We start from the raw sequence: 144179 nt of genomic DNA on the forward strand, positions 1-144179 counted from the left end.
CAATGAAAGTATGTTGTATTTCAGAAGCTTGAAGTGTGTTCTTGTTAATGAAAACGGAAACCACACTTAAGTATTTATACAACCATTCCAACGGTCATAATCCAACAAATTATCCAACGTTCTTGGCTTAACAACCTCACGTTTAATTTGCTTGAATAATGAATGTTTGAACAATGTATATTTACTGAGTAAAAGCATAAAGACGTTTGAAACAACTCAGTAAATGTTTGTTTATAAAACAAAACAGTTTGAATAGAAGTAGGAGTCTAAAAGGATAAACATGATTTGAAATATAACTCCTATAAGTTAGGAAATCGTTTTTGTTTGAAATTCGGATTTAAAAACTGAGCTCTAATATTTATATAAGTCATATATAAATATTAAAATCCTTACAAATCGATTCCTAATAAATCTCCACGCTTTTCGACTTTGATCCTTATCCATTTGTTATTCTGTTCATGCTGTGAGCTTGCTGATAAACCCTGTAAGCTTGCTGACAGTTGAACATAATACTAAAACATATCAAGCTGTTAGCACATGTATATATAACTTTGATAGCTCGCTAACAAGCACTAGTTTTATGCTATTAGCTTGCTGGCAGTGTGATCATCAAAACCTTGAGAGTATCAATCTCCCCCTTTTTGATGATTACACCATATTTAGGAAAAGTAATTAAACTCCCCCTGAATACAGCAATCTAATATCATTAAACTTTAACACATATATCAATTCAGCACATAAATCAGATATAACAAATATTTCATGCAAAGCAGTAGATATATCAAACCAAGTTATGCAAACACAATTACTAAACCAAGTACTTGCATAGATAATTAAACTAATAATCTGACTAGGATAAACCACCTGGATACAGATAAACATTCAAAACAAATCCAAATTAATCAGGATAAACCACCTGATACCAACCAAATTCAAAACAACTTAAACAACTTAGTCTGAAACAACGCAGATAAACATAGAGCCAATAATGTACTTAAGCAAATAAACACTTAAGCAAAGTATTATTTTCCTAAATTTTCTCCCCCTTAATCATTAAAAAGAAGAAAAAATTTAAGACTCGTCATTGTCCACAGCTTTCTCCTTGTCAGAACCCAGCTTCTTTGCAATCTCCACAGCAGCAAGAGCTTCTGCCACCATCACATTTCCAGCTGCATCCTTTGAAACAGTACCAGCAGCTTCCTGGAGAGCATCCATTGCTGTGCGTGGCCTAGGACTGTCAGTTGCATCATCCTCAGAAGTGAAGGTGAATTTGACATCAGAAGAGCCTCCAGAACCAAACATCCGCCTACGAAGCTCATAAGCAAAGCTCCCAGAGCTACACTTCTCAGGAGAATCCCCAGTCTTGCCAGCAAATACAATGTCTTTCCAGAACTGGAACTGACTAGCAATGTCATCCATGTGTTCTGACAACTGCTTTTGTCCATCCACTAACCGCTTGTGATTGTCACGAAGTTCATCCATAAAATCAAGAATATCCTTGGCAGGAATACCAAGATCAACAGAAGCAGAGGGAAGTGGAGAAACTTGTGGAGGGACAACCGGAACTTCCACAACCAACAGAGAACCATCTTTCTCAACTTTCAAGTTAGACTGAGCTAAACACTTAACATCCAAAAATTCTTTTGCAGTAACAGACTCAACACCATCAAAACTCACTCCATACCACTCAAAAATCCGAGTGAGGAGAAACCCATAAGGTAAACCAGCATTGGTTTTTCCTTCCACAACAGCAACCATATTGTTTAAAACCAAATCACCCAAATCAAATTGTTTCCCAGCCAACAACATTGAAACAACAATAACATCTTGTGCAGACAAATTTGATCGAGTTCCCAACCTAGGACTCAAATTCTCAATAGATACCCTAAAGACAGCATGAGCTAGAGGTAAAATCTAGGTAGTAGAGGGAAAGGTGTCTACTGGACCATCAACCCCAAACAACACATTAAACTGTTCTTTAACATCAAAATCATCAAACTGCTTAAACCCACGCTTAGTGTAAATCGACACAGGGGATGGAGGGGTTTTCAGTATCGCATTCAAAAACAGAGAAGACAGTGTGATTTTAGTGTTGTTCACGTAAGAAACATACTGACCCGATGTATTCGACTGAAGATTGACATAAAACTCACGAACGAGAGTGGGATAGCAAATCTTAGGAATGTCAATTAAAAAGGACTCAAAACCTAAATCAGTGAAAAGCTTAACTACGCCACAGTTAAAGAAAGCTTTACCCGATAGAGGTTTCCCCAAAATGATCTTGCGATCGTCGAGACCCAGAGCATCCTGCTTCTCTTCAGCTGACAAACGAGCCTTCTTGCCCGATTTCTCCACCTTAGGAGCCCCAGACTTCTCATCGCTGCTTTCGATATCGACCAAATCAGGATCAATGTCGATATCATCCTCATCAATTAACCTCCGTTTGGTGACCGAACCAGAGGTTGAAGTCTTCATTGAAGCCCTAGTTTTCTTCTTCATAGCTACCCGAGCTCCGATTGTCGCAATGGTGATTTGAACGAGATAATTTTTGAAGAGAGATAAAACCCTAGTGGGTTGTTGAGGACTTTTAAAGAGGAAACCGTATAGACTCGGAGAGATGATAGATTTTAAAAATCTTTTGATAATGATCTCGGGAGAGGATTTAGGGATAATATTTGTAAAACTAATTTTGGTTATAAACGACATGATATATCAACCAAATTATTCTAACAAAATCTAAGTAACTAGTCTCAGCAGATTTCCACTTAAATAGCAACTCTTAAAATTTGAATTCTAAAATACCACCATAAATCACATAGATTAGCACAAAATCACGTAACAATATTCAACACATAAATTCATGGTAATCTTCACACAACGGATAGTTAATTTATGAAGTGAAACTAACAAGAAACTCTCGAAATGACCCTCATGCAAAAATAAGTAACAATATGTAAAGTACAGAGAGTAAGCTGATAGTACCCGGACCAAGCTTATTAGCTTGCTGACTGCACATCACACATGCCCAATTCCCTTCTTAGCACGACATATCGTTCTTCAGGAAGAGGTTTTGTGAAGATGTCAGCTAGCTGATCTGCTGTAGCCACAAAAATCAACTTGACAGCACCCTTTGCAACATTATCTCTCAGAAAATGATGTCGAACATCAATGTGCTTTGTCCTCGAATGATTGACTGGATTTTCTGAAATGTTGATTGTACTTGTGTTGTCACAGAAGATAGGAGTTTGCTTGCATTTGATGCCAAAATCCTTCAATTGTTGTCTCATCCATAGCATTTGAGAGCAACAGCTACCAGCTGCTAAATACTCCCCCTCAGCCGTAGATAGAGCAACTGAAGTTTGCTTCTTGATTAACCAAGAAACTAAGCTTTGACCCAAAAATGCACAAACACCACTTGTACTTTTTCTGTCAGTTTGACTACCTGCATAATCTGCATCACTATACCCAACAAGATCAAAAGCATTTGTGATAGGATAAAATGAACCCAAAGTAATGGTTCCACTTAAATATTTAAATATTCTTTTAACAGCTTGTAAGTGAGAATCCTTTGGTTTTGCTTGAAATCTAGCACAAACACAAACACTATACATAATATCAGGTCTAGAGGCTGTAAGATAAAGTAAACTACCAATCATACCTCTATACATTCGAATATCAACATCTTTACCATTTTCATCTGCTGTCTGCAGCTTGCTGACAACGCTCATTGGTGTTGATTTCGCCTTGATATTCTCATATCCAAATCTTTTGAGTAGATTCTTGATATACTTGGATTGATGCACATAAATTCCTTCTGGAGTTTGCTTAATTTGGAGACCCAAGAAATAATTGAGCTCTCCCATCATGCTCATGTCAAACTCACTATGCATGCACTTTGAAAACCACTTACACAAAGAGTCATTAGTAGATACAAATATAATATCATCTACATATATTTGAACAACTAATATATCTTGACCTTTGAAGATAGTGAACAAAGTAGGATCAATTTTACCTCTAATAAAGCCATTTTTGATCAAAAATTCACTTAACCTTTCATACCATGACCGAGGTGCTTGCCTTAATCCATATAGTGCCTTCTTGAGCTTGTAGACACGGTTGGGATATTTTTCATCCTCGAATCCTGGTGGTTGCTTGACATAGACTTCTTCCTTTAGATAGCCATTTAAGAATGCACTTTTGACGTCCATTTGATGTAGCTTAAACTTCTTGTAGCATGCAAATGACAATAGCATCCTAATAGATTCCAATCTTGCAACCGGAGCATATGTTTGATCAAAATCAATCCCTTCTTGCTGATTGTATCCTTGTGCAACAAGTCTAGCTTTGTTCCGAGTGATAGTACCAAATTCATGAACTTTATTCTTGAACACCCATTTGGTTCCAACAATTGAAGCATCCTTTGGTGGATCTACAAGTTCCCAAACATCACATCTTACGAATTGATTGAGTTCTTCTTGCATTGCCATGATCCAATTTTCATCTTGTAAAGCTTCTTGAACATTCTTTGGTTCCTCTTGAGCAATGAAGGCAGCATAAGCACAAATGTTGGCTTGAGCTTTCCTTGTCTTGATTCCAGCTGATTTATCTCCAATGATCAACTGAGGAGGATGATTCCTCACTGTTCTAGTTGACTTTGGTAGATTATGTTGAGCTATGACCTCTTCATTCCTTGTAGTCTGCCTAGGAGGAGTCTCATCAACAACATTTTGGCTTGCTGATGAAGTTTGACCTCTGGATTCATCCAATGTGAGCTTTGACATCTTGTCCAAAGTTTCTTCAAGAGACGGAGTGGTTTCAGTAGCTTTATTGCCTTCTGAAGTTTTGGCAGGTGACTTGTCAGCTTGCTGATTTCCAGTTTCCTACACTGTCAGCTTGCTGCTAGTACCTGTACCTGCACATTCTTCCTCGTCTCTTGCAAGATCATCAGTAGACTCTTGAAATGAAACATCAATAGACTCTTCAACAGCATGTTTAGCAAGATTATACACTCTATAAGCATGACTTGTTAAAGAATAACCCAAAAATATAGCTTCATAAGATTTAGAGTCAAATTTACCATCCCTATCAATGGTTTTGAGTACGAAGCACTTAGATCCAAAGACCTTGAAGTAGCTGATGTTAGGCTTCTTTTTCCTTAGCAATTCATAAGGAGTCTTGTTGAGAATTGGCCTGAAAAGCACACTGTTAAGAACATAGCTTGTTGTGTTGACAGCTTCTGCCCAAAAGCTTCTTGGTAGCTTGCTCTCCCGCAGCAATGTCCTAGCTGTTTCTTGTAAGGACCTGTTCTTACGCTCTACAACTCCATTTTGCTGAGGTGTACGAGGTGCTGAGAACTCATGTGAGATTCCTCTTTCTTCACAATAAGTAATGAAGTCTTTTTGGAATTCCCCACCATGATCACTTCGAATACCTACAAGTCTTGTATCTAGTTTGTTCTCAAGCAACTTGATTAGTTTCTCAAATTCACTAAAAGCACAATCTTTAGTACGCAAGAATAATACCCAAGTGAATCTAGAATAATCATCAACAATAACAAAGGCATATTGTTTACCTCCAATACTCTTAAAAGCTTCGGGACCAAAGAGATCCAAGTGAAGAAGCTCTAAAGGTTTAGAAGTAGATACCACTTTCTTTGCCTTATGTGGAGTCCTTGTTTGCTTTCCCAATTGACAAGCAGAACACGTCTCCATCTTGACATACTTAAGCTTTGGTAATTCTCGAACAAGCTCCTTTGCTGACAGCTTGCTGAGATGATCCATATGAGCATGTCCAAGCCTTCTATGCCAAATTTCTGGATTATTATCCACAGCTGCTAAACAAACACCTGCCTCCTGTTCTTCAAAATTCAAAACATATATATTTCCTTCTCGTTTTGCAACTAGAGGAGTTTTATTAGCACCAACAAGTATAGTACATTTATCCTTACCAAAGTTAACAATATGACCATCATCAAATAACTGACTTATACTAAGCAAGTTATAAGTAAGACCTTTAACATATTGTACCTTGTTAATAGAAATGATACTATTACCTATAGTTCCTTTGCCAAGAATAGGAAGAGTCTTGCTATCACCAATTGTGACACATCCACCCTTCTTCATCTTTAAGCTTAGAAACTGAGATTTGTCTCCACTCATGTGCCTAGTGCATCCACTATCCACTATCCATTGATTTGGCTTTACTTTAGACACGAGACAAACCTACAAAACAAACACAAAACACTCAACATTTTGATACCCATATTTTATTGGGTCCAGCAGTGTTAGTTGATAAAACATATAGAACATTAAGATCAGATTTCTTTATCCACATTTAGACCACTTTAGAACTCTTCTTCCATGTTCTGCTGGTCTTATCAGCATACTGTCCTAGAGCTGTCTTCTGTCTGTTTCTGTTGTCAGCATACTGCCTGTGAGCTGACTTCCTTCTCCAGCTTGCTGATTGAGTATTCTTCATTGGACAATTATTAGCAAGATGGCCCTTCTTTCCACACTTATGACAAGTCACCCAAGGCATGGCATAATTGTATGGAATGCCATTTTTCCCTTCATATTTCATTGAAGATGTGGATGTAGAAGCTGCACCAATGCCTCCTTTATCATGAGAACCTTTAGCTTGTTTCATCATAGATTTGAGACTTTCTTCTCCTTGAACAAACTTTCCCATGGCTTTTTAAAGGTCTTTAACTTCTTGCTCCAATGACTTGATCTTTTCTGCTTGAATAGATATTTCAGCTAAGCTTTGGGTTTTGCTTAACTCGAATGCCTCCAAGCTTGCATCCTTAGCTTTAAGATCTGCTCTCAGCGAGCTGAGTTCCTTCATGAGTGTATCATTCCTTCTTTGGATTTGCATGTTGTTCCCTTCAAATTGTGAGATTTGCTCCTTGAGAGTAGCAATGATTCCACTATTAGCCTTGGCACTCTTTTCATTCAAGAAATCACCTATGACTTTCTTCAAATAAACATTTTCTTTCTCGAGCTCATAGTTCTCATTCTTTAGATCAATGAGCTCCATAATTGATAGACAACTCTTATCCTGCATGGTTAGTTCACAAGATGTTGTATCAATAGAATGTAATTCAGAATTAATAGAATGTACCTCACTATTAGTCTCTGAATCTGAATCAGTTGTCTCCATTGAGCCATCAAGACCAACAAGAGCCAAGTTCACCAACTCATCACTTGAATCCTCAGAAGCTGATTCATCTTCATCATCACTCCAAGTTAGAAGTGCCTTGAATTTCTTTTTGTTCCTGAAATCAGCTTGCTGTCTAGGCGGCTTTGGCTTGTTCTTGAGCTTGTAGCAATCCTTTTTGAAATGTCCTTTCTTGCCACATTCGAAACATGCATCATCCTTTGGATCTTTCTTTGCACCAAAAGCTTTGCCCTTTTCTCTTTTTATTTTATTTTTCTTTTCAATCATTCTCTTGATTTTCCTGGACATAAGAGCTAGATCCTCATCTGATTCTGTTTCCTCATCCGTTTCCAGCTTGCTGACAGAGGAGTGCAGTGCAAGATTCTTCATTTTCTCTGTTGGCAGCTTGCTGCTTTCTGAGCTGTTAGCTTCAATCTTAGCTTCAAATTGTTCCAACTCACCAAATATAGCTAGGTGATCCATAGTATCAATGTTGAGAGCTGATTCCAATGCTGTGACCTTGGCACCATGTTCGAATGGAGCTGCATTTAGAATATTCATGTTGATTTCCGATTGAGGAATCTTTTTGCCAAGTCTTTCAAGGCTGTTAAGAGTAACTTGGAATCTAGCTTGGCTTTCCCGAATGGATTCTCCCTTCTTGATAGCGAAGCTTCCAAATTCTTTCATGAGCTTTCCGAGCTTGACCTTCTTTAAGCCTTGTGAGCCTTCATGATATGTCTCCAATGCATCCCAAATTTCCTTAGCTGTTTTGAGAGAAGAGACTTTGTCATATTCAGCTTGATTCAGCCCATTGATAAGTGTACTCCTTGCTTTTCCGTTGGCAGCAACCTTTGATAGCTCGTCAACCGTGAGAACATCAACATCCTTGACTTTGCCATCTTTGTCGAGATATTCATAAGGACCTCTCTGCACAACTCTTTGCATAAGGGGATCTCTGGATAGATGAGCCTCCATTTGGCCTTTCCACCAATTGTAGTTGTCAGAACCAGTGAGGAGAGGAGCTCTAAAATCAGACTTTCCCTGAAAGTTATCAGCCATATCGATCGATACTATTCCTGTTACAGAAGTATTAGTACAAACCCAGCTCTGATACCAATTGAAATTACACACCTAGAGGGGGGTGAATAGGTGTTATGGCTAATATGACCGATTTTTAAATGTTACCGAATAGTTAAACTGTCACAGACAGCTTGCTGTTAATTATCAGAGTAAACAGTCAGCTAGCTAACAATGCAGATGCAATGCAAAACAGATATAATCAGTAAGCTAGCAACACAGAAAATTTTAGCCAGGTTCGACCCCTAACCCTAATGGTCTACGTCCTGGTCCCCTACCAACTGGTAAGAGATTATATTATTAATCAACAATGTTAACAATTACAATGATTCAATAATATAACTCGCTTTAACCCTTGTTCCTGTTATCAGCTTGCTGAAACCCCTGAACCACGAACCAAAAGCTCTCCAAGACCTATACTTCCCAAGTATACTCTTCTAGCTAACTAGTCCCCTTGTTTCACAAGCTGGATACACAGCAACAAAACATTACACCTTGAACAATACAATGTATGAGTGTAATACAACCAAAACTATGAACTCAATATAGATATATATTCAAATATAAGTACTAGAGCTCAAGTAAAGATTTTGCAATGAAAGTATGTTGTATTTCAGAAGCTTGAAGTATGTTCTTGTTAATGAAAATGGAAACCACACTTAAGTATTTATACAACCATTCCAACGGTCATAATTCAACAAATTATCCAACGTTCTTGGCTTAACAACCTCATGTTTAATTTGCTTGAATAATGAACGTTTGAACAATGTATATTTACTGAGTAAAAGCATAAAGACGTTTGAAACAACTCAGTAAACGTTTGTTTATAAAACAAAACAGTTTGAATAGAAGTAGGAGTCTAAAAGGATAAACATGATTTGAAATATAACTCCTATAAGTTAGGAAATCGTTTTTGTTTGAAATTCGGATTTAAAAACTGAGCTCTAATATTTATATAAGTCATATATAAATATTAAAGTCCTTACAAATCGATTCCTAATAAATCTCCACGCTTTTCGACTTTGATCCTTATCCATTTGTTATCCTGTTCATGCTGTGAGCTTGCTGATAAACCCTGTAAGCTTGCTGACAGTTGAACATAATACTAAAACATATCAAGCTGTTAGCACATGTATATATAACTTTGGTAGCTCGGTAACAAGCACTAGTTTTATGCTATTAGCTTGCTGGCAGTGTGATCATCAAAACCTTGAGAGTATCAGGCAGCTGGGGATGATTCTGATGAAGAGGAGGAGTTTGTCAATCTAGCTCTAATGGCCAACTCCACAGATCAAGAAGAAAACACTGGAAGCAGTAGTCAGGTATTCACTACAAACTTAGTTGAGTTAACTAAAGATGAATGCAATGCTACCATAAATGAAATGTCTACAGAATTGTATCGTTTGCATGTTTCTTTAAAATCTCTCACTAAGGAAAATAGTAGGATTAAGGAGGCTAACACCTTTCTTAGTGACAGAAACAGTGCTTTAGAAGCTCAATTTATTGAGTTTGAGAAACTGAAAATTGAGTGTCAGACAACCAAAGATGATCTCTTGGTTGTTCAGAAAAGAGAAGAGATCATAAGAAAACAGCTTGATAAGGAACAAGAGATTATTGCTAAATGGAAATCTGGTAGAGATGTTTCCACTAATATCATTAACATGCAAGGTAGAGAAACCTTTGTGGAGAATGAATGGAAAAGGAATAAGAAAGTTCTTGAGATATCTGAGAACAGTTCAGGTGATGAGAATACTAATGATGATCATCAGTTGAAAAGCAAAGCTTCAACTGATGAGAGTTGATAGGGTATAACCCGGACCCCTTTAATCCGGACCCCGGACCCTGAAGACAACCCCGGATCCTGAAGATGGTCCTGGACCCTTGAAGATGACCCCAGACCCTAAAGGGGATCCCGGACCCAGATGCAACCTATCCATCCTCCGGACCAGGACACAAGAGTCCAAGCCAACACCCGAGCAAGCTGCAGTCTGACATAACAAGGACGGTACCTAACGGTCAACTAATGATCAGAAGAGACAATTGTGGAAACATTCCAAAACACTATTCCACAGCTGACACCTGGACAGGTGTCAAGCATCCAGCCCCTACAAATGGACGATCGGGATCCAAGGTACATACCCTCAAAACCCTAATCCTTGTCCTATAAATAGGCCAAGGATCAAGGGTTTAAGGGTTACATTCTTCCACACATTCATACTACACACACATGCACTCAGCTATAAACAAACACTAAAGCCACCAAGCCACCATACAACCACCATATATTCTTCCCCCACACACATAGATAACCTAATTTACTGATCATTAATCCCGAAGCCGTTACTGATTCTCACGCCGGAGGCGCCGCGGGGCCAAAACCGCCCTCTGGTGTTGTCTTGCAGGTGCCCATCCAGCAGCAACACCGCAGAACAACCGCACACGGCGGAGGGAGCACCCGAACGGACTTTAGCGTTATCATTTGGCGCTAGAATGAGGGGGTTTTGATCTCTATCCTGTGGGAACCAAGTCACTGGACCCATCCTCACCAAGAAAATTCCCGAAAAGCAACCCCGATCACTCCCCTGAGCTCCTGAACCACCCCAAATCTCTCAAAACCACCTCAGATATGATTTTCCCGACCAGGTTTATGTTAGCAAACCCCAACCAAGAAAAACCCTAAAATTTTGTCTGTAGCTCATTAAAAAAGTTTGTCCCGTAGCCCCTTACACCTTGTCTTTTAACTATTTCTAGCATAACCCAAAGTAGTAAGTTGACTACTTGTGCACACCATCTCCGTTATCCTGTCTCTGTTTATACTACCCACGTGCACTATCACCAAAACAGCAACCATACACCCTGAGTGAGGGCTTGAATCTATGGCAAAAAGGACACGCTCCCACCTGGGTCTTCCCCAGAACCCGGATAACCCTCAGACGGACCAGGACAACCCGAACCAGGATCACGCCTCCGGACCCCTTTTCACCCATGTGAATCCGGAGGAGAACCAAACAATCAACCCTAATGATGCCCGGGTCACGATCGAAATGAGCCAATACAAGTACACCGACGTCCCGGTCACCACCCTCCACATGTCCCAGCTCACCAATGTAGAGTTGGCTGAAGCCATCCGGCAGTACCATGATCGCCGGGAAAGCAACCGCAGGCTCGAGGACATCGGCGAGTCTGAGGACTCCGGAAACAGTCGTCAATCCCGGGGCTCCGTCTTCGACCGGATCGGAGACAAAGCGAAGAAAAAGAAACAAAAAGAAAGCGAGGAAACCCGGCTGAAAATCTTGGCTGAAAGAAAAGAACAGATCCGAAAAGAAGAAGAAGAAAAACTGGAGCAAAAAATTGCCCTCCGGGTCCAACTGGAGGAAGAAAAACTAACAAAGGGATCCCGGTCCAAGCGATATCGAAAAGAAGCAACACCCGAACTCCTCTCCGATGATGAGAACGAAGGACCCGGACAGACCAACCTAAGAGACATGATAGATGAACTCAACCGAAAAATCGGGAATGACTCCGGACTCGAAATAGGGGGAACCCTGACCCCCTTCAGTCACTCCCTGGAGTCCATTCCCCAACAGAAAGGCCTGAAACACTACAACTTCGAGTCCTTCAACGGACTAGGGGATTCGGAGGAACACCTACATTACTTTGAGCAGATAGCTCAGATCTACTATTACAATGACCTGACCAAGTGCCGATTCTTCGCATCCACCTTCAAAGGAGGGGCTCAAAGATGGTTCAGCCGAATCCCGTCCCGAAGCATCCGATCCTGGAAAGATTTCAGGGAAGCCTTCCTCCGGAGATTCCGAGCCAACAAGACCCACGAACTTCACATGTGCCACCTGGAAACAATCCGCCAATACGACAATGAAACACTTGCGGACTACATGAGACGTTTCCAGGAAGCAATCAACAAAATATCCAGCCTAGACGAAAGAGAAGCTTTGAGTATCTTCCGGAGGAACCTGGATCCAGAAAACAACGAGAGATATGTCGTAGAATTGATCAATAAGGAACCCCAAAGCCTAGCGGCAGCATACGCTATGGCAGCAAAGTTTATTAAGAAAACTGATGTCCTTCAAGCCATGAGGATGACCCGGAATGGCAGCTCGAAAGGAAAACAAACTGAAGAGAGACCAAGAAAAGAATACCATCAAGACAAAAAATTCAAACCCGACAGACAAACCAACTTCATCCAGGGCTCCGGGTCACAAGGAGCGTCCCAACCCAGACGGGGTTCCAGGAGCGATCCGGGTCCTAACAGGCCGACACGAGAATCAAAACCGGAGCCGGAGTGGACTCCCCTCAACCGACCCCGGACTGAAATTTTGAAAGAGATCCGGGACAAACCCTTTTACTACGCCCCTAAGCCCATGCAAACTCCTCCCGAGAGCAGACCCACCAACCGCCACTGCGATTACCATGAAACGCACGGCCACAAAACAGAAAATTGCATGTCCCTAAAGTATTTCATAGAAGAACAGATCGGCAAAGGGAACATGGGGCAATATATAGCCCGGAACACAATAAACAAAGGGGAAGGATCCGGGAAACAAAAGAACGTAGTCAATGTAGTCCTAGGGGGGTCCTGCTCTCCCCCTACCAGCCCGGACCCCTGTCATGAAACACTATCCATACAAGCCTTCCCCGAACAGGTCATTTCCTTCAGCAGCAAAGATTTTGAAGGAGTCACCCGGGGTCATAATGAAGCTCTGGTAGTAACCCTGGATATAGCCGAAAACGAAGTCCGGAGAATCCTGATAGACAATGGCTCTTCAGCAAACATCCTATTCAAACACACCATGGATCGAATGCAGTTAGGGAGCATCCGGATGAATGACTACAGGGAAGATCCTCTATATGGGTTCGGGAATAGCATCGTCCCGGTCCTGGGCACACTTTATCTCCCGGTCCGGTTCGAAACAGCCCCGAACCAAGTCAGCCACATGATCAAATTCTACGTCACAGACACACCTTCCTCCTACAAGAAGTGAAAGGAGACTCCGCAACAGCCAGAGTATGCTATAGTCAAGCACTAGTATTGGCAGAAACACACCTGGACAACAAGAGAAAAGCAGCCATTTTTCAGAAGCAAAAAAGTAGCAAAAAGCATCGACCTTACCTGAAGAAAGATTCCAAAGGAGAAGTCCAGGTCATTGGCCTCAACCCGGGTACCTCCAACCCGGGAGCAACCAAACCCGAATCGGGACAAAGTAACCAAAAGGCAACCTCAGACCCGGAGCAGGATTTCTTCGACAAAAATACGGATGCCCGGGTCCAACAAATGATCTCGGCAAAGGAATTGACCAAGGTCGAAGCCGCAGTCGAAACCGAGACCATTACCCTTGAGGAAAACATCTCTTCCAGAAAAATCAAAATCGGGAAGGGCCTGGAAACAATTTTCAAAGAAGAACTCATCCAATTGCTACGGGATTACGCGGATGTCTTCGCATGGAGTCTGGACGACATGCCCGGACTAGACGAATCCTTAGCAATGCATAGCCTGGATGTAGATCCGAAAAAGAAACCGGTGAAGCAAAAACGGAGGAATTTCGCTCCGGAAAGACAAAGAGCTATTGATGAAGAAGTGGGAAAACTGATGAAGGCGGATATCATCTGCGAAATTAAGTACCCGGAATGGCTGGCAAATGTGGTCATGGTCAAGAAAGCAAATGGCAAATGGAGAATGTGTGTTGACTACACAGATCTGAACTCGGCATGCCCTAAGGACCCGTATCCACTACCAAGTATAGACCAATTAATCGACGCCACATCCGGACACCTGATGCTAAGCTTTATGGATGCTTTCTCCGGGTATAACCAAGTTAAGATGAACCCGGCGGACATAGCCAAAACAGCCTTCATTACTCATAGAGCAGTTTATGCCTACAAACTAATGCCTTTCGGTCTAAGGAACGCCGGATCCACATACCAGAAAGCAATGAATGAAATCTTCAAAGATCAACTGGGAAGGAACCTGGAATGCTATGTCGACGATATTATTTCCAAGTCCACTTCAATACCCGGGCACATCTCGGATCTCAAAGAATGTTTCGAGAACATGAGAAGGACTAAGCTGAAGCTCAACCCGGAAAAATGTACCTTCGGGGTCGAGGCAGGAAGATTCCTGGGGTTCATGGTGAGCAACCGAGGCATTGAAGCCAACCCGGAAAAAATCAAGGCAATCCAATAAATGCAGCCACCCCGGACCCAGAAAGAGGTTCAAAAGCTAGCAGGATCCCTAGCGGCATTACGAAGGTTCGTCTCAAAACTTGCAGAAAGATGCCTTCCATTTTTCGGACTACTGAAGGGGGCAAAAAACAAGAAGTCGGTGGAATGGGGTCCGGAGTGCCAGAAGGCCCTCGAAGAAATTAAAGCATATTTGTCCAAACCCCCAATCCTAACCAAGGCCCTACCTGGAGAACCATTATACCTATACCTCTCCGCCGGACCTCTGGCGGTCGGGGCAGCCCTGATCAGAGAAGAATCTGGACAACAGAAACCAGTCTACTATGTTAGCCAAGTTCTAAAAGACGCAGAAATCAGATATCCTAACTTAGAAAAGTTTGCATTCGCCCTAATCACCGCTTCCCGGAAGCTTAGACACTATTTCCAAGGAAGAGAAATCAGGGTCATTACGGATCAACCCCTAAGGAAAATCATCCATAAGCCAGACGTCTCCGGGAGGTTGGTAAATTGGGCTATCGAACTTAGCCAATATAGCCTCACCTTCCTCCCCCGGACAACAGTCAAGGCTCAAGTCCTGGCCGACTTCGTTGTAGAATGCAACTTCCCAGAAAATAAAACATCTCCCATGGATACAGAACCGGAGAACAGAACCGATCCGGACCCGGACTCCTGGATCCTCCATGTAGATGGATCATCAACTACCGAGAGGTCAGGAGCGGGACTCATCCTGAAGAGCCCGGACGGGTTCACAATCAAGACAGCAATTTCCTTCGGATTTGCCGCTACAAACAATCAGGCGGAATATGAAGCCCTCCTTGCCGGATTAAGACTGACCAGGACCTTGGGAATCCGGAGCCTAATCATCTATAGCGACTCCCAGATTGTTGTCAGACAAACAAACGGGGAATATCTTGCCAAAGATCCAATCCTGACAAGGTATCAAGCTTTGGTGCAAAGCTACCTAGCCCGGGTCCCCGGACACAAAATTCTTCAAGTTAACAGGGAACACAATACCGAAGCAGATAATCTCTCCAGGTTGGTTCAAAATTCGGCAGACCTGGACAGCTCGGTCTATTTTGAAGAATTGCACAAACCAACCATAGAGAATGAGGAAGTTTCAGAAATTAACGATGGTCCTAACTGGATGACTCCCCTTATCAACTACATTGAGAAAGGAGAGCTTCCCGAAGACAAGGGGAAAGCACAACGGCTGAAGGCTAAGGCGGCCAAATTTTTCGTCGAAGAAGGAACACTCATCCGCCGGACCTACTCATCCCCAATCCTGAAATGCATAGGTCCGGAGGAGGCCGAATATTGTCTAAGAGAAGTTCACGAAGGAATCTGTGGAGACCACATGTCGGCAAAAGGCCTAGCATATAAAATCATCCGGCAAGGCTACTACTGGCCAACGATTCATCAGGACTCCGTCGAGTTCGTGAAAAAATGCAAGAATTGCCAGTTGTTCAGCAATGTGCCCCGGGTGAGCCCGGTCCTCCCATCCTCAGTCCTATCCCCAATCCCATTTGCCGTTTGGGGAATCGATATAATGGGACCTTTCCCTCGGGCCAATGGAGACCTCAGATACTTACTGGTCTCAATTGATTACATGACTAAATGGGTAGAAGCTAAGGCAATGAGAACCATCAACCAACAGGACTGCATAAGATTCATGGACAACATCCTAATGCGGTTCGGGCTCCCGAGGGTCCTGATTTCGGACAACGAACCTCAGTTCATAGGCTCGGACTTCGAAAACTATCTAAAAGAGAGAGGGATCAAACACAAGAAGTCATCCGTCACATACCCTCAAGGAAATGGTCAAGTAGAAGTCACGAATCGAATCCTTCTCCGGGGCATCGAGAAAAGACTAGAAGAAAGCAAAAGTAAATGGCCGGAGGAGCTACCACACGTCCTTTGGGCATACAGAACAAGCCCCCGGACAAGTACCGGAGAGACCCCCTTCAAGTTAGCTTACGGAACAGAAGCAATGCTCCCGATCGAGGTCGGATCCCCCTCCCACAGAGTAATTAACTTCGACGAAGTGGCAAATGAGGAAGGAATCCGGGTCAATCTAGACTTAGTGGATGAGGTCCGGGACCAAGCCATTGAAAAGATGGAAAAATACAAGAAGAAGACCCGGGATCACTTCAGCAAAAAGTCTAGGGTTAAAAACTTTCAAGTTGGAGATCTCGTCCTCCGGGATACTGAAGCCTCGGACCCAACTAACACCGGAAAGCTCATGCCGAAGTGGGAAGGCCCATACAGGGTCAAAGAAGTGCTAAGGCCAGGAACATACAAACTGGAGCACATGGATGGCTCCGAAATATCTAACACCTGGCATGGCCTCAGGCTCAGGAAGTTTTATCAGTAAGCTAGAAAAATCATGGCAGCTACTTACCTAAAAAGCAATCATGTATTTTGACATTTTCTAAAGCTGTGTGAACATTTCGTCTCAATGAAATATCAATCCTTTTGCATTCTATGAATTTATGCATTTCGATAGCAACCAATCCGGATCCCAATTATATATATTTACAAGCAATCAATCCGGGTTCAACCATATACATTTACTTAGGAAAAATTTTCTAAGGCAAAGTTACTTAAGCAACCAATCCGGATCCCAATTATATATATTTACAAGCAATCAATCCGGGTTCAACCATATACATTTACTTAGTAAAAAATTTCTAAGGCAAAGTTACTTAAGCAACCAATCCGGATCCCAATTATATATATTTACAAGCAATCAATCCGGGTTCAACCATATACATTTACTTAGGAAAAATTTTCTAAGGCAAAGTTACTTAAGCAACCAATCCGGATCCCAATTACATATATTTACAAGCAATCAATCCGGGTTCAACATATACATTTACTTAGGAAAAATTTTCTAAGGTAAAGTTATTTAAGCAACCAATCCGGATTCCGTTATATACTTACAAGCAATCAATCCGGATCCAGTCATATACATTTACTAAGAGCAAAGCTACTACAGCAATCAATCCGGATTTATATATATATGGTTACAAAGAACCAATCCGGCTTCCACCATATACAATATCTACTAAAAACATTCATCCAACCCAGGTCAAGAGGTTGGTCCGGGAGGCTACACAACTTGTACTTAGAATTAATTTTCTAAGAGCAAAATCAAAGACAAATATCAAAAACGACGAACAAAAGCAGATGATAATATTTAACAAAAGCAACGATACGTTCAGCATTCAATCCGGACAAAGATATGTCCGGACACGATCCCAAAAGACATCAACAATTCAGAAACAAGTTTTCAGAAAAACATCAAAAGATTACAAGGGCATAAACCCCGAAATATCAATCTAAATCCTCATCTCCGGAGGGCTCGTCAATTTCATCCTCAAGCTGCTCGTCCTTAGGTTGCTCATCCTCGGGCTGCTCTTCATCCTGCTTCTCCGGAGAAGCCTCAGTTCGCACAGCGACACGATTCGCACCAGAATCCGGATTGGCCACAGGAGGGATAAAACTCGGAGTTGGGCCCTCATAAAAGTCCGGCTCTGGGAGCCCCTTCTCAATATCCTTCTTAGCCTTAAGGAACAACTGCCAGAAACTCTCAAAGCTAGCCTCCGGATCCGTCTTTATATGCTTTTCGGCAATCTTCCAACTCCGGATCACCTCCGGGATCCCAGCTCCGGCCAAGGCTTTGTCATACTCCGCAGATCTCTTGTACTTCTCAATCACAGCCTCCTCGGGCTCCCTCTCAGCAAGTTCTTTCTTCAACTTCTCTACCTCCGCCCGGAGATCAGCAGCATCCTTTTCGGCCTTCTCCTTCTCCGTCTGCAAAGTCGCACTCCGAGATTCCGCAGCCACAAGATCATCCCCCTTTTTCTTCAGAGAAGTCTGCATCCCGGACATCAACACCTTCACATTTCCAACCTCGGTCTGCAGAGCCGAGATCCGGGCCTGCTGCTCCTCCAACTGAGTTTGATCGCTACCTTCAACTTCCACAGCCATATTAGCCAAGCAAGCAACGGTAGCCCCCAACTGCGGAAACAAAAAGGAAGGAATTAAGGACGCAGAAAAAACGCAAAAGGTTCAAGAACAAGTAGAAACACATACCTTCCCCCAATGAGCGACGGCCTCGTTAAAAGTCCTCAACAACCCGGACTTAGTCATTCTCTCCCACTCCTCAGCAGGAGCCATTGTGGTCATAATATTGGCAGCACCCCAAGTTGAATGGTCACCTACTTGATCGCCAGACAATTTAGACTCCATGGCAGCAATAGCTTTCCCCTTCGACGAACCCGGAGTAAGCTTGACCCGGGCAGCCTTTTTCTCAGCCTTCTCTGCTTTTCTCTCCTCTTTCTTCCTCTTCTTCTTATTTTTAGAAGACTTCTCGGAACCCGGACTTGGATTCACAGACCCGGAGGCAGCCAACGTCTCCACAACCGCCCCTTTCTCCGGGACCGGATGGCTGGATGACCCGGACGCGACCGCCGGGTCCACCTTCGGTTTGGGAACATTCGTGACATAGGCCTTCCCCAAACCCAAAAACATCGAAGCATATGCATCAGAAGACATCCTCGCCCAACGCTCAGGATCAAAATGGGGAAGACCTGAAACAAACCAAAAAATCAGATTAGCAAAAACAACCCGGAGAATGAAATCAGTCAACTCAGACAATCCGGATAAAGAAAACCAAACCAAAGACTCGGAGCAAGAAACGACTACAACAATTAGAACAAGAAATAAAAGACTAAGGCAAAAGGAAAAAAGAGAAAGCTTACAGCCCCATTCATGCAACTGATCATATTGCATGAACGAGTCCCGGGTAAGTTGATGCTTCATAACCCGGCAAAACTCGAAAACTTGCTTCTGAGCTTCACCCTCCAAAACCGGGGGAGAAAAGTCAGTCACCACCCCGGACGTGGCAATATACGGCATATACCCCAAGTCAAGGCCCTTCAACAAGAGGATCTCCTGATTCCAATATTTCAAAGAGTCCTTGTGAACCACCGGTTTAGGAATTGCGTCCGGATAGCCGCACTCCGCCGCCCGGAAACGCAGCTCATAAAGGGGCTGCTGCCCGGACTTCACCAAAAGGAAGAGCTGGTGAAAAAGCTTAAAGGTCGGTTGGAGGTTCTGTTGGTTACAGCAAATCAAGAACCAAGACATCCACTTAATCCCATTTGGGGTGATTTGCATCGGGGAGCATCGGTACACATACTTACATAAATGCCTGAAAAAATTATGCCAGCGGGGACCCCACCCGGACCTAAGGTGTTCGAGCCACACCGGAACAAACCCATCCGAAGGCCGGTGGTAAATCCTCTCTCCGGGTTCTGGCCATCTCCATTCCACCTCCGGAGGCAACTGGAAAGCGACTCGTAGGGACCGATCCATAACCTCTCTCAGAGCCTCCGCAAGGTCGGGTTTCAGCGCAAAAGGAGCCCGGTTCACCGGCAACTTTTCAAATCTCCTATCAAAATCCTCCTTATTATAAGGGTCAAGAGCGCCATGCGGATGCCTATCCCGGTAACAACCCCTCAAACTCCTATAGTAATACTCATCCGGAACCCTCGATGGTTTCTTGATAAAGTACGATTTTGTTTCGAACCACAATCCATCCGGAGTGGATATCAGCTGATTTGGCTCTACCTCAACAACCTCAAGTCTACCCAAAATAACCCGGGATGAGGTCGATGCAGATTTCTCCATCCGAACCCGGATATGATCAGCTAATGTTTGGTTTGCGTCAAGATCACTGTCACTAGAACCCTCGGTTTCTCCGGGAACGCCTGTCAACACTAATCTTTCTGACCAAGGGACCCGGACCATTTACCTATATCAAACAATAAACCCGGATTAGTTTTAATCACCCCACATATTAAAAGCAAATTTTACATTGGTCCGGATCCAAGCCTACACCTAGTGATCATTAAGGTAATGACTCAATCCGGACTCGGTCAACAGCCCGGACCCGTACCACTTTCAGAGAAAGATCATCGTTTCCTTTCAAAGAAGATGAGACACATCCGAACTTATCATCCAATCCGGATCATCAAACAACCTGTACCACAACCCAAATCCCGACCTACCCAGCGAGAAAAGCAGACTCCTACCCGGACCCAATGCCAAACCCAGGGAATCTTAAGAGTCACAAACAAGTTCCACGCCAAAACAAACCACAAAACAGGATCAAACACAAAGCCCTAACATATACACACCTATACATACACATATTTATCAAGAACAGCCAAGAACCACCATTTCCAGTTCAAACCCCCAAAACCCAGGCGTATACAAAAACAAAGCAAAACATATGGCATATGCGTAACAGACCAAAGCATAGCAAGAATCCACATTCCAAAACCAAAAGAACAAAGCAAGATACGGGATTTATAAACAGCGGTGGGAAAGGGGAGAAGAACTCACGTGAAAAAAGCGCGACGACGGCCGACGAAGAGAACAGAAAACGGCAACAAAAGGCTACGGCGAAGAAACCAGAGCAAGAATCACCAAGAAATCTAGAGAAAAACAGTAAAAAATGATGAAGAAGACTCAGACCTCTATTTATAGGGGAGGTGTCAAAAGACACGTGGCAGCGCGGTATTGGGGCAAGAGAGGGTTACTACAGTTGTCATCATTACGTTCCTAAAAAACTGTGCACATTCAAGATTTAAAACAAATAATGACGTTGCAAACAACCCTTCGAATCCCAGTATACTTCACAAAACCGTTCACATTCCGCTTGATCCGGACGAATTCTTCAAAACCGAACAAACCCCAACTTCCCAGGGAACTATCATACCAACCCGGACTACACCAACAGCAAGACCAACCCGGATCCGGGTCCATCAAGCCTCGAGGCAAGAGAAAAGAACACACCCCGGACAGGGGGGCACAAAGACAGAACGTCTCAACATTGTCCGGATCAACCCGGATAGAGGAGCAAAAGCAAACTTTTCTCTCCTAAATTCGGACCAATCCGGACATGGGGGCAAAAGAAAGACCTCTTCTCCTCCACCATCTATCCGGACTAGAACATACACTCTACTCCCTCACACAGAGAATCTGTATAAGGGAGTGGGGGGCAAATGATAGGGTATAACCCGGACCCCTTTAATCCGTACCCCGGACCCTGAAGACAACCCCGGATCCTGAAGATGGTCCTGGACCCTTGAAGATGACCCCGGACCCTGAACGGGATCCCGGACCCAGATGCAACCTATCCATCCTCCGGACCAGGACACAAGAGTCCAAGCCAACACCCGAGCAAGCTGCAGTCTGACATAACAAGGACAGTACCTAACGGTCAACTACTGATCAGAAGAGACAATTGTGGAAACATTCCAAAACACTATTCCACAGCTGACACCTGGACAGGTGTCAAGCATCCAGCCCCTACAAATGGACGATCGGGATCCAAGGTACATACCCTCAAAACCCTAATCCTTGTCCTATAAATAGGCCAAGGATCAAGGGTTTAAGGGTTACATTCTTCCACACATTCATACTACACACACATGCACTCAGCTATAAACAAACACTAAAGCCACCAAGCCACCATACAACCACCATATATTCTTCCCCCACACACATAGATAACCTAATTTACTGTTCATTAATCCCGAAGCCGTTACTGATTCTCACGCGGGAGGCGCCGCGGGGCCAAAACCCCCCTCCGGTGTTGTCTTGCAGGTGCCCATCCAGCAGCAACACCGCAGAACAACCGCTCACGGCGGAGGGAGCACCCGAACGGACTTTAGCGTTATCAAGAGTCATCAGTTGAACAAAAACTCACCAGTTGACAAGAAAGTTCTCAAGAAGCTCAACAAGAAATATGGTCCTATTAAAAAGAACTTTGTTAAAGGTGAGAATAGTTCTTCTGAGACAAGTGATAGTGTTAACAACACTCTTAACTCCAGTAATAAGAACAAGAAGAAGTTGGATGCTAGTGAGCATAAATCAGAAGAGACTAAGAAGAAGAAGGGAAATAGAAATAGTGAAATAGGAGTTAACAAGCACACTAATTACACACCCAATGCTAGTGCCCCTAGGAAAACCTGCAGTAAATGTGGTAGTGTAAATCATTTATCTGCTAACTGTAAAACTGTGATTGCTCCTAATCTATCATTGCCTATTCCTATGACATCTGTTCCTCACATGAATTTATCTGCTATGAATATGATGCCTGGTTTATTGCCTCATAATTCATATTCTCAGCCCAGCATGCCGTACATGTTCAATCCATATTTCAATGCTTTTAACATGCCTCAATTCCATTCAATGTTCAATCCATATTTCAATGCTTTTAACATGCCTCAATTCCATTCAAATTTGCATGGCATGAACAATGTATGCATACCTCAAATGCCTATGTTTAAGAACAATGTTGATGTTCCAATCTCTCAACCAAAACCAAAGATTGAACTAGTTCAATCCAAGGGAAAAGTTGAGAATGAGGGAAAAGCTGTTAAGACTAACAAATCTGGACCCAAAGCAATTTGGGTACCAAAATCAACTTGATCTATTTTTGAAATGTGTGCAGGGAAACCATAAGAAAAATTTGTGGTACTTGGATAGTGGATGCTCCAGGCACATGACTGGTGATTCTTTCCTGCTCACAAAGTTTGTAGAGAAAGCTGGCCCTAGCATTACCTTTGGAGATGACAGCAAAGGATATACTATGGGATATGGCTTGATTGCAAAAGAGAATGTCATCATTGATGAAGTTGCATTGGTGTCTGGTCTTAAGCACAACTTGCTTAGCATCAGTCAGCTCTGTGACAAAGGTTACAAAGTTAATTTCACTCCTGCAGCCTGTGTTGTCACCAAAGGAGATGACAACAATGTAGTTCTAATTGGACAAAGGAAAGGAAATGTGTATGTAGCTGACTTCAATTCTGTAAAGTCTGCTCAGCAAAGCAAGCTCTGATGACAGTTGGCTATGGCACAAGAGGTTGTCTCATCTAAATTTCAAAACCTTGAATGAATTAGTTAAAAAGGATTTGGTAAGAGGAATACCAAAGCTGGAATTCTCCAAAGATAGTTTGTGTGGAGCTTGTCAGCAAGGAAAGCAAAAGAGAAGCTCTTTCAAAAGCAAATCTCTTTCATCAATTGTGAAGCCCCTTCAGCTTTTGCATATGGATTTATTTGGACCAGTCAACATAATTTCCATCTCAAAGAAGAAATATTGCTTAGTGATTGTTGATGATTTTTCAAAATTTACTTGGACTTTCTTCCTGCATTCTAAGGATGAAGCTGGGAAAATCATCATCAATCATATCAGGGCATTAAACAACAATCCAGATGTCAAAGTTGGAAGGATAAGAAGTGACAATGGAACAGAATTCAAGAATTCTGTGATGAAAGAATTTTGTGAAGAAAAGGGAATCATTCATGAGTTCTCTGCACCAAGAACTCCACAACAAAATGGTGTAGTTGAAAGAAAGAATAGAACTCTTATTGAGGCTGCAAGAACCATGATTAATGAAGCTCAACTTCCAACCTATATTTGGGCTGAAGCTGTGAACACTGCTTGTTTTACTCAAAATATTTCTCTAATTACCAAACCTCACAATATAACTCCTTTTCAACTCTTCAAAGGAAAGAAGCCATCAATTAACTTTCTTCATGTATTTGGGTGCAAGTGTTATGTTCTAAGAAATCAAGGTGAAAATCTTGGAAAATTTGAAGCCAAAGCAGATGAAGCTATTTTTGTTGGATATTCTGATGGAAAATTTTTTAGAGTATACAATCTGAGAACCAACATTGTTATGGAATCTATTCATGTATTTTTTGATGATAAAAAGATCCAAGGATTGACAGATGAAGGATTTCATGATAATCTCAAATTTGAGAATGAGGGTGAAAGTGATCTGTATGACAGTGATGATGATTATGATGACACTGTTCAGAATGCTGGAATTAATCCTGGAATTAATATTCCAACTGATGATTCACTGGTACAAGAAACAACTGCTATTGAAAATTCAACTGAAGCATCAGTTGAAACTACATTGGAAGGATTAGTTGAAACACCTCAAGGATCATCAGTTGAAAGAATGTCTCAAAATTTCAATCAATCTAGAAATAATGAGATGTCAAATTTAGGGGGAGCTTTCCAACATGGAAACCTGAACTTCAACAATGAAGCTACATCAATCACTTCCACCACAAAGAAAATGGACAAGGGATCATCCTTTTGAGCTAATTATTGGAGATGCAAATGCATCTGTACAAACAAGAAGAGCAACTCAAGATGAGTGTTTGTATAGTGCATTCCTTTCACAGGATGAACCTAAAGTCATAGAAGATGCTCTCAAAGATGCTGCTTGGGTTCTTGCTATGCAAGAAGAATTAAATCAGTTTGCGAGAAACAATGTATGGAAGCTGGTACCCAAGCCTAAAAACAGAACAATTGTAGGCACAAGGTGGGTATTCAGAAACAAGGTGGATGAGAATGGAGTTGTCACCAGAAACAAAGCAAGGCTTGTTGCTAAAGGATACTCTCAATCTGAAGGAATTGATATTGATGAGACTTTTGCACCAGTTGCAAGATTGGAAGCAATAAGAATCTTCTTGGCCTATGCTGCTCATGCAAACTTTAAAGTTTATCAAATGGATGTCAAAAGTGCTTTTCTAAATGGTGAACTGGAAGAGGAGGTCTATGTCAGTCAGCCTCCTGGTTTTGAAGATCCAGAATTTCCAGAGTATGTTTACTTTTTATTAAAAGCACTTTATGGACTAAAGCAAGCACCAAGGGCATGGTATGACACTCTATCTCAATTCTTGTTAGATAATCATTTTTCCAGAGGAACTGTGGATAAAACACTATTTTACAGAAATGTAAATGGTGCCTTTATTCTGGTTCAAGTTTATGTAAATGATATAATTTTTGGTTCTACAGATGAGAGACTTTGCAAAAAGTTTGCTAATCTAATGAAAAGTCAGTATGAAATGAGCATGATGGGAGAGCTCACCTACTTTCTTGGTTTACAGGTTAAACAAGTAAAGGAAGGTACATTCATAAATCAAACTAAGTACATCTATGATCTACTTAAAAAGTTTGATTTAATGGATTGCAAAGAAGCTAAGACTCCCATGCCAACAACCACCAAATTAGAGTTAAGTCCTAATGAGAAATCTGTGGACATCTCTAATTATAGAGGCATGGTTGGTTCTGTTTTATATCTGACAGCTAGTAGACCAGATATTATGTTTTCTACATGCCTTTGTGCTAGATTTCAATCTGATCCTATAGAATCACATCTTATTTATATAAAAAGAATATTCAGATATCTTAAGGGAACACCAAATCTTGGTATTTGGTACCCTAAAGACTCTGGATTTGATCTAATTATTCAGATGCTGATTTTGCAGGATGCAAAATTGATAGAAAAAGTACAACAGGCACATGTCAATTTCTTGGTGATAGGCTGATTTCTTGGTTTAGCAAAAAGCAACACTCTGTATCAACCTCTACAGCTGAGGCTGAATACATTGCAGCTGGAAGCTGTTGTGCACAAATATTGTGGATGAGAAATCAATTACTTGATTATGGTTTAAATCTCTCAAAAATCCCAATATTTTGTGACAACACCAGTGCTATTGCTATAACTGAAAATCCAGTACAACACTCAAGAACGAAGCATATTGACATCAAATACCACTTCATAAGAGAACATGTGATGGCTGGTACTGTTGAAATGCATTTTGTTCCTAGTGAAGAACAAATTGCAGATATTTTCACAAAGCCTCTTGATGAATCCACATTCACAAGGTTGGTAAGTAAATTAGGTATGTTAAATTTCTCCTAATTTATAGTGAATTTTTCTGTAATTTGGCAGCCAGAATTTAATTGATTTTGATTTATCAAAATTAAGTCAGTTATAATTCTGGATAAAGTCTGTAATATTTCAACTGATGAACTAGTGAAATGATTTCAACTGATGTTTGAAACAATATCCTCTTGTTTTGTTTTTCATTCAACTGATGACACTAGTTGAAAACACTTTCAACTGATCATCATCAGTTGAATAGGAAGTTTAAAAGGGGCACTTATTTCATCCGTTGAAAATATTATTGGATCTGAGCCGTTGAAATTTCTTTTATCTCTCTCCTGCTTTATACACACGATCGTGTGTGTAATTTTTGTAGAGTTTAATAAGAGTAATTTCTTCTCAACGGTAATTTCTCAGCCAATCACAACAATTTTCTGAGAAAGTATTTAAGTGGTTTAACTTATTTTCATTTCATCTTACTCTTTCGAATTCACAAACCCTCTACTCTCTCTGCGCAAACACAAGTTTATACTTTCTTCAAGCTTTTTCTCTAAACTACAATGGCGCCAATGAAGAAATACACTTCACCAAGTGGGTTCATCTATGAGAAGAATAACTTCGCTTCTTTTGTGGACACAAAAGCTGTGAAAGAGAAGGAGTTTCAAAGAATGATGGAGTTCATCAAAGTCAGCCAACTCTCTCACGCCATGCTTGCAACTCCTACTATCTATCATGAAGTAGTGGAGGAAATGTGGACTTCTGCAGAGTTCAATAGTGAGGATGAAACTCTAACCTTCTCTATTAAAAATAATATTCATACTGTTAATTCTGATATCATGAAAGCATGTTTTAGCATTCTTGAGGATACTGTTTCTTCTTTGCCTAGTGATGTTCAGTTGGTTAACTTACTTTATGCCACGAATTATGTTTTGCCAACTGATGCCTTAAGAAAAATAGAAAGGAGAGGTCTTAGGAGAGAATGGAGTTATCTTTGTGATGCTTTTATTAAGTCTTTCTTTGGAAAAATCAGTAATTTTAATGCTATTACTTCTCAGATTTTACAAATGCTTTACATGTTCTTGACTAATGAATATTTTAATTTTGGTGGTTTGATGATCCAAGAGATTGGGGAGAAACTAGGTGATAAAACTGATAGACCTAGGAATATATATTATGTTAGATTTCTCATGATGCTAGCTAATCATCTTGATGAGAAGCTAGTTATCACTAACAAGGAAGCCAAGCTTCCCAGTTTTGTGCAAGAGAAGACAGTCTTTAAAGACCTCTTAAGGATGAATCTCTACCCCTCCTTGGAGGTGGTCTATCTGCCAATCATGGAGCCTGGAAAAGAAAATGAGGTACATGGCTATCCTACGACTCTCTCTCAACCATCATCTTCTTTACTTTCTGCCATCAGGGCTGTTGAAAAGGCCCATCAACAGTCCACACAAGTGGCACAACCCTCTAAATCCAAGTCTACTACACCAACCTCAGGTGCCTCCCAAAAGGCATCTGTTGTAAAATCCAAGAAACATAAACCAGAGGGGAGTGTGATTGGAGAAGGTGAGGGGGAGGGAAAGGGTGAAAATCAAAGAAGCCCTAAGGATAAGGATGGTGAGAAGAGTGATGCCCTGCCAAGCCACTCTGCAGTCTCCCTAAAGATTGCAGAGATTAAAATGGATTCAAGCTCATCCCTAGCAGCATCCTCCCAAAAGGATGTTGTTATTGAAAATAGTCCCCATCCAGGGACACAACTAAAAAGGGGGAGGGACACCACTTCTTCACCAATTAAGGCCTATGGGAGAAAGAAGCAGAGAAGTGACAAGGTAAAGCACATTGCACACACTTCTTCTCAAAGTCAGATTGATGTGACTCCAATAAATGTGAAGTCACAGCCCCTTCTTCCTCTCAACCAATTACATATATACATGATATTACTATATCTACCATTCAAACACAATCCCCAACCTCTTCTGTGGATGTGGAATTATTCCACACCACACTTGTAAATTCTCTATCTTTAGACTTCTTGAAGAAGCCCCATTCTGAGACTGATCATCATCATTTTTATGATTTGTTGGATCAATCTCATCAAATTTATTCTTCTGTGACAATGTGTTCTGTGGACTTACATGCAAAATCAATCACCACAGACTCGACTGTCACAGCTTCTAAACCTATTTCTTCATTTTCTTCAACTGATCTCCTTCATCAGTTGAATAGTGTTTGTCCTTCAACTGATCTGCTTAACAGCTCTCATCAGTTGAATGTCTCCACTACTCATGTTTCAACTGATGTCCCTCATCAGTTGACAACTGCTGCAATTTCAACCACTCTACCATTCTCTACAGCAGTTGATCACATGGTAGCACAAACACTTTTAGGACTGAGTGAAGTGAGTTCTAGAGTGGAGAGGCAGCCTAGGGAGCTGGCAAAAGGAGAGGGAGTGGAGAGTCTGGCTATTTCTTCAAGCAAGGAAAAAGGAGAAGAAAAGAGTGGCCCTTTAGAAAGGGTAAGTGAGGGAGAGGTAAGGTGTGTGGTGAGCCAAGGGGAGCCCTTGATGCAAGAACAGAATGAAAATGAGAGAAATGCAGGTGTCAATGAAGGGTTTAGTGAACAAGAATATCAAGCAGAATACAGATCCATATTGGATAGTGTTTCACTAGACCCTGAGACTTTTACTCATGGGATGTCTTCTATCCAAGCTTTTGCAAGGATGGATAATCAAGCAGCTGAGAGGAGTCTAAATCTGATTCACACTTCATCATCTATGCTTAGAGCAAAGGAGGCACTTACAACTCTGCCTGCCAATGCTGGAGATGATTTTCATTAAGGTGACAGTGATGAAGACCTCAATGATGCACTTGAGGAATCTCATGGTAAACAGCCTTCAACTTCTCTTCCCTCTTGGCTCTGCATTCAGTCTGCCAATGCAGCTGCAGTCAGCATGGAGCTACAAAGACAAGTCTCCTCCATTCTCCAACCTCAAGCTGGGAGCTCATCCTCTTCTCCATCCATCCCAGCCACTATTGTCAGTCAGGCTCTGGACAATCTCAAACTCCACAAGTATCAATCTCTCCACTTTCAGAAGGAGGTAGAGCATCTCAACTCTCTCATCACTTCTGTCAAAACTGATCTCACTAAACAGATTGATGAAAAGACTCCTGCTCAAGTCAAGTCTGCAATATCTGCAACTGAGAAAAAGCAAGTTCAGTTGGAAAATCAAGTGGAGGCTCTGGAAGAAAATGTCCACATTTTAAATTCTAGGATGGAAGAGATGCTCCAGCATCAAAGAGTGCAAACTGGACTTCTCCAACATCTTCTTCTGGCCTCTGGCATTTCTCTTCCCAGTCCTTCGACTACACCTGCTGCTAACAAAAAGGGGGAGAAAGAACCCTTGCCTACTCCTGCAGAGTTGGTAAGCAGAATTCCTCCTCCTTTCCATACTGAGAAAGAAAAGAAAAGACTTGAAAGACTTGCAGTTCTGGATTCTATTGAGAGGAGAGTAGCTCTATTGGGAAAGAACACTTCTGCAACCTCTCAATCTTCATCTGCAGCCACCACAGTTCCAACCACTTTTCCCACAACAACTACAATTCTCAGGGTAATCACACCTGAGATTATTATTCCTTCCAAGAAAGAAAAGGGTGAGCCATCATTTATGAATGAGTTCAAGGCCATCCTATTCCCAAACAGTTGTGGTTACTCCAGGCCTGGAAAAGACTCAAGCTCAATCTACTTTCCTCTAGCCAGGCCTGACAAGAATGAATACAAGCTTTTGGGCCAAGAAATTAAGAGCTACAAAGATTCTACAGATGTGGCCCTGAAATCTCACTTTGCCATCATCTACAGAGAAGGCCAAAAGTTGTTTATTGGAACTGGCCATCCTCACTACTCATTTGCAAAAGCTGAAGAGGTGGCCAGAGAATGTGAAAGAAAGGAGTATGAATCTCAACTCTCCTTGAATCAAGAAATAGAGGTTGATGAAAGGTATGCTATTGAGCTAGAAGAGGAGTTGGCAGCTGAGCTTCAAACTGAGAAAAGATTGACTCTTGAATCTTCTCCAAAGAAAAAGAGAGTAAAATCTAGATCTAAGATGCCTGAGGCAGCCAAGAGAAGAGAAGAAGTGCCTAAAAAGCTTATCTCAAAGCCTTCTTCTCCAATCAAGGACACTACAGTGGTACATCCAGATGTCAACTTCCATGATGAGCCAATAATGCCAAAGGAGGAGCCAATTGTCTTGGAAGATATCCCAATTCCAGCTTTTCTTGTTCAAGAAACTTCCAAGCCAAAGAAGAAAGTCAAGTCTATGGCTAAGAGGATGGCTAACCCACCTAAACCTCCAAAAGAACCTGAAAATCCAGATGACTATCTTGTCATTGCCAATATTGAAGAAATCTCTGAGTTGGAGCTGGAGCTGGATGATCTTCAAGAAGTAAGAGGAATAGAAGCAACTTCCAAATTACTTGAAAGATTGGCATTCTCTTACAAAAACAAGGGTGATGTCACCTGCAGAGTTCTGAATTCTGAGGGATTCAGCTCTTTAACCAAGGTATATGCTTCCATGAAGAGGACAAGAGGATTTACACCACCTGCAAAGCAAATGGTACTAAAGAGAATCCTTGAAATCAGGAAGGAATGGTCCTCAGATGCTAGTCTGCAGAGAAGGCTGAAAATCCCCTACACTGGAAAGAAAATTCACCATGAACCTACTCCAATCATGGAATTTAGGGACAGTCAAGGTGTTAGGAGATTTTTCAGACCTAAATATCAACTCAAGGTTGCTAGCTTGAATACTCTGAAGACTCTCCAACCCAAGCTCAACAGGCAAGACAGTGATGAAGAATGGTTCTACAGGATCTTTCAGAAACAGATTGATATTCTTGAAGAAAAACTTAAGTCCAGAAGAAGAAGATCTTCTAGGAACAAGTAACTGCTCAGTCTAGAGCAGCATGATCATCTGTAAACTTTTCTAACTCTTGTATTTAATTTCTGTATTTCATTTTATTGATGTTTTGTTATCATCAAGTGTAGAATTTATGTCTGCATCTTCTCCAGTCATAAATTGGGGGAGATTGTTAGGAATCAATAATTTTTGATGATAACATAAACATTTTGTAACATGTCTTACTTAGTATCTTTATCAAATTTCAGTTGTAATTGTTATATTTCTTATCTTTGGGAATTGTCAACGGATGGGTAGAATAGGATGGCTAATTGTAAATATCAAATGCCATGTAATTTTATCCAAGTGAAGGACATTCAACTGATAGATGTAACTATTCAACTGATGAAGACTGAACCATGTTTCAACTGATGAAAATCAAGCATTCAACTGAAGACAAAGTATTCAACTGATGATGCAAAGGAATTCAACTGATGAAATTGGAACTACATTCAACTGATGAAGCTCGTAATTCATTCAACTGATGAGACTAGCGCAACATTCAAGAGCGGTTGAAAGTAACCAGAATTTTCAACTGATGAAACAAAGAGCAGTTGAAAGCGACTAGAGCTCAAGCCTGACAAATCACATGGATCGAAAATCACATGGATCGATTTACACTAAAATAGACATGGAAGCCTAATTAGGAAAATAAAGAAGAAGCAGAAACATACTTATCTCATGCAATGCAATTTGAATCAAATCAAGATGATGGTCAAAGATGAAGACATCTCAGAAAGCATGCATAAGACAAAGATGTGAAGCCCAAAATTACCTGCAAGTTTGAGTCAAAGTGTGAGATTCAAATCAAAATAAAATCAAAGCTTGGAAACGAGTATTACCAGTCAAAGCCCTAGAGTTTTTAGTCCCACAATTTCCAATCGAAGCCTGGAGCTACTAACTGTCGCCCATAGTTACTAATCAAAACCGGAGTTATCAAATCTAAAGAGAAAATTTGAGTTTTGGAGAGAAGCCGGAGTTTGAGTTTGTGATTTTTTTAGAGAAAGTATACTGAGTGAGTTTTCATTGGGAGGGAAATTTGCCGCCCGATTTTTTGACCTCGGGACCTGTAAGCTCTTTCCGAAATTCATAATCTTTTAATTAATTTATATACTTTTTATTATTTATAGTTAATATAGAAAATCAATATAACATATATTAATTTTTCCACTTTTCACAAATTTTGTATGATTAATGTAATATATCTATCTAAATATTTGTTAATATATGTTATTTTACACTAACTATAAGAAAGATTGTAGAAGGGGGGTTGAATACAATCTTTTACAAATTTAAAAGATTCAAGAACAATACACTAAGAATACAGCAAACAGAAAAACACCAAGTATTAAAAATACGGGTGGATTGAATGATCCACCCATGAGATTTTATATAGAAGAATCTGTGGATTGTTTACAATTCGCACAGCTGCTGGTTCATCACTCAAAACAAGTTCTAAGTCTCAGATTTTCTCTCAAGTAATTTGAACAAGTTCAACTTTGTCTTATGAATGCTTTCTGATATGTCTTCATCTTTGACCATCATCTTGATTTGATCCAGATTGCATTCCATGAGATAAGAATGTTTCTGCTTCTTCTTTATTTTCCTAATCAGGCTTCCATGTCTATTTTAGTGTAATTCGATCCATGTGATTTTCGATCCATGTGATTTGTCAGACTTAAGCTCTAGTCACTTTCAACTGCTCTTTGCTTCATCAGTTGAAAGTTCTGGTTACTTTCAACTGCTCTTGACTTCATCAGTTGAATGTTGTGCTAGACTCATCAGTTGAACGAATAACAGACTTGATCAGTTGAATGTTGTTCTAGTCTCATCAGTTGAAATCCTTAGCATCATCAGTTGAATACTTTGTCTTCAGTTGAATGCTTGGTTTTCATCAGTTGAAACATGATCTAGTCTTCATCAGTTGAATAGTTGCATCTCATCAGTTGAATATCCTTCACTTTGATAAAATTACATGGCATTGGATATTTACAATTAGTCATCCTATTCTACCCATCCGTTGATAGTTCCCAATGATAAGAAATACAACAATTACAACTGAAATTTGATAAAGATTCTAAATAAGACATGTTACAAAATGTTTATGTTATCATCAAAAATTATTGATTCCTAACAATCTCCCCCAATTTATGACTGGAGAAGATGCAGACATAAATTCTACACTTGATGATAACAAAACATAAATAAAATAAAATGCAGAATTTAAATACAAGAGTTAGAAAAATTTACAGATGATTATGCTCCTCTAGCCTGAGCAGTTTACGTATTCCTAGAAGATCTTCTTCTTCTGGACTTAAGCTTTTCTTCAAGAATGTCAATCTGTTTCTGAAAAATCCTGTAGAACCATTCCTCATCACTGTCCTGTCTGTTAAGCTTGGATTGGAGAGTCTTCAGAGTGTTCATGCTAGCAACCTTGAGTTGATCTTTAGGTCTGAAAAACCTCCTAACACCTTGACTGTCCCTAAACTCCATGATTGGAGTTGGTTCATGGTGAATTTTCTTTCCATTGTAGGGGATTTTCAGCCTTCTTTGTAGACTAGCTTCTGAGGACCATTCTTTCCTGATTTCAAGGATTCTCTTGAATACCATTTGCTTTGCAGGTGGTGTAAATCCTCCTGTCCTCTTCATGGAAGCATATATCTTTGCTAAAGAACTGAATCCTTCAGAACTTAGAACTCTGTGAAGAGGCCAGGTGACAACACCTTTGCTTTTGTAAGAGAATACCAATCTTTCAGGAAGCTTAGAAGTTGCTTCTATTCCTCTGACTTCTTGAAGATCATCCAACTCCAGCTCTAACTCAGAGATTTCTTCAATGTTGGCAATGACAAGATAGTCATCTGGATTTTCAGGTTCTTTTGGAGGTTTTGGAGGGTTAGCCATTCTCTTAGCCACATACTTCACTTTCTTCTTGGGCTTTGGAGTTTCTTGAACAAGAAAGGCTGGGATTGGAATATCTTCAAGATCAATTGGCTCCTCCTTTGGCATTATTGGCTCATCATGGAAATTGACATCTTGATGTACCACTGTGGTGTCCTTGATTGGAGAAGAAGGTTTTGAGATAGGTACAGATTCTTCAGGCACTTCTTCTCTTCTCTTGGCAGCCTCAGGCATCTTTGATCTAGACTTGACCCTCTTTTTCTTTGGAGAATTTTCAAAAGCCAATCTATTATCACTTTGTAGCTCAGCTGCCAACTCCTCTTCAAGCTCAATAGCATATCTTTCATCAACCTCTATTTCTTGGTTTTTAGAGAGTTGAGATTCATACTCTTGTCTTTCACATTCTCTGGCCACCTTTTCAGCTTTTGCAAATGAGTAGTGAGGATGGCCAGTTCCAATAAACAACTTTTGGCCTTCTTTGTAGATGATGGCAAAATGTGATTTTAGAGCCATATCTGTAGAATCTTTGTAGCTCTTAATTTCTTGGCCCAAAAGCTTATACTCATTCTTGTCAGGCCTGGCTAGTGGAAAGTAGATTGAACTTGAGTCTTTTCCAGGCCTGGAGTAACCACAACTGTTTGGAAATAGGATGGCCTTGAACTCATTCACAAATGATGGCTCACCCTTTTCTTTCTTGGAAGGTATGACAATTTCAGGTGTGATCACCCTGAGAATTGTAGTTGTTGTGGGAAAAGAGGTTGGAACTGCAGACGTAGATTGAGAATTTGAAGTTGCAGAAGCAGCCTTCTTATCCAACAGAGCCAATCTCTTTTCTATGGAGTCCAAAGCTGTAAGTCTTTCAAGCCTCTTCTGTTCTTTAGCAGTATGGAAAGGAGGAGGAATTCTGCTCACCAACTCTGCAGGAGAAGGCAAGGGTTCTTTCTCCCCCTTTTTGTGAACATCAAGTGCAGCAGAGGAACTAGGAAGAGAGATGCCAGATGCCAAAAGAAGATGTTGATGGAGTCTAGTTCGCACCCTTTGGTGTTGGAGCATCTCTTCCATCCTTGAGTTTAAAACCTGAACATTTTCTTCCAGAGCTTCCACTTTCTTCTCCAGTTGAGCTTGCTTCTTGTCAGATGTAGATAGTGCAGTTTGGAGTTCAGTAGAGAACTTCTCATCAATCTTTGTAGATAAGTCTGTTTTAACAGATATGATGAGAGAGTTCAGATGTTCAGCTTCCTTCTGGAAATGGAGAGACTGATACTTGTGCAGTCTTAGATTTTCAAGTGCTTGACTGGCAAAAGTAGCAGTGATGGATGGAGAAGAGGAAGAGCTCCCAGCTTGAGGATGAAGAAGGGTTGTGGCTTGCCTTTGTAACTCAAGACTGACTGCAGTTGCATTGGCAGATCGAATGGAGAGCCAAGAAGGAAGAGAGACTGTAGGCTCTTCACCAAGAGAATCCTCAAGAGCATCATTCAGGTCTACATCACTATCATCATATTGAAAATCATCTCCAGCATTGGCAGGCAGAGTTGCAAGTGCCTCATTTGCTCTAAGCATGGATGATGTAGTGTGAATGAGATTTAAGCTCCTCTTAGCTGCTTGATTGTCCATTCTTGCAAAAGCTTGAACAGCAGACATCCCATGAGTAAAAGTCTCAGGGTCTAGTGGCACACTATCCAATATGGATCTATATTCAGCTTGATAAGCTTGCTCACTAAACCCCTCATTGACACCTGCATTTCTCCCAATTTCTCTCTGTTCTTGCATCAAGGGCTCCCCTTGGCACACCACACAGCTCACCTCTCCCTCACTTACCCTTGCTAAAGGGTCACTCATTGCCTCTCCTTTTTCCTGGCTAGAAGAAATTGCCAGACTCTCCACACCCTCTCCTTTTGCCAGCACCCAAGGCTGCCTCTCCACTCCTGAGCTCACATCACCCAAACCTAGTAGTGTTTGTGCTACCATGTGATCAACTGCTGTAGAGAAAGGTAAATTAGTTGAAGTAACAGCAGTTGTCAACTGATGAGAGACATCAGTTGAAACATGAGTAGAAAGGGCTTTCAACTGATGAAGGCTGTCAAGCACATCAGTTGAAGGACAAACACTATTCAACTGATGAAGGAGATCAGTTGAAGATAAAGAAGAAAAAGGCATAGAAGCTGTGACAGTTGAGTCTGTGGTGATTGATTTTAAATGTAAAGCCATAGAACACATTGTCACAGTAGAAGGAATTGGATGAGAAAGATCCAACAAATCATCAAAATGATGATGATCAATCTCAGAAGGGGGCTTCTCCATGAAATCCAAAGATGGAGAATTTACAAGTGTGGTGTGGATTAATTCCACATCCACAGAAGAGGGGGGGGGGATTGTGTTTGAGTAGTAGATATAGTAAGATCATGTATATGCAAAATAGGTTGAGAAGAGGAAGGGGGCTGTGACTCCACATTTATTGGAGTCACATCAAGCTGCCTTTGTGAAGTTACAGGCATGAAATCCAGAATGGATGCCTGTGTGTGTGCAGAGTGCTTTACCTTCTCACCTTTGAGCTTCTTTCTCCCATAGGCTTTTATAGGTGAAGAAGTAGTGTCCCTCCCCCTCTTTTGCTGTGTCCTTGGATGGGGACTATTTTAAATAGCAACATCCTTTTGGGAGGATGCTGCTAGGGATGAGGTTGAATCCTTTTTAAGCTCCACAGTCTTTTGGGAGACTGCAGAGTGGCTTGGCTGGTCATCAGTCTTCTCTCCAGCCTTATCCTTAGGGTTTCTTTGATGTTCACCCTTTCCCTCCCCCTCACTTCCTCCAATCACACTCCCCTCAAGTTTGTGCTTCTTTGATTTTACAACAGATGCCTTTTGGGAGGCACCTGAGGTTTGTTTGGAAGACTTGGTTTTAGAAGGTTGTGCCACTTGTGTGGACTGTTGATGGGTCTCTTCAACAGCCCTGATGGCAGAAAGCAAAGAAGGTGAGGGTTGAGAAAGAGTAGTTGGAAAGCCATGTACCTCCTTTTCTTTTCCAGGCTCCATGATTGGCAGGTAAATCACCTCCAAAGAGGGGTAGAGATTCATCCTTAAGAGGTCCATGAAGACCCTCTTCTCCTGCACAAAACTTGGAAGCTTGGCTTCCTGGTTAGAGATGACTAGCTTATCATCAACATGATTAGCCAGCATCATAAGGAATCTAACATAGTAGATATTTCTAGGTCTATCTACCTTATCACCTAAGTTCTCCCCAATTTCATGGATCATCAAAGTACCAAAATTATAATGCTCATTAGTCAAAAACATGTAGAGCATTTGCAAAATCTGAGATGTAATAGCATTAAAGTTAATAATTTTACCAGAGAAAGATTTCACAAAAGCATCACATAAAAAGCTCCACTCTCTCCTCAAACCTCTCCTCTCAATCTTACCTAAAGCATCAGTTGGTAACACATAATTCATGGCATAAAGCATATGAACTAACTGAATATCAGAAGGCAAAGTTTCAACAGTATTTTCAGGAATTTTAAAACATGCATTCATAACATCACAGTTAATTACATGAACAGTATTTTTAAGAGTAAAAGAGATAGTGTCATCCTTACTATTAAATTCAGCCGAGGTCCACATCTCTTCCACAACTTCATGGTAGATAGTTGGAGTTGAGAGCATGGCATGAGACAGTTGGCTGGATTTGATGAACTCCATCATCTTATGATAATCCTTTTCCTCCACAGCCTTAGTGTCAACAAAAGAGGCGAAGTTGTTCTTCTCAAAGATGAACCCAGTTGGTGAGGAGTATTTCTTCATTGGCGCCATTGTAGTTAAAGTTAAAAAGCTTGAAGAATATGAAGGTTTTCTTTGCACAGAGAGAGAAGGTGAGTTTGTGAATTCGAAAGAGTGAAGTGAAAAGAAATGAAAATAAATTAAAACACTTAAATACTTTCTCAGAAAATTGCTGTGATTGGCTGAGAAATTACCGTTGAGAAGAAATAACTCTTATTGAACTCTACAAAAATTACACACACGATCGTGTGTATAAAGCGGGAGAGAGATAAAAGAAATTTCAACGGCTCAGATCTGATAATATTTTCAACGGATGAAATAAGCGCCTCTTTAAACTTCTTATTCAACTGATGATGATCAGTTGAAAGTGTTTTCAACTAATGTCATCAGTTGAATGAAAAACAAAACAAGAGCGTATTGTTTCAAACATCAGTTGAAACAATTTCACTAGTTCATTAGTTGAAATATTACACATTTTATCCAGAATTATAACTAACTCACACTACACCAAATATGGCCTATTGCAATGCTAAGAAAACGCAATATTAGGCCCCAAAAATGTTATAATATACTCTAATGCAACATATTTGCCAAAAATCAGCGTTGCGTATACTGCCGTTGCAATAGACCCCTATAGTAACATTTTGGTTACTTTTTGCAACATATAAAATGTATTGCAATAGCAAATTTATTGTAACACTTGATGATGTTATAGTAACACAATTATTGTGTTACAATAGTGTATTGTAACACATTGTTGTAACACTATTTAAGGTAGATATGTTACAAAGTTGCAACATTTTTTGAACCTATTGTAACATTGTTTCTACGTTTAGTTGGTCTCCATTCTTGCAACGTTTCGTTGCAACGTTTTATCCATATTGTAACATTTTATTTTGGTTTTTTAGCAACATATATGTGCAACATTTGTTCCTTTTTGCAATGTATTTTAGTTTTTTGTAACATTTTTCTGTAACACATTTGACCCTATTATAATACTTTGACATAACATTTGCAACACATAGATGCAACACTTTAAACTAACACAGATTGGATATATCAGGCCTGCATTTTCTTCAAGCCATGCCACACAAATGTAGCAACCCAACAACATACCAAATTAACTTGCTTCATTGCAAATCCAGTAGAACATATAGTACAAAATAAGTCACCTACTACATCACCTACTTCCAGAACTTCAGTTTAAAGTCGATACACATAATTGACAAAACAACCATGCAACTTACCAAAAGTTATATAAGTTATACTAATAATTAATAACGAAGCTATTAATTGTTGTCATCCTCGTGACCGTCACCTTCCTCGCCAATGTCATCTTCTTCACTTTTGTTCTCCTCCACACCATTGTCCTCTTCATCATCTTCACTTGCGTCATCAGCCCACAACTCTTCAACATCAAGGTTTTTGAAATCAGGATTGATATCTCCCAATTTTTCCATTATCCTTTTCATTTTTTCACACATCTTTCTGTCCATTTCAGCCATGACTTCCTTCGTAATGGTCTTTCTCAGCTCATCCACATTAGCAGTACTAGTCGTGAGAAGTTTTTCCTCCTGAGCTTTCTTTGTTGTCCTACATTTACCTGATCTGCCCAAAAGCCAATTCGGTCCATGGCTTGGTTTTTTGACTGGCTCCCCGTTATCATCTTCCTCATCACACTACACCATAGATTGGCTACTGCAACCATATTTTCAAAATTTTATCAAAAAACATTGCTATTGAGAGATGAGTTCACATAAATAGCAAGGGTTTTTAATGACATTGCAATAGAGTTTGAAAAAGTTGCAATAGCGGTGAAGAATATTGGCGGGAGTTTAAAATACACTCTATTGCAATGCAGTATGTACGCGTTGCAATATATTACAGATTTTAGGCCCAAATTTAGGCGGGCTGCTGAAAAAAGAAAGAAAACAAGCGGGCTTTCTATTATTGCTTTGCCGCCTATCAAATAAAAAAATAAAGAAAATAAACAAAAACTAAATCAGACAAAACTCTAAGTCGGGCTTCAGACAAGAGTATACACTGGAGTGAAGAACAGAGCTGAGACAAGAACAAGGCGCGGAGGTGTGTGGAGCTAAATCAGCTGTGTGGAGAGAAGATTAAAGCTTTTAGGAGTTAAAGCTTTTAGGAGATCGTTAACTAAGCTGTGCGAACAGGTATGTGTTTCCCCCCAAATCTTGTTCCCCCAATCTGTTGGATTTTTTCTTGCTCAAATGTGTTCGATTCTTTCTTGTTTATCTTGTAATCTTGCTTAATTTGTCTTCTCTCTTGCTTGTTTTCACTCATCCCAGTTTTATGGAGTTTGTTTTGTTAGGGTTTATTCGGGTTTTTGATTTTACATATATGTGTTAATTAGGGCTTCTAGGTATGTTATGATTTTACATATTTGCGTTAATTAGGGCTTCTTGATATGTTTATTTGGGTTTTTGTTTTTGTAATTAGTCCTGGTAAAGAATGAGAATGAAGAGTTTATTAATTTAAGTGCCTTGTTTTTACATTTCAGTGCATATATGCCCCTGTTTTTCACTTCCTAGATTTTGTGTTTGTGTTTTATATTCTCTTGTTTGTCTATGTGTATTTTTGTAGAGCATATATTTGCAAAGATGAAATGGATATTACGTCCTAAACAAAGTGAAGAGTATTGTAATGGGGTGAAGAAATTTGTTTTGAATGCATTGTCTAGTTTCGCTGTTGGTAATGAAATACAATGCCCTTGCAAGGACTGTAGTAATCGTTTTTGTTACTCTATGGATGATGTGTATGATCACCTAGTATGCAAGGGCCCCTGTTCATCCTTGGTTGATTGGGTATATGAAATTTCGACCCCTAAGTACCGAAAGAAAACTGATCAGATGGAGACGGACTGTGATGGGGGGTTTGGGTTAGGAAATGACTTTGATGAGATGATGCATAATACGTATAAATATACTTCTGATTCTGTAGGTAGAAAGGGGATTAATGAGTATGCAAGTAAATTTTATCGGCATGTCGAAGACGGGAAACAGCCTTTGTATCCTGGCTCGAAAAAATTTACTCGTTTAGGCTTTATAGTAAAGCTTTACCAGCTGAAGTGCATTCATGGATTTTCCGAGTCCTCCTTTAGTGCTATACTAGAGTTAATTAAGGAAGCCTTTCCTGATGTTAATCTCCCTCCATCCTTTAACGCTGCGAAGAATATAATCAAAGAGTTAGGTCTTGATTACCAAAAAATCCACGCATGTCCGAACGATTGTATGTTGTATTGGGGTGAAAATATAAATGAAACTAAATGTAAAGTATGTGGTGTGTCAAGATGGAAAAATGTGGATAATGAGATCAGGGATATTGATAGTGGCCTTCCGGAAAAGAAGTATAATGTCCCTGAAAAAGTTATGCGGTACTTCCCATTGAAACCAAGGCTGCAACGCGTATTCATGTGTAAGGAATATGCTGAACTCATGACATGGCATGAAGTAGGACGAATCAAAGACGGGAAGTTAAGGCATCCAGCTGATGCCGAGGCTTGGAAGTCACTGGATGTTAGATATCCAAATTTTGCCGCTGAAAATCGAAATGTTAGGTTAGGATTAGCGGCAGATGGCTTCAATCCTTACCGAACAATGGGTTTAAATCACAGCACTTGGCCAGTGGTTCTGGTTAATTATAATCTTCCCCCTTGGTTGATTATGAAACCAGAAAATATAATTCTTTCAACTATAATCCCCGGACCTGTGCAGCCTGGTAATGAAATAGATATTTATATGCAACCACTTATTGCCGAATTAAAAGAATTGTGGGATGTAGGCATAGAGACGTATGATTCCTTCTCTGACAGAACATTCACATTACATGCGAGCCTACTATGGACCATAAGTGATTTTCCGGGGTATGCGGTTTTATCAGGTTATAGCACAAAGGGTAAGTTAGCTTGTCCAAATTGTCATTACTACACCTCGTCAACCTACTTGAAACATAGTCGAAAAGTCTGTTATATGAATCACAGAAAATTTCTTCCACCTGACCACAAGCTTAGATTTGATAAGAGAAGATTTAATGGTCTGGTGGAGACAGACCTTTGTCCACCACCATTATCTGGAGTAGAAATTTCAGAACTCTTGCGTGGATATAAGAATAATTTCGGGAGGCAAATGAAAAAAAAAGAAGCCTTCAGATTGCCCTTGGAAAAAAAGGTCCATTTTCTTTGAATTACCTTATTGGACTGGTCATTTAATTAGGCACAATTTAGATGTCATGCACATTGAGAAGAATGTGTGTGATAAAATATTAGGGACTTTGCTGAATATTAGTGGCAAGAGTAAAGATCATCTGAACGCTCGTTTTGATTTGCAAGATATGGGCATCCGTAAGGTTCTTCATCCTGTACTATCTGCTGATAAAAAGCACTATGAAATCAGCGCGGCTACTTTTGACATGACAAAAAAAGAAAAAGAAAATTTTTGCTCAGTGTTGTTAAATGCTAGACTGCCTTATGGATGCGCATCTAATATCAGCCGCTGCGTGCAAATGAGTGAGAGGAAAGTGTATGGATACAAAAGCCACGATGCACATTTCATTCTTCAATACTTGCTACAATTTTCTGTGATTAAAACCTTGGATCCAGAGGTTGCAATACCTTTGATCAGGTTGGGGTCATTTTTTAGGGGCATATGTGGCAAAGTCATCGATTTGGAGGATATTCCGAAGTTGCAAGAAGAAATCATAGAAATACTCTGCCAATGTGAAATAATCTTTCCACCGGCTTTCTTTGACATTATGATGCACCTACCTATTCACTTATGTAAAGAGGTGGAATTAGGAGGACCGGTGCATCTTAGATGGATGTTTGGTATTGAACGATATTTAAGTAAGTTGAAGTCCTACGTCCGCAACAGGAGCAAACCAGAAGGGTGTATAGCTGAAGGGTACATGGTCGAAGAGTGCTTAATCTTTTGTTCTCGATTTTTAAATGATGAAAAGGAAGTAAAAAAAGCTGAAGGCAGTGACAATTTTGGATACCCCATTGGATCCAGGAGAAACAAAGATGGAAAGGCTGTTCATTTGGGAGAAAAAGTATGGATTGATGCTCATCGATACATACTCTTTAACTGTGGTAACATGGAGGTCGAGAAGCTGATAGAGTATGTACTAAGTCCTAGTTTTCATAAAATTATATAAAGTAGCTAATGTTAAATATATGTAGTAATGATATGTCTTCTTTTTAAAAAATACAGGGAACACCGTACCCTGTATGATAACGGTGGAAAGTCAAAAAAATACAAACGAGAGAGGACACATACAAAAGAATTCCATAATTGGTTAAAAGATGAGGTTGACAAAAAAGACGGGTGTTCACAGCAATTGTTAAGTCTGGCGAAGGGACCTCAACGAGCAGCTAAAAAATACACTGGTTATATAATCAATGGGTTCAGATTCCATACGAAACAAAGGGATGCAAAATGTACTACGCAGAACAGTGGTGTTCTTTTAACAGCCCTGACCACTAGTTTTGCAAGCGCTAAGGATCAAAATCCAATAGTCGGGGATGTTAGTTACTATGGTTCAATCGAAGAAATCATTGAAGTTGATTATTGGGGCGCATTAAATGTAGTTTTGTTCAAATGTTGTTGGTATCGCAAGGACAAAGACTGTTGTGGGCTCACAAGAGTCAATTTCAATAGATTATATCAAAAAGATGATCCATTTGTTTTAGCTACGCAAGTACAACAAATTTTCTATATTCAAGATTGTACGGAACAACATTTGTATTATGTTGTTAAAAAAATGCCAAGGGACTGCAATGACAGACTACAAGGAAATGATGTGTTGGAAGAAGTCAGTGGGCCTACTATGCACGATGTGACAATACACTTTGATGTGGAAAATCGCAGTGCTGATGATGCTAGCTGGAATAGAGATGACGTGCCAAGACTACAAATTCCTATAGATGATCAGCAAGAAAATGAAGAATTTGGCGAATGAGTGGACTTTTATATTTTTGCATTATACATTTTATACAACTTGTACTGTGACTTGTTTTCATAGTTGTATTAATGTAATGTGACTTGTTTTATTCTCAGCACTGTTTTTTTTCATATTTGTATTAATGTAATATGACTTGTTTTATCCTCAGCACTGTTTTTTTTCATATTTGTATTAATCTAATGTGACTTGTTTTATCCTCAGCATTGTTTGTTTTTATTAGTTGGTATTAAAATCTCAGCACTGCATGGCCTATTTATATTTAATCATGTGCAGAGTATTTCACTAACTATTTTATTTCACATTTTATTTTCAGGATGGCAGAGTATTTCTTTCTCAGGTTTCACCACAAGGGCCAGTTTACAAAAACTAAACTCCTAGGTGCCACATGCACCAATATTCCTACAGCCATGGAAGTTGATACATTCTCTTTCTCGGTTATTATGGAGCATGTCTTGGAAGATTGCAAGTACACTGAAATAGGAGGCCTTTATGTCAAGAAATCAGGAGGTGGTTGGAGACTAATTAGTAACGATGCTGAGGCTAATGAACTTTTAAAAGGGTTGACTGATGGCGCATATTTGGATCTGTATATTGATACTACTATTGACCAAGCAATAGAGCCGAGCAAGCAAATGCAGCCTCATGTCATCACAAGGCCGAGGACAAGTTTTTTTGAATGTAAAATGCAGCCTCATGTCCTATTGTCTCTTACAAATGTATTTGAGTTTCGACATGTTTTTTGTTTTTATCTTTTTATTTTTGTAGGTTTAGAACTTCAAGAGAAGCGCAAATTCGTCACAATACAAGATCTTCAACAACAACAAAAGGAGAAGAGGAAATTGTCTAGTAGTGAGATTGAGTTGGTTGTTGAGGGGTCAGGACAAAGACCAGAGCCTGCACCTGCAGCTCAAGTTGAAAAAGATGAAGAACAACCGGCAACAAAAAAGATAAAGCAAAAGGTTGAAAAAGAAAAGGATAAGTCTAAAGGTGCAAGTCCAAAAAAGGTTGAAAAAGACAATACCAAGTCTAAAAATGCAAGTCCTTCAAAGGTAACTTAATAAATTTAATTCAGTTCTTTTTTATTTGCAAGTAATTTAATTGTTCTTTTTTATTTGCAAGCCTGAAAATTGTTCCTTTTTATTTGCAAGTCTAAAAATGCAAGTCCTTTTTTATTTGCAAGTATAAAAATTGTCCTTTTTTAATTGAGTTCTTTTTTGTGGGGTTTAGACTTTAGACTTTGAAGAAAACAGAAAAAGGAGAGCTGCTGAAAATCAAAGGTACATGGAGGGACTTGGGCTGAAACAATTGGCTGATAATTTGATTCCTGAGAAATCCAAAAAAAAGAGGAAATCACTTGAAGAAGACTTTGCCGATGGTGATAAAGAATATACTCCAGGCAATGATAGCCTTGCTACCAGTGATGAGGAAGAGGCTCCGAAGGTATAGATTTCACAAATATTTGGCCATGTTATGTTGTATGTAGTTGTTTTCATCTTATAATGATATGTTCCATGACTTTGTTTTTAGAAGTTAAATGCTGTTGCAAAAAAAGTTCAGAAGGTGAAGGCTGCGAAGGCTGTGATGAGACCATCCACTCGTTCACAAACGTTAAATGCTGTTGCAAGTACGCATGAGGTATGATAAGTTTATCTGACTTTTTTTTACCATTGGCTGCGAGTAATTTGCATTTTTACTTAATAAGCGAAATGTGCATTTTTGCAAGGTTAATATTGAAGAGACTGTGCTACCACCCCCCCCCCACCACCACTACCTGCTGATCTGGGACAGTTTAAAAAACTAACAAGGGTAGTAGATAATGATGGAGTTGGTACGATGGCTGCATATATGGCCCTGAAAAAAGCTCAACGGGAGCAAGAAGCCGCACAGGAAGCTGCACAGGAAGCTGCACGTGTATTGGGGGATGCAGAAGAAGATGTTAATACTCATGATGGCACCATTAAAACTACTCCAGGTATAATTTAACACTTACCTTAAGTGATTATGTATTATTCTATAAATTTGTAATCATAAAATCTTGTTATCTTATTTGATAGATAAACCCAAGAGGCGTAGGGGACCTTCAAGAATGAACCATGTGTTCACAAGAAAATTGGAGGATAGACCCGTGATTACCTTGAATAGCAAGCTTCAGCCAGTGGCTGAAACTCGTGAAATAAGAGCCGAGTTGAGTAGTTTTGTGGGGACACTAGCAAGGCAATGTGTGCCACTTGATTATGTAAATTGGAGCGCAGTTCCCGAGAGCCACAAAAATGGTTGGTGGGAATATGTCAAGGTGAATGAATCTATTATTAAGTTTGAGTTTTTGTTCTTAAGTTTTAGATTTATATGACGAGTGTTGAGATCCAATTTTGTGACTAATTGAATTTATTGTAATTATTTTAAATAGACAAAGTACATCATTCCTGATGATGGTAAGGACTGGTTACTAAGGACCATGGCTGAGTTGTGGAGGATTCACAAGAGCCGTGTGAAGACAGAATATTATACAAAATACGAAACTGATGCGGAAAGGTTGCAAAACAGGCCAAATTGGATTCCACTAGAAAAATTCAAAGTTCTGATGGAATATTGGGGTGATAAAAAAGTGACAAAAACGGCGAGGACAAATGCAGAAAATCGAAAAAAAGTCACTGACGTGCACAATGCGGGTCGTACAAGTTTCGCACAGATTGGTAAAGATATGGTATGCTAATTGACAACCTAAAGAATTAAATATTTTTAATTAGATTTTGCAAAAAGTAATTACTTGCGTAATTTTTTTCTGCCACACTATCTTTTTATGCTAGAAAAATAAAAAGAAGATGCCTGAGACCCCTAGAAAAGGACATATCTACCCCAAAACTCGCAAGAATCCTACTGATCAGGTATCATATTAATTTATATTAAATTGTATGTCGCAAATATGTCAATACCATGAATTATCAAATTTTGCTTTACATTCTGCCTATTTGGATCATTGGTAGGTTGATGGTGATGCTGAAAAAAATGTTGAGAGTGAACCGGAAGAAGTTGAACTGGACTTTCAAGGTCATGGACCAAACTGGTTGCTTGGGAGGACTGGACTAACGAGAAAAACCAGGAAAGCTGCCATGGAAAAGGCGAAGACAAAATCTGCAGAAGTACTATCAAAGTTAGCTGCTCAAATGGAGGACAAAATGAACAAGAAGCTGGAGAAGATATTGGGAAAATTGGCTGAGCAGAATCCATCGCTGAATATCAATGTGAAGGAGTTGTTGGCTGTTGCTTGTGTTGAGGGCGAAGGCGAGACTGCCACAGATGGAGAGGAAGGAGTAGAGCAAGGAGTAGAGCAAGGAGTAGAGGAAGAAGCTGATGCGTGACTTTGGATGTGAAGATGATTAAACTAACTAAGAATATTTTGGTCTATGCGTGTAATTAACTTAAGAACGCACATGTGCAAAATTTAGCCTTTTGCTTGAACGTACTTTTGTGTTTCTCTGTTAGACTTGGTAATGTGCTCATGTTGGAACAGCAGTAATAGATAGGACTATTGTACTGCTTGTTGGCCTTTTGGATTGGCAATGTTGGATTGTGTTTTGATATACCAATTAAATTTGGTGGTTGTTAATGAAATGTAAAGGTCATGCCAAATTTTTTTGGTAAATTTGTGTTACAGTAGAAGGGTAAATAGTTGCTATAAAATTCAAATTGGTTGCTATATAATTCAAATTGGTCAAAAAAGGGTAGTTACTGCAACCAATATAACAAAAACTCATTTTAAAACAGAGTTGCCATAGATATCCTAAGTACTGCAATGCTATTTATATGCGTTGCTGTATTATTAAAAATGTTGCCATTAGCAGGTTTTGCAACTACAAAACTGTGTTGCAATATGGCCCCAAATTAGTTGCCATAAGGCCCTATGGCAACCAGACCAAACATAACGCCTAATTTTTGCATATTCGTTGCCATATACCCTATTGCAATGGATTTGTGCCATATAGCAATGAGTTTTTATAGTTGCAGTAACCAATCTATGGTGTAGTGTCAATTTTTGTCTACCACATAAACATAAATATAAACACATTAGTACTCAAAGTCTGTAACACCCTTTTAATAGAAAATTGCACATTCTTAAAAAGATTAAAATGATCATTACCTTGTATTTGCGTTTAGGGTCCCGTTTACGTGTTTTCTCATAAATCTCACCCTTTGGAGCTAGTTGTTCAGGTAGGATATTCTTCTCTATTTTCTGCAAAGATAATACAAGTAATACATTACAAAGGAATAAACATAAATATAAACACATTAGTACTCAAAGTCTGTAACACCCTTTTAATAGAAAATTGCACATTCTTAAAAAGATTAAAATGATCATTACCTTGTATTTGCGTTTAGGGTCCCGTTTACGTGTTTTCTCATAAATCTCACCCTTTGGAGCTAGTTGTTCAGGTAGGATATTCTTCTCTATTTTCTGCAAAGATAATACAAGTAATACATTACAAAGGAAAACAATAGTTGGCATTTCATAAACTCACAGAAATTAAAGAAACTTTTGAAACCAATACATACTATTTGCTCTCCAATTTGCGCAAAGCTTTTGCGACTAGCAGTATGAGTTTCCACAATTTTTTGACGATTTTCAGCATTTTCTCTAGATCGTCTCTGACCATTTAAGAATTGAGTGCAAATTATATTAATCAAATTCAGTATTTAAAGAGCAAATCATATATATTAAATGGTTTATAATATTCAGTATAGTTTAAATTCATTATTTATAGTGCAAATTATATATATTATATTTAGTATTTAAAGTCCAACTTATCGAAAATATACCTGCACTTCCTCATCTCCCCAGTAATTAAGCAGCACCTTGAATTCTTCGACTGGAATGACATCAGGCCTATTTTTTAGTCTATCACCATCATTATCATATTTGTGATAATGATCCTTCTTAATTCTGGCCTTGTGGAGCCTCCACAAAGCACCAATATTGCGTAAAGTATATGTTCTTCCTTCTTCAGGAATGTCATATTTTGTCTACAATAATTTGTGTTTTAACATTAGTGATGTCTACATAGTATAAAATACGATGAAAGGAGAATATACAAAAAGAAGTCTATAAAGCAGTTTTCATATATACCTTAACAAAACTCCATAGCTCATCCTTCCGTTTTTCGGGAAATCTACGCCAATTAATGCAATCAAGGGGGACACTCTGTCTACTCAATGTCCCCAAAAAGTTTCTAAACTCAGACAAGACCTTGTCATCATCAGCAATGGCCTGAAGCTCACAATTTAACTTAATAATCTTTTTCTCATCTGGCCTCCTTGTGTACACATTATTCATCAATGTCGGTCCTCTACGCTTTTTTCTTTCAAGTGTCTCATCTTGAGATTCTGTTTGAACTGGCTGATCAGCACCATCATTGACCATTTTATTTTTTTCTTCTTCTTGGATCTTTTCATGTTTTCTCAACAATACATAATCCTCCATTGTACCAACACCTCGCTTGGAACTCTTTTTCACAGGCTGCTTTTTCGATGGGGGGGAGGTTGAAGTTCTTCACGCAAGGGAGGGGGAGGTGGAAAATTTTCAGGCAGGGGAGGGGGAGGTGGAAGATTTCAAGCAGGGGAGGGGGAGGGGGAAGATTTTCAGGCAGGAGAGGGGGAGGTTGAAAGTTCTCAGCTGCTGGTGAAGATTGGGCAGTACTTTCCATCTAATCATCCAAACAAATATTAATTAGAAGAAATTAATTAATTCACATTAATTAAAATAATGTGAATTGCAGTTTTTGTACCTGCGTAGAAGCAATGATGGTTGACCGTGTTCTTGGCCTGCGAATGTGATTAGTCACCACCTTTTGTTTTTTTGTCTTCATTTGTTTTTTTTGGCAGCTTCCTTTTCCTTGATCTCTTCATTATCTTGTTCATCGTCGGACACACTTTTGTTTTCAGGAACATACTCCACATCATATTCATGTTCACCATCATCTTTAACCTTTTCTTTTATGACCTTGAGATTAAAACCATCTGCTAGTTTTTTTAATCCAAGCACCTCCACCTTCTTTTTATTTTCTAAAACTTTACCCATCCTCTTTTTTTCATATTCACATAACTGAAATAGTAGTACATATATAAAAATTAGATAACAATCCATAACATACTTGATATGACTAATAACACTATAGATAATTCAAAAACAATTAAGATGTATTCCACCTCTTCAGCAGTATATGTTGGTTGAAAAGTTGACTTTTCAGACCGTGGTTTTTTAGTACCTGCCCTCTGTTTTTTTAGCCCTTCAATTGTCACAAAATTGCGCTTAGCAAGTAAACCTGTTGATCAACAAGGGTATTAAATTTATGTTTCAAATCAGTGTCAAGTTACAACAAATAATGAGTGCTGAGTGAGTGAAGTGTATACCTTCAAAAAAGCTAGTCCTTGGTCTCACAATCACATGTGGCTGCATTTGTGCCATAGGTGTGATGGAATTGTCAACCACAACATCAATATATAAATTTATCTCCTCTCCTTCGACAGCAGTTGCAAAATCAATCAAATCCCCATCATTAGCAATTAGTCTCCAACCACTTGGTGCTTTGTGCACATAAATTCCACCAATTTCGTTATATTTTAGATCATCCTTCACGTACTCCATCACAACACTGTATGAAAATTTGTCAGAATCAATATACTCTGGAATCTCGAGAACCATCCCACCTATGTATGTAGTTTTTGTGAACTGTCCCTTATGGTGTAGCCTGAGAATGTAATCTTTTTCCGCCATTTTGAAAATAAAAAAAAAGACAAAACTAGTTAACAACAAACGGTTGATATTGGAAAAATAATATGAACATCAATCCTGTAAACTTGAAGCGAGAATAACTAATTGCATACAAAATTACAACAAAGTGATTACATACTAAATGAAATTAATCAGGTCTTCAAGCAATGAAGATTTCAACAAAATCAAGTGCAAAAATAATAATTAATCAGGTCTTCAAGCAATGAAGATCTGAACAAAATCAAGTGCAACAATAATAATTAATCAGGTGTCAAGCATTGAAGATTTCAACAAAAACAAGTGCAACAATTATCTAGGAACCAAGTTCTCTATTTTTTAGAAAATTTCAGCATTATTCTCCTCTGGATCATCAGGTGTAACATGTAATTGCTTTGTCGGAATGTCATCTCTGTACCAACTAATGACATGATCAACGTCATGTACTTGTCCTCGCAACTCATAACTTATGTCAGCAACATGTTCAACTGAACCCATCCCATCTTCCACTTCAGAATACTGATCCTTTGGAGATTTTTTGATAACAAAATGTAAGTTTTTGTCAGTAGGATCTTCTATATAGAAGACCTGTTGGACTTGTGTAGCGAGAACGAAAGGATCTTCTTTATGACATAACTAGTTAAAGTTCACTCTTGTTAGGCCATAGCATTCCTTACCTTTTTTGTACCAACAACACTTAAAAAGAACTACAGTTAATTCTCCCCAGTAGTCGACTTCAATGATGTCCTCAATTGCACCATAGTAACCTACATCTCCTACTATGGGGTTTTGGTCTTTTGCACTAGCAAAACTAGTGGTTAGGGCAGTAAGGAAGACACCAGAATTTTGTGTCGTACACCTACGATCTCTACGCTTGGTGTGAAACCTATATCCACTGACCACATAACCAGAAAATCTCTTTGTTGCATTAAGAGGCCCTTTCGCCAAACATGACAATTCTACTGAAATATTTTCTTTATCTCGAACTACCTCTTTTAACCACTTGTGAAATTCAATTGTATGCGTCCTTTCCCCTTTAAAGTTCTGTGACTTTGCATCTTTTTGAACCAATTGAAGGTGTTCGCTGGATTAAATAATTAACAGGTAGCTTACTTGTAAGACTTCTAAGAACAAATTTATATTAGGTTCTTGTATATATATAAGAACTTACTCTTTTAGCATCTCGATATCCACATTATCACAATTGAATAATATGTATCGATGAGCCTTGATCCAGATCTTTCCTTCCAAATGTATAGATTTCCCATCTTTATTTTTACCAGATCCAATAGGATACCCTGCAGCGTTGTTGCCATCGTGAGAATCATTTATATTTTCACCTCCATCATTAAAAAATCTGGCACAATATGTCAAACATTCATCTGCTATAGAGCCTTCTGCTATAGAGCCTTCTGGTTTGCTCCTGTTTCGAACATAAGATTTTAGTTTGCATAAGTATCGTTCGACTCCAAACATACACCTCAAATGCACAGGTCCACCGAATTCGAGTTCCTTTCATAAATGAATAGGTAAGTGAACCATTATGTCAAAAAATGCAGGTGGAAATATCATTTCAAGCTCACAAAGTATTTCAATTATTTCCTTCTACAACTTTTCAACATCTTCTAATTCGATGACCTTCCCACATATACCCCTTAAGAATGCACTTAACCTCATCAAAGGTATTGCTACCTCAGGTTTCAGTGTTTTAACCACAGCGAATTGCAATAAATATTGAAGCATAACATGTGCATCATGACTCTTGTAACCTACTATCTTCCGCTCCTTCATGTGAACACAACGACTAATATTAGAAACCGATCCATGTGGAAACTTCGCATTCATGAAGACTGAACAAAAAATCTCTTTCTCTTTTTTTGTCATATCAAAAGTTGCTGCTCTTATTTCAAATTTTTTGTTATCACCGCATTTAATCGGATGGAGAACCTTTCTAATCCCCATTTCTTCCATATCCATACGAGCATTAAGGTGATCTTTTGTTTTACCCCCAATATTTAATAAAGTCCCCAAAATTTTGTCACAAAGGTTCTTCTCAATATGCATAACATCAAGGTTATGCCTGACCATATTACTACTCCAATATGGTAGCTCAAAAAAAATGGATCTCTTCTTCCAAGGGCTGTTTGACGAAGAACCCTTTTGCTTTTTCTGTTTCTTCCCAAAATCATTCTCATAACCACACAACAACTCCTCTACCTCCATTCCTGTTAACATTTCAGGAGCAGATAGAACCTCCACTTTTCCATTAAATTTGCGCTTATCAGACCTCCACTTGTGGTCAGGAGGAAGAAATTTCTTGTGGTTCAAATAGACAACCTTTCCACTGTGTTTTAGATAATTTGATGAGGTCTCATAGTGGCATGAAGGACACGCCAGCTTACCTTTCGTACTCCATCCTGATAAAATTGCATATCCGGGAAAATTACTTATTGTCCAAAGGAGACTTGCATGTAGCTTAAATGTGCTATCAGACCTTGCATCATAAGTCTCAACACCAACACCCCATAACTCTTTCAACTCGGCAAGTAAGGGCTGCATATATACATCAATTTCATTACCTACTCCAACAGGGCCAGGAATTAAGGTTGAAAGAATAATATTTTCCGGTTTCATGATTAACCAGGGTGGAAGGTTATAATTTACTAAGACAACTGGCCAGGTGCTATGAGAAATGTTCATTGATCGATAAGGGTTAAATCCATCCGATGCTAAGCCCAACCTTACATTTCGAAATTCTGCAGCAAACTCAGGATATTTGGCATCCATTGACTTCCAACCTTCACCATCAGCTGGATGCCTTAACTTTCCATCCTTCTTCCTTGCTAAAGCATGCCATGTCATTGAGTTAGAGAAATCAGAGCTCATGAACATTCTTTGCAGCCTTTGCTTTAAAGGAAAATATCTCATCACTTTTGCTGGGATCTTAGATTCTTTTAACATATCCATGTTCTCAATTGAATTAAGTTTCTGTTCATATAATTTCCATCTTGATGTTCCACACTTTGTGCACTTATCCAGCTTCTCATTTTCAGCCCAAAAGAGCATGCAGTCATTTGGACATGCATGTATCTTTTGGTAACCAGGACTTAAGTCTTTAATCATACCTTTTGCCACACTAAAAGATGATGGTAGATTTACATCGGGAAAAACCTCCTTTATCAACTCAAGTAACGCAGTAAAGACCGCCTCACTAAATCCATGAATGCACTTTACTTGGTAAAGCCTAACTATAAGACTCAATTGAGTAAATTTCTTACAGTTAGGATATAAAGGTTGTGCACCCTCCTTTACAAGTCGATAAAATTTCTTTGCATCATCATTTAATCCCCTTCTAATTCCATCTTCACCAATACTAGTCTTATTACCATATGTATTATGTATCATTACATCAAAATCATCTCCTAATCCCATACGTATATGATCAGTCTCCATTTCGTCAACAACACGGTCTGTCCTAAGCATCGAGACTTCATAAATCCAATCAACACACTGTGGAGAAGGTCCATTGCATATGAGATGGTCACATATAGCAGTGGCACCACTCCAGAATCGATTAATACATTTCCTACAAGGGCACTTCAACTCATTTCCTATGGCATGATTTTCAAATGCATTGCTAACAAAATCTAACAACCCCTGCCTATATATTTCACTATACCTCGGAAACGACAACCATTTCTTTCCTTCAACATCCATTCTTCTACATCAATATTGTTCAAAAAATTAACAACAGTACCAATTGACAATAACAGAGCATTACATATATATGGATACAATTCAAAATACAAAATTAAAGAGTCACAAAACCCCCTGCCTATATATAATTAGTCACAAAATCAGAACAAGACACAAATCGAAATCAGACCTAAATCATTTGCCACATTAATTTACCCACAAGATTAATACAAAAGGAACAAATTTTCAATTACTACCAATTTACCCATAAATTAACAATTAGGTTCAACCTAATTAAGTCACAATACCCACAAATCACTACTAATCCTACACAGACATATATATAAACATACAAAAAAAGCCCTAATTTGCTCTAAATTTTAAACATGCAAACAGAATCTAGCTTCTAACATACATATACATATAAAAAGATTAGGGGTTTTACCTCAAATCGAAGCTCTAATTAGCTCCTCCAGACGTTTTCTAAGCAGAGACGAGCGAGAGAGATGAGCCAAAGAGGTGAGCGAGAGAGAGATGAGCGACAAAGTTGAGCCGGAGAGACAAGCGAGATAGGTGAGTGAGAGAGATGAACGAGAGAGTGAGATGCGCGTGAGAGAGATGAGAGAGTGCTGGAGAGACAGTGTGAGAGAGACAGTGTGAGATAGAGGAGGGAGTGGAATAAAATTTAAGTGTAATAAAACTTTTGTGTAAATAATTTTTGGTACCAAATTTTGGTATCCCGCTCAATAAAAATTGAAGCCCCCGCCTATTTTTCAGCCAAATTCTAAACTATGTATTGTAACGCTTTCAAAAGTATTACATTTGGTCAAAATTTTGTTTTTGACAATTTTGTTTGTAACACTTTTCTATTTTATACAACACTTTGAAAAATATTGCAATAGAGTTGCAATTTTTTTTTTCTATTGCAACATTTTATGCAACACAAATGCATGTTAGGCTTGCAATAGGCCATATTTGGTGTAGTGTCAATTTTGATAAATCAAAATAATCAAATTCTGGCTGCCAAATTACAGAAAAATTCACTATAAATTAGGAGAAATTTAACATACCTAATTTACTTACCAACCTTGTGAATGTAGATTCATCAAGAGGCTTTGTGAAAATATCTGCAATTTGTTTTTCACTTGGAACAAAATGCATTTCAACTGTACCAGCCACCACATGTTCTCTTATGAAGTGATATTTGATGTCAATATGCTTGGTTCTTGAGTGTTGTACTGGATTTTCAGTTATAGCAATAGCACTGGTGTTGTCACAAAATATTGGGATTTTTGAGAGATTTGAACCATAATCAAGTAATTGATTTCTCATCCACAATATTTGTGCACAACAACTTCCAGCTGCAATGTATTCAGCCTCAGCTATAGAGGTTGATACAGAGTGTTGCTTTTTGCTAAACCAAGAAATCAGCCTATCTCCAAGAAATTGACATGTGCCTGTTGTACTTTTTCTATCAATTTTGCATCCTGCAAAATCAGTATCTGAATATCCAATTAGATCAAATCCAGAGTCTTTAGGGTACCAAATACCAAGATTTGGTGTTCCCTTAAGATATCTGAATATTCTTTTTATGGCAATAAGATGTGATTCTTTAGGATCAGATTAAAATCTAGCACAGAGGCATGTAGAGAACATGATATCTGGTCTACTGGCTGTCAGATATAAAAGAGAACCAACCATGCCTCTATAATTAGAGATATCCACAGATTTCTCATTAGGATTTAACTCTAATTTGGTGGCAGTTGGCATGGGAGTCTTAGCTTCTTTGCAATCCATTAAATCAAACTTTTTAAGTAAATCATAGATGAACTTAGTTTGATTTATGAATATACCTTCCTTTACTTGTTTAACTTGTAAACCAAGAAAGTAGGTGAGCTCTCCCATCATGCTCATTTCATACTGACTTTTCATTAGATTAGCAAACTTTTTTCAAAGTCTCTCATCTGTAGAACCAAAAATTATATCATCTACATAAATTTGAACCAAAATAAAAGCACCATTTACATTTCTGTAAAACAGTGTTTTATCCACAGTTCCTCTGGAAAAATGGTTATCTAACAGGAATTGAGATAGATTGTCATACCATGCCCTTGGTGCTTGCTTTAGTCCATAAAGTGCTTTTAATAAAAAGTAAACATACTCTGGAAATTTTTGATCTTCAAAACCAGGAGGCTGACTCACATACACCTCCTCTTCCAGTTCACCATTCAGAATAGCACTTTTGACATCCATTTGATAAACCTTGAAATTTGCATGAGCAGCATAGGCCAAGAAAATTCTTATGGCTTCCAATCTTGCAACTGGTGCAAATGTTTCATCAAAATCAATTCCCTCAGATTGAGAGTATCCTTTAGCCACAAGCCTTGCCTTGTTTCTGGTGACAACTCCATTTTCATCCATCTTGTTTCTGAATACCCATCTTGTGCCTACAATTGTTCTATTCTTAGGCTTGGGCACCAGCTTCCAAACTTTGTTTCTCTTAAATTGATTTAATTCTTCTTGCATAGCAAGAACCCAATCAGCATCTTTGAGAGCATCTTCTATTACTTTTGGTTCATCCTGTGAAAGGAATGCACTATACAAACATTCATCTTGAGTAGCTCTCCTTGTTTGTACAGATGCATTTGAATCTCCAATAATTAACTCAAAAGGATGATCCCTTGTCCATTTTCTTTGAGGTGGAAGTGATTGTCTTGATGATGTAGCTTCACTATTGTAGTTCTGATTTCCATATTGGAAAGCTCCCCCTAAATTTGTCATCTCATTATTTCTAGATTGATTGAAATTTTGAGACATTCTTTTAACTATTGATCCTTGAGGGGTTTCAACAGAAGCCTCCAATGTAGTTTCAACTGATGCTTCAGTTGAGTTTCCAGTATCAGCTGTTTCTTGCACCAAGGTCTCATCAGTTGGAATATTAATTCCAGGATTAATTCCAGCATTCTGAACAGAGTCATCACAATCATCATCACTATCATATAGATCACCTTCACCCTCATTCTAAAATCTGAGATTATCATAAAATCCTTCATCTGTCAATCCTTGAATCTTTTTATCATCAAAAACTACAAGAATTGATTCCATAACAATGTTGGTTCTCATATTGTATACTCTAAATGATTTTCCATTAGAATATCCAACAAAAATAGCTTCATCTGCTTTGGCCTCAAATTTTCTAAGATTTTCACCTTGTTTCCTTAGAACATAACACTTGCATCCAAATACATGAAGAAAGCTGATTGTTGGCTTCTTTCCTTTGAAGAGTTGAAAAGGAGTTAGATAGTGAGGTTTGGTAATTAGAGAAATGTTCTGAGTAAAACAAGCAGTGTTCACAGCTTCAGCCCAAAAATAGGTTGGAAGTTGAGCTTCATTAATCATGGTTCTTGCAGCCTTAATGAGAGTTCTATTCTTCCTTTCTACCACTCCATTTTGTTGTGGAGTCCTTGGTGCAGAAAACTCATGAATAATTCCCTTATCTTCACAAAATTCTTTCATCACAGAATTCTTGAATTCTGTCCCATTATCACTTCTTATTCTTTCAACTTTGACATCTGGATTGTTGTCTAATGCCTTGATATGATTGATAATGATTTTCCCAGCTTCATCCTTTGAATACAAGAAGAAAGTCCAAGTAAATTTTGAAAAATCATAAACAATCACTAGACAATATTTCTTCTTAGAAATGGACATTATATTGACTGTGATATGGCTCTGAAATTGACCCTAAAAATTGTTGGGTTATTTTGAGCCCAGGTCTGATGAAAGGCCTGAGTATAAGGCCCGTGTTCTGGGTTTATCACCCAAAATTTGTAGCTAGCAGATTGAGGTTATAAAAAGCCCGTTGGGCATCCATGTTCGAGAAACGTGGGCTGCCCAAACTCAAGGCACGAGCCCCCAGCCCGGTCAGGGCCCAGAACTCGAATCCTAGTCCTACTAGGAGTCTGACTGACGAGTCCAAGACTCCGAGAGTCCTACAAGAATTCTGAATTTCGTGGATAACTATCTAGAGTCCTAGATAACCTCCAGTAGCTCAAGATAAGGATCAGAGATCAGTCCTATCCTATCTCTGACTCAAATACCTATTTCTACTAGGACTCTAACACCAGGGATCCTGCTTCAAATCAGTCTCTAACCCTGAGACATCTATATAAAGGGCTCTACCCCTCCAAAATAGAACTACGTTTTTTGACTTAATTCTTCACCCCACTGAAGATACGTAGGCACCTCGTGAGGACCCGTCTGAGTTCCGACTCGCGAGATCAGTCAAAAAGCACGAAGCTCACCCCTCGATTTTTGATCCATAACAGACTGGTCCAAACAAATCCATATGCAAGAGCTGAAGAGGTTTCACAATTGATGAAAGAGATTTGCTTTTGAAAGAGCTTCTCTTTTGCTTTCCTTGCTGACAAGCTCCACACAAACCATCTTTGGAGAATTCCAGCTTTGGTATTCCTCTTACCAAATCCTTCCTGACTAACTCATTCAATCTCTTGAAATTTAAATGAGACAACCTTTTGTGCCATAGCCAACTGTCATCTGAGCTTGCTTTACTGAGAAAACAAGTGATTGATTCAGACTTTACAGAATTGAAGTCAGCTACATACACATTTCCTTTTCTTTGTCCAATTAGTACCACATTGCTGTCATCTCCCTTGGTGACAACACAGGCCGCAGGAGTGAAATTTACTTTGTATCCTTTGTCACAAATTTGACTGATGCTAAGCAAGTTGTGCTTAATACCAGACACCAAAGCAACTTCATCAATGAGGACATTCTCTTTTGCAATCAAGCCATATCCCATAGTATACCCTTTCCTATCATCTCCAAAGGTAATGCTAGGGCCAGCTTTCTCTACAAACTTTCTGAGCAGGGAAGAATCACCAGTCATGTTCCTGGAGCATCCACTATCCACGTACCACAAATTCTTCTTATGGTTTCCCTGCACACATTTCAAAAATAGATCAAGTTGATTTTGGTACCCAAATTGCTTTGGGTCCAGATTTGTTAGTCTTAACAGCTTTTACTTCATTCTCAACTTTTCCCTTGGATTGAAGTGGTTCAATCTTTGGTTTTGGTTGAGAAATTAGAACATCAACATTGTTCTTAAACACAGGCATTTGAGGCATGCATACATTGTTCATACCATGCAGATTTGAATGGAATTGAGGCATGTTAAAAGCATTGAAATATGGATTGAACATATATGGCATGCTAGGCTGAGAATATGAATTATGAGGCAATAAGCCAGACATCATGTTCATAGCAGATAAGTTCATGTGAGCAACAGATTGCATAAGAATAGGCAATGATAAATTAAGAGCAATTACAGTTTTACAATTAGCAGATAAATGATTTACACTACCACATTTACTGCAAGTTTTCCTAGGAGCACTGGCATTGGGTGTGTAATTAGTGTGCTTGTTGACTCCAATTTTACCATTTCTATTTCCTTTCTTCTTTTTAGTCTCTTCTGATTTAGGCTCACTAGCATCCAACTTCTTCTTGGTCTTATTACTGGAATTATGAGTGTTGTTAACACTTTCACTAGTCTCAGAAGACTCATTCTCACCTTTAACAAAGTTCTTTTTAACAGGACCATACTTCTTATTGAGTTTCTTGAGAACTTTCTTGTCAACTGATGAGTTTTTGTTCAACTGATGACTTTCATCAGTTGAAGCTTTACTTTTCAACTGATGATCATCATCAGTATTCTCATCACTTGAGCTGATCTCATAAATCTCAAGAGCTTTCTTATTCCTTTTCCATTCATTCTCCACAAAGGTTTCCCTACCTTGCATGTTGATGATATTAGTGGAAACATCTCTCCCAGATTTCCATTTAGCAATAATCACTTGTTCCTTATCAAGCTATTTTCTTATGATCTCTTCTCTTTTCAGAACAACCAAGAGATCATCTTTGGCTGTCTGACACTCCATTTTCAGTTCTCAAACTTAATAAATTGAGCTTCTAAAGCACTGTTTCTATCACTAAGAAAGGTGTTAGCTTCCTTAATTCTACTATTTTCCTTAGTGAAAGATTTTAAAGAAACATGCAAATGATACAACTCTGTAGACATTTCATTTATGGTAGCATTGCATTCATCTTTAGTTAACTCAACTAAGTTTGTAGTGAATACCTGAATACTGCTCCCAGTGTTTTCTTCTTGATCTGTGGAGTTGGCCATTAGAGCAAGATTGACAAACTCCTCCTCTTCATCAGAATCATCCCCAGCTGCCCAATCATCCTTTGTGATGAATGCTCTTTCTTTTTGTTTGAGAAGTTCATAATATTTCTTTTTATAGTCAATGTTTTCACTTGACCTCTTCTCAACTTTAGGCTTTCTGCATTCATTTGCAAAGTGACCTGCATTCCCACAGTTGAAGCACTTGAATTTTGATCTATCTATCATGCTTCTATCAGACTTAGGATTGCCTTTAAATGATTTTGCAGAATTAAAATTCTTTTTGAATTTCAGTTTGGAGAATCTTCTTGACAGGATGGCTAGGATCTCATCAATTCCATCACTTTCTTCACCAGAATCAGCTACATCTTTCTCTTTTCCTTTTCCCTTGCTTGACTCTGAGCTCTCTTCTTTGACCAACTTCTCAGTTTCTTCAACTTGAGACTTTCCCTTGTCCTTGACAGTATCATCAAGAGATGCAACTAGAGCCATAGATGAATGCCTTTTTTTTTGGCTTTTCTCAATCTCTTCATCTTGTTCCATTTCAAGCTCATAAGTCTTTAAAGTTCCATACAGTCTCTCAAGAGTATAGTCTTTGAATTCTTGAGTGTTTCTGAGAGAGACTGTCATAGGTTTCCATTCTTTAGGAAGAACTCTTAAGAATTTCATATTTGAATCCTTAACTTGATATACTCTTCCAAAGCGTTTTAGACCATTTAACAGGTTTTGAAATCTGTTAAATGTGTCACTCAAACCTTCACCAGACTTGAAATGGAATGACTCATATTGTTGAATCAGAAGCTACATTTTGTTTTCTCTTACTTGCTCATTCCCTTCACAGATGGTCCTGATGGTGTCCCAAACTTCTTTGGCACTTGTGCAGCTGATAACACTATCAATCATTTCTTGATCCAAACCATTGAACATAAGGTTCATGGTTTTCTTGTCCTTGTGCACTTCTTCAGTATCTTCTTGAGAATACTCATGGATAGGTTTTGGAATCATTTTACCTACCATATCTTCCCCATCAGCTTCCATACTGGTGCAGACCTTCATGGGGACATGAGGTCCTTTCTCAATGCAGTTCACATAGCTTTCATCAATGGACAACAAATGCAAATGCATTCTCACTTTCCAGTGAAAGTAGTTGTCTTTGTCAAGAACAGGAATCTTCACTCTAGCATCCTTCTTTCCCATCTTTCTTTAGCAGTGTTGATCTTTTTCCCTGTTCATTGGGAACCTCGCTTTGATAGCAATTGTTATTTTACACTAACTATAAGAAAGATTGTAGAAGGGGGGGGGTTGAATACAATCTTTTATAAAAATAAAAGATTCAAGAACAAACACTTCAAAACAATAAACAGAAAACACCAAGTATTAAAAATACGGGTGGATTGAATGATCCACCCGTGAGATTTTATATAGAAGAATCTGTGGATTGATTACAATTCGTACAACTGCTGGTTCATCACTTGAACAAATTCTAACTCTTAGATTTTCTCTCAAGTTATTCGAACAAGTTCAACTGATGCTTCTAACTTGGTTATATACTCCAAGTTTTACAAAGCTTTTAACTAGAATACAAATTGCACTCTAAACTATGCTGCACATCTTTGTCTTATGCATGCTTTCTGAAATGTCTTCATCTTTGACAATCATCTTGATTTGATCCAGATTGCATTCCATGATATAGGAATGTTTATGCTTCTTCTTTATTTTCCTAATCAGGCTTCCATGTCTATTTTAGTGTAATTCGATCCATGTGATTTTCGATCCATGTGATTTGTCAGACTTAAGCTCTAGTCACTTTCAACTGCTCTTTGCTTCATCAGTTGAAAGTTCTAGTTACTTTCAACTGCTCTTGACTTCATCAGTTGAATGTTGTGCTAGACTCATCAGTTGAAAGAATTACAGACTTCATCAGTTGAATGTTGTTCCAGTCTCATCAGTTGAATTCCTTAGCATCATCAGTTGAATACTTTGTCTTCAGTTGAATGCTTGGTTTTCATCAGTTGAAACATGATCCAGTCTTCATCAGTTGAATAGTTGCATCTCATCAGTTGAATATCCTTCACTTAGATAAAATTACATGGCATTGGATATTTACAATTAGCCATCCTATTCTACCCATCCGTTGATAGTTCCCAATGATAAGAAATACGACAATTACAACTGAAATTTGATAAAGATTCTAAATAAGACATGTTACAAAATTTGTCCACTGCTTTAGGTGAAGTACTGTTAAACAATGTGTTAGATATTATGAATATATATATATATATATATATCTAAGAATTTCATTTTAAAAGATTTTAGATGTCTGATAAGATATATGGTTACACTTGTATACAATTGAGAGATATATATTCTTTATGTTCAGAACTGCAAATTTTCTTGTTGTATTTTGGATTGCTATCTTTTAAACCATTAAAGCTCTTGGTTATTATATTTTGATTGGTAAATACCTAGACATGATGATGTGCAGTTATGTATGAATCATATCATCGGGAGTTAATGACATTACTTTCTGTTAGTGCATAAATATGGTATACACATTTTAAATGCTGGATATATGAATTTTTCTATCCTTGTAAATATCACTTCAGCAATGGGAATATCAATCTTGAAAATCTGATGCAAAGGGAGTTCTATGTGCACCTTGTCAGTTGGGGGTTGGGGGAGGGGGGTGATTGTTAACAAAAACTTGGATTGCTTGTTTTTGGTTATTATTGTGTTAAAGTACATATTGGATGGGTGCATGTTTAAATTGTACCCTATTAGGTGTTTTATCTAGTGTTTGAAAATAAAATACTGATTCAGTGAGTGTTTAAATACTGATAATATATATATGCTTACACTTGTGCTCTGTTAAAGTTGTCTTACAATGCTTTATTTATTTTATAACAGAAGGAAGATGAGCAATTGAAACAAGGTCTTTGAGCTAGTAATTTGCTGTGAGAATATTTGTTTGAATCAGGTAAGCTTTTTGAGCTTCATGGTTTTATATTAATGTTGTGAATGTTATTCAATTCATATAGAACAGAATGTATAATTATTTAACATATCTGTTTGGATTTTTCTGAATGTTGTGACTTGATTTTGTACTTGTTCTAGTTTTATCATGGTTATGTACTTGATTTCTGAAGATGTTGACTTGATTTTCATTCCATGTATGACTATAGTACTTGTTCTGTACTTGTGTATTTATAATCTGTGAGAAGAATCATAACTCCAGCATGATATAAACATCTCTCAGACCCTGTCCTAATCCTAGGTTTATCCAAGTTTATATTTACTTGCGTTTATCAACACATCTACTCTATTTTTGCTATGTAAACATAGGTTCAGACTAATTATATATTGTCGTAATGGAAGAGGAGAGTAACATTTGGATAGGACTACCGAGATATAGTGCAGAATATGGCAAGGGGGTAGAAGATTTTTTGAAAAATGCCTTCCATGTTGGTGCTGTGGGCAACAAAATGAAGTGCCCCTGCAAACACTGTATTAATCGTAAATGGCATACAAGAAATGTCATCAATGACCATCTTGTTTGCAGCGGGCCTTCCCCGGCACATGTAAAATGGATTTACGATACTTCACAAATGAAAACACAGTCTAGTTCTAACTTTATGGATTATGAAACGGGGATGGATTTTGGAAATAATTTAGACGAGATGTTCAATTGTATGGGTAAGAAGTTCGATAATTGTGAAGGCAGACCAAATATAGAGGCGCAAAAGTTTTATAGGCGGGTTGATGAGGGAAATCAACCATTATATCCGGGATGTACTAACTTTTCTCGATTAGGTTTCATGATAAGACTTTATCATTTAAAGTGTGTTCATGGAATTAGTGAGTCTGCATTCGGGGAGTTGCTTAACCTAATGAAAGAAGCCTTTCCTCAAGCCCATCTGCCTTTGTCCTTTAATGCAGCAAAAAATATGATTAAGGATTTAGGTCTCCATTATGAGAAAATACATGCATGCCCAAAAAGCTGCATGTTGTATTGGGCAGAAAATGAAGATAAAGATAAATGTAAAACTTGTGGAGTTTCGAGGTGGGTTGTACAAGAGAAAAAAGGCAGTGCTGCTAATAACGAGCCCGAGAAGCTGATTCACAAAGTGCCGGCAAATGTAATGAGGTATTTTCCACTAAAACCAAGGTTGCAACGGATGTTCATGTGCAAAGAATTTTCCCAACTGATGATATGGCACGCAGTAGGACGGAAAAAGGATGGGAAACTCACACACCCGGCTGATGGCAAGACTGCTGACCTGGCAAACGTGGGGTCCGCTGCTGACGTGGCAGTGTTGGGACCACTATGACCTGGCAACCTGACGTGTCACTTGCCATGTGGACTGTATGGTGATGTGGTTTAATGCCTTATGCAACACTGAGTGTCGTTGCGTTTATATCTGTTTACCGTTACGTAATATGCATATTGCAATGTGTTCACAAAAATCTACACGCAAGCGCACGTGATCACAAGTAATATATTTGTTCGTTCCCACAGAGACTGGTGAATTAAGAATACGCACCTATGCAACAATGTATGAGTAATTTTCACTGCTAAGACAATTAACAAGAATGTGTTCTTTTATACTAATAACTAAATTTACTAATCAAAATCAGGATAGGAAAACACATGGGATTCTAACTTCATTATCGAATTCATCTAGAATTGAAATTACTGATGTAACATCCCAGATTTTCAAAATTAGTTTATTAATATAGAAATAAATTTTTGAATATTACTATTGGCTTTAATTGATTTCTTCTGATAAGATGAACGGTCTGTGTAATATGAGTATAATTGTGATGTGAATTATAAGGTTAAAGACGGAAGATGCATTCTTCTGTTGTGATTTCGTTTATTTTAGCGACCCGGATTTTTCAAAAAAATTGTTTATCTTTATTAAAGAAATTTTCTTAGAAAGAGAGGAATAGAGTTTAATATGTTATTCTAGTTTAATGTGTTTTCAAAATTTTATATTTAAATTCCGGGTTATTGTGTTATCAATACAGGGCTGTCTTTTCAAAATTATATAATTGATTTTAAGGATTTAAAAGATTGCTATGGTTACATGGCTAAGTGTTGCATGTGGAATTGTGAGTTTAGTTAGTTATGATAATTTAATGTGAGTATTGTATGAATTTTGGTGTAAATTGATTTTCTGTAATTGGTATTTATACGTGCTAGAACTGTGGGTTTAATTATTGATATTATCGGAATGAGTCATGTGTTATTTAGATATTTTCAAATGATTTATATATGGATATATGAATATCCTTTCAAAACTTATTTCAAATATTATTTCTGAAAATACAGAGGTTTGTCAGGTAAAAGTTAGATGGTTGATATGTGAATATATGTATTACATGATTAAGTGTTACGTGTGTAATGGTGGTGTAACCAGTTATGGTTATTTACGAATATTATTTGAATATTTGGTAAATTATTTGATAACTAGTTTTCTATTTTGATTGCTTATATATGTTGCAATCACGAGTTTTCAATTTTCATATTCTCAGAATAAAATATGGAACAATTGGGTATTTTTCCTGATAATTTATGAATAGCATGTGGTATTTATATGAATATTTGTGAGGTTTGTGTTATCTGGTTTATTAAATTGACTCCTCATATGTGTTCGGATTTGAGATATTTCAATTTCTATATGATCAGGATAAAATATAGTTTATTTAGATATGTTCATATCGATTTTTGGATTGCTACGTGATTTTATAATCGATTTGTGAATTTATTTTCGTTTAATTATTATCTATATTAAAATAGTTATTTAACATTTTGAACCCCGTGGGCGTTCGGGAAAATTTCGCCATTAGGCTATTTGGGACATTCTGAGCATTATTCGTGTTTTAACTTTCTCAATCCGGAGTACGGTTTGCCCCGTAAATGATCCGGTACGGTTTTATTAATATTTTTAAAGTTAATAATTATCTGGTTGTCTCGTAATGCGTGAAGCATATTCCAGGAATATTCCAAAGCATATTCAAGGAATATTCTCTTATCTTCCTCTATAAATATCCTTTACCAGTTTATCTCGCACGTACAATCATTTCGTCAGTTTCTCTGCACGAATACCGAGAGAAGACGAACGGGTGTTCTTCGTGTTCTTCATAATCAAACGAGGATTTGAAGGCGTTATTGGAATCCGATGGAGGCGTATGAATAGTCAAAACGAAGCTCTCGACGCGTAGAATCTATTGTAGTCATCCTTATCAGTGCTGAATCGACAGGTTTTTGCTAAATAAGCTTTTTAATTTCGAATTTAAATGATTTGAAATATGAATTTTTGCAAACGATCTTGTTTGATTGATTTTATGATTCCATGTTATAGAGCATCTCCTGCCATTCGTTTTCATATATTATATGTCGATTTTTGACTTCCGTAACATATATAAACAAGGGTTTGATTCTTAAGATATGTTCTTGAGTGTTCTTGAATATTTTTAATTGAAATTTGGGGGATTCTTTTCTGTTGATTCTGGGTAGAAATTGAAGCTACTGGAACGTTCAGGAGGATGAGGGGATGTTGTACGTGTGATCAGATGTGGTGTGGAGTGCCGGGAAGTCGGCCGCCGGAGTTTCGAAAGAAACTCGCCTCCGGCGAGTTTAATGTTGAAATTTCGGCGAACTCCCACGGTTTTTAGCGGTTCCGAGTGCATGTACAAGTTCCTGGCAGTGGTTAGGATGATTCTGGAGCATCTGGTGCGTTTCTGGGCGGGTTTAAGTCGCCGCCGGCGTTTTCCGGGGGGTGCCGCTGCAAAAGTGCAGTTTGGTACCCCAACTTTTAAAGATGATGAAGTCATCGTACCCAAGTTTTGAATCTTACAAAACACCCCCTGAAACTTCTGAAAGTTACACTTTATACCCTGGCCGAAAACTTTCAAAAGTTTACAAAATAAACCTTTTGATTTAATTTTCTAAAATTGTTTTATTTAATTATTTTAAATTCCAAAAATAGTTTTTAATTATTTCTTTATTCAAAAATAAATCTAAATTAGTTCTTAATTAATTTTAATTAGTAATTAATTATTTTAATTGGTCAATTAATTTAAATATTAATTGATTAATTAATTTAGTTAATTATTAATTGATTTTAATTGATTAGATTTAATTGTTCCTTTTGATTTAAAAATTCTGAAAAATGGTTTCGAGCTTTGAATTATTTTTCTAAAATATGTTCGAGGCTCGTTAATTGATTTCAAATGATTTTGGATCGGATCTTGAGCAATCAGACTTGATTATTTATTCAAAAAAGGATTTCTTTATTTGTTTTAATTCCGAAAAATGTCTAGAAATTCCAGAAAATTCTCGAAAAATCATTTTTAACCTGAGACTTGATTGGATATCGATGGGGATGGGAAACCTTATGTGCAATGTGTTGTCTGCTGTCTGTGTGATATGTTATGTGCCGATAGGAGAGTTAGAAAACGGTTTTGATCATATCTTTTGATTCGTAATTCAGAATCAGGTGAAACGAAAGGGAGATGAAAGCTTATGGAGTCTATTTTAATATGGCAAAATAATATGATCGAGTCTAGAATGTGATTATATGTCATGTAATATGCAATATGTGTCAATATGTGACTTGTCTGCTATAAATTGATGATTTCGTGATATACGTGGCTATTCCTAATATTATACATATGTGATAAATGACTTATATGACATAGTGTCGTGAATTGATTGATATTGGATAAGAATATATGGATAGTGATTGAATTGTGTTGGTTGATGGTTGATTGGGATAGGATAACAGGTGGATAGTCTTATACATAGACGAGACGATGTCGGATTTTCAATAAGGATTTATACGATAATTGATTTGTGATATGTTATGTGGAATATGATTGACTATATGTTAGAGTCAAAGCATGATTATGTGATAAGTGATATCTAATAGGTTTAAAGGGTTATATAAGGGAGTATCGATATACGTGATGTGTATGTACAATAGATTGTTTAGTGATTATAGTATTGTCTTATTCTCGTTAAGGATTTGAACGAGACGTATACGATCGAAGACATTCAGAAGATCAAACGATGATGCAAAATGAATGAGAAATGAATCGAAGAGACGAAGTCGTACTACGAATAGAGTATATACAAAGATGGTCTAGAGACTATGATATGCATAGAGTGTGAAAGTGGAAAAATGAGATTGAGATATGAGACTGGAATCGGATTTAAGGCAAGTATTCCTAAATCCTTCCTCATATATATATTGCATGTTCTGATTATTCTGTCAGGATTATGATATTGTTTATGCTGAGACCCTTCTCAAACAAACTCTTACTTCTGAGAATGAATCCCATGATTGTTTTCTTCTTCCAAGTTCTGAAAAGCCAAACACCTAATTACTCTCAACTTTCTATTTTGGTCCATTCTCTCCAATCCTCAAGATTTTAAAAATACCAGTTCTACAAATTAATTCGAAGTTCAGACCGTCATTGAAGCATGTGTTGCTCAGTGATAGTTAGAGCCTAGAATGAAAGGGGATCTTCTTGATTATTCAACCCGCCATTGTCATGCTGGTTTAGCAGGCTAAATTCAGTTGCTTAGCCGATAATGGAGGATACTGAATAGTTAGGAATTTCCTGAACTATGATTTATCAAAAGACAGACTGTGGTTTATGAAATGTTGATTCCCAAAAGTTGATTTGAAATATTTCTGTTGCTGATAATGATTATAATTCTGTTCTGTTGATTCAGTTGTCTGTTGATTTAAATTGTTAGAATTGGATTAGTTTTTATAAAATATGTGGACCAGATTCGTGGTCAGACCAGATTCGTGGTCAATTATAGGCCAATGTGTGCCTTGGATCCAGTATAGAGAACAGGGCTGTGTGCCATGTTCGGGGTTAGTGCATGACTGATCAGCAGCCTAACCTTTGGTTTTTAAGTAAAAATGTGATGGATCCAATTCGACAATTCTTCTGTAAGTTTGAATTCTGATTTCAATGGCTGATAAGAATTGTGAAGTTTTCAATTGCATATCCTGAACTTGTGAACCCTGATTAAATATTTCAGGAATATTGTTGCTTATATACACTTGCTGAGCATTGTTGCTCACTCTTGCTATTCCTTTTTAACCATTTCAGAAAAGCTTAGAGTTGAATTGAGATTGCGAGTATGGCTAAGGCTAAGCGAGGAGTCAGAGTTATAGAATATCCAGAGGACAAGTGGAATGTTCAGGGAGATTGACAAGGTTGGTTCTAGATAGAGTTGTATTATTGAGATTCAGTTGTAAGTCATAATTGAGGTAGATTGACAGTGATTCTTCTTATCGAAGATGACCTGAGATTGTAAGACATTGTTTATTGATAGTGTTTGATTCTAATTTCAATACTGTAACCTGGATGCGATCCTGTTTTTAGGGGGTTTAAGTGTTTTCCTTAAATCTTTTACTTAAATTTTCAGGTTTTAAATCCTTTGATTTTATTATTTTTTTTAAAGATACAGGTTTTCAAAAGTGTTTTAAAAATGGTTTTGTGTGGTGACGTCAGAATCTAGACCCCCGGATTCTCGGGCTGTCACAACTGATTAACATGCGACTGTTGATCCTAATCAGACAACACGAAAGTAATACATGCCAACTCTCGTTGCACACATATCATACCAATCAAAATCCACGGTTAAGATAGAAATCTCATGGACACCAACAAAGCTCAGACCCTATATCTCTATAGCGGTAGTGTAAGCAGAGAGGTTTAATAGCAAGTCGTCTATCGTGATTACACAGGGTGATAAAAATAGTTCAAGTCTACCACAAATTATGTTTCATTCACATAATCCTATGTTTACATGGCATAGTTCTAAATTCAATCATCCACTCTCGCTTCAGAAAGAATTAACAAACAACTTAGAAGTTAGCTACGCTCCTAAGAAGAATAAGCACGGCGCATGCAAAGAAATCAACGTACGTCACCAAATCAAGCAATTAATATTCTTTACTAGACTACATCGATAAGTCCATTAGAATCCCATGAAGGCGGTTAGTTCTTAATCGAACTAATCGACATCATGGGTTCTAATGAAAACATGATAAATAAAAGACGAGAATTAAACATAAGACAATTGCTTGAATTAATAAATAAGAACACAACGTTACAGAATTGATGTTCACGATCTCGCTCGAGACTGTCACTTCCTCGCGAAGAACGATCCAATACAATTCACTAATGTGTTTTGTTACAAGAGAAAAACTGCTAAAACTATATTCCGATATTCTACGATACAAGTGAGGCTAGGGTTTTTACACATGAGAAATTAGATACATTGACCAAGTCAACCGGGCCTTGACCGCTGCTAAAATCCATCAGAAAAGCTCCAAAAATCGGCCCGGAACAACTCTGCTGGGCGCAGCCGCGCTAAACTAGCGCAGGCGCGCTAGTGGGACAGTAGCTAGCGCGGGCGCGCTAAGATCTAGCGCGGGCGCGCTACTGTCTGCCACCGGCAGCCCGTTTCTTCGTTTTTTAGCTCGTTCTCGCGTGCATGCCCTTCCTCGCTCTAGTACCACTTCCGTAGGTGATCACGGTTGCATTTAGCACATGCAACAAGCCCTTTAAACCCCTAGACAGCTCTAGTGGACGAGTGTGTTCTCGTGAGGGTTTGTAGAAGATGTACCCACAAAATCCCAAGTCGTGATGAATCCACAATTCTCTATTCTTGCAATTAATGCACCAAAAACAACCTAAAATGAGAGAAAATCACTTCATCACCTCAACTCGTGACCTGCACAGAAAAACACTAAAAACACATCAAAAGACACTAAACACTTAAGTACAACCAACCAATTTAAGTGGAAATGAAGGCCTATAAGTGTGTATAAATACCACTTATCACACCCCCAAACTTAAATTGATGCTTGTCCTCAAGCGTCAACGACACTATACAATAATACAATGCAATGCATGAATGCAACTACGTGATGAATGAGTGAACTATGAAGTAATTGCCTTGCCAATTATAATACCTCAGATTGTGCTAATGTTCTCGAATTTCACTTCTCTCGCTACTAAGTCAATTACTCTTCTATTTACAAGTGTGGAGTGCCAGTGTGTGCAAGCATGCTCTTTTATTGAGACAAGACAAAAACTACTACTCCCACAGAATCCCAATCAAGAATCGTAAAAGTTTAGAACTAACACCCCGTCACTCAAGTCCAACTAAAAGCCAAGGTCCCAAAGAATGTCCACACCCTTCTATTTTATTCACTATATTTTTTTTTTCTTTTTATTATTGGTGATTCATTGCTCGGTCTAAGGTCAGAGCGCTTCGCAGTGTAAATGCGTTACGAACACCACAAGACTTCACACACCAATTATTCACTTTATTCTAGTGGTTTATTTAACCGTGCAATGGTTGAGATCCCTAAAGATTTATGCACTAGTACCCATGTAGCGAGCGTTGGGTCAACAATCCCAAACCACGAAGGGCTTTAGGTTGTTAGGCACAAAGTCCCCTCAGACTTAGTTACTCGAGTACTAATGAGCTCAACCTAGTTAATTCTACCACTTATTTTTTTAGTGAATTTATTTACTACTCTTTTTTTTTTCTAGAAAGGCATATTGACTCCTCAGTTCCCCCAAACTTAAGATTTACAGACTTAAGCTGAAGGGTGCTCAATTCAATCCTAGAATTCATGGAATTTCGTCTAAATCCTATCTCAAGAACATATGTGAATTACAATTTCCAACACAAGCAATTTCCAAGTACTAACCTAGCATTGCAATTGAAATTACTAATCAAGAACTACGCACATAACTCATCATAGGCAATTAACTTGGCTTAACTTCATAATTCATGCAATTGCTCGTGATACTAACTACGACAATTAGCTCTAAACATGAAAAAATAAAAAAAACGTGAGAAATAATCAAAGCAAAATAAAATAACCGTGAACTACATGAACTAACTAACACATGCAATAATAAACATAATTACAATACTATGCTCTTCCTTAGATTACCACCCCCAAACTTAAAATTTTCAATGTCCCCATTGAAAGCGGTAAAAAGGCTAGAGCACCCACATACCTACTCGGAGTCCGAGTCCTCCCCCTCCTCTGCTGGAGGTGAATCAGGTGGAGGATACTGCATCCCTGCTCCGAATACTGGCCACTGAACTATGACCCCTTGTGCCTGGAAAGCATTACCAAGAGCTTGTGTCAAGTCAAATGAAAACCTCTGGTGGATGTCATGCATAGTGTCCATCCGTCTCGCTAGCCGGCGATAATGAACATCTCCCATCGGTTCGGAGCTCCTCTCCGTCTGAGAAGTACCAGCTCCAGAAGCTCTAGTACGCTCCCTCCTAATGAACCCTGGACGTCCCCCCGGCATCTCATTATATATGTAACCGAGTCCTCGAGGGTGAGGAACAGCTCCTTCCTACTCCGTCATCCGGCTGATCGCCGAATGATCAATAGGTGCTGCTGGCAACTGTAATTGCTCGTTGGCTGGCCAACGAACACCGCTTGATCGGCAGAGCTTCGTAACAATTGTGCCGTACGGAATGGCACCAGTGGTTCCTCCCTGTAAGAACCTAAGAATTCCCTGATGAATCACGTGTCCCAGATCAATATACTTGTCCGAGACAATCCCAAAGAGCAGAATAGCTCTATCCACCGTCACCTCATGCCCATGTGAAGATGGCATGATGTTAGCACAGATGAAGGCGTTCCACGCCTTTGCATACCAGTTCAAAGCGGCTGCCGGAAAAGAAACATGTGCCGGCAAAGGAGGTGCCGTCATCTTCCAACTCGTATCCGGCACACACATATCATACACCAACCGCTCAAGATCAACCGGATCCTCGTCAAACCGGCGTTTGGCACGCCCAATCCTCTCTACAACCCAATCTTCTTCATTACGGTGCTTGGCACGCCCCTCAATCACTCTACGGATCGCCTCCGCACTATACTCCACACGGGTTCCTCGCACCACCGTGAAACCATCGCGATTCTCCTTGGCATTAGCATAGAACTCGCGAATAATGGCCAAGGGAACCGCCTCCGGAGCCTCGCAAAAAGACTCCCATCCCCTTTCTTGAATCATGCTTAAGAGATCCCCATCTTCAGCTGTGGGTAAGAATCCCCTCTCCTTGACTATCGACTTATTCATAAGCCGTTGAAACTCGGTTCGTGCACCATCGGAGGTGAATTCAACCTCACCCATCGAGGAAGAATCGCTAGATGTAGGGGCTTGGGTGCTTGGTCCTTGTGATCTTCGGGCTCTTTTGGGTGCCATTGATAGAGATCGAAAGTTGCAAGAGATTTGTGTGTAGTGGGTTTGAGAGATTTGATGGTGGTTGTGTGTATGGAGGTGTATATATATAAGTAGGGTTTATAGAATTAGAATAGGAATTGGAGATGGATTTTGTGTTTATATAGGATTTTGAGAGCTGAGTTAGGGTTATTGAGGATATATTTCGGGCTAGGCATGCAAAATTAGGATTGTGGGCTTTTAAAAACGGAAAATAAAATATTTTTGGTGAAAAAATCGATTCCTGGGCAGACAGTAGCGCGGCCGCGCTAAGTGTAGCGCGGGCGCGCTGTACACTGTAGCGCGGGCGCGCTGGACACTAGCGCGGGCGCGCTAGTGTCTGCCACCCAGGGTCAAATTTTTTCGTTTTTTGCGTTTTTGAGGTTTACAACGGTACAACATGGTTCCAATGCGCGGGTTGCCTCCCACGAAGCGCTTGTTTAACGTCGTTAGCTCGACGTGAAGTCCAGAATTAATCCGATTCTGATTGAAAAATCGTGGTTTGTACCTCACGATTCACATTTCCGCCAAAGTAAGGCTTCAACCGTTGACCATTAACCTTAAATGATTCATCCGGTGATTTGGCATAGATTTCTACCGCACCGTGGGGGAATACCGTCTTGACTGTAAACGGTCCCGACCAGCGTGACTTGAGTTTCCCTGGAAACAGCTTCAACCGAGAGTTATACAATAGAACCAATTGTCCTACCACAAAAGATTTTTGTATCAACCGCTAATCATGCAATCTTTTCACCTTCTCTTTGTAGAGTTTGTTATTTTCATAAGCACGGAGGCGGAACTCCTCCAACTCATTGAGTTGAATCATGCGTTTATCTCCAGCTAATTGTAAGTCGAAATTCAACTTCTTTAGTGCCCAATAAGCTTTATGTTCCAATTCTACTGGTAAGTGACAAGCTTTCCCAAACACTAACTGAAATGGAGAAGTACCCAATGGTGTTTTGTAAGCTGTTCGATAAGCCCAAGCAGCCTCGTCTAATCGCAAGGACCAGTCTTTCCTAGAAGGGTTAACCACCTTCTCTAATATGCGTTTGATCTCTCTGTTAGACACTTCAGCTTGACCATTCGTTTGAGGATGATAAGCAGTAGCAACCCGGTGATTGATATTATACCTCGTCATCAAGGTTGTGAATTTCCGATTGCAGAAATGAGAGCCTTCATCACTGATAATGACTCCAGGGACTCCGAAACGGGTAAAGATTTGTTTTTGTAGAAATTGCAAGACCACCTTAGCATCATTTGTAGGTAAGGCTTTCACCTCCACCCATTTAGACACGTAATCAACTGCTAATAGAATATACTGGTTGTTGCAAGACGAAACGAACGGTCCCATAAAGTCAATACCCCAAACATCAAATATTTTGACTTCCAAAAGCATTTTAAGAGGCATTTCATTCCTCCTAGAAATATTACCTGTACGTTGACATCGATCGCAACCCAACACAAACTGATGAGCATCTTTAAACAGAGTTGGCCAGTAAAAACTTGCTTGAAGTACCCTCTTTGCTGTCTTCTCTCCGCTATAATGGCCTCCATAACCAGTGGAATGGCACTCGCGCAAAACTCCCTCAACTTCATTATTAGGGATACACCGTCTGAGAATTTGATCGACTCCTTGTTTAAACAAAAAGGGTTCATCCCAAATATACCATTTCACATCGTGAAGGAATTTCTTGCGTTGAGCATAAGAGAATTCTGGAGGAATGACCTTACTCACCAGATAATTTACAATGTCAGCAAACCATGGCTCTTCGGCCTCAGCCCCAAACAACTGTTCATCTGGGAAGAATTCATTAATTAGAATACTGTCGGTAGTTTGTTTGCTATGATCTTCTAGTCGGGATAAATGATCCGCTACCTGATTTTCCGTGCCTTTCCGATCTTTAATTTCCACATCAAATTCTTGGAGTAATAGAACCCAACGAATTAGTCTTGGTTTAGAATCCTTCTTTGACATGAGATACCGAATGGCTGCATGATCAGTGTATACCACTACTTTTGTTCCAAGAAGATAAGACCTGAACTTCTCAAAGCTAAAGACAATAGCTAGAAGTTCTTTTTCTGTAGTAGTGTAGTTCAACTGTGCATCATTTAAAGTTTTGCTGGCGTAGTAGATAACATGAAACACATTACTTGTACGCTGGCCCAGTACAGCTCCTACAGCATAATCACTGGCATCACACATCAATTCGAATGGTTTACTCCAATCAGGTGCAGTGATGATAGGTGCTGATGTCAACTTCTTTTTCAAAATTTCAAATGCTTCCAAGCACTCCTCATCAAATTTGAATGGAATGTCTTTCTCTAACAGATTGCAAAGAGGTTTGGAAATATTTGAGAAGTCCTTGATGAACCTCCGATAGAAACCTGCATGACCAAGGAAGCTTCGGATGCCCTTAACCGAGAGTGGTGGAGGAAGATTTTTAATTGTTTCCACCTTCACTTTATCAACATCCAGTCCCTTGGCAGATACTTTATGTCCCAATATGATTCCTTCTTGCACCATGAAATGGCATTTTTCCCAATTGAGAATCAGATTAGTTTCCACACAGCGCTTAAGAACCATTCTCAGATTCGTGAGGCATTCGTCATAAGATGTTCCAAATACAGAAAAATCGTCCATGAATACCTCCACATTGATGCCGATCATCTCTGAGAATATTGCCATCATGCACCTTTGAAAAGTGGCTGGTGCACCGCATAAGCCAAAAGGTACTCTTCGGAATGCAAATGTACCATAAGGGCATGTAAAGGTTGTCTTTTCTTGATCCTCCAGAGAAATAGCAATCTGATTATAGCCAGAATACCCATCCAACAGGCAATAGAATTCATGACCAGCTAACCTGTCAAGCATCTGATCAATAAAAGGCAGAGGGAAGTGATCCTTCCTTGTAGCTTTATTCAGCTTTCTGTAGTCCATGCAAATCCTCCAACCAGTGACAGTTCTAGTTGAGATGAGTTCCCCTTTTTCGTTGGCTACTACTGTCATGCCTCCTTTCTTAGGCACACATTGTACTGGACTCACCCATGAGCTATCTGAAATTGGATATATGATACCTGCATCGAGCCATTTAAGAATCTCTTTCTTTACAACCTCCTTCATGATAGGATTTAACCTTCTTTGTTGTTCCACTGAAGGTTTGCTTCCTTCTTCAATGAGAATTTTGTGTTGACAAAAGGATGGACTGATTCCCTTGATATCAGCTATAGTCCAACCAATTGCTGTTTTGAATTCCCTTAGCACCCTCAAAAGTTTTTCCTCTTCCTCACCTGACAAGTTAGCTGCAATAATAACAGGAAAAGTAGAACCTTCACCAAGAAAAGCATACCTCAAGTGATCCGGTAGCGGTTTAAGTTCAAGTTTAGGTGCTTCGATCACTGATGGTTGTAGTGGTTTATGATCTTCCTTTTGTTCCTCCAAGCCAAGAGATTCGACAGGTGGTTCAAAATTCCTTCGCCAAGGTGATGAGTTAAGATGATGGAGTTCTTCCAATTCTTCTTCACTGTCCAATTCCTCATCATTGGTAAGGATTGCTTCCAATACATCATTCTGTAAAACCCGCTGGCTATTAGCTTCTGCCGTAGTATCAAGTACATCCATACTGAAACAAGATTCCTCATCAGTTGGTAATTTCATTGCATTGAATACGTTGAACGTGACCGTCTGATCTTGTATTCTCATTGTAAGTTCCCCTTTTTGGACATCGATCAAAGTTTGCCCGGTGGCTAAAAAGGGTCTACCCAAGATGATAGGAATTCTTTTGTCTTCTTCAAAATCAAGAATCACGAAGTCGGCTGGAAATATTAATTTATTAACCTTGACCAGCACATCTTCAATTATACCCCTCGGATATGTGATCGAACGATCAGCCAGCTGTAAAGACATGTTTGTAGGCTTGAGCTCTGACAGGCCAAGTTGTGTAAAGATAGATAGAGGCATCAGATTGATGCTAGCTCCCAAGTCGCACAGACACTTATCAAAAGAGAACTTCCCAATAGTGCAAGGGATAGTAAAGCTTCCCGGGTCTTTCAGCTTAGGTGGTAATTTATGTTGAAGCACAGCACTACATTCCTCCGTTAAAGCTACTGTCTCTAACTCCTCGAGCTTTAGCTTTTTTGAAAGAATACCCTTCATGAACTTGGCATAGCTAGGCATTTGCTCGAGTGCTTCTGCAAACGGAATGTTGATGTGAAGCTTTTTGAAAACTTCAAGGAATTTACCAAATTGCTTATCCAGCTGCTGTTTTTTCAACCTCCTAGGAAACGAAGGTGGTGGATATAATGGCTTTGACACCGGATCAGCTGCAGGGATAGCCCTATCCATTTCAACATTAGGTTTTATGCCAATTGTATTCGAAGGAAGTTCTGCTGGAATTTCTTGCGGTTCATCATCCTGATCTTGTACTAATGTTGAGGTTGGCCCTGTTGTAGTTTTTCCAGATCTCAGTGTAATGGATTGGACTTGCTCTTTAGGGTCCCTCTTACCTGGTACCTCTGTATCACTAGGGAGATTCCCCTGTGGTCTGCTTAATAAAGCATTAGCTAACTGATCGACTTGTGTCTCCAAGGCTTTTAAAGTTACTGCCTGACTCTTGTACATGAGTCTTAGTTCTTCCATGTCAGACCTTTCGTTAGCTGATTGCCCATGATTCTGAAATCCCGGAGGGTGATATGGCTGTTTAGGTGCATACTGTTGTGAAGTTCCAGCCTGACTATACTGTTTAGGTCCCTGTTGAAATCCTTGTTGAGGCTGATTATAACCCTGATTATTACTCCAGCTGAAATTCGGATGATTTCGGTTGTTAGGATGGTAAGTAGCTGGAGCAGGCTGTTGACCTCTCTGAAAGTTGCTCACAAATTGTGCTGATTCACTAGAAATGGCACACTGATCAGTAGAGTGAGTACCAGCACATAATTCGCAAATTGAGATTGGCTGTTGAATTCCTTGGTTAGCCAGAGAATCGACTTTCATCGTGAGAGCCTTAAGTTGAGCAGCAATAGCTGTAGACGTGTCAAGATCAAGAACTCCGGCTACCTTCCCTTGAGTAAGTCTTTGAGTACGGTTCTGATATTCATTAGCAGCCATCATTTCAATAAGATCATAAGCTTCTTCATAACTTTTAGCCCATAGCGCACCTCCCGAGGCAGCATCAAGCATAGGTCTGGATTGAGGTCCAAGACCATTATAGAAACAGTTTATTTGCATCCAATCCGGCATGCCATGATGGGGACACTTCCTTAGCATCTCCTTATATCGCTCCCAGGCTTCACAGAATGTTTCTCCTGATTGTTGAGAGAATTGAGATAGAGCATTTCGTAGTGCAGCAGTCTTTGCCATGGGGAAGAATTTAGTGAGAAATTTCTGAGCTAGATCTTCCCATGTAGTAATAGAACCAGATGGTAAAGAATGCAACCATCCCTTAGCCTTATCTCTCAGTGAAAATGGAAAAAGCCTTAGCTTCACAGCATCATCAGAAACTCCATTAAATTTGAAAGTGTCACAGATCTCTATAAAATTACGTATATGCATATTAGGGTCTTCAGTAGGAGAACCCCCAAACTGTACCGAGTTCTGGACCATTTGAATAGTTCCTGGTTTGATTTCAAAGGCATTGGCTGCGATTGCAGGCCTGACATTGCTTGACTGGATATCATCGATCTTTGGCATAGAGAAATCCTTCAATGCCTTACTGTCTGGTTGTGCTTCAGGTTCTGTCATTGTTTCAGAATCAGAAGAAGAAGATGAATCAATTGCTTCCTTACGAGCTTTAGAACGTGTTAGCATAAACGCGACCCAAGTACCTGAAATAAAGAAAAGAAGAAAAGTGAGAAAAGAATAGAATCCTAGTCAGTGAATTTTAATGCACACTGATGACAAGTACATAAACTAATTAATTAACACCGAGTCCCCGGCAGCGGCGCCAAAAACTTGTTCGCAAAAATCTACACGCAAGCGCACGTGATCACAAGTAATATATTTGTTCGTTCCCACAGAGACTGGTGAATTAAGAATACGCACCTATGCAACAATGTATGAGTAATTTTCACTGCTAAGACAATTAACAAGAATGTGTTCTTTTATACTAATAACTAAATTTACTAATCAAAATCAGAATAGGAAAACACATGGGACTCTAACTTCATTATCGAATTCATCTAGAATTGAAATTACTGATTAACATGCGACTGTTGATCCTAATCAGACAACACGAAAGTAATACATGCCAACTCTCATTGCACACATATCATACCAATCAAAATCCACGGTTAAGATAGAAATCTCATGGACACCAACAAAGCTCAGACCCTATATCTCTATAGCGGTAGTGTAAGCAGAGAGGTTTAATAGCAAGTCGTCTATCGTGATTACACAGGGTGATAAAAATAGTTCAAGTCTACCACAAATTATGTTTCATTCACATAATCCTATGTTTACATGGCATAGTTCTAAATTCAATCATCCACTCTCGCTTCAGAAAGAATTAACAAACAACTTAGAAGTTAGCTACGCTCCTAAGAAGAATAAGCACGGCGCATGCAAAGAAATCAACGTACGTCACCAAATCAAGCAATTAATATTCTTTAGTAGACTACATCGATAAGTCCATTAGAATCCCATGAAGGCGGTTAGTTCTTAATCGAACTAATCGACATCATGGGTTCTAATGAAAACATGATAAATAAAAGACGAGAATTAAACATAAGACAATTGCTTGAATTAATAAATAAGAACACAACGTTACAGAATTGATGTTCACGATCTCGCTCGAGACTGTCACTTCCTCGCGAAGAACGATCCAATACAATTCACTAATGTGTTTTGTTACAAGAGAAAAACTGCTAAAACTATATTCCGATATTCTACGATACAAGTGAGGCTAGGGTTTTTACACATGAGAAATTAGATACATTGACCAAGTCAACCGGGCCTTGACCGCTGCTAAAATCCATCAGAAAAGCTCCAAAAATCGGCCCGGAACAACTCTGCTGGGCGCAGCCGCGCTAGTGGGACAGTAGCTAGCGCGGGCGCGCTACTGTCTGCCACCGGCAGCCCGTTTCTTCGTTTTTTAGCTCGTTCTCGCGTGCATGCCCTTCCTCGCTCTAGTACCACTTCCGTAGGTGATCACGGTTGCATTTAGCACATGCAACAAGCCCTTTAAACCCCTAGACAGCTCTAGTGGATGAGTGTGTTCTCGTGAGGGTTTGTAGAAGATGTACCCACAAAATCCCAAGTCGTGATGAATCCACAATTCTCTATTCTTGCAATTAATGCACCAAAAACAACCTAAAATGAGAGAAAATCACTTCATCACCTCAACTCGTGACCTGCACAGAAAAACACTAAAAACACATCAAAAGACACTAAACACTTAAGTACAACCAACCAATTTAAGTGGAAATGAAGGCCTATAAGTGTGTATAAATACCACTTATCACAATGCTTGTTGGTGTTGCACAAAGTGTTGCCTTAGGACTCTACGACCACGCTCACATTGGCAACGCTGGACTGGTGTTGCGTATTTCCTTATGCAACACCATTTAGGCTTTATGCAACTTTACGAGGGAGTTGCCTATATGGACTAATGGCGTAGTGAAGGGTAAGTCTATAATTGGAACTAGATGGGTCTACCGGAACAAGTAAGATGGTGATGGCATTGTTGTGAGAAACAAATCCAGACTGGTCGCATAAGGTTATTCCCAAGAGGAAGCAATTGATTACGATGAAACCTATGCTCCAGTTGCTCGTCTTGAAGCCATCAGAATTTTTCTTGCATTTGCTGCACACTCCAACTTCAAGGTTTATCAAATGGATGTGAAAAGTGCATTTCTGAATGGAAAGCTTGAAGAAGAAGTATATCTTGAACAACCTCTTGGCTTTGAAAATCCAGAATTTGCTGATTTTGTCTACTTCTTATTCAAAGCTGTTTATGGCCTCAAGCAGTCACCAAGGACCTGGTATGACACTCTCTCTGAGTTTTTAATTGAAAACAATTTCACTAGAAGTGTCATAGACAAAACTCTCTTTTACAAATTGCATGATGATAATATGATATTTGTTCAAATATATGTTGATGATATTATATTTGGTTCTACTAATGATATCTTGTGCAAGAGATTTGCTAAGTTAATGCAGAGTAATTATAAGATGAGTATGATGGGTGAGCTGTCCTACTTTTTTGGTCTTCAAGTAAGCCAAAAGGAAGAAGGCATCTTCATTTGCCAATCCAAGTATGTCAGAGATCTTCTGCGAAAGTACAATCTTGAAGACTCTTCACCGGTAAAGACACCCATGGCTACTGCCACAAAGCTTGACCAGGATAAATCTGGTAAGAAAGTTGATATCTCAAGCTATCGAGGTATGATTGGCTCATTACTCTATCTTACTGCAAGTAGACCAGATATTATGTTTGCAACATGTTTGTGTGCTAGGTTCCAAGATGATCCTAAGGAATCACATCTTATAGCTGTCAAAAGAATCTTTAGATATATTAAGGGTACACCTGGCTTAGGTATTTGGTACCCTAAGAATACTGGTTTTGACTTAACCGGCTATACAGATTTTGATTATGCAAGATGCAGAATTCATAGGAAGAATACTTCTGGAAGCTGTCAATTTCTAGGACGATGGTTGGTTTCCTGGTATAGCAAGAAGCAGCACTCCGTGTCTACTTCTACTGCTGAAGTTGAGTATATAGCTGCTGGTAGCTGTTGTGCTCAAATACTCTGGATCATGAATCAATTAAATGATTATGGTATTGTAGTAAACAAAAATCCTATATTTTGTGACAATACAAGTGCCATAGCCATTTCTAACAATCCGGTTCAACATTCAAGAACCAAGCACATTGATATCAGGTATCATTTTATTCGAGAACATGTCATGATTGGTACAGTGGTGTTACATTTTGTACCCACGACCGAGCAAATTGCTGACATCTTCACTAAACCACTTGATGAATCCACTTTCTCTAAGTTGGTTTGTGAGCTACGGATGTTAAATATGACATAGTTCTCACTGTATATATTTTTCATATGCTTTATATGTTTTTATATATTTTTGTGAATTTTCTGTGTAATTATATTTGTGTTATTAGATTTTATATGATAACTTGTAAATTATCTGATAATATTTTGTGTAATCATGCATGTTTGTATATTAGTCTCTAATTTTCTAAATGCTTGCGTACTCCCCTGTATTATTTTCTAAGCATCAAGATAATTATTTTTAATTATTTGTAATTATTTTGTATTTTTCAAACTTAATTAAGTATAAATATTAGAATTTAAGTTAATTCATTTTATTGAATTAAACTTAAGTTCATAAATATTTATATTTAATTAAAGTTGGAATTTACAAAATATTTGTGTAATATATATTATTGTTTTTATTATAGATTTTTGATTTTAATCGAAAAACGTTTTATCTTTAAAAACGAATCAAAAATCATGTATATATATTTTATTTCAGTTAAACTGAAAGTACTTATACGCGTTCACACTACCAAGACAATTTAAAACATTGTCTTGACAGTACAGTTTATTACCTTCGCGTAGCCTCATCATGAGCCAAGACAAATTAATTTATTGTCTTGTTGGTTCATTCGTTGCTTAGGTGACACGCGCCTTGCTCGTACACGACTCCACTGTACTAAGACAACTACTTCGGTTGTCTTAAAAGACATACCGAGTCACTCGTACACAGCACGCATATACTGACCCGCAAGACATTTTATTTAATTGTCTTACACACTCATATACCCACAATTTGTCCTCACTTCCTTTAAACCCATTTGACAAACCCGTTCGTTTGTCTTACCAAATCAAAAACTCCCCCCCTTCCCTTTGTCTTGCTCGCCTTCGTTTCATCTTCTCCGCACCACTTTCGATACATACACACAACGATTTACACACCCAGAATCACAGTTCACTCCGATCCCTTCCACTGCTCGTCGCTATACATCGACACACACACTCTGCTCGTCTGGGTTTTCAAGTTTTTCCGAAATCTTGCTGGTGTTATTGATTTCAAGCTGCTTGCTGGGCTACGATTCTACTCTGTTTTTAGCCAAAACTCTGCTGGTTTTTCTTCGTTTTTTCGAGAAATCCGGCTCGGTTGTGTTTAATCGATCAATAACCTACGGTTTTGCTGCATTTTAATTGAAAAAATCGAACCTTGTACTTGCTTCTTTCTCTTGATTTGTCCGATTTTAAGCTGTGTTGATCGAGAATTTTGCTTGCTTGGATTCTGTATTGATATCGATTTGGGTTGTAAAGGGTTAGGGTTCTTAAGTTTTAAATTGGGGTTTTGTTGATTAAGGCTTCGTTTGGTTGTGAAAAGGAGTAGGGGTGTTGGATTCTGAATTATTTTGGGGGTTTTGTATCTTAATTTAGTTTTAATCCTAAGGCTGTGTTTGTTTGTCCTCCATTTGATAAGGCCTTGTTTGGTTTTGGGGATTTAATTGGAGTTTTGACTTCAGACCCTGTTTGGACTTGTTTGGTTGATTGTCTTGTGGAGCTAATTGGTTATTTGGACTTAATACCGTGTTTGGTTATTGGTGACTTGTGGACTAAGTTGATTTTGGACCATTCACTAATTAATTAAGTTTTAATTTGAGTTTATCCTATTAATTCGAATTATTAATTAATTAATTAATTGTCCATTAATTATTAGTTGAAATTTGCGAGACATTTGAGAATTATCTTTTTATTTGAAATATCTTCGCTTAATTCAATTTTTAATTATAAAAATGAATGGTCACTTTCACATTATCGAGACGAACTACTATGGATTGTTGGATCCCGAGTCATGCTCTCTCCGCTTCAGACCTTGGATACGGTTTCTTAATGAGCAATGTCTGCTTAGCACTGCCATTACATCTGCTGCTGATCTACAAGTACAGCTTCTCTATGACTTTTACTCCACTGCAGTCAATTCGACTACTTTGGATAATTACATAATCATAGGACAAATTCGAGGCGGCAAGTTGTAACAACCGGTAATTTTTGAACTATTTCATAAGCTCGATATATATGTTCTAGGTTATAATGTCCAATACGTGGAATCGTTAAATAAGTGTATACATATTCTCCTGTTATGTGGTATTGCAAGTATCACTAATAGAATTTCTACGCAATATATTTTGTACGCGAGTAAGATTTCTTGTTACGCGATTTAGTGATAATCGAGATTGATACGTGACTTGATGGCATATTAGATTCTATTTCGTGTTTAGGAAGTCGTATGCGAGAGATTTCGCTGCGCGATTGAATATTTTGCCCGATTCGGTGTTAATTTAATAATTGCGACTACGCGATTTAATAATAATAGAGATAATCGTAATTGGTGGTAAATTGCAATACGATCGACTACGTGATATGATATGTGTATATAATTGTAGTGCAAAGTCATTTTGTTGTGAATTATTACGTGAATTATTGTGTGTAAATTCTTTTTATACATAGATTATATATTAGAGTGTAATACTTGAATTTTTTTTTTAAAAATATTTATTTGTCCAAAATTTTCGATCATGATTTTGTTAAACTTGTAAAATCTCATAGTATTTATAGTATTAATTTGATGATTTATGGAATTGTAGTTTATTTATTAAAATCCATTCATTTTATTCACACTTTTAATAATTATAAGATTACACTAGTACCCTTGCACACATTTTAGTGTAGGGCATGACCGACCATTCACCCTCTTTGACTCTTGTAATTACCACAAAAACCTTGCATGCAATTTGATCAAAGCTTGGGAAAAGGTTAGGCTAGTCAATTCTCAAACCCACTCACTTCTTAGTCTAGTCAAAGCACAAGACTTCATCATTTCCTACACTACACACAAAATCAAACCCACTAATTCTCTCCAATCTCTCCTCCCTCTCTCTCATCAACCGATTATAAGCCCCCTCCCAAACCCTTGTACATTTCAATTCATAACTTCAATTACACACATAATCTACCACTCATCCAAGAGGGAAAAATCATCTCCTAGTTACAAGCTTCCAATCAAGGTTAGTTTTAGTACTTGCATGTCACCAAGCCAAGGGTTTCGACTTTGGTTCTCATGGACCTAGAGTTGAATCCATTGTGGCTTAGATACTTGGACAAGAAATGATCTTGAGGGAGTGTATCACCCCCATTTGTCAAGCCATGACCTTGGTTCAAGCCCTCGGCAATGACTCCCAAGGAGCCGAAGGGAGTCCATCGATTTGAATGATTTTGTTGATGTAATGAGATGTTTCTTGCTGGGTTCTTTGAGTTCCAGTCTCTACAAGATTGTCTTACAGAGTTTTAAACATTGCATGTCAAGATTTTGCTAAGAAAAGTTAGAGTTTATAAGTGCATGTCATGATTTTCATAGTATAAAGTGTATGTTGATTTTGTCACTTTTAAACCAGTTTTTAATCAATGCATGCCTCGGTTTTTGCCATAAAATGCTAGTATAAGATGTGCCATGATTAGTCATGTTTAGTTTTGGTGTATTATGTGGTTTTATATGGAGTATTAGATCGAAATCATGCTTAATAATGCTCTACAGAGATTTTTGCTTCGGTAATATGATTTTTGAGGCTTGATTTGTGTTGTAATTTCTTGTACAAGACTATACAGTAGTTGTATATAGGTTATAGAATAGAATTGTTGGCTTGGTTGTTGTTGAATGGTGTTAAGATGGGTGATAAGGTGGAAGGAGGCACACACTAGCACTGGACAGAATTTTGCACATAGAAAGTAGGAGTTTTGGTGTTGATATGGTTGGGTTTTGCTTGTCCTAAGTGCCCAGGAGTTTAGAGTTCAGCTTAGTCTCGATTCCAGTAGCCTTAAATCACCAAAACCCCTGCATTTACATAGGTATCCACACTTAAAACAGGAGATACCCCAAAACAAGGTAGAATTTGAGCAATCTGTGTTCTTGTGAGGTTTTCACCTTGTCATGAGTGAGGCATTCATGGGGCCTTGGCTTAAATGAGCTTAGTGAACCCTTAGGAAGCCTAACAAACCATTAGAACCCAAAACATAGTGAGAAAACAGAGTTTAAAATAAGAAAACACAAGGCAGTTGGGAAACAAGGTAGTTTTCAGCAGTGTCAACTTTGAGTAATAACCTGGGAAGTTTCAGATGGGGCCTTGGAGTGAAACCAATTCTGAGAGATAGCCTTAAGAGTTGGGAATCCATGGGAATTGGTTTTGTAGGAATGCACTTAGTACACATCAAGTTATCTCAGTTAGGATGCAGGTAGTGCAGAGAGGTTGCAACAGAGAACCTAACTGTGCCCTTTGAACATTTTAAGCCAAATAGTGTGAGGCCTTGTGTTGTATCAATTGCACAAGTAGGTTTAGAGTATCAGAAAACTATTAAGGGTGGTTTAGAGTGAAGGCCCGCGTTAGAGCACCTTATTTTCACTTAGTACCCGAGAGCAACATTAAGGAGTTCATTAGAGAGTTGTATTGCAACTCTTGCTTAATTAACAAAGGTATAAGGTCTGAGTTTTGCAAGCACTTTTATGATTAAGATAAGATCAGTATGGGGAGTTTAGAGCTTTAGAAATAAGCCTTTATGTGTTACGTGCCTATGTGTTTAGAATTTTAAGTATATGTTATATGAATATATATAGTTAATAAATCATGCCATGTCATTATTTGACTATGTGAATTATGTGACTATGTGGAGTATGTGATTGCATGATTACGTTAATTGTCTTCCACATGTATAAATGATTATGTATACCTATAGTTATGTACGTGTAATGATTTTTATATCGATAGTTATATAATAATAATAGTATTAGGATACGTAACTAGAGAATAGGCGCGTGTAATATAAAATAGACTGAAAGTACCAATTAGTGACGAGATTAATATAATGTGTAGGTTCCGAGGCAAAGGGAAAGGCTCGTACCATCAAGATTGAGTAATCCTAGAATCTTGAAAAGGCAAGTTACTACATCCCTAACTTTAACAATTGTTGCAAATATATGTGTAACCGTGACTCGTAAATCTTTATGAATATTTAGTTGCAATAATCACCATGCCTATTATATTCGCAAATACCTTGATATAAATTCCCGATCATATCAGTACCTTTCTTTTCACATATTCTCTTACACTTAAACCACTAAACGATAGATTTCCTAATAAAACCTCCAATAAGATCATGACACGTATACTTTCATAAATACCGAATAACAGTTTGAGAGAATTGACTTTCTTTTGACTTTGGAACTTACCCCCCTTTAGTCCAATATGCGTTGACATATTATTAGTGAACTTGAATTCCCTTTGACATGTTTTAATAAAATGATATAAAACTTTTTCGGGCATCTATGTTATAAATCAAAATGAATAATAAAATGTTTCCTTTAGTGATTTGGACTAGACGCAAGTCCTCTTCACATTTTATTAGGCTCACATATAGCCTAGGGATCCCATTATATTTGAGAACCCAGCGCGGTTCGGGATTACTTCGCGGCTGATCACCGGCTGTAATCCGTAGCAACCTAAAATGAATTTTGATGATGATATGATTATAACATGTTGCCATATTGCCATGATGCCGTGATTCTCATACCGTGATTATTTATTTGTTTTTCCATGCCTATTCTTTATATCACAATGATTCTTAGAAATTGCTCTATCATTTATTCTTGAGTTGGTTTTGGACACCCTTGATATTATTATAATGCTGTTTGTTTAGGATTGTTAGTACTTGCTGAGCGTCTTTGCTCATGTTCTCGTATTTAACCCCTTTTACATCTAGCAACTATGGTACGCACGAAGCAAACCGCACGTAAGTCGACCACTGGTTACGCCGAGAACTGTTTGAGGGCGAAGGTAGTTATATATGATATAAGTGGCTTTCGCTTTTATATTTTGTATTAGTTAGATGGGCTAATCCAAACTCTGAACTTATAAGATCTTTTGGGACATGTATTTCACTCTTTCGGGACTTGTAATTACTCTTTTGGACTTGTAATTAACTAAGTTGTAACTTTTGGGGTTTATATTATGAAATCTTAATTTCTGGACTTATTATTTATCTGCCACTTGTTCATATTATATCAATTCGTGTGTGTGTGTTGGTTTGGGGTGTGACATTTTTGGCATCAAAGCCAGGGTTTAGAGTCCCTGGACAGCCCAATTAGGATCATAGGGTGTATAAGTATATTATATATTATGTATATATATCGAGAGTATTATTATGCGTCGTTCAATTTAATCGTATCTAACCCTTTTGTATGTATATATATATATATATATATATATATATATATATATTATTGACAACAACGTGAGCACTCATCTTCGGTCCCGCTGCCTGAACCAATCCCCTTTTCCGTGTACACTGACTTAAGGTTGGAGCTCGGCACTATCCAAGGGAAGTATGACAGGCTTATGGAGCGCATCGAGGAGGTCTATTCGAGTGATCATATCATGAGTGACGGACCTAAGGAGAAGACCATCTCTAGGCTTCAGTCATTGATCCCGGTGGCCACATCCAGGTTGGAGAAGATGCCAGTACCGTGACCGGTCCAGCCAGCTCACTGTGCAGATGATAGCGGATGAACTTAGGAGCATGGTCAAGATGCTGCGTGAGGACACGACCCCTGACACCACTAGGACCCGTGAGGAGGAGACCGAGGAGGAGGACGAGGACTAGAGGACGTGACCTTTAGTTGCTTAGGCTGTTTCTTTTATCAGTATGTTGTTTATTTCCGTTTCTAGACTTTCGTAATATTTTGATTCGGATCTGTACTCGTATTTCGTACTTTGACAGTCGTACCTTTCAGTTTCGAACCATGTTTTAATTCAGTAATGCACTTTCTTTGATTCCTATATTGCTCTTTTGATTTTCTTATAACCATGCATCATTTCTATTGATTATATTGAACTGCATACCATGATATTTGCGAATAATCCCGTAACCTTGTATCATTTAAAAATTGTATAACTCTTATTTCAGAATATGGCACCTAAAAGAGCTCGAGGAGGACCCGCTAACAACCGAGAGAATGAAGAAGAAGGAAATTAAAACCCGAACCAGAACCCTGATATAACACAACTACTAGAACTAGTACGCCAACTAACAGCCACTATAGCCCAACAACAACAACTTCTTCAACAAATGCAACCACCACAACCACCTCCAGCAAATATCACTACTTTCAGAACCTTTCAATCCGTAAAACCCCCAGAATTCAAAGGAACCGAAGATCCAGTCGAAGCTCATGCTTGGTTAAAGGAGATAGAGAAGGCTTTGCCTTAACAAATGTTGGGGATAACCAAAAGGTAGAGTATGCCACTTATTTTCTTAAGGGAGAATAGAACTATTGGTGGGAAACAACAAAAGCTTTAGAACCCGAAGGAATCATTACTTGGGACAGATTTAGGAGAATATTTTTGGATAAGTACTTTCCTCGCTATATGCAAACACAAATGGATATGAAGTTCTTTGAATTGAAGCAAGACAGTATGACGGTTGGGGAATATGAGAAGAAATTTACTGAACTATCTAGATTCATGGGAGAGTATGTTTATTCTGAAGAAAATAGAACGAAGAGGTTTCAACAAGGACTAAAGCCGTGGTTGAGAAGTCGGGTGGTAGCTTTTGAATTGACTACTTATGCTGAATTAGTTCAAAAAGCAATGGTAATTGAAGGTGAAAGTGAGCAGAATCAGAAGGAGAAGGACAACAAAAAGAGAAGATTTGAATCGGGAGAAGAAGGCTCAAGTTACAAGGGCCAGAATCAGAAAGTTAATCAAAGGTTTAAACCTCAAGGTGGACTCGAGAACTTCAAGAAGAGGGAATTTGGAAACAAGTCACAAGAAAATAGATCTCAATCGAGTGGACAGAAACCCCCGCAAGGATCAATTCCGAAGTGTAAAGTTTGTAATAAGAAGCATACGGGGATTTTCAACAAGGCGAATGTAGTTTGTTTCAAGTGTCATGCAAAAGGCCATTATGCTCATGAATGTAAGAATCAGAAGGCCAACATCACGTGCTACAAGTGTGGTAAAGTGGGACATGTGTCGAGGGAATGCAAAGGAGAGGTTAACAATTAATTGCTACAAGTGACTGCTATGCCATATCCGATGAATCAAGCAACTCCTATGCCATCACCATCATTTCCAATGCCTTTCAATCAACCTCAAATGGCATCATCCTCATCTCGTCCAGCTTTGACTTATCCGGCACAAGCAAGGACTTTCAACATGAATGTAAAAGATGCAATTCAAAGTTCTGATGTAGTTTCAGGTACGCTTTCTGTGAACGCTGCTAGTGCTAAAGTATTGATTGACTCGGGATCTACAAGGTCATTTATTTCGAAGTCTTTTGTTGATAAGTTGAGTTGTGAAACCCAATTGATGCATGAACCCTTATCTGTTGTCCTAGCTAATCAAGATAGAATATCTGTAGAACATGTGTGCCCTCATTGTACTATAGAAATAGCCGGACACGTTTTTCCTGCGAGTCTTATTCCTTTCCAGTTAGGCGAATTCGACGTGATTTTAGGGATGGATTGGTTGACAAGCTTCAATGCTCAAATAGATTGCAAGAATAAAAGGGTGGTATTGAGTTCACCGCAAGGCAAGAAAGTAACATTCAAGGGTAAAAGGCAATCTCAAACATTTCTTATGTCGATGCAAGCAAAGAAGATGATTCGGAAGGGATGCGAGGAGTAAAGAAGTTTCTAACCCCGAAGACATTCCAGTAGTAAGAGATTTTATAGATGTGTTTCCCGAAGAGCTTCCCGGCTTACCCCCGGATCGACAAATTGAATTTACAATAGAACTTGCACCCGGCACTGAACCTGTTTCGAAGGCTCCTTATAGAATGGCTCCGGCAGAGATGAAAGAATTGGCGAAGCAAATACAGGAACTATTAGACAAGGGATTTATACGGCCAAGTGTTTCACCGTGGGGCGCACCGGTTCTGCTCGTGAAGAAGAAAGATGGGAGTATGAGACTCTGTATTGATTATCGAGAATTGAACAAATTGACGATTAAGAATAGATACCCTTTGCCCAGAATTGACGATCTGTTTGACCAACTCAAGGGAGCTTCTTGTTTTTCGAAGATTGATCTACGGTCGGGATATCACCAATTGAAGATTAAGGCTGAAGACATACCGAAGACAGCTTTTCGAACACGATACGGACATTACGAATTCCTCGTTATGGCTTTTGGATTGACGAACGCACCGGCTGCTTTCATGGATTTAATGAATCGGGTATTCAAGGAGTATTTAGACAAATTCATCATAGTTTTCATCGATGATATTTTGGTGTATTCAAAGACGGAAGCTGATCACGAAGAACATTTGAGAATAGTGTTGGAAGTGTTGCGAAAGGAGAGATTGTATGCGAAGTTCTCGAAATGTGAGTTTTGGTTGACTGAAGTAAGATTTCTAGGACACATTTTTGGAAGTGAAGGGATTAGAGTGGACCCCGAAAAGATTGAGGCTGTGATGAATTGGGAGAGACCAAAGACGCCAACAGAAGTGAGGATTTTTATGGGACTAGCAGGATATTACCGAAGGTTTGTGAAGGATTTTTCGAAGATTGTCGTACCATTGACCAAATTAACAAGGAAGAATGAGAAGTTTGAATGGACAGAGAAGTGTGAAAGTAGTTTTCAAGAGTTGAAGCAAAGATTAGTAACTGCACCGGTTTTAGCATTACCCGATGACAAGGGAGATTTCGTGATATACAGTGACGCCTCTTACAAAGGACTCGGATGCGTGTTGATGCAAAACGGAAAAGTGATAGCGTACGCCTCGAGACAACTTAAGCCACATGAACAGAAGTACCCAACTCATAATTTAGAATTGGCTGCGATAGTTTTTGCTTTGAAATTATGGAGACACTACTTGTACGGGGAAAAATGTGAGATATATACCGATCATAAGAGCCTGAAGTACCTTTTCACTCAAAAAGAGCTAAATATGAGACAACGCCGATGGTTGGAGTTGATCAAAGACTATGATTGTTCTATACAATATCATCCCGGGAAGGCCAACGTGGTAGCAGACGCATTAAGTAGAAAAGAGAAGTTAAATGTGATTTCAATGCCAAGGGAGTTGTCAAAAGAAATTGAGAAGTTGCAATTGGAGTTTTGTGAACCTGGAGGGGCAGAAGAAATGTGTTATGCCATTACCTTTCAACCAACTCTGCTAGAGAAGACTATCAAGACGAAGTGATGACTCGAGAAGTTAATCAGTTGACGGGAGAAGAAATTTGTACACAGAGAGATGAGCAAGGTGTGTTAATATTTTCATCAAGGATTTGGATTCCGAATGTCACCCCCATTTGTCAAGCCATAACCTTGGTTCAAGCCCTCGGCAATGACTCCCAAGGAGCCGAAGGGAGTCCATCGATTTGAATGATTTTTGTTGATGTAATGAGATGTTTCTTGATGGGTTCTTTGAGTTCGAGTCTCTACAAGATTGTCTTACAGAGTTTTAAACATTGCATGTCAAGATTTTGCTAAGAAAAGTTAGAGTTTATAAGTGCATGTCATGATTTTCATAGTATAAAGTGTATGCTGATTTTGTCACTTTTAAACCAGTTTTTAATCAATGCATGCCTCGGTTTTTGCCATAAAATGCTAGTATAAGATGTGCCATGATTAGTCATGTTTAGTTTTGGTGTATTATGTGGTTTTATATGGAGTATTAGATCGAAATCATGCTTAGAAATGCTAAAAACCAATCTGCTCTACTCTGCTGAGATTTTTGCTTCGGTAATATGATTTTTGAGGCTTGATTTGTGTTGTAATTTCTTGTACAAGGCTATACAGTAGTTGTATATAGGTTATAGAATAGAATTGTTGGCTTGGTTGTTGTTGAATGGTGTTAAGATGGGTGATAAGGTGGAAGGAGGCACACACTAGCACTGGACAGAATTTTGCACATAGAAAGTAGGAGTTTTGGTGTTGATATGGTTGGGTTTTGCTTGTCCTAAGTGCCCAGGAGTTTAGAGTTCAGCTTAGTCTCGATTCCAGTAGCCTTAAACCACCAAAACCCCTGCATTTAGATAGGCCTTGGAGTGAAACCAATTCTGAGAGATAGCCTTAAGAGTTGGGAATCCATGGGAATTTGTTTTGTAGGAATGCACTTAGTACACATCAAGTTATCTCAGTTAGGATGCAGGTAGTGCAGAGAGGTTGCAACAGAGAACCTCACTGTGCCCTTTGAACATTTTAAGCCAAATAGTGTGAGGCCTTGTGTTGTATTAATTGCACAAGTAGGTTTAGAGTATTAGCAACCTATTAAGGGTGGTTTAGAGTGAAGGCCCTTGTTAAAGCACCTTATTTTCACTTAGTACCCGAGAGCAACATTAAGGAGTTCATTAGAGAGTTGTATTGCAACTCTTGCTTAATTAACAAAGGTATAATGTCTGAGTTTTGCAAGAACTTTTAGGATTAAGATAAGGTCAGTATGGGGAGTTTAGGGCTTTAGAAATATGCCTTTATGTGTTACGTGCTTATGTGTTTAGAATTTTATGTATATGTTACATGAATATATATAGTTAATAAATCATGCCATGTCATTATGTGACTATGTGAATTATGTGACTATGTGGAGTATGTGATTACATGATTACGTTAATTGTCTTCCACATGTATAAATGATTATGTATACCTATAGTTATGTACGTGTAATGATTTTTATATCGATAGTTATATAATAATAATAGTATCAGGATACGTAACTAGAGAATAGGCGCGTGTAATATAAAATAGACTGAAAGTACCAATTAGTGACGAGATTAATATAATGTGTAGGTTCCGAGGCAAAGGGAAAGGCTCGTACCATCAAGATTGAGTAATCCTAGAATCTTGAAAAGGCAAGTTACTACATCCTTAACTTTACAATTGTTGCAAATATATGTGTAACCGTGACTCGTAAATCTTTATGAATATTTAGTTGCAATAATCACCATGCCTATTATATTCGCAAATACCTTGATATAAATTCCCGATCATATCAGTACCTTTCTTTTCACATATTCTCTTACACTTAAACCACTAAACGATAGATTTCCTAATAAAACCTCCAATAAGATCATGACACGTATACTTTCATAAATACCGAATAACACTTTGAGAGAATTGACTTTCTTTTGACTTTGGAACTTACCCCCCCTTTAGTCCAATATGCGTTGACATATTATTAGTGAACTTGAATTCCCTTTGACATGTTTTAATAAAATGATATAAACCTTTTTCCGGCATCCATGTTATAAATCAAAATGAATAATAAAATGTTGTCTTTAGTGATTTGGACTAGACGCAAGTCCTCTTCACATTTTATTAGGCTCACATATAGCCTAGGGATCCCATTATCTTTGAGAAACGAGCGCGGTTCGGGATTACTTCGCGGCTGATCACCGGCTGTAATCCGTAGCGTCCTAAAATGAATTTTGATGATGATATGATTATAACATGTTGCCATATTGCCATGATTCTCATACCACGATTATTTATCTGTTTTGCCATGCCTATTCTTTATATCACCATGATTCTTAGAAATTGCTCTATCATTTATTCTAGAGTTGGTTTTGGACACCCTTGATATTATTATAATGCCGTGTGTTTAGGACTGTTAGTACTTGCTGAGCGTCTTTGCTCATGTTCTCGTGTTTAACCCCTTTTACAGCTAGCAACTATGGTACGCACGAAGCAAACCGCACGTAAGTCGACCACTGGTTACGCCGAGAACTGTTTGAGGGCGAAGGTAGTTATATATGATATAAGCGGCTTTTGCTTTTATATTTTGTATTAGTTAGATGGGCTGATCCAAACTCTGAACTTATAAGATCTTTTGGGACATGTATTTCACTCTTTCGGGACTTGTAATTACTCTTTTGGACTTGTAATTAACTAAGTTGTAACTTTTGGGATTTATATTATGAAATCTTAATTTCCGGACTTATTATTTATCTGCCACTTGTTCATATTTTATCAATTCGTGTGTGTGTGTTGGTTTGGGGTGTGACACAAGCAAATCTCAATCAATACGGATGATGTGAACAGAATACTTGGATTCCCGAGGAATGATTTTGTTGAGATTCCGTCTGACCATGAGTTAACTCACTTCTTTCAGACAATTCACTACCAAGGGGACATCCAGCTGTCAAAGATGTCTAAGGGCAACCTAAGAGCTGAGTGGGATGTGTACTTTGATACTTTTGAGAAAGTATTTGCTCCCATTGATCGGAGAAATTTTGGTAATATATCTTCCCTTCTACAGGTCTTTGGATTCTGTTGTGCCCATAATCGTCTTATCAATTTTGGGGAGATTCTAATGAAGGTTATTATCAACAAGCTTGGTCCCGTAATGAATCGAAATCTTCAAAACAATGCCAAAGTTGATTGCTTCTATCCAAGATTCTTTATGTTGTTTTTGAACGACAAGATGTCTCAAGAAGACAAGATCTTCTACATGAACTTACCAGTGGCTCCTACATCTAAGTCTTGTACTAAGCTGATAAACAGGCTTGCAAAAGCAAAGAGGCATAATCAGGTTCCTTTTACAGTCACTCCTTTCATGCTAGAACAGTTTAATGCATAGTTACAACCATATCAGCTACAAGTGGCACCACCTCCTCAACCACTACAACAACTTCAACCAGGTGAACCACTTCCCCCACTTCAACCTCAACAACTTCAACAAGAACAACCTCAACAACAACAAGAACAACAAGAGATGCAACAAAAACATCACCTTCAACCACTTCTACTCATCCAAGACTACCAATCCTCTAGCCAATCCTCACACTACTCTCCATACCAATCCCCTCACCAATCACCTTTACATCACCCTTCACCACCACCTCAAACAGAACCACTTCAACACAAAATCTTCCCTGTACAACAATCATCTATCCTTCCATCACAATCTGAACCTACACCTACACCTATCCAAACACAATACTTCCCCCAAACACAATCAACCTCTCAGCCACCACCAGCTGATTCTGACATCAACATTGAGCTACAGAACTTTCAGGATAACTTACAGGTAGCTGAGGTACTTTCTAACTTCTCATTTAATTTTACTGTTGATGTATCAGATTATGATTGTGATATTGCTTTTGTATGTCAGCCTGCCAGCATTGAACCTGAAAACACCCAAGTTCATAACTCAGCTGATGAATTTGTTTCAACCACTGATTTTTCGTCAAACACTTCCACCAACACTACTACATCTGTTGATAAGAAGGTTGCCCGGAAACGGAGTAGGAGTGCTTTGATTCGTGAACCTGCAGCTCTGTCTCCCCATAAGAAGCAAAGGGTGGATGAACCTGAGACAACTGCAGCCACATCCATTTCCTCCCAAAAGGATTTGGATACTGAAATGGTAAATATACAGTCTCTAGATTCATTCTCTCAACAGGATGCGTTTATTGAAATTTGCCATCCTACCGCGGTATCCTGTAAAGAGTCAAGCACATCACTAACACTCACGCTAGTAAACACTCAACCTGATCCTTTTGTTACTAGACTTAATGAGTGCACAGATCTTCAAAACATGTTCAATGAAAACTTTTCTGATCACTCTTTCTTTATTGATCAGGGACTACTTGCAGCTTGCTAGTAAATCTGCCTTCACAGGCATCTGAAGGACAATTTGTTCCTTCACTACCTATGGTTCCATCTCAGGGAACTTTGGTAGTTTATACAGGTACAGGTGATGGTGTGTGTTCGCAAAAATCTACACGCAAGCGCACGTGATCACAAGTAATATATTTGTTCGTTCCCACAGAGACTGGTGAATTAAGAATACGCACCTATGCAACAATGTATGAGTAATTTTCACTGCCAAGACAATTAACAAGGATGGGTTCTTTTATACTAATAACTAAATTTACTAATCAAATTCAGAATAGGAAAACACATGGGATTCTAACTTCATTATCGAATTCATCTAGAATTGAAATTACTGATTAACATGCAACTGTTGATCCTAATCAGACAACACGAAAGTAATACATGCCAACTCTCGTTGCACACATATCATACCAATCAAAATCCGCAATTAAGACAGAAATCTCATGGACACCAACAAAGCTCAGACCCTATATCTCTATAGCGGTAGTGTAAGCAGAGAGGTTTAATAACAAGTCGTCTATCGTGATTACACAGGGTGATAAAAATAGTTCAAGTCTACCACAAATTATGTTTCATTCACATAATCCTATGTTTACATGGCATAGTTCTAAATTCAATCATCCACTCTCGCTTCAGAAAGAATTAACAAACAACTTAGAAGTTAGCTACGCTCCTAAGAAGAAATAAGCACGGCTCATGCAAAGAAATCAACGTACGTCGCAAAATCAAGTAATTAATATTCGTTACTAGACTACATCGATAAATCCATTAGAATCCCATGAAGGCAGTTAGTTCATAATCGAACTAATCGACATCATGGGTTCTAGTGAAAACATGATAAATAAAAGCCAAGAATTAAACGGAATAAAAATGCTTGAATTAATAATAAAGATCACACGTTACAGATTGATGTTCACGATCTCGCTCGAAACTGTCACTTCCTCGCGAAGAACGATCTAATACAACTGATAATGTGCTTGAATGATTAATCTGAAAACTACGATATTGTTCTCTACTAAAAACTACTTCTACGAGGCTAGGGTTTTACACACGAGAAATTAAATTACATTGACCAAGTCAACCGGGCCTCGACCGCTGCGAAAATCCGTCAGAAAAGCTAGAAAAATCGGCCCGGGACACTTCTGCTGGGCGCGGCCGCGCTAAACTAGCGCAGGCGCGCTAGTGGCAGCAGAAGGTAGCGCGGGCGCGCTAACAAGTAGCGCGGGCGCGCTACTGTCTGTCATGGCAGCCCTGTTGCTTCGTGTTCAGCTCGTTCTCGCGTGCATGTCCTTCCTTGCTCTAGTACCACTTCCGTAGGTGATCACGGTTGCATTTAGCACATGCAACAAGCCCTTTAAACCCCTAGATAGCTCTAGTGGACGAGTGTGCTCTCGTGAGGGTTTGTAGAAGATATACCCACAAAATCCCAAGTCATGATGAATCCGCAATTCTCTATTCTTGCAAATAATGCACCAAAACCAACCTAAAATGATAGAAAATCACTTCATCACCTCAACTCGTGACCTGCACAGAAAAACAATAAAAACACATCAAAAGACATTAAACACTTAAGTACAACCAACCAATTTAAGTGGAAATGAAGGCCTATAAGTGTGTATAAATACCACTTATCACACCCCCAAACTTAAACTGATGCTTGTCCTCAAGCGTCAACGACACTATACAGTAATACAATGCAATGCATGAATGCAACTACGTGATGAATGAGTGAACTATGAAGTAATTGCCTTGCCAATTATAATACCTCAGATTGTGCTAATGTTCTCGAATTTCATCCCTCTCGCTACTAAGTCAATTACTCTTCTATTTACAAGTGTGGCGTGCCAATGTGTGCAAGCATGCTCTTTTACTGAGACAAGACAAAAACTACTACTCCCACAGAATCCCAATCAAGAATCGTAAAAAGTTAAAACTAACACCCCGTCACTCAAGTCCAACTAAAAGCCAAGGTCCCAAAGAATGTCCACACCCTTCTATTTTATTCACTATACTATTTTTTTTTCTTTTTATTGGTGATTAATTGCTCGGTCTAAGGTCAGAGCGCTTCGCAGTGTAAATGCGTTACGAACACCACAAGACTTCACACACCAATTATTCACTTTATTCTAGTGGTTTATTTAACCGTGCAATGGTTGAGATCCCTAAAGATTTATGCACTAGTACCCATGTAGCGAGTGTTGACCCCTAAAGATTTATGCACTAGTACCCATGTAGCGAGTGTTGGGTCAACAATCCCAAACCACGAAGGGTTTTAGGTTGTTAGGCACAAAGTCCCCTCAGACTTAATTACTCGAGTACTAATGAGCTCAACCTAGTTAATTCTACCACTTATTTTTCTAGTGAATTTATTTACTACTATTTTTTTTTCTCTTCTTTTTATTTTTTTTCTATATTTTTTTTTTTATTTTTAGAAAGGTATATCTACTCCTCAGTTCCCCCAAACTTAAGATTTACAGACCTAAGCTGAAGGGTGCTCAATTCAATCCTAGAATTCATGGAATTTCGTCTAAATCCTATCTCAAGAACATATGTGAATTACAATTTTCAACACAAGCAATTTCCAAGTACTAACCTAGCATTGCAATTGAAACTACTAATCAAGAACTACGCACATAACTCATCATAGGCAATTAACTTGGCTTAACTTCATAATTCATGCAAATGCTCGTGATACTAACTACGACAATTACCACTAAACATGTAAAATAAAAAAAAATGAGAAAAATAGAAAGAAACATGAGAAATAATAATAAAAAAAACGTGGACTACATGAACTAACTAACACATGCAATAATAAACTACATTATAATAATATGCTCTTCCTTAGATTACCACCCCCAAACTTAAAATTTTCAATGTCCCCATTGAAAGTGATAAAAAGGCTAGAGCACCCACATACCTACTCGGAGTCCGAGTCCTCCCCCTCCTCTGCTGGAGGTGAATCAGGTGGAGGATACTGCATCCCTGCTCCGAATACTGGCCACTGAACTGTGACCCCCTGTGCCTGGAAAGCACTCCCTAGAGCCTGTGTCAAGTCAAAAGCAAACCTCTGGTGGATGTCATGCATGGCGTCCATCCGTCTCGCTAATCGGCGATAATGAACATCTCCCATCGGTTCGGAGCTCCTCTCCGTCTGAGAAGTACCAGCTCCAGAAGCTCTAGTCTGTTCCCTCCTAACAAATGCTGGACGTCCCCTTGGCATCTCATCATATATGTACCCTAGGCCTCGAGGGTGGGGAACTCCTCCATCCCACTCCGTCATCCGACTGATCGCCGAATGATCAATAGGTGCTGCTGGCAACTGTAATTGCTCATTGGCTGGCCAACGAACACCGCTTGATCGACAAAGCTTCGTAACAATTGTGACATATGGAATGGCACCAGTGGTTCCTCCCTGTAAGAACCTCAGAATCCCCTGATGAATAACATGTCCCAGATCAATATACTTGCCCGAGACAATCCCAAAGAGCAGAATAGCTCTATCCACTGTCACCTCATGCCCATGTGAAGATGGCATGATGTTAGCACAGATGAAGGCGTTCCACGCCTTCGCATACCGGTTTAACGCGGCTGCAGGAAACGAAACATGTGCCGGCAAAGGAGGTGCCGTCATCTTCCAAGTCGTATCCGGCACACACATATCATACACCAACCGCTCAAGATCAACCGGATCATCATCAAACCGGCGTTTGGCACGCCCGATCCTCTCAACAACCCAATCTTCTTCATTACGGCGCTTGGCACGCCCCCCAATCATTCTACGGATCGCCTCCGCACTATAATCCACATGGATTCCCCGCACCACCGTGAATCCATCGCGATTCTCCTTGGCATTAGCATAAAACTCTCGAATAATAGCCAAGGGAACCGCCTCCGGAGCCTCGCAAAAAGACTCCCAACCCCGTTCTTGAATCATGTTCAAGAGCTCACCATCTTCCGCCGTGGGTAGGAATCCCCTCTCCTTAACTATCGACTTATTCATAAGCCGTTGAAACTCGGTTCGTGCACCATCGGAGGTGAACTCGACCTCACCCATCGAGGAAGAATCGCTAGATGTAGGGGCTTGGGTGCTTGGTCCTTGTGATCTTCGGGCTCTTTTGGGTGCCATTGGTAGAGATTTAGAGTTGCAAGAGTTTTGTGTGTAGTGGGTTTGAGAGATTTGGAGGTAGTTGTGTGTATAGATGTGTATATATGATTAGGGTTTGTAGAGTTATAATGGGAATTGGAGATGGGTTTTGTGTTTATATAAGGATATGAGAGCTGAGTTAGGGTTATAGAGGATATATTTCGGGCTAGGCATGCAAAATTAGGATTGTGGGCTTTTAAAAACGAAAATAAAATATTTTTGGGAGAAAAATCGAACTCCTGGGCAGTCAGTAGCGCGGCCGCGCTAAGTGTAGCGCGGGCGCGCTGTTCACTTAGCGCGGGCGCGCTGGACACTAGCGCGGGCGCGCTAGTGTCTAACACCCGGGGCCAAAATTTCTCGATTTTTGTGTTTTCGAGGTTTACAATGGTACAAAATGGTTCCAATGCGTGGGTTGCCTCCCACGAAGCGCTTGTTTAACGTCGTTAGCTCGACGTGAAGTCCAGAATTAATCCGATTCCGATGAAGTATCCTGTGGAGGGTACCTCGTTCCATAACCAAACGAATCCCAAGTAACATTAACATCTAATGCTAAGAATGCTTCAGCAAGAGAGTCCGTTAGTATATCAGCAAAGCGACCAATTCGTTCTTCCACCGCGTCAATACGCCTGATTATCCTTCGGTACTGTACTTCATTCAATGTTGAATCAGCAGGTGATTGAATTACAGATTGGCTACTCGCACTGCTAGAGAGTAGAGGACAAGTGTCTCCACATGCATTAGGAATTGAGTTTGAGTGAGCTCTAATTTTGTGCCAATTAGTCATCTGAATTTCCTGAGTGACTTCGACCGCTTCATCATTCTCTGATTCTTCCTCTTTTGGAATTTTCCACTTTAGGTCTCTGTGCTCAGCAGCAGCCAGGTTCTCTATCAGTTCGTAAGCATCATCGAAGCTTTTACTCCACAAGTTTCCTCCAGCTGCCACGTCTAACTCTGCTCTACATTGATCATTAAGACCCCTGTAGAAATAATGGATTGCCATTCCAGGAGGCATGTCATCTTCATTAAGATTTTCGAGAATCTTCTTGAACCGGTCCCAAGCTAAACAAAGATATTCTCCCGAGAATTGAGAGAATTTACTTTCAGTGTTTTTAATAGCTGCTACTTTAATTAGAGGATAAAACCTTGTGCAGAATATTTTCTCCAACTTGTTCCAGCTATTAGTAGTGCTTGCCGAGAGAGAGATAAACCACGATCGTGCTACATCACGTAGTATGAATGGAAAGAGTCTCAGCTTCACCAGGTCCTTAGGTCCGATATTGAAATCCAATGCAATAATGAATTTCTCGAAATTCCTTAGATGCAAGTTTGGGTCCTCAAGAACAGATCTCCCAAATTGAATAGTATCCTGCAGCTTTAGAATGATTGATGGCTTGATTCGAATACCACTGGCTGATACTGCTGGCTCAATTGTGTCAGCCTGATTATCATTGATTTTCAACCGAGAAATTCCACGTGATGCCTCACCAACTGATGTCCTAGCATATTCCATTGTTTCAGAGTCAGACGAAAAAGATGAATTCATTACTTCCTTATGAACTTTAGAATGTGTTAGCATAAACGCGATCCAAGTACCTGAAATAAAGAAAAGAAGAAAAGTGAGAAGAGAATAGAATCCTAGTCAGTGAATTTTAATGCACACTGATGACAAGTACATAAACTAATTAATTAACACCGAGTCCCCGGCAGCGGCGCCAAAAACTTGTTCGCAAAAATCTACACGCAAGCGCACGTGATCACAAGTAATATATTTGTTCGTTCCCACAGAGACTGGTGAATTAAGAATACGCACCTATGCAACAATGTATGAGTAATTTTCACTGCCAAGACAATTAACAAGGATGGGTTCTTTTATACTAATAACTAAATTTACTAATCAAATTCAGAATAGGAAAACACATGGGATTCTAACTTCATTATCGAATTCATCTAGAATTGAAATTACTGATTAACATGCAACTGTTGATCCTAATCAGACAACACGAAAGTAATACATGCCAACTCTCGTTGCACACATATCATACCAATCAAAATCCGCAATTAAGACAGAAATCTCATGGACACCAACAAAGCTCAGACCCTATATCTCTATAGCGGTAGTGTAAGCAGAGAGGTTTAATAACAAGTCGTCTATCGTGATTACACAGGGTGATAAAAATAGTTCAAGTCTACCACAAATTATGTTTCATTCACATAATCCTATGTTTACATGGCATAGTTCTAAATTCAATCATCCACTCTCGCTTCAGAAAGAATTAACAAACAACTTAGAAGTTAGCTACGCTCCTAAGAAGAAATAAGCACGGCTCATGCAAAGAAATCAACGTACGTCGCAAAATCAAGTAATTAATATTCGTTACTAGACTACATCGATAAATCCATTAGAATCCCATGAAGGCAGTTAGTTCATAATCGAACTAATCGACATCATGGGTTCTAGTGAAAACATGATAAATAAAAGCCAAGAATTAAACGGAATAAAAATGCTTGAATTAATAATAAAGATCACACGTTACAGATTGATGTTCACGATCTCGCTCGAAACTGTCACTTCCTCGCGAAGAACGATCTAATACAACTGATAATGTGCTTGAATGATTAATCTGAAAACTAAGATATTGTTCTCTACTAAAAACTACTTCTACGAGGCTAGGGTTTTACACACGAGAAATTAAATTACATTGACCAAGTCAACCGGGCCTCGACCGCTGCGAAAATCCGTCAGAAAAGCTAGAAAAATCGGCCCGGGACACTTCTGCTGGGCGCGGCCGCGCTAAACTAGCGCAGGCGCGCTAGTGGCAGCAGAAGGTAGCGCGGGCGCGCTAACAAGTAGCGCGGGCGCGCTACTGTCTGTCATGGCAGCCCTGTTGCTTCGTGTTCAGCTCGTTCTCGCGTGCATGTCCTTCCTTGCTCTAGTACCACTTCCGTAGGTGATCACGGTTGTATTTAGCACATGCAACAAGCCCTTTAAACCCCTAGATAGCTCTAGTGGACGAGTGTGCTCTCGTGAGGGTTTGTAGAAGATATACCCACAAAATCCCAAGTCATGATGAATCCGCAATTCTCTATTCTTGCAAATAATGCACCAAAACCAACCTAAAATGATAGAAAATCACTTCATCACCTCAACTCGTGACCTGCACAGAAAAACAATAAAAACACATCAAAAGACATTAAACACTTAAGTACAACCAACCAATTTAAGTGGAAATGAAGGCCTATAAGTGTGTATAAATACCACTTATCAGTGTGATAAACACGAGTGAAGAAAGGCAAACACCGAGCGAAACACATGCACGTGAGAATAGTGATCATTCTTCGAGTGTTCGTGAGGTGAGTGCACACACCAACACAGATCTGTTACAGGAACAAATGGATACTCTGAAAGCTAAATGTGAAAGACTTCTTGCTAAAATTGCTAAGTTGAAGAGTGGAGAGCTAGTCACTCTACAAGAAAAAGTTGCTGATACTTCCTTTACTTCTATGAAAAAGAAAATGGACGAATATGTCACGGGTATTTACTCTTGGATTGACAAGAATCATGAGCTTTGTATGTCAAAACTTCATAGCGTGGAGCAAACACTGGCCCAGGTTGTTGATTTTTTGAAGATTACTAAGTCTACAGCTCAGTCAACTCCAGAGGATCCCTCAACCAAGGGGGAGAAAGATAAGGAAAAAGATCAGAAGGATAAGGGTAGAGATGAAGCTGGAAAAGACTCTTCTGAAGTAGTTGAACATGACAAGTCTAAAGGCAAAATGCCTGCATCTGATGACATCTTCTTCAATCAAGATAATGAGTACATCCCTGAATATATAGCTGATGATGATGCATTTGATCTAGCCTACTTCCAAGCTGAAGAATAAGGTCATTTTGATGAAAGCTTTTTATTCATCGAGGAAGAGCCTATTGACCCTGAGCACTTGGAAAGGGTTCAAAAGTTTAAAGCTGAACATGAAGCTAGCAAGGCAAAGCTTCGTGAATTGCAAAGGCTGGTGGATGAAAAGAAGATTACTGATGAGTTGATCAAGATGGAGAAACAGAAGCTTTGGGATGCAAAGTGTAAGCAGAAGAGAGAAGATATTTCCCGGAAAGTTGGTGAAATATGGGATATTGCAAGGCAGATCTTCTCTGGACCTCAAAGGGAACCTTTCGAGGATGGTAAGTTCAAATCTTTCATCTATGACCTGAGAGAGGCTAATCCTAATGCGGATATATTTATGCGTGCTCTTGCTTTTGAATTAGATTATATAACTATTGGCGTCAGGAATCTCCTCGATCAATGGGATATTATCATTTCTACTCAAAGGAACGGGTCATTTAGAGTTTCAGTTGATTCGTTCAAGTTTTTTATCTCTTACTAAAATCTGGGTGGCTCGTAACAAGATTCGGCGTAGCTCGAACTTGAATGAACTCCTTCGTGACAGACTTATGGATTATGCTATTCATAATAGCCCTCAAGTTGTCAGAAATCCATACTGTGTAAAGTTCATTCACGAGAGCAAGTTTGGAACCTTCTACTTGGATCATCGACGTCTTCTCAAATATGACGTCAATCAGATGGTTCTTGTATCGACTATTCTGCGTACCAAGGGCTTCGCTTCAAAAGCCAAAGCTGATGCTGATGCTGAGATTGTGGATTACTACACAACGAGAAACATCTATCACTACTTCTGGAAGATGAAATATATAAATCCAACTCAGCCATCAGACTTTATAGAAGACCTTGTGGATACAGAAGTTCAGTTCCAGTTGTCCTTGGCTCGAGAACGAAAGAAGCATGGTAAATCCACCATACCTGAAGAGCCTACTCAGAATGAGCCGTCGACTCCTATTATTCATGTCTCAGATACTGAAGAAGGGGAAGTCACTCGCTCTGAGTGAAATAGATTGACTAGGATATTTGTAAGATATGTTCATAGAACATCCTTTTGTAATCTATTAATTATTCTGGTCCATGTTTAATTTAATACCAGAAACTTTTGCTATTTACATTTGTATGTTTAATCCTTTGTCTTATCTGTTAGTTGAGTTATCCTCTAGGAAATTTGCCTGTTATGTTAACAAACAAATAGGGGGAGATTGAAAGGCATATGGTTAGCCTATTTGTATTTAAAGAGGTACAACTCAACTCAGATAAGAAAGCTCAGTAAATAGTAAGTCACCGGAATCCGTACGCAAAACGTCAAATGATTTATCGGAATTTTATGTCAGAAAAATTCCAGGATGCTGCTGCACTCCACTAAGAGAAGTTCATTAATATGTTCAAGCCTCAGTGCACAAATAATATTTTGTGGCACATCCAGGAGTTCAGAAGGTATGAAGTTTCTATACTTTTATTTATTCGGATGATTCCAATTTATGAAGAAGAACTTACAAGACGAAGACTCGACGAACAAGCTACAGCTTAATTGTTTTAATGACGAAGAATATTTTATTCAGCTAGATACAGATGAACCAGACAGTACGTCAGCTACTCGGATTAAATATTCAACGTCAAACAAAGGTGGTAGTTCAATTGATTGACAATTCAAGACAAAAATATTAAAGTTTCAAAGAAGACAGAAGCTCTGCTAAAGAAGGAAAGTGATTAAATATTAATTAGATTATATATATTCACTTCTAATATAATTATATTAGTAGTATATTTTATTTAGTAAATTGATTCACTCTTGAATTAATTTATCTAATGAATATACTCAACTAATTTAATTAAGTGGATTATATTCTATTTATTATTTACTAAACAAATCACTTTAAAGCTTTCTACATCTAGTTAGACAAAGAAATGATTTGTCTAGCACCTTTAAAGACACTCCAAGACATTGAAAAGCTTTGTCCTACCTTGTTATTAAAGCACATGGTCAAGACAACTCTTTTCTTTACAAAGACAAGCTAGCTCACACCAAGTACAAGACAACCATGTCTTTCCACATGCTTTCACATGGCAAAATCGATTGGTACCAATCAAGGAAGATTCCTTGTCCTTTTGATTGATTATTTGTTGTCTTGATTGGTGACAAGTTGCCTTGTCTTGCTTTTTGTTGTCTTTCCCTTCTTTACTCTTGTATTATCCTTACTTGTTTTGTCATGACAAAGCTACTAATTTGTCATACCTTGTTTATGCTTTGTCATGTCTTGCCTTTAGTTGTCTTACCTTTAGTTGTCTTATTAGTTCAAATGGTTTTGCCTATAAATATGGCCACCATTTTTCATTTGTAAGTGTTCACTCACTTTGACAAATCAAAGCACTTGTAAAAGCTTTCAAGTTTTGCTAAAACTTGCTATTGTTACATCCAGTTTTATTGTGCTTTGTTACTCGGTTGTTTTAATCACTAATCTAGAATATACCATGTCGAATTTATTCTACGAACATTAGTGGACATTAAAACTGAACCAATTTAATTATATAAAACTTCAAACATTGTTATATTAATTAATTAAAATCTGATTAACAAATTATATTCCAATCAGATTTACTTTCGCGATTATTTTGTGACGATTGTATTCAACCCCCCTTCTACAATCGCTTCTGGACCTAACAACACTGCTCGTCAAAATGTCAGATGATGAAAGCATGTTGTACAAATACTAATCAGATCCAACAATCAACAATAATTTTCGGAATTTTAATAAAATTTGTAGCAATCGTCACAAGATTCTAATAAAATAAACACGGAAATTTAATTACAATAATCACGTATTACTATGATAATAGTACAACTTGCACTATAATATAAAAAATCAAAAATATATATTAGTCTTAGTAATATTATTAATATCATTATTATCGTCAATTAATAACAATAATAATAACATCAATAATAAAAATAAGAATAATATTAAATATTTTGATAGTTTAAATCAGATAAAATATTTGAGCTGGATAAATATAATTATTGATTTTAAAATCAAAGACAACTTTGATTTATCAAAATAGTAAAATAACTAAAAATCTAATTTAACTGTTCACCCAAAACTAAACAATTAAAACTACACATTTAACACGTAACACAATTAAATCAGATAATCACATAATTGCACCAACTCACAAAATTGTTTTGAAAATCCAACAAATTGGAATAAAATATTAAATTTTATTCCTCCTCTTTTAGAAAATCAATAACAAATTAATAAATAATATCATAAAATTCTGAGTCGTCACATTATATGTAAAATTATGCAAGGGCAATAAACAATCAAGCTGAAGAGGTATTAAAAAATATATATTACAAATCCATCCCAAAGGCAAATTCAATTGTGCAATGCCCGAAGGCAAGTCAAAATCCCGAAGGCATATCAATAATATAGACATTAAAATATTATTTCGAATATTCGGAATCTGAATCTGTAGAAACGACCCGAGCGACATCAACTTCAACCTCTTGGCCCATTGGATCAGCCACAACATTATATCCTGCATCGATCCCCCTTTCTCGGCCTTGAGAATCATCTTGTCCAACTTCTTCTCCTTCTTACGGGACGCCCGAAGAGCCTCAGTCCTCCTGTGCAATTGGTCCTTCAAATCCTTCTCCCAGTCGGTCAAATCCTTCACCTGGTTCTCCAACGCATCGATCCGGTCTTTATGGGAGATCACCCCCATGTTTAGCCCCTCTAGCGCCGATTCCGCGTTATTCACCTGGGTCTAGAGGTCTTGGATTGACGCTATTTCACGCGTCATGTCTTGAACCTTGTCGAGCACAGTGGCGACCCAAGGAACGGCCTACAAAAGGGAGAAAAAATTTAAATAAAAGGCGAGCCGTATGGAAGGTATTACTTACCATGTAGAGGTGGCCGATCAGCTCAGTACACACGGAAATGGCTTGCTTGGAGCCTTAAACCGGACAATCGGCAGAAGGAATGAAGGACTGGCATTGAGCAAGTCCTAAGTTCTTGGCGACCTCCAGAGTGTTGCTACCAAGAGCATCTTTGGTCAGGATCGACCAAGTCAATTATTTCGTCACCCCGAATGACGGTTTGGAGATCGTGCTGCACCACAGCCTCCGGGCTGATGGTGCTTTGGGAGGTGCCATCCTGAAAGTGACCAGCCGCCTGACCCAACTCCCGGGCCTTCTTCTCGGTCGCTTCCCTCGCCTTCCTTTCGACGTCCATGGAGGTTCGATCGGGTAGACAACACACCATAGAAAATGACACCGGTGCTGGAAAGAGTTGATGTACAGGAAACTGATCGGGTCTAGTTGACCGATTGCTATTGCATCTATTTGAGAAGCTTCTTGACAAGGGGTATCTGCAGGATACGGGAACCCGGAATTGGGAATGTTATACTTTCCCCTCATGGCCAACACTTGTTTTTTGGTTAAACCCGAAGGCTGGTTCACAGCCAGGAACTTCTTGGCATCGGCAAAATGGGACATTGCCGAATAGCAAGTCTCCACAAATACCTGAAGACCGATCCATAGCCTTCAATCAATAGAAAGCAAATATCAGCCATGTACTCGGAAAGAAAAAAGAAAGGACAAAATGATGAATCGGATAAGGACATAAGAAGCCTCCTAATTTTTCTAGGTTGTTGAATACATTGTGAGGTGTGAAGTGATTTCTAGGAAGACTGAAGACTGTTCAAGGGCTACTAATGACCGATCGTTGTTCATGGGGTCCTACATAGACTGTGGACAGTTTGTGGCATCAAAAACCCTATTTTAACCTCTTCCAATGTCGAGTATCCCTTAAACACCCTTGAATACAAATATGATATGTCACAACAAACTACAATATTGATAAACAGGAAATAGGGCAAAGACAACAACAACAACGCAGTGTACACTTGGCAAATCACGTAGTATGTATAGCATGTGTGTGCAGTGATTAAGGAAATGCCAGGAAACTCGTAGAGATGAGAATGTCGGAGCGATGATAGACCATGGATACATTGTGAGACTGTGATGTTTAGTGATTCTTCGCCGCTGGTATTGGAGAATAATAAAAGGTGTGTTTTGATAGTGTAAAATATAAATGATAGGGAAAAACATGCTTTTATAAGCGTTATGAAAAGAAGCGCTGCATTTAATGCGCCTCTTGGAATTTATAGCTAAGAGGGAGCGTGGATCTCGAAGACGCTATAGCAGTCTCCCTCTATAGCTGAACCGTTTTAATTCTATCCGATAAGAATGAAGAGTCGAAGATCTCTTGGAAGTTGACATCGTACGGCCGTCCGGATCTGAGTGAGGGACTTTGGGACAGTTCGGACTCCGATTGATCTAGCCCGATTGAAGCCCAGGGACATGTTAGAGCCCCAGACGCCTTGGCCCAGCTAGCAAGATATGGGTCTAAGCTCATTGGGATTAACCAATGAACATTTAAAATAAGATTCCACAACAGAAGAAAACATTGGCTCCCAGCATCCACGTTCCCCAAAATATTGGCGAAACCGTTCTCCCACTCCCGCATCGGGCGGGAACGTTAAAGGGAGTCGGTTCCAGCTCTCTTTAAGTACAATGGTAATGTCGTTCTATTGTTCACTTACATACACAAACACTTGTAGTTTCCATTATTACTCACCTGAATTGACTGACTTATTCTCACACCGGAGGTAAATCGGGGGGACAATCCCTTGCATTCTTCTCTTGAAGTTCATATCAGGCGTTACATCTCCGGCAAGAAACTGGTTCCAACAATATCTTTAGGCAATGACCTTTTGACCATCTGAATTATAAGAACATTCTTTAACGTCGGCTATTTGACTATGCGACATAAATATAAAACTTTAAGCATCGATTAACTGCTCCTTTGTGTCGCCTTTTAACCAACATATTGTAGACGTTAAGTGTCGGCTATTTATTCGGTACAAAAAGGACCAACCTATAATGTGCTGGAATGCAGGCGCTAAAGGCATGCAGACGCTATAGGCCTAAGTTAACCGATGATGAAGGCCTATTTGTACTAGAATGTATCCCTAATTTAGCTATTTTAAGAAAAATAAAAATCTAACTCCTACATCAGTGTAATGCTTTTGATTTATTTTTAAAAGAAATTATTTATAAATTTTAGCATCGTTGAATTTTGGCCTCCCAAATATCATCGATGTCTAAAATTATTATTTGCATTACTTTAAAAATAACCTATGACCAATATTATTATTTACAAAACCAATTTATGTCCGTCTAATTATAAGTCGATACCAAATCACCTTAACAGACATCACTGCATGAATGGTCGATGTCTAAAATTAAAATAGACATCAGGCACCAAAGAAACCGATGCCAAAAGCAGTTTTTGTACCGGTGCCTAGAGCAATATTTTGTTTTCATTGAGTTCAACAAAATAATAGAGTTTTATTTTTCTGCATATTTAGTATCATTCTGGTTGTTCTGTTTTAATATATATATATACATATATATATATACATATATATATATATATACATATATATATATATACATATATATATATATATATATATATATATATATATATATATATATATATATATATATATATATATATATATATATATACAGGGTGAGGTTCAAATTAGAACCAATATTAAAATTAGAATTTAGGACCACACACATCCATCAGATGAATATGAATTCAATGGTCATGATCTGCCTAGCTATATAATATAAATTACAACTTAATGCTATTTAAGATACCTTATCTTTATATGTAAATCATTACTACAAATCATAATAATCATTAACTACTACCTAATCATCATAATAATCAGTTAATATATATGCACTTTCTTATAAATGCAAATCAAACTTACAACATGTGATTTTTCAATCAATTTTAATAATATAATATTACAAAATACGAGATTTTGTTGCAGTACATGTAATATTACAAAAAATGAGATTCTGCTGCCGTACATATGTAGCTCGTATAATATTACAAAACACGAGATTCTGCTGCAGTACATATCTAGCTCATGTAATATTACACAACACAAGATAATTATGCAGTACATATCTAGCTCATATAATATTAAAAAACATGAAATTCTGTTGCAGTACATATAGACAGTAATAAAATATCAAAACATACACACTCCAGTTCTTCGTATTTAGGAGTTTTGTTGAATCACACTACTGAGATATTTGAATTAAATAATAAATGTATTTTTATTGTTGAAATGATCAAATATAAATTAAGAATGTGCATTGATTGAGACATGTATATTTAAATAAGTACTATATTAAAACACATGCATATGTTAATTAATTTCACACATTCAAATTACTTTCATTTAATGATTATTAAATATGTTTCTAAGGTTCTAAGTTTAAACGGTTCTATCTGGAACCTGACCCATATATATATGTGTGTGTGTGTGTGTCTATATATATATATATATATATATATATATATATATATATTCATCTGCAATTTGGATTTTTGTTGAGGAAAATTCCATGCTTAATTTTTAAAGACTTTCAACAAGGTATTTAATATATGAATCACCGTATTTTCAAAGATCTTCATAAATACATATCTATGTAATCTATAATAAATTCTCCAAGATCTCCCCTACGAGACCTCCAGATATTCTATATAATTCTTAAGATTTCACACTTCTGACCAACCTAAACATATACTAAGAAGATCAAAAGCCTAAAGGAATGAAAGCCCCAAAAATCTCTGCAACCCTTGTTTCGGCCCTTTGCTTCCTCCTATATTAAAACACATGCATATGTTAATTAATTTCACACATTCAAATTACTTTCGTTTGATAATTATTAACTATGTTTCTAAGGTTCTAAGTTTAAGCGGTTCTATCTGGAACCTAACCCATATATATATATATATACATATATATATACCTATATATATACATACATATATATATATACATACATACATATATATATATATACATATATTCATCTGCAATTTGGATTTTTGTTGAGGAAAATTTCATGCTTAATTTTTAAAGACTTTCAATAAGGTATTTAATATATGAATCACCGTATTTCCAAAGATCTACATAAATACATATCTATGTAATCTATAATAAATTCTCCAAGATCTCCCCTACGAGACCTCCAGATATTCTATATAATTCTTAAGATTTCACACTTCTGACCAACCTAAACATATACTAAGATCAAAAGCCTAAAAGAATGAAAGCCCCAAAAATCTCTGCAACCCTTGTTTCGGCCCTTTGCTTCCTCATGATGATCCATTCCTCACTCACTCAAACTTCACCACAGGACTTCGTTGATGCCCACAATGCAGTTCGGGCAGTGGACGGTGTGGGACCAATTGCATGGGATGAGACTGTGGCCAACTACGCTAAGAACTATGCCGCTAAGATAGGACCGACTTGTCTTATGCAACACTCAGGCGGCCCCTACGGAGAGAATTTATTCAAAGGTGGTGGTGATGCAACTGCCAAACAAATTATAGATTATTTCGCTAGCGAAAAGAAGTATTGGAACAATAATACAAAGACATGTGAAGCACCTCCAGGGGAGGGATGCGGGCACTACCTTCAAGTTGTTAATCCTAACTCGGTACAACTTGGGTGCGCTAGAGTTAAGTGTGAAAATGACGATTGGTACTGGATTGTTACATGTAACTATAATCCTTATTGAAGAAATTTCTTTTGTACTCCATCTATTTCCATATAATATATATATATATATATATATATATATATATAAATATATGTGAATTTGAAATTTTATATTTTCTTTATGCAAGTAGAGATATTGATAATTAGAGACTCATTTAATTCTGAATTCCATATCAATCAACCAACAGTTTTGGACAGGTTGGCTAAAAGACAACGTTCTCAAAACTCCAATCTAATTTCTTCGGTGTGAATCTGAGAGGGATGTATTTAATCACAATTTTAAAAGTTCTTTTTTCATTCATGAAATGTGAGGATATTCAATTCTCAATTCGAATTTTAAAACATGTATCAATAGGGATATTCAATCAGGATTCAAAATTAAACTACAAATCTCGTGGTCTTCAATATGGATTTTAAATTTTGCTTTAAAATCTGAATGATGGATTTTTAAGATTTTGAAGCATTATACTTAAATCCTAAAGACTCATATCAAATCTGCCACATTTTATGTAAAATCTGCAGAAAATCAAAATCAAATACAATCCATTAAAATGGTTTTTACCATTGACCGGCTATTTTCACCGAAAATATATTGCTTATAGTCGATTTCCTGAACAAATATCCTATTTTGTATATATTAATATATACATAGCTATTTCTTACAGTTTTCTCACATAAGAACAGTAAGGGGACTAGTAAAAATATAAAAAGCTAATTACTTCAACAATTTATTTATCAAATTTTTATTAAAATAGCAAATTCAACGATTAACTAATTTAATTTACAAGTAAAAAATTTATCTTGTTGTTTATAATTCAATTTGCACACGACTTGGAACATATCGGGTCCATCGGTTCAAGACCGTATCAGACAAAATATATATATAAATACGTACATATGTTCGTCCTCCTATACAAATCTTTAAAATACAAACCAAATATCAACCAATTTAATTAAGTATAATCAGAAGGGTTTTGGGACCCGGAGTGGACGGCGAGATAGGCATAGATGGGGTCATGATGGGGCCTGGTACAGAAAGAGTGGGGTCCACTAGGATCATGGTGGAGCCAAATTTTGGCACTTAAGGCTCATTACAACATGTCCATAGTCTTGGCTAGGCTCTGATGAAGCGGGCCCTATGTGTGTGATGCCATATAAGGTAAACAATGCCATATATAAGGCGGTTGATGTCAAAACAACCGACTATTAAGGTACACTATGAAAGGTGGCACCACTCAATACTTACATAAATTTTTAACAATTCTTATCGTTTTATAATCTAAAATTCTATTGAAAAGTAAATCTAATTTCATACTTAACTTAAAACAAATAAATACTTAAATTAAACATGCTTCTACGATTCACAATAAATCTAAACAATTATTTAACTAAATTTTATTATAATTAATTAAAATATTTAAATAAATTATTATAAATTTATTTTATTAAAACTTAATTAATGGATAACTTAAAATTATTTGAATTGCTTCGATTCCATTAATTAAATTCAATGAAAATTTGAATCAAACAAATATTAAACTTCTTTAATTTGAACAATATCACTTATATAATTAAAAATTAATTTTAAACAATTACCAATTAAATGAGCAAATAATATGATTTACTCATCGCAATCAATTTGAACTTAATAAAAAATAAAATTCTTAATGGTTTTGTAAATTTACAAGTCGTAAAAATATGGACATTTAAAATACCTACGAACTTACCAACAAATTACCGTTATTTATTGTCTAATTAATTAGACAGATTCAATATCCCAAATTCACCAACTCGTCAAGAGAAATTGGCTTGGTTTAGTGATTTACTCAAGATGTCACAACTTGTTCTTGTGTAAGTACAGATGTAACTCTATAGTATCATCATGACATGCTCGTGAAATGATACGTGATCTGAATATGCGTTGTCCGACTGTATGGAACTGAATTGTTGGCAATGGCAATGACACTCGTGTTGTCACATAGAATGAGAATTTTATTCAACAAGAGTCCATAGTCTTGGAGTTGATTTCTCATCCTCGGAATCTGAGGAGCTACATATTCAGCTTGCACTATAAAAGTAGATACTCCATCTAGTCTATTGTTTTAAATCTTAGGCAACATCTTTGTTTCCTTCATTGTTAGTATTGTCATCATCATTGCTTTAGACTGACTAAGAAATACATTTTGAGCTAGGCACCTTCCCCTTTTTGGCATCACTGGTTCGGAGAACAATATTTGGTCAAGCTTTGTATCAATTCCTATTATCTTTAGCTCTAGAGCATCAACCTTTTTTAAAAGATTGTCCACAGTGCTCTGAAGAGTTTTGAGAACAGAAGAGCTTGTAAGCTTTGAGATCAGATTTCGTTAAAATAATTACAGTCTTCTTAGCATGATGCAAAGATACATTCACTACTGGAAAACAGGTCAAAACCGACCACCAAAAACCGACGGTCAGGGATAAAACCGATCGACGGTCGCGTGGTCGGTTTTACCTAGACAAAACCACAAAACGCGACAGTCTGTGTGACGTGGCAACACATAAAACCGACCGTTCGGCCCGGTCGGTTATGTGAATGACATGGCACAAGCATAACTGACCGTTTCTTGTGGCCGGTTTTGTTTTCTATGAAAAAATAAAAAAAAATCAATTTTAAGAAAAATATATGTGCGTCAATCCCTTAAAACGACGTCGTTTTTTTTGTTTGGTACCAAAACTGACCGTCCAGGTGGTCGGTTTTAACCTGCAACTTCTAACTCACTTTTAGCTAGTAGTGAGCTCCCATTCACTTCAAATAAAAATCAAAGGAGAACAAAGGAACTAAAGTGGGGAAGAAATATTGCTTGCAAACATTTGATGTAAGTGATTATCATTTCTTTGCATTAAATGTGTGTGTGGTGGGTGTGTTAAATGTGTATGTTATATTAAATGTGTGTGTATGTATTTACATTGAATGCATTTGTATTAAATGTATGAAATTCATGTGAAATTATTTGTTAAATGTATGTGTTATTACATGTGTGTATTAAATGTATGTGTTATGACATGTGTGTATTAAATGTATGTGTTATTACATATGTGTGTTAAATGTGTTATTAAATGTGTGTTAAATGTATGTGTGTGTTAAATGTATGTGTAGATGACAAACTTGGATCGAAGTTGGATTAGTAATCAAGTGCAAAGTGATAAAATTTCGTTGACTCCAGAATATAGGAATGGTGTAGAAACTTTTTTAAAATTTGGAAGTGAAAATGGAATGGGAGAAGATGGTACAATGAAGTGTCCTTGTAAACGTTGTAGGAATTTGAATTGGTTGAAAATATCGATGATTTTAGATTTCATTTACTTGCTAAGAGGATGCTTGAGGATTATACCGTTTGGACATCACATGGTGAAGATAGAGGAAGAATACGTAGTCGAACATCGCATCATTGTTATTGTGTTCGGGAACCTCCGAGGGTAAAACAACCGGTAGATTTGAATGCGATGTTACATGATTTTGCCAATGAAAATTCCGAATTTTATAACAACGTGGATACGAGAACTAGTAATGTAGAAGAAGTTCCAAATGATAGTGCAAGAAAATTGTATGAGGTGATTGTTGAAAATGGAGCACCTATTTATCCCAGTAATACGAAGTATACAAGATTAAGATTTACCACAAAATTGTTAAAATTTAAGAATATCTCACATTGTAGTAATAAGGCTTTTGATAGTTTGCTTACACTTTTTGCGGATGTATTACCAAAAAAACACTTGTTGCCCGAAACTTATTATGAAATGAAGAAAATAATAAAGGGTTTGAGGGTTGAATATTAGAAGATTGATTTATGTGAGAATGATTGTATGTTATTTTATATGGAGATGACAAGGATAAAGTTGTGTGTGATATATGTGGTAAAGATCGTTATCAGGATGTTTTGAGGAAAGATGGTAAAAAAATACCAAAAAAAATCTTGAGACATTTTCCTTTGATTCCTTGACTACAACGCTTGATTTTGTCAAAACATACATCCGACCATATAAGATGGTACAAGAATCGAGATGTCAAAGATGGAGAAATTAGTCATCCCGCGGAGGGAGAAGAGTGGAAAAATTTTGATCGTCGATATCCATCATTTGCTCAAGATATTCATAATATAAGGCTTGGCCTTGCAACCGACGGTTTCAAACCATTTGGCCCTACCGGGAAAAACACATATAGTGTGTGGCCCATAGTAGTAGTTGTCTATAATCTTCCGCCATCAATGTGTATGACCGATATAATGCCGGGTCTGAATAGCATTGGAAAAGATATTAACGTTCGTCTAAGGCCTCTCATTGATGAATTGAAGATATTGTGGAATACAGGAATTGAAACATATGATCAATATTCGAAACAAAATTATACAATGAGAGCGGCTCTTATGTGGACAATTAGTGATTATCCCGCTATGAGTATGATAAGTGGATGGTCGGGTAAAGGAAAATTAGGATGTCAAGTGTGTCTTGGAAGTGTGCAAGGGTTTCAATTAAAACATTGTGGTAAATGTAGTTTCTATGGCACGAACCGAATATTCCTTGAATCAAATTATCCACTACGTCGGAAAAGTAATTTGTTTGATAATGCGGAAAGAAGATTGTTTCGTGTTTCGTGGTCGTTTGTCTGTGCAGGGTGTAAGGGAGTTGCTTGACGGTTTAGTTTTCCCACCACCCGGAAAGAGTAATGCAAAGGCGAGGAGTATAGATATGGGGAAGAGCATCATTGGACTCATGTTGCAATCTTTTATGAACTCCCTTATTGGTCTTCACATAGTTTACGATATTCAATTGATATCATACATACGGAAAAAAATGTTTTTGAGAACATATTTTTTACTATTGTGAATGCGAAAAGTCAAAGGATCACAAAAAAGCAAGAGCGGATTGCAAGCACTTTGGTGTGTTACCTCATTTGTGGATCGATGAAAATGGCAAGTCACCCAAAGCACCTTTTTCCATTAATAGTAAACAACGTAAACTTTTGTGTCAATGGATTAGTTCACTGAAACTTTTAGACGGTTATTCCTCAAATATAACTCGTTGTTGTAATGTTGAGGAGTGTACATTTTATGGATTCAAATCGCAAGATTGTCATATATTTCTTCAAATATTATTGCCTCTTGCAATTCGTGAGTTTTTACCGGCGCCTATTGCGGATGCCATCACGGCAATTGCAATTTTTTTTTAGATTTGTGCTCATCCTCGGTTACAAAAACCAATTTGGAAATAATTGAAAAATCAGTTGTGAAGGCATTGTGTTTTTTGGAAAAAAAATTTCCTCAAAGTTGGTTTGATTCGATGGAACACTTGGTTGTGCATTTGGAAGAAGAAATTAGACTTGCTAGACCTGCTTACTGGCATTGGATGTAGTCAATTGAGCGTTTATTGGGGAAACTAAAACAAAACGTCGGTAATAAAGCAAGAGTTGAGGGCTCCATTGCCGAACGATATCTGGAGGAGGAGATTGTCAACATTTGTGCCTTTTACTTTGCATCCGACTCGATGCACAATAAATTAAGTCGTAACGAAGTTTTGTTTGATGTACAAAAGACCGATAAATTAGAAATTTTTAAATATCCATGTGACTCTCTTGGAAAAGAACAAAGTCGATATTTGAATGATGATGAGCAATTATTAGTTGATAAACATGTTCTTCTAAACTCTCCTGAAGTTCAACCTTATCTAAGGTATGGTAAATACATTTTATGATAAATTTTTGTGAAGATGTCAATACATTTTAGGATAAATTCATGTTATTGACATTTATGCATTATTGTCGGAGGTACCAAGATCGAGTTATGAGACAACGTCCTGAGACAACGCCACAACAATTAGATCATATTGTGAAAACTCGATTCAAAGCTTGGTTTAAGAAAAAGGTTGAGAAAGACGAGATAGACGGACCTCGTTTCATGGACTTGCTATAAGGACCGACATTAAAGGTCATGACTTTTGAAACTTATCAAGTTAATGGATATAAATATTCAAAATCCTCCGCATCCGGTTCCGGTGTTGTAGTTAAGGGAACTTTGCACGAAAATAATCTTGATTATTATGGTCAACTAAAAGAAATTGTGAGACTTATTTATCAAGGATGCAATCACGTATATTTGTTCAAATGTGTATGGATTGATAGTCTTGGAAATGGTGTGAGGATCGATAAGAATCGAGTGGTGACGGTTGATATAACTTCAAGATTGAGATATAACGAAGTTTTTATTTTAGCTAGTCAAGCCTTTCAAGTATATTACGCTCCTAGCGTATTGGATCCACGAAGCCAAATCTATACGGTGGTCGAATCTAAAAGTCATTTGATTGATGAATCAATTATTGTGCAAAACGATATAGAGGACGCTTTTCAAGAAGATAGATCTAATGCCGCTAGCTCATTTTCACTATTTGTTGATTTTGCACAATATGGACAAATACCATTTATTTGGCTTGAAAATCAAGATGATGATGATGAAGAAGACGAATTGCGAGATGATGAAAATCAAGATGATGATGATGTTGAGCACAATGAAGAAGAGGAAAATGATAATGAAGATGATGATGAAGATAATGATGATGATAATGAAGATGATGACGGTTTTGATGACTTTCAATGATGTTTAAATTTGTGTAATGATTTATAATAGTGTAATGATATACAATGGTGTAATGATATACAATGTTGTTTAGGTTGCTTAGTAATTTGGTTATGTATTGGTATTTGATGTTGGTATAGGATTGGTAATTGAAACTGTAGAAGAATCTGCATTTTGTTTCCAAAAATAGCCGAGAAAATAGACCGATAGTACTCATAACCGACCGTTTTTGACCATACCATTACCAGAAAACCGACCACATTCATATAAAACCGACCACACAGGCTATAGACAATTCCAGAAAACCGACCGTCTTCATTTAAATATGGTCGGTTATACACATCAGGAAACCGTACTGGGCTAAACCCGACCGCATCATAACCGACCACGGATAATCGACCGTGGCAGGCTTTGACTTCGGTCGGTTTTACTTAAAAGTCAGTCAAAGTCTATATATATAATTTATTATATATATATATATATATATATATTATAATAATATGAACAAATATATTAAGAATATATATATATATAATATTTTATATGTAATATTTTATATTAAATATATTAAGAATATAAATATATATATATATATACAGTCACTGCTAGCTATCTCTTCCGTCTTCATCATCTCTGCATGACTGATACATACACGTATGGTTACAAGTGAAGTGTCTGGAGAGGAAGGTGTGCAACCTAGCTCTTGTTTCCTTCTTTTCTCCCGGTGACAAGTAAACGTCAGTCATCCCATCCCCCTTAACAGTATTCAAAGCAGAACTGCCTCACTAGTCACTATCCCGTGTCTATATATTATTGGCTCATTTTTAATATATATTGTTTTAACTTATGTTTCCTAACTTCACGTGCATAGAATTTAAGATTATTCCCATGATTGCAAGTATATTGTTATAACTGATATATGTCATAAGCAGTGTTCTAATTAAAAATCCCCGATTTAACCGAGCAATCCCCGATTAATCCCTTGCAAGGTCGGCCATTGATTCGATTTTTGAAATCCAATTAATCCTCATATATATTTTTTAATCGAAGTATATATGATAAATATTAAAATTAAAATATTATATTACTTTAAATATGAATAATTATAGAGTTTATGAATATAGTAAATATATTAGTTACTAAATAGCTAATATAGTAATATAATTTTTAATTTGATATTAAAATATTATTAAATAATACTAGCTATTAATATATAATATTATTTTAATATTAATAACTATAGTTTTTATTTAATTAAATAATATAATTTGACCCGATTTTAAATTTAGGGTTTACTGAAACCGATCGGTTTGTGCTAAAACCGACCGACTGTATTTTTGCGCCTAAAATTTTATGAAAAGTTAAAAAACTTTGGAGTTCAACCACCACCTACTGTTTGCGAGCTTTGTGCGGGTGCACATTCATCTGATCAGTGTGCTATATCTAGTGAATCTGCTCAGTTTGTGAGCAACTTCCAGAGGTCACAACAGCCAGCTCCTTCCACTTATCATCCCAATAATAGGAATCATTCGAATTTCAGCTGGAGCAACAATCAGAACTTCATGCCACAACAGCAACAACAGTTTCAGCAGCAAGGAGCTAGACCTTTCAACCCTACTTGTTTCCAACAACAGTTTGCACCGAAGCAGCAATTCCATCCACCCCGATTCCATCAACAAAATCAAGGGGTGGCTGGACAGTCTTCCAATGAAAGGTCTGAATTGGAAGAATTGAGGTTAATGTTTAAATGCCAAGCGGTATCAATCGGGACTTTGGAGAATCAGATTGGGCAAATTGCTAATGCGTTGCTTAATAGACCACATGGAACTCTTCCTAGTGATACTGAGGCAAATCTGGGCAAGAAGGAAGTGAAGGAACAAGTACATGCTGTCACCTTGAGGTCCGGAAAGGTTACGAAGGATAGAGATTTAGCAACAGTGTAACACCCCAGTCCCACATCGAGTCGTGTGGAGACTTTAGTTCAGTTTATAAGCATAAGTACTACTACCAAGTGCACCAACAAATCATGATCTTTTGGGGGCCTGTGGTGGGCTTGTGGATTACCCAAGTTGTTGCACTTGGGCCAGTTTCTTTCGGCTTATTTTCGGATTCGGAATTCGGGACTTGACTCGATTTTCGAAAAAAGACTCGGGATTTGACCCGGGTTGTCACATATGGTATCAGAGCGAGGTTCTCGAAAGCTTGATTCGTCAAGTTGCCGGAGGTGGGGACACGAAGGATGGTGGTATTATCCCGCAATGGACAGAGATCCAGAGGCGGGGACACGAAGCCAGCCGGTATTATCCCACAATGGCTAGAGAGGTTCGATCTGGGCCTATGGGCTATCTGTTTCGGCCTGACGAGGACGTCAGGAATTTAAGTGGGGGAGTTTGTAACACCCCAGTCCCACATCGAGTCGTGTGGAGACTTTAGTTCAGTTTATAAGCATAAGTACTACTACCAAGTGCACCAACAAATCATGATCTTTTGGGGGCCTGTGGTGGGCTTGTGGATTACCCAAGTTGTTGCACTTGGGCCAGTTTCTTTCGGCTTATTTTCGAATTCGGAATTCGGGACTTGACCCGATTTTCGAAAATAGACTCGGGATTTGATCCGCCCCAATTCCAGAATAATGGTGGATCTTCGGGCGGATTTAGACAGAACAATCAGAGGTACAACACCCGCAGCTTTCAGCAGAAAAATGGGAATCAGGGGAATCAGCAAAACAGGTCAGGCAGTCAATCTGGGAGTCAGTCAGGCGGTCAAACTGGTCAGAATGGAGGAAGGTCTGCTTGTGCACACTGTGGGAAAATGCACAGTGGTGTTTGTCACTGGATTTTTAGGGCATGTTTCAATTGTGGCCGTCAAGGTCATACTATCAAGGACTGCAAGGCACCGTTGAAGAAATCTGGGGACCAAAATAATAAAGATGGGAAGAATGAGCAGAAAAGTTCTGGACGCGTGTTTTCTCTCACTGCAAAGGATGCGGCTAACTCTTCAGGTACCATCACAGGAACACTTCCTATTGGTAATAGTAATGCTACAGTCTTATTTGACACTGGTGCCACACATACATTTGTTTCTACATCTTACGTCAAACATCTATGCATTGCACCTACTACATTGTTGTATGGAGTTTCTGTTGCTAACCCTATGGGGTTAAATATGTCTGTGAATGTTCAATATCTTGAGTGTGTGGTTAGACTTGAAGATAGAGAATTATCTGTTGATCTCTTACCTATTCCGATGCGAGACTTTGATGTTATTTTGGGGATGGATTGGTTGGAACAACACAAGGCTACTATCGACTGTCAGCAGATGAAGATAATTTTTGGCGACCCAATTTCACCCGAGTTCGAGTTCCAAGGTTCAAAGCTTAATTCTCTGGAAAAATTTATTTCAGCTATTAAGGCACGGAAGATGATTGCACATGGTTGTGACGGATACTTGGCTCATATTGTCGATTCTTCTATAGAGCAAACTAAACTTGATGACGTCAGTGTGGCTCGTGAGTTTCCTGATGTATTTCCAGAGGATTTGGATGGATTACCACCACATAGAGAGGTGGAATTTTCTATTGATTTGATACCCGGTGCACAACCAATTTCCAAGGCTCCGTATAGAATGGCTCCGCTTGAACTACAAGAGTTGAAGGAACAGCTGCAGGAACTACTTGATAAAGGCTTCATCAGACCTAGTGTTTCACCATGGGGAGCACCAGTATTATTCATGAAGAAGAAGGATGGTTCGATGAGGCTTTGCATTGACTATCGGGAGTTGAATCGAATTACTGTGAAGAATAGGTACCCACTACCCAGGATTGATGATTTATTTGACCAGCTACAGGGGGCAAAATATTTCTCAAAGATTGATCTTCGTTCAGGCTACCATCAGTTGAGAGTGAAGGCAAGTGATATCCCTAAGACAGCATTTAGGACTCGGTATGGGCACTACGAGTTCTTGGTAATGTCTTTCGGGTTGACCAACACACCAGCAGTTTTTATGGACTTGATGAACAGGGTATTCAAAGATTTTCTAGATAAATTTGTGATCGTGTTTATTGATGACATCTTGGTGTACTCGAAGACTAAAGAAGAACATGAAGAGCATCTTAGATTGGTATTGGAAACGTTACGGGAGCACAAGTTGTATGCAAAGTACAAGAAGTGTGAATTTTGGCTCGATCAGGTTGCCTTTTTGGGACATATCGTATCAGTAGATGGAATCAAGGTGGACCCTGGAAAGGTTGAGGCTATTACCAACTGGCCGAAACCTAGTACTGTGACGGAGGTGAGGAGTTTTCTAGGACTTGCTGGCTATTATCGACGATTTGTTGAGGGTTTCTCAACCATTGCTATGCCATTGACGCAGTTGACTCGGAAAAGCAACAAATTCATATGGACTGATGAATGTGAGGCTAGTTTTCGAGAATTGAAGAAGAGACTTGTGACATCTCCAGTTTTGACTCTACCGTCTGGAATGGGCGGTTATGTGATCTATAGTGATGCTTCAAAGAAGGGACTTGGTTGTGTACTCATGCAGCATGGGAAGGTGATCGCCTACGCTTCAAGGCAACTAAAACCGTATGAGGTGAACTACCCGACACATGATTTGGAGCTTGCGGCCGTGATTTTTGCACTAAAGATTTGGAGACACTACCTGTATGGCGATAAATGTGAGATATTTACTGATCATAAAAGTTTGAAGTATATTTTTACCCAAAGGGAGCTTAACATGAGGCAGAGGCGATGGATTGAGCTATTGAAGGATTATGATGTGAGTATTCAGTATCATCCGGGGAAGGCTAATAAGGTAGCAGATGCCTTGAGTCGGAAGAACTTTGGGAATTTGGCAGCATTAATGACACAACAAAGCCCTCTTCAACGTGAGATTGAGAAGTTTGGCTTGGAGTTTTATCATCATGATGTTGTTGGTATGGTGGCAAGTATGCACATGGAGCCTAGTCTTATCTCTAGGATTAAGGCAGCTCAGGATGGTGATGGAGAGTTGGGGTACCTTATACAGAGCATGGAAGCTGGAAAGCAACCCGAACTTCGCATTGATGATCAGGGTATTGTTTGGTTGGGTAACCAATTATGTGTGCCCGATAACAAGGAACTTAGGGAGGAAGTGATGGAGGAAGCTCATCGGTCACCATTTTCAATTCATCCAGGTGGAACAAAGATGTATCATGACTTAAAAGAACATTTTTGGTGGATTGGTATGAAGCGTGATATAGCCGAGTTTGTTTCGAAGTGTTTGACTTGTCAGCAAGTGAAGATAGAGCATCAGAGACCTAGTGGATTGTTACAGCCTTTGGAAATGCCTACTTGGAAGTGGGAGCACATATGTATGGATTTTGTGATTGGATTGCCGAGGACTTTGAGGAAGAATGATGCAATATGGGTGATCGTGGATAGGCTTACTAAATCAGCACACTTTTTGGCTATTCGTGGTGGTACGAGCTTGGAGGGTTTAGCACTAGCGTACAGGAATGAGATTGTGAGACTTCATGGGATTCCAGTTTCGATTGTTTCCGATAGAGACCCTAGATTCACTTCAAAATTTTGGCAAGGATTTCAGAAAGCATGGGGTACCAAACTAAACTACAGTACAGCTTTTCATCCACAGACAGATGGACGGTCAGAGCTGACGATTCAGACTTTGGAGGATATGTTACGAGCATGTGCATAGGATTGGTCAGGAAATTGGGATGAGTATCTGCCGTTGGTGGAATTTGCTTACAACAACAGTTGGCAGGCGAGTATCGGTATGGCTCCTTTTGAGGCACTTTATGGGCGCAAGTGTAGGACACCAACTTCTTGGAATGAAGTGGGTGAGAAACTTTTGGAGGGTCCCGATCTAGTTCAAGTTACCACTGAAAAGGTGGCGGTTGCTCGAGAAAGGCTCCGACAGGCTCGGTCAAGACAAAAGAGTTATGCAGATAAAGGTCGACGTGAGTATGAGTTTAAAGTTAGTGACAAGGTTTTTCTAAAAGTATCTCCTTCGAAGGGCATTCAGCGGTTCGGTCAAAAGGGTAAATTGAGTCCGAGGTATATTGGACCTTTCGAGATTCTTGAGAGAGTCGGAACAGTGGCGTATAGGGTTGCATTGCCACCACAGTTATCACGGATTCATAATGTATTCCACGCATCAGTTTTGAGGAAGTATGTTTATCATCCACATCATATTGTTCAGTATCCTTTGGACGCGTTTCGAGAGGACTTGTCTTGTGAAGAAGAGGCCGAAGCTATATTGGCGAGAGAGGAGAGAGTCTTGCGTAAAAACACGATTCCTTTTGTTAAGGTTCTTTGGAAGAACCATGAAGTTCGAGAAGCTACGTGGGAAACCGAGGAGTCTGTTCGCGCAAAGTATCCATATCTTTTCGAACCAGGTCCGTGCCTTTAATTTCGAGGACGAAATTCTTTTAAGGAGGGAAGAATATAATAACCGGTATATTTATTAATTTATTTGTTTTTATAATATTATAATTGTATCTTAAACATCAATTTGTTTGGATAATCCTATTGGCTCTATAACTTAGCCATAAAATTAGGATCAGCTACTGCGTGATAGTAATATTTAAACGATCACACGTCTCTCACATTTTAGTTATCCATACTTATCTAACTATAATACAAGTATTATTTATATGATATCTACGGGACTATAGCACACATGAACCAAAGTATACGGCCGGCAGAGTTCATGTGGTCAACGAGTTAAGCTACTGATCGGATCGATAAAAAGAAGGTTGGTTGAATGCTTGGTAATTGAATGAAAAGCACACTATCATTGAGAATTATCCGCTAGCGTTCATAAACTGGGAGGTGCATCAATATTAAGATTGTTGCACTAGTTATTTCTATTGTAATTTGTATTGCAGCTTATATTAATTCCAACTTTCTTTGTGTGTTACAGGTTGACAAATATTTACACCATTTTTATCTATTTATTTGACTCCATTAAAGTAAGCAAAAGAATTTGTATATTTTAAGGATATAAATATTATATGCGTGTTATTATAATATTTCTTATTTTCATGTTGGATTAAATGATTAATTTAAATTATTATTTTGCGATGTTCATAAACGATGAAATTACATATATTTTTATTCTTTCTACAATCAAGAGATTTTATTCTTTGTAAAGCTGGGTTTGATTTGGTTAAGTCAGAGGCGTGGCGGTATATTTTAATTGTTACTCACTGTCTTGCTTGTCGTGCATGCATGAGCACCTCTGTTAATTGCTTGTGGATCTGTTATACACAGCACAGTTCAGTTGCACTGTTTTGATAAAATTTTATATTTTATAATTAATTTATCTTGAAATCGGTTGCTATTGTGATCAATTATTCTTTTGCTAGTGACATTCATTGTAGTAAATTTTGATGTGTTAAGTATTATTTATTTACATAAAATATGTATAAGTAGTTTAAATTTTTAATTGAGGTATCATCATCATATATATGTGATCTCCTGATAAAGATATTTATTATTATATCTCGAAGGTCTTTAATTTTCGTACGCTCATAAATGATTATTTTCAATATAAAAATTATAATAGTATTTATGTCCTGACATTTACTATACTTAATATTTGTGTTTGATTTTGGGCCAATAGATCTTAATAAATGTGATTTTTGATATTAAATAATAAAAATGATTTAATCTTATTTGTTCTCAACAAAATCATTTTTTCTGCTAGCGGATAACCTCTAGTGGGATATGTGTTACTGATTTGATTAATTTATCTATTCACGTACATGTGGTTGAGTAGGTGTTATAATAATAGTACAGATTATAAACTTGAGATGGATACTAGATCCTGATAGAAGTTGTACACTCTACTGTACTTATTTTTAACTTCAAGTTTCTATCGGAAAGCACTGGAAAGTTTTGGGCAGGAACTTACTTTTATTAATAATTAATAATTGTCTTACTGTGGTGAAAGGATTTCTTCTGATATACGAGAGTATTAGGTGCCATAATTAGTCAGTGTCATGAATGTTTTATTAGTATTAGTGTTACATATTATTTCATAATAATTAAATCGTTATTCTTTTGGATTTAAATAAGGAGTAGTAGCTGCTTGCCTCTTTTAGCGGACTTCTTACATATTTTCAATCGCGTTATTATTGGTTTTAAGGTACGGATTCTATTCTTTTCTCTTTTTTATTTAAATAATAAATATTTATTATATTTATTATTTATTATTGTGACATCCTTAAAATCTCTTTTATTGTTGCACACTACCCTCTTCATTTGGCCTCCATATAGTTAAGTTATTGTTGCCTTGGCTCATAATAAATTGTTTCTCTTTGCACAATTATTGCATCATTGTACTTATTTTGTTTCTCGAGTCGGCAACTTTTGTAATTGTTTGGGCTCTTAAACTTATCCGTGTGGGTAAATCACGGACAATGTTCACATGGAGTTCGTAGTAAAGGTGAACTAGACACCAACTCGTATCGGTGATTTAAGCATACAAGCACGTTTCTGGGGTATGAGACGTGAGAAGATCATGATCGTTATTGTTTTGTGGAATGTTTTATACATTCTTTATTTCTTCTTGTGGATAATCGAAGAAGAAATCATTGTTCCGTATTTGCTCGGTGATTGGAGTTGAGCAAGTACAGTTTTGTGTAAGAGACCCGTATTATGTCATTTATTCATCATTGAGTCTTATTTATAGTTCTTCGTTTATCTCGATTATTGTGACTCGGGGTACTTATTTGTACCAACTTATTGTGATTATTGTTTCGAGATTATTGATACTCCTTGCACCTACATTATTTTTATATTCGTACTGGGCATTGGCTCACTCTTGTTTGTTTCCTTTCCGCAGGTAATCAGGGGTAGCGGGGAGAGTGCTGAGTGACACCCACTCTAGTTGATTTCTTTGTTAGGGGCTAATGAGACTTTAGAGCTTATATTTATATTGTTTTAAGACTTTGCTGGATTTATCATTATAGAGTTCAGACTTTATTATCCATATTGATATTTTGTTTGTTAAATCATTATATTATTTCCGAATAAATTTAGAATCATTTAATCGTTTAGCCCTATTGTAAAAGTGGGGTGTTACAAACAGAGCATGACAAGGATGAGAGTGATCAACAAGTTGAAACACCCGTACTCTCATCTAAGTCTTATAGTGGAAAAACTGTTGTTGACGCTGACATGAAAGAAAGCAACGAGGAAGCAAGCAAGAGAATCAGCCGAGAAGTCTAGTCCTAAAGCTGATATTGGGGTCAAGCCAGTATATCCACCTCCCTCTTTTCCGAAGAGACTTCAGAAGCATAAGCTCGACAAACAATTTGCTAGATTTCTAGAGGTTTTCATGAAACTACAAATCAACATAACTTTTGCGGAAGCTCTAGAACAGATGCTGAGCTATGCTAAGTTCATGAGAGGTATTCTTTCTCAGAAACTCAAACTTGAGGAATTGGAAACTGTAGCTTTGACCGAGGAGTGCAGTGCTGCAACAGAAATTGCCTCCAAAACTGAAAGATCCAAGAAGTTTCACAATACCTTGTACTATTGGGCAATTATCTTTCGACAAGTGTTTGTGTGACTTGGGAGCTAGTATCAATCTGATGCCATTTTCTTTCTTTAAGAAACTTGGTTTGCCGGAGCCGAAACCTACAAACATGTTGATATGGGTCAGAAATAATATTTAATTATTATTGGATATTAAAAGCCCAAGAATACTAAAGCCCAGTTAAATAGGGCCTGAGGCTCTTAAATGTTAATTAATTTCGTAATTAATTAATAGAGGCCCAGTTAGAGGTCCAGTTGCGAGTCTAAATTCTATAATACATCTGATTCTAGCAGATAAATATTCAGAAGTTCGGATAAACGTCAACAACAAGAGGATAAGAGTTCTATCTTATCTCTTGCTTCGAGGCATACTTCGATAAGAAGTCTGATACACGGAATCATACTTCCACCCGACTTCTGACTCCGAAGCGCCTATATAAAGGGCTCTACCCTCCAAAATAGAACTACGTTTTGGACTTGATTCTTCTTCACACAGAAGATACGTAGGCATCTCACATCGAGACCAGTCCGAAGCACGAATCGCTCACCCCCGTTTTTAGTTCTATAACATTTGGCGCCGTCTGTGGGAAGACAACAACCATGACGAATCCAACCGGACCACGTTCAGAAATCCATGTTCCACGCAGTCGAACCACCACCGGGGTCTCGACTGAATCAACCCCTGTAACTACCTCCCTCCCGCTTGGTACGACCATTGCCCAAACTACTACTCCCCTGACCTTTGGCTCGCTGCCCCCTCTGACTCGAGTAATTGCAACCGTCACCGACGCCGGCACACATTACTCAACGGTCACTACAACCACCCGTGGAGGCACAAGAGATGACTATGTGCATGTAACTGACTACGACTCTTCAGAATCGGAGCAGGAGCATGATACACCCCCTCGAAGGAGGAGAGATGCTGATCGACATCGTCGACGCCGCCATAGGCAAGAAACTAATGAGCCCCAGGGGCCAATAACTTATGAGGAAAGGATCCGGGCCTATGAAGAGGAAATCGCACGGTTAAAAAGAGACCAGGCAAGGATGCAACCCCCGGAATCTAGGGATGAAAACCCTCGTCAAACCGTGATGAATCAAATTCACTTGTTACCCGCAGGCGATCCTGATAACCCGGTTCCCCCTTTTACGCAAGAAATCATGGGTGCAAGGATTTCCCGAAAATTCAAGCTCCCAACCATAAAAGCTTACGATGGCACGGGTGATCCCGCTAATCATGTCCGAACCTTCATGAACGCTTTGTTACTCCAGCCCGTCATTGAAGCAATCAAGTGCCGAGCTTTCCCCCAAACCTTGAGTGGGATGGCTCAACATTGGTATAGTCGCCTACCCCCTAATTCTATCTCTTGTTTTGCTGACTTGAGCAGGGCTTTCATAGGGCAATTTGTTGGAAGCAAAACACATGCTAAGAGCTCGGCCTCCCTAATGAATTTGCATCAAGGTAAGAACGAATCACTCCGGGAGTATATGAATCGTTTTACCAAAGAAGCCTTGAAGGTTCCAGACCTTGATCAGAAGGTAGCCATGATTGCCCTCCAACAAGGCACCACTGATGACAATTTTCGCCGATCCCTAGCCAAGAGGGCTCCGGACAATATGAACGATTTACAAGAGAGAGCCGGAAAGTATATAAAGGCGGAGGAAAGTTTGAGAAAGTCCCAGAACAATCAGGGACCGAATACCAACTTCAAGAAGCGTGGGAATGATACGGAGTATAATGCCGAGAACAAGTACTCCCGGAAGGAAGATGAGGAAAAATCGCCTGCTAAAAAGAAGGTGGGGCCGAGGTTCACTGAGTATGCCAGGCTTAACGCCCCGAGGAGTCAAATCCTGTTGGAAATTGAGAAGGACGAAAGTGTTAGATGGCCGAAGCCTATAAGGACCGATCCGGAGAAACGTAACAAGGATTTATATTGTCGATTCCACAAAGACACAGGACATAAGACCGATGATTGCCGGCAGTTGAAGGATGAGATTGAGTTCTTGATCCGAAGAGGCAAGTTATCCAAATTTACCAAGGATGGAGACAAGAATCATCGAGACAGTGATAATCGCGGAAGAGACAACGATGACAAAAGAACTCAGCCTCGAGGGCCTGTTATTAATGTAATCTCCGGAGGACCTACGGCTGCAGGCACGTCAAGCAATTCAAGAAAGGCTTATGCAAGGGAAGTGATGAACATAGTTGGAGAACCTCCAAAGCGGGCAAAAATCGATTATGCTCTAGCATTCGACAATATCGACCTTGAAAAGGTGAAATTTCCTCATGATGACCCTTTAGTAATTACCCCAGTGATTGGAAACTCGTCTGTAAAGAGAGTGCTTATTGATAATGGAGCCTCGGTGGATATCTTGTTCTATGATGCTTATGAAAAGATGGGGTATTCTGATACTCAGTTAACACCCTCCGACATGCCTATATATGGCTTCAACAATGTGGAAATCAAAATTGAAGGCATGATCCAACTTCCGGTAACTATGGGTACCGAACCCAAACAAGCCACGTGCATGGTAAATTTCTTGGTCGTTAAAGCCTCATCAACCTATAATGCCATCCTTGGGAGGACTGGAATACATGCTTTTAAAGCAATCCCATCTACTTACCACATGAAGATCAAATTCTCGACTAGAAACGGAATTGGGGAAGAATTAGGAGATCAGAAAATGGCCCGAAGCTGTTATATTGGGGCATTAAGATCTGGAGGAGCCGGGGGGCAAGTATTACCTATAGAAGACCTTGATGTCCGAGAAGAAGAGGAAAGGAGAAGCAAGCCTGCCGAAGATTTGGTTCCAATCCAATTGTATACAGAAGAACCTGAAAAGGTCACTTATGTTGGAGCATTACTCCAGGAAGATTTGAAACAAGAGTTTGTGAGGTTCTTGAGGAACAACCGTGATGTTTTCGCTTGGACAGCAGCTGATATGCCAGGTATCGACCCCTCGTTCATAACACATAAGTTGAATGTAAACCCCGCGAGGAAACCTATTAAACAGAAGAAAAGGAACTTCGCCCCTGAAAGGCAAGAAGCCATTAAACAGGAGGTCGATAAGTTGTTGGAAGCAGGTTTTATCGAAGAAATACAATTTCCAGAATGGTTGGCGAACCCTGTTATGGTCAAGAAGGCCAATGGAAAATGGAGGATGTGTGTAGACTTCACTGATCTGAATGATGCTTGTCCCAAGGATTGTTTCCCTCTTCCAAGGATAGACACGTTAATAGATGCCACAGCGGGCCATGAGATGCTGAGCTTCATGGATGGCTTCAGCGGATATAATCAGATCCGGATGGACAAGGACGATGTACCCAAGGTATCATTTATCACTGACTTTGGTGTATTTTGTTATTTGGTTATGGCCTTTGGACTTAAGAATGCAGGAGCAACGTACCAACGCCTTGCAAACAAGATGTTTAAACATCTGATTGGAAAGACTATGGAGGTATACGTAGACGATATGTTGGTGAAAAGCTTGAACAAAGCGGATCACCTTGAACACCTTAAAGAGGCCTTTGAAGTCCTGAGAACGCATAAGATGATGTTAAACCCAGCTAAGTGTGCCTTCGGGGTCGGTTCTGGGAAGTTCCTGGGTCTAATGGTCTCAAAGCGTGGTATTAAAGCCAACCCCGACAAGATAAAAGCTATCCTGGATATGGAACCCCCAAAGAGTGTAAGGGATGTTCAGAAACTGACAGGAAGAATTGCAGCCTTGGGAAGGTTTGTATCCAAGTCAGGAGACAAGTGCTTGCCTTTCTTCAAAGCATTAAAGAAGGTTAAGAACTTTGAATGGACGGACGAGAGCCAAGTGGCCTTCGAACATCTGAAGAAATATATGGCAGAGCCACCACTCTTATCAAAACCCGTAGAGGGCGAAACCCTGTATGTATACTTAGCTGTCTCGGAACAAGCGCTAAGTGCCGTCTTGGTTCGGGAGGAATCCAAAGTCCAGAAACCAGTATACTATGTGAGCAAGGTTCTACATGGAGCGGAGCTCAATTACTCAGTTATCGAAAAGTTCGCTTTGGCCATGATTACGGCCTCGAGGAAGTTGAGACCTTACTTTCAGTCTCATAAGATAGAAGTCTTGACAGACCAACCTCTCCGAAATGTTATACATAGCCCTAAGGCTAGTGGAAGATTGATCAAGTGGGCCATTGAGCTTGGAGAATTTGATATCCGATACAAGCCTCGAACGGCGATTAAAGCTCAGGCCTTAGCTGACTTCCTAGTTGAATGCACCATTAGCAACCAGGAAGTCGGGGGGCAAGGAGACAAGGTAGAAGAACCTACTAAGGAAGAAAAACCTAAAGAATATTGGCTACTATTTTTTGACGGGGCTTCAAAAACAAAAGGTAGTGGTGCAGGACTTGTCCTCCAAAGCCCTGATGGCTTTACTGTGGAATATGCTATTAGGCTAGACTTTCCGACCACTAATAACGAAGCAGAGTATGAAGCATTAATAGCTGGACTTGGTTTGGCTAGAACCTTGAGGGTAAAGAATTTGAAAGTCTGTGGTGACTCAAAGCTTGTAGTCTTCCAAGTGAATGGTGAGTTTGAAGCCCGTGAGGAGACTATGTTAAAATATCTAAGGATTGTAAAGACCCAGATGGCAGTATTCGAAGAATGCTTGATAGAATATGTGGCGAGGGAGGAGAACACCAAGGCTAATGCCTTATCACAATTTGCATCCTCCGATGATGAGGTGTGTTCAGGAAGCGTTTATTATCAGGTTTTGAGAACCCCAAGCATCGAAGCAAAGTTAGTTGCCCCCATTGACACGGGGGCCACTTGGATGGATGAGATTAAGTTGTACTTACAAAGCGGTCATCTACCGCCTAATGCTGATGAAGCGCGGAAGTTACAGGTGAGGGCCCTTAAGTATGTACTCATTGAGGGGGTCTTATATAGAAAATCGTTTGTGATCCCTTATTTGAGATGTTTGAGGCCGGATGAGGCTCGAGAAGCCCTTAGAGAAGTTCACGAAGGGGTATGTGGCCAACACCTCGGTGGAAGAGCATTAGCTCATAAAGTAACTCGCCTTGGATTCTATTGGCCAGATATGCTAAAGCACGCTCAAGACTATGTGAAAAGGTGTGATCGTTGTCAAAGGTTTGCACCCGTTGTACGACAACCACCTGAGATGCTGACGTCTATTAATACTCCTATCCCCTTTGCAATGTGGGGGATGGATATTCTTGGACCGTTTCCACTTGCTAGTGCGCAGAGAAAGTTTCTATTGGTTGCGATTGATTATTTCACTAATTGGATTGAGGCCAAGCCGTTGGCCAAGATAACCACCAAGCAAGTTGCACAATTTGTGTGGGAGAATATTATCTGCAGGTACGGAATACCTCGAGTCATGGTTACAGACAATGGGACTCAGTTTAATAATGCTGAGTTTAGAAGTTATTGTGAGGATTACTCGATTGAGTTACGCTTTACTTCAGTTGCACATCCTCAAGCTAATGGACAAGCTGAGGTGGCCAATAGGATAATCCTGGATGGACTGAAGAAAAGAGTTGAGAAAGCCCAGGGGTCATGGGCCGATGAGGTACTCCCTATACTATGGGCGTATCGAACAACTTGTAAAGTTTCAACTGGGGTAACCCCCTTTCAGCTGGCTTATGGAGCCGAGGCAGTGGTGCCACTTGAGATCACTCATACATCCTCCAGGGTCCAGCAGTATGAGCCAGGAGCCAATGAAGAAGGTATGAGACTTGCGCTTGATATGATCGATGAGATTCGTGACGAAGCTCATGCTAAGATTGTGGAAAACCAGAAACGAGCTTCCTATTACTATAACCTACGGGTTAAGGAGCGATATTTCAGGGAAGGAGATCTGGTACTTAGAAAAATTGAGGCTTCAGGGGTAGGTCCCAAAGGCAAGATGGCTCCAAATTGGGAAGGCCCCTACCAAGTTAAGACTGTCACAGGCCATGGCTCATACAAGCTTCAAACCTTGGAAGGAGTTGAAGTCCCTAGAAGTTGGCATGCGACCAACTTAAAGATATATTATATTTAATATCTACTCTGTGATAACAGAAGTTAGTAGTTAACACGAAAATAAGGTCATGTTGACCACTGCCATGTAGTTGATTTCCAGAAATAGTTATTTCTTTTACTATAATAATAAAGTCCCGAGGATTATCTAGCTTCTTTATCCAAGTAATTTTTGCTGGTACTTGTATTTTGTTCAATGAAGAGTTCGCAAATTCTGATCGAACTTACACATTGAAGATAAACATCCTAAGTTTGGACTTGAAATAGTCGGTTTCAGAGTTTAAAAATTCTAAGTAAGAACAACTCTGATTAAAATCCCGAGGATTATTCTGAGATTTGAATTAATCCTACGAAAAGTATTCTAAGTAAAGAATGCTGAATATGCGAGAATAAAAGTAAAACAAAGGAAGATTTAAATATATAAATTAAAACCCCGAAGGGTATAAACATCTGAATAATTAATTACAAAAGCAAGCCACGCAGGACTAGAAATAGGCCTAATCTAAGGAAGACCGTCATCAAAGACGTCTTCCTGGTCCTTTCCCTGGAGTTGGGCTGTCTCCTGGGCCTCCTCAAGAGGGGTCTCGTCCTGGGCTTCGGTGTCTTGGGCTTTTTCCCCAAGATCCGCCCCAGCCTTGTCGAGTTCCTCGACCTCGAGTTCCTCGGTTGGAATCTCCACATCTTGGGAATCACTTGGGTGCGAATCCCCAAGATTCTCGACCTCCATGGGAGAAGATATCTCTTTCCCTGAGAGATCGGGGACTGGGAACCGCTCCAAAGTAACCCCCTCGATCTGAGAACCGAGTTCCTCGACGATCTTCACCCAACAAGACTTGAACGTCTCGGGGAAGCTCGCGTCGTACTCAGCCACCAGGAGATCCTCGAACTCCTGGGATTTCTTGAAGTCCTCCACCGCCTCCTTCTTGACCCTCGCTAACTCCGCCTCCAGGGTGCGGACTTTTTCTTGCTCAGCCACGAGCTCAGCCTCCACCTTCCTAAATTGCTCAAAATTGGCGGCCGAAGACTCGAAGTAGCGATCGCGGTCACGTTCCGCGATCGACTTCTCGGCCCTCACCGCCTTCAAATTATGAACAGCAGCTTGGAGGTAGGTGTTCATCTGCCAAAAATAAACAAAAAATTACTAAGTCAGGAAACACCCAAGTAAAAAAGGAGGTGAAAAATATTGCGAAAAGGAGAATATCAAAAAACAAAGGGGGGGTATTTGGGCCTTACCGTGGCAACTGCTTGGACCCCCAACATCTCGATCTGTAGATCGTCGGAGGACTCAACCACGTGGGCCCGGTCGCGCGGAGTCACGACGTTCTTGGACCACTCGGCTGCGGCCCGGGCGTCACCCACGATAGTGTCCTTGTTTAAAAGGCCCCACTGGACCACGTAAGGACTCGAGTCCTCGTCCACAGCCTTGGGCCTTGGGGCCAAAAAGGCCGGGACTTTCTCCACGACTTCTTGGGCCCCACTTTTTCTGGGCCTCTTGACCCGCTGGACTTCGGCCGGTACCACCTTTGCGGCGGCCTGTTCCCTCTTCGCAAAAATAGTGTTTAATCTATCCAAAGCTGCAAGTACAGAAAATAAAAATGGTTAGAACACATGGAAAATAAATAAGGCCCAAAAGAGGTGAAGGTAAAAGTGGAGTACCCTCGGGGCCCAAGTCACTCAGCCCACACTCTTGGAGCGAGGCCTCTGAAACTAGCATCGAACAATGGTGGAGGCAATCCCCCGTTAATATCTTGACTGCGGCCTCTTCCTCCACCCCTAGTTTTATGGACCTAACGGCCCCATCTTCGGCCTTGCTAAAGTCCGAATAAAAATAATCGGCCCAATTCGCGTCCTCCAGATATATATAAAACCATTGTTTCTTCCAGTGAGGAAGAGAATCGGGTGCTGTACCCGAAACAAAAATACTACGGGCCAGGGTCCTGTATTGGATCTTGACCCAACCCTCGTCATTGGGTGCGTTGACGAATTTAAAAAGATACCTAAAAACGGAGACACTGGGCTCGATGCCATGTCTCCTACATTGGACTAAGAAACAGTAAATGAATTTCCAGCCGTTGGGCTGGAGTTGGGTTGGACAAACGCGGGCCTCGGCCAGTAGTCTAAAAACAAACTCTGGAGGAGGCAATCTGAAGCCCGCGTAAAAGGTTTCTTTATAGATTCTAATGGCCCCAGGTTTGGGATAGCAGGCTCGGTCATTTGGGCCTGGGGCCACAGCCCTATAAGGCCCGTTGATGCCAAAAAGATAAGCTATGGCATCAACGTCCTTCTGATCATACTTGGAAGGAAACTTATATGCATCTAAGTGAAGCAAGTTGGGAAAAGCTTGGCCAAATTCACTTAGCAAATCACGAAGAGAAAAAACACTGGCATGAACGAGAGATTTTTTACCTCGATTGGCCCTAGGCTTGGCCGCAGGAGGCTGAGAGAGCTGAGATTGCTGGGATGAAGAAGAATCCGCCATTGATATTCTTCTGATGAAGGTTTGAAGCCCAGAAACTGATGAAGAGGAGATGAAGATTAATCGGAACCTGGGAAATCTTTGAAGATCGCCCGGAAAACTGGAGAATGCCTTGAATGTCGACCGGAATCTGGAAAAGGTTTGAGGATTGCCGGAGATACGCCTAAATATTCGCCGAAAAACTAGAGGATTTTGAGAGTGTTTGGAAGGGTTTGTGGCTCTTAAAATTTGGAAACTGTTGTGTGAAATGAGAAATGAAATCTCAAGTCACTCATTATATAGGAAACTCTCAACCCGTTCACTTGCCGGTAAACCCTAAAATAGACAGGTTACTACCGGTAGCGTGGGCTTTGGGCCGGTCACAAACCTGTATCACAGGCGGGAAGCCCATAAATTTGAAAAGCTCGAACCTATTCTAGAAGGATCTCGAGAATTCTGGGGGACACACACACAAAAATTAAAAGAAAAATAAGCTATATAGGCCTGACAAGTCATAGACTAAGGCCCACAGCATATAACACTACTTGACTCCCAAAACACATCTTCTACGCGTGGCACCTACCATGTCTCCTTGGCGGGGCATGCGACGCCTAGGGCACATTCACTTGTGAAACAAAAGCGTCGATTATCTCATAACCACGTACCCTTGGCGTTGGTTAAAAACTATGTTCCCTAGGCGCGGCATGGCACGCCTAGAGAGCAACAACTTCTTCAACTTGTGATGGGCATCACCAACCCACGCCCAGGAGACGTATCTCCTAGGCCTGTGAAACAACGTGTCTCCTTGGCGTGTCTAAGCACGCCGAGGAAGCATCATCTCAATTAGCCAGGACAGGCCTCACCTATACACGCCCAGGAAACATGTCTCCTAGGCGTACTAGTAAACATGCCTCCTTGGCGTGCCAAGGCACGCCAAGGAAGCATCAACTCGACGAGCTATGATAGGCCTTTCTTGCCAACGCCCAGGAGACATGTCTCCTCGGCGTGGTTAAGAACATGCCTCCTTGGCGTGCCAAAGCACGCCAAGGAAGCATCAACTTGGCAATCCCAAACGGACATCATCCATCCACGCCCAGGAGGCATGCCTCCTGGGCGTGGCACATAACATGTCTCCTTGGCGTGTCTAAGCACGCCAAGGAAGCATCTTAAGAACCAGCCTTGGCCGGCTTAATGCAACCACGCCCAGGAGACATGTCTCCCAGGCGTGGAATTATACATGTCTCCTTGGCGTGGCAAGGCACGCCCAGGAGACACATTCCATTCAAGGGCTGATTGATCAAATTAAAGAATTATTTAATTCTTTAATTAAATTCTGAGAATTCCTAAAAATTGGAAAAATACAGGAAAAATTCCTGAAAAATCAGGAAAAGTAGTAAAGTTGGGATTTTAATTTCAAAAAATATTTTGAAAATTCTTTAAAGGCTCAAAAAATTCTAGAAAATTGGAATTTAACCGCAGAAATTCCAATTTAATTGAATTAAGCCCTGGAAAAAATACGGAAATGCTCGAGAGCACCATTACAAGCATACATCTGAAAAGGATGCTTGTTGTACAAATGAAAGGGACCCGTAATGATTCAGAAACTACTCAGAAGGTCATAAAAAGGACTCGTATCTTCTGATATTCCAATTAAAAAATGAAATGCAATCCCGAAGGATACGAAACAGAGCTATCTTTACTATACAGTCAATTCAAATCATCTCTCGAATTATCTCAAAATAGCCAAGATCGGTGAGATCCTTGCGCTATTTATGGAACTTCAGACCTTGGGTGATAAGAATTGGGAGAAGTTAGCTTTCTCGCGTAATGAATGAAGCTCGGAAAGCCGATAAGGTCTCAGCAACTTTTGAAAAGTTTCTACGAAACTTGTCGAAAGTTGGGGGGTAAATGATATGGGTCAGAAATAATATTTAATTATTATTGGATATTAAAAGCCCAAGAATACTAAAGCCCAGTTAAATAGGGCCTGAGGCTCTTAAATGTTAATTAATTTCGTAATTAATTAATAGAGGCCCAGTTAGAGGTCCAGTTGCGAGTCTAAATTCTATAATACATCTGATTCTAGCAGATAAATATTCAGAAGTTCGGATAAACGTCAACAACAAGAGGATAAGAGTTCTATCTTATCTCTTGCTTCGAGGCATACTTCGATAAGAAGTCTGATACACGGAATCATACTTCCACCCGACTTCTGACTCCGAAGCGCCTATATAAAGGGCTCTACCTCCAAAATAGAACTATGTTTTGGACTTGATTCTTCTTCACACAGAAGATACGTAGGCATCTCACATCGAGACCAGTCCGAAGCACGAATCGCTCACCCCCGTTTTTAGTTCTATAACACATGTCCTTACAACTGGCTGATCGGTCCATCACATACCCGAGAGGTATAGTGGAAGATGTCTTGGTTAAAGTGGATAAGCGTATCTTCCCTGCTGATTTTGTCATCCTAGACTTCGAGGAGGATAAGCAGATTCCCATTATCTTGGGGAGGCCATTCTTAGCTACAGGCCAAACTTTGATCGATGTGCAAAAAGGAGAGCTTACAATGAGAGTTCAAGATCAGAGTGCCACTTTTAAGGTGTTCAACGCAATGAAATTTCCAACCGACGAGGAAGAATGCTTTAAGGTGGAGCCACTAGAAGCTGCTGAAAATTCTGAGATGGAGCAAAAGTTGAGGCCAGGTACCCTAGAGAGAGTATTAACTGGGGATTCTGATTTCAAAGATGAAGGAGTAGCAGCGCTTAAAATTCTCAAGAGCATCTTAAACTATATATTGAAGAAGCTCCCAAAATCGAGCTCAAACTACCACCGGATCTCTTAAGTGATATGCAGTTTAGAAGGTTGTCACGGTGCATATATGACATGCATGACATTCACCTCCATTTTGCAAAGGATTTGACTTAGGCTCTTAGTAGTGCTTTTCGAGCCATTGGTGTTGAGGTTGATTGTCCAGTGTTTGGAGATGACATGGTGTATCAACCGCCTGATCCTCCACCCGAGGAGGGTGATCCTCCCGACTTCTAGGTTTGCTCTCATCCTTATTATCACCTTCAATGAGGACATTGAATATTTTAAGTTTAGGGGTGGTAATCTAAAGATTAGTATTATAGTAGTAGTATAGCGTAGCATGTTCATATAGGATGCATGATGCATTTAGCTTATTATGTCATAGTATTGCATATTTTATCTGTTTTTATTTAGCATTCTATTATATGAGTGATAGTAGTGTGCATATAGTTGCAATTGCATAAATCATGATTCTGGTCGGCCGAGTTGATCTCCTATGATGAGTTTATGTGCATAATTTCTTGGCTAGTAGTCTTGATCATATATGATGCCTTGTTACTTGGAAAATGCTTGTGTGGAAATTGTAATTACACTTATGCTCTAGAGATAAGACTTAGATTAACTTATTTCTTGAGTCCCTGCGTTGAGTCGGGCGTAGAGTTTGGATTATTCCCTTTTTGAACTTAGAGTTTGTAAATCTTAAGTTTGGGGGAGTTAAGGGATGAATATGCCTTTCTTAAAAAAAGAGAAAACAAGAAGAATAAATAGAATCAGGTACTCCTTTGAGATCAATGGGTAATATGCAATGTCATGTGAAAGGGACGATCCATGTACTTGTGCTGGTATTAAGTGCGGATGTATTAGAATAAGCAAATTCTTGGTGACTTTTCACAACACTTGGTTACTGGAGAAATACTTGATTTAAAAAAAAAAGTGAATTTGAATGGCGGTCGTGACTCACTTGGACTGAGAAGTGTCCCAACCTTAGACTTAGCAAGAGAAAAAAAATATAGAAAAAAATAGGTAAGGCATAGAAGTTATTTAGTGACCTTAACTATAGTTAACTCGAATGTGACGAAGTGTTTAAACCTTATTCTTATTAACGGCTCATAGTGAGGATTCTGTTGAAGTTTGATAGTCTTAGTTTTGTTTCGTGAGAGAGCATGTTACACACACGATGCACTTCACACTTGTGGTGGAAGAGAACTTGGCTAGTATGTGAGATAGGCGAATGTCGAGGATGTTGCATATTCTGAAGATTACATGTTAACAAGGTTGACCATTCATGATTTGCGTAGTGTAGGCATCTAGTTGCATTTATGCATTGCATTAGTAGTGTTATGTGTCTATAATTGAGGACAAGCATCGATTTAAGTTTAGGGGTGTGATAAGTGGATTTTACATCCACTTAGAAGCCTTCATTTATGCTTAAATAGATGGATTGTTCTCAAGTTTGTGGTATTTTTGATGTGTTTTTGTGTTGATGTGTGTAGAGAACCTAGATGGAGGGAGGATAGACTTTTCCAGGCTTATACGGTGGATTGGAAGTTGAGAAATGAAGCGAAAAGAAAGAAAATCACCAGCACCCTAGAGCGGCAAGGCTGCGCCCTGGGGGAGCCCTGCAGCGCCCCCGTGCCCTGGTAGCGCCCGGGATCTGCCCTTGTGGCACGCCCGCGCCCTGGGGGAGCCCTGGTAGCGCGCCCGCGCCCTGGTAACGCCCGGGGTCTGCCCTTGTGGCGCGCCCGCACCCTGGTAGTGCCCGGGGTCTGCCCTTGTGGCGCGCCCGCACCCTGGAGCCTGAGACGGATAGCCATGGAGCTAGTTCTGGTTAACACAACTAAGGTCTTCAAGGTGTTAGACATCAGACAGCCTGATTCAAGCTGACTCTGATCCTCCAGTAAATTATTGGCTTGAACTACAACCATTGAAAAGTCCCCATTAAAATGTTTCCATGTTGGGTGGCTTATCAAAAATAACTTTACCATGGCTTATCAATTTACTTTCCCAGTATGTGAACTTCATTTTTGTGTGCATAAATCATATAGGAATCAAAGCTTAAGGCCGCAAGAATGCACATATATGTTAGGAGAGGAGGTCCAAACTACCAAAAAGGTCTTGCAAAATTGAGGGCCCTTGGAGAAGAAATCGACATTCCAATTGAGGTATAAACACAAAATCTGGTATTTTACATTTCTTTATTGAGCTAAACCACAAATGAATCTCAACTGTTCCATCTTCTTCTATAGGTATATGGACCAGAAAAAATAATGACTGGAATATGCAAACAGGCAATAGAGTGCATTAGCGCAGCTGCATGAATGTCACAAATCTTGTACCACTCTTTATATGAGCTCTCATTTTGGTTGCAATCTTTGTGTGATTAATCAGTGTTAGCGACTTGCTGTAACCTTTATGTCAGATTCGATATGCAAATTCTTGTTCAATAAAAATGGGGCAGTTCGTTATCTTCTCTTATTCTGTTACTCTAACAAATATGGTGTACCAAGCATTATGGGGAAAGATCAATTAAGAAGTCCACAGTTACATAATGCTCAACATGAAATATAAAAATCTTTAACTAAATTCAAGTCTAATACTAACAATAAAATTTATATAAGATATATAAAAAATCCCAAAAAAAACACCATCAAGCTTTAATATTTATGCA

The 144179-nt window shown here is 38.9% G+C and overlaps 7 protein-coding genes and 1 non-coding gene across 8 annotated transcripts; 7 read left to right on the forward strand and 1 right to left on the reverse strand.

Moving 5' to 3' along the window:
* The first annotated feature begins 11111 nt into the window (after positions 1–11111).
* On the forward strand, positions 11112–13238 carry LOC108201320 (uncharacterized). Its single transcript, XM_017369614.1, has one exon. It carries the CDS (start codon positions 11112–11114, stop codon positions 13236–13238), a length of 2127 nt encoding a protein of 708 aa, XP_017225103.1.
* Positions 13239–14437: 1199 nt separating this feature from the next.
* LOC108201321 (uncharacterized) lies at positions 14438–16804 on the forward strand. Its single transcript, XM_017369615.1, has one exon. It carries the CDS (start codon positions 14438–14440, stop codon positions 16802–16804), a length of 2367 nt encoding a protein of 788 aa, XP_017225104.1.
* A 23628-nt stretch (positions 16805–40432) lies between these two features.
* LOC108201322 (uncharacterized) lies at positions 40433–43787 on the forward strand. Its single transcript, XM_064085195.1, has 3 exons — positions 40433–41952; positions 42044–42946; positions 43040–43787. The coding sequence occupies exons 1-3, from the start codon at positions 40433–40435 to the stop codon at positions 43785–43787; spliced, it is 3171 nt and encodes a 1056-aa protein (XP_063941265.1).
* Positions 43788–45623: 1836 nt separating this feature from the next.
* LOC135149472 (uncharacterized) lies at positions 45624–47418 on the forward strand. Its single transcript, XM_064085196.1, has 5 exons — positions 45624–45762; positions 45845–46083; positions 46198–46494; positions 46598–46675; positions 46775–47418. Exons 1-5 carry the CDS (start codon positions 45624–45626, stop codon positions 47147–47149), a joined length of 1128 nt encoding a protein of 375 aa, XP_063941266.1. The 3' UTR covers positions 47150–47418.
* A 3474-nt stretch (positions 47419–50892) lies between these two features.
* LOC108201323 (uncharacterized) lies at positions 50893–59158 on the reverse strand. The gene is made up of 6 exons (XM_064085197.1): positions 58958–59158; positions 56915–57213; positions 52166–54274; positions 51725–51976; positions 51231–51637; positions 50893–51173 (listed from the first exon to the last, which is right to left on the reverse strand). The coding sequence occupies exons 1-6, from the start codon at positions 59156–59158 to the stop codon at positions 50893–50895; spliced, it is 3549 nt and encodes a 1182-aa protein (XP_063941267.1).
* A 4661-nt stretch (positions 59159–63819) lies between these two features.
* On the forward strand, positions 63820–64779 carry LOC108201324 (uncharacterized). The gene has a single exon (XM_017369619.2). The coding sequence runs from the start codon at positions 63820–63822 to the stop codon at positions 64777–64779; it is 960 nt and encodes a 319-aa protein (XP_017225108.2).
* A 14199-nt stretch (positions 64780–78978) lies between these two features.
* On the forward strand, positions 78979–79085 carry LOC135149798 (small nucleolar RNA R71). The gene has a single exon (XR_010288013.1). It is a non-coding gene; the product is annotated as a small nucleolar RNA R71 (small nucleolar RNA).
* A 40959-nt stretch (positions 79086–120044) lies between these two features.
* LOC135149473 (uncharacterized) lies at positions 120045–125188 on the forward strand. Its single transcript, XM_064085198.1, has 5 exons — positions 120045–120687; positions 120827–120831; positions 122120–122625; positions 123227–124976; positions 125108–125188. The coding sequence occupies exons 1-5, from the start codon at positions 120045–120047 to the stop codon at positions 125186–125188; spliced, it is 2985 nt and encodes a 994-aa protein (XP_063941268.1).
* Positions 125189–144179: the final 18991 nt, after the last annotated feature.

This window comes from Daucus carota, chromosome 9, assembly GCF_001625215.2.
Source record: "Daucus carota subsp. sativus chromosome 9, DH1 v3.0, whole genome shotgun sequence".
NCBI lineage: Eukaryota > Viridiplantae > Streptophyta > Magnoliopsida > Apiales > Apiaceae > Daucus > Daucus carota.

Coding starts and splice junctions, on each gene's coding strand:
- LOC135149473 (XM_064085198.1), top strand. CDS start 120,045: ATGACTTTTGAAACTTATCAAGTTAATGGATATAAATATTCAAAATCC. Junction 122,626..123,226: donor GATAGAGATTTAGCAACAGT/GTAACACCCCAG, acceptor CACTTGGGCCAG/TTTCTTTCGGCTTATTTTCG. Junction 124,977..125,107: donor AACCTAGTACTGTGACGGAG/GTGAGGAGTTTT, acceptor ATGTGAGGCTAG/TTTTCGAGAATTGAAGAAGA.
- LOC108201322 (XM_064085195.1), top strand. CDS start 40,433: ATGAAATGGATATTACGTCCTAAACAAAGTGAAGAGTATTGTAATGGG. Junction 41,953..42,043: donor TATAAGAATAATTTCGGGAG/GCAAATGAAAAA, acceptor TCATTTAATTAG/GCACAATTTAGATGTCATGC. Junction 42,947..43,039: donor GAGGTCGAGAAGCTGATAGA/GTATGTACTAAG, acceptor TAAAAAATACAG/GGAACACCGTACCCTGTATG.
- LOC135149472 (XM_064085196.1), top strand. CDS start 45,624: ATGGCTGCATATATGGCCCTGAAAAAAGCTCAACGGGAGCAAGAAGCC. Junction 45,763..45,844: donor CACCATTAAAACTACTCCAG/GTATAATTTAAC, acceptor CTTATTTGATAG/ATAAACCCAAGAGGCGTAGG. Junction 46,084..46,197: donor GTTGGTGGGAATATGTCAAG/GTGAATGAATCT, acceptor TATTTTAAATAG/ACAAAGTACATCATTCCTGA.
- LOC108201320 (XM_017369614.1), top strand. CDS start 11,112: ATGGCAAAAAGGACACGCTCCCACCTGGGTCTTCCCCAGAACCCGGAT.
- LOC108201321 (XM_017369615.1), top strand. CDS start 14,438: ATGCAGCCACCCCGGACCCAGAAAGAGGTTCAAAAGCTAGCAGGATCC.
- LOC108201324 (XM_017369619.2), top strand. CDS start 63,820: ATGGAAGAGGAGAGTAACATTTGGATAGGACTACCGAGATATAGTGCA.
- LOC108201323 (XM_064085197.1), bottom strand. CDS start 59,158: ATGACTGGTGATTCTTCCCTGCTCAGAAAGTTTGTAGAGAAAGCTGGC. Junction 57,214..58,957: donor TTTGTGACAAAGGATACAAA/GTAAATTTCACT, acceptor GACTCTGTTCAG/AATGCTGGAATTAATCCTGG. Junction 51,174..51,230: donor GTGTTGTTGGTACAAAAAAG/GTAAGGAATGCT, acceptor GTCATAAAGAAG/ATCCTTTCGTTCTCGCTACA.